At 39.8% G+C, this 144,179-nt stretch overlaps 6 protein-coding genes across 14 annotated transcripts; 4 read left to right on the forward strand and 2 right to left on the reverse strand.

Moving 5' to 3' along the window:
• Positions 1-2,017: 2,017 nt before the first annotated feature.
• On the reverse strand, positions 2,018-69,746 carry akap9 (A kinase (PRKA) anchor protein 9). 7 transcript variants are annotated; one of them, XM_061060024.1, is made up of 55 exons: positions 69,555-69,746; positions 59,499-59,771; positions 56,813-56,857; positions 56,105-56,170; positions 54,549-54,698; positions 53,387-53,542; positions 53,041-53,238; positions 50,090-52,954; positions 48,472-48,552; positions 46,415-46,562; positions 46,174-46,241; positions 45,939-46,053; positions 45,606-45,703; positions 44,816-44,918; positions 43,943-44,177; positions 41,167-41,221; positions 39,886-40,224; positions 39,132-39,395; positions 37,564-37,694; positions 37,123-37,307; positions 35,241-35,464; positions 29,641-29,803; positions 26,326-26,420; positions 25,767-25,884; positions 24,441-24,479; positions 23,306-23,538; positions 22,378-22,497; positions 18,903-19,079; positions 18,072-18,176; positions 17,650-17,802; positions 16,928-17,014; positions 15,476-16,465; positions 14,355-14,492; positions 14,211-14,255; positions 13,989-14,123; positions 13,471-13,515; positions 12,495-13,307; positions 11,417-11,474; positions 11,087-11,208; positions 10,749-10,937; positions 10,462-10,629; positions 9,473-9,578; positions 9,114-9,312; positions 8,523-8,673; positions 8,008-8,346; positions 6,759-7,031; positions 6,469-6,659; positions 5,839-5,944; positions 4,999-5,196; positions 4,711-4,914; positions 4,401-4,633; positions 4,213-4,307; positions 3,590-3,749; positions 3,287-3,417; positions 2,018-2,555 (listed from the first exon to the last, which is right to left on the reverse strand). In XM_061060024.1, exons 1-55 carry the CDS (start codon positions 69,600-69,602, stop codon positions 2,512-2,514), a joined length of 12,270 nt encoding a protein of 4,089 aa, XP_060916007.1. In that variant the 5' UTR covers positions 69,603-69,746; the 3' UTR covers positions 2,018-2,511. The 7 variants fall into 7 exon arrangements, with proteins under 7 accessions (XP_060916007.1, XP_060916006.1, XP_060916005.1 ...); XM_061060023.1 differs by having other exon boundaries at positions 4,999-5,193; positions 6,469-6,662; positions 69,555-69,745; XM_061060022.1 differs by having other exon boundaries at positions 6,469-6,662; positions 69,555-69,745.
• Positions 69,747-74,376: 4,630 nt separating this feature from the next.
• On the forward strand, positions 74,377-76,733 carry LOC132990670 (transcription termination factor 1, mitochondrial). Its single transcript, XM_061059027.1, has 2 exons — positions 74,377-74,481; positions 75,139-76,733. Exon 2 carries the CDS (start codon positions 75,181-75,183, stop codon positions 76,342-76,344), a length of 1,164 nt encoding a protein of 387 aa, XP_060915010.1. The 5' UTR covers positions 74,377-74,481; positions 75,139-75,180; the 3' UTR covers positions 76,345-76,733.
• Positions 76,734-76,814: 81 nt separating this feature from the next.
• dus3l (dihydrouridine synthase 3-like (S. cerevisiae)) lies at positions 76,815-84,999 on the forward strand. Of its 2 annotated transcripts, none has more exons than XM_061059026.1 (16): positions 76,815-76,895; positions 77,309-77,418; positions 78,491-78,752; positions 78,838-79,189; positions 80,422-80,498; positions 80,606-80,704; positions 81,116-81,157; positions 81,326-81,478; positions 81,598-81,714; positions 82,805-82,870; positions 82,957-83,067; positions 83,264-83,360; positions 83,525-83,600; positions 83,811-83,999; positions 84,515-84,643; positions 84,747-84,999. In XM_061059026.1, exons 2-16 carry the CDS (start codon positions 77,342-77,344, stop codon positions 84,817-84,819), a joined length of 1,920 nt encoding a protein of 639 aa, XP_060915009.1. In that variant the 5' UTR covers positions 76,815-76,895; positions 77,309-77,341; the 3' UTR covers positions 84,820-84,999. The 2 variants fall into 2 exon arrangements, with proteins under 2 accessions (XP_060915009.1, XP_060915008.1); XM_061059025.1 differs by having other exon boundaries at positions 76,819-76,899.
• Positions 85,000-91,401: 6,402 nt separating this feature from the next.
• cndp2 (carnosine dipeptidase 2) lies at positions 91,402-99,410 on the forward strand. Of its 2 annotated transcripts, XM_061059404.1 has the most exons (12): positions 91,402-91,556; positions 92,934-93,011; positions 93,461-93,604; positions 93,783-93,945; positions 95,463-95,551; positions 97,572-97,772; positions 97,889-97,973; positions 98,088-98,248; positions 98,345-98,509; positions 98,605-98,746; positions 98,849-98,996; positions 99,218-99,410. In XM_061059404.1, the coding sequence occupies exons 2-12, from the start codon at positions 92,952-92,954 to the stop codon at positions 99,282-99,284; spliced, it is 1,425 nt and encodes a 474-aa protein (XP_060915387.1). In that variant the 5' UTR covers positions 91,402-91,556; positions 92,934-92,951; the 3' UTR covers positions 99,285-99,410. The 2 variants fall into 2 exon arrangements, with proteins under 2 accessions (XP_060915387.1, XP_060915386.1); XM_061059403.1 differs by lacking the exon at positions 91,402-91,556 and having other exon boundaries at positions 92,852-93,011.
• An 848-nt stretch (positions 99,411-100,258) lies between these two features.
• recql4 (RecQ helicase-like 4) lies at positions 100,259-117,130 on the forward strand. The gene is made up of 28 exons (XM_061059854.1): positions 100,259-100,529; positions 100,674-100,707; positions 100,846-100,961; positions 101,036-101,182; positions 101,304-101,464; positions 101,871-102,960; positions 103,051-103,133; positions 103,232-103,331; positions 103,628-103,805; positions 104,175-104,285; positions 104,555-104,722; positions 104,848-104,940; positions 105,024-105,160; positions 105,834-105,917; positions 106,127-106,315; positions 106,702-106,884; positions 107,053-107,257; positions 107,442-107,635; positions 107,932-108,015; positions 108,812-108,949; positions 109,037-109,138; positions 109,763-110,009; positions 110,422-110,551; positions 111,247-111,413; positions 111,798-111,975; positions 112,570-112,723; positions 112,810-112,918; positions 116,773-117,130. Exons 1-28 carry the CDS (start codon positions 100,446-100,448, stop codon positions 116,892-116,894), a joined length of 4,788 nt encoding a protein of 1,595 aa, XP_060915837.1. The 5' UTR covers positions 100,259-100,445; the 3' UTR covers positions 116,895-117,130.
• Positions 117,131-122,131: 5,001 nt separating this feature from the next.
• Positions 122,132-135,662, reverse strand: slc39a4 (solute carrier family 39 member 4). Its single transcript, XM_061059131.1, has 12 exons — positions 135,244-135,662; positions 129,069-129,404; positions 128,023-128,224; positions 127,623-127,816; positions 127,319-127,502; positions 126,514-126,686; positions 126,094-126,282; positions 124,231-124,329; positions 123,740-123,794; positions 123,491-123,643; positions 123,204-123,391; positions 122,132-123,102 (listed from the first exon to the last, which is right to left on the reverse strand). The coding sequence occupies exons 1-12, from the start codon at positions 135,442-135,444 to the stop codon at positions 122,974-122,976; spliced, it is 2,103 nt and encodes a 700-aa protein (XP_060915114.1). The 5' UTR covers positions 135,445-135,662; the 3' UTR covers positions 122,132-122,973.
• Positions 135,663-144,179: the final 8,517 nt, after the last annotated feature.

Below are 144,179 nucleotides of genomic sequence, written 5' to 3' on the forward strand. Positions count from 1 at the left end.
TTCCTTGGATTTTGACCCTGCAGGTGTTGAATCTTTGTTCTTAGTTGGTGGCACCTTATGCTGGGATTTGTCTGTTACTTCTTTGACATTGTCAGTTGTTTCCTTACTCTGCTGTTGAATAGGTGCCTCTACCCATGATACTCTGAGTGTCTTTTTTTGTTTTTTCTGTGGTACTTGTCTCCCAACTGTATTTTCCAAAATGTTTCCTGTAGAAGACGTCAAATCTGGGGAGAGAGTCTTCTGTGCATCCTTTACCTCATCCGGAGATGGCATACAATGAGTTACTGCAGATATCTTTTTTGTAGTGGTGGTAGAAGACTTCTGACTTTTCTTCATTTCCTTCTTGAATTTTTTCTCTGGAAAAGAAAATTTGAAAAAGGACATGTATTAGTACACAATCCATATTTCTAAAACATGTTTTATAAGTAAATTTTTTAACTTATCTGTGTAATTATTTCATTATTATTGTTATCATTTTTATCATTCAACTAGCTGGGAGGCAGAAAAGATTTCCAAAATAATGAAATGGAATTTTCTTAATACGATTTACATCTCAGATTCTATACTGGCCCACACCTTCTACAAAACAATGAGTAATACTTAATACCTTGAATCATCTTGCCTTATTCAAAAGTTTGCATATTATGTTAGCCTTTTAAAATCAATCTAATTAACCTGAAATTGATTTGTATATTACTACTTAAATTACTCAAGTGACTAGCTCAGGACACCAAAAATAAGTAAACTTAAATAAAACATATGATATAATGGAACAGTAGCTTACCCCATAGCTTGTGGTGTCTCAAGATGGTGATCTTGGGCTCCGTTTCTGGGTGAGAATCTCGATAGCTGATCAATTCTGTCATATACTGAAATGTAAAGTCAACAATGTTGTTTTGTTGTGAGAGGCTGACTGCTCTTGTAACACATTCCAACTGGCTCTCAAGTCCGTTCTGATACCAACTCTTAAAATTCATTTTTAAATGTCTTTTAAAGTTGTCTTAAATCAAAGTAAGTATACTGACTGTGAACCCTTCCAACTACTGTAAACTACCCAACTGACTATAAACTCGCCTATTAACTGTGTTCTGTCTGTTGACTGTGTTCAGTCTGAGCTTTGCCTCTCTTGGAGATCTATGTCATAGAATGTTCAGATCAGAGGCATGATGTCATAGAATGCTCAGATCAGAGGCATGATGTCATAGAATGCTCAGATCAGAGGCATGATGTCATAGAATGCTCAGATCAAAGGAATGTGCAACAGTCCATTGGATGTTTTTTGTGATAATTGAAAAAACTTTATTCATAAACATTATCCCACACATTACAATTATGTCACCTTAATTGTGTAAAGCTGTGTAAAGCTGTGTATAGGTATACAGTCTATGGTACACACCAAACGCACAAAAGTCAACGGAATGACTATTCATAAGAGCAGTCGAACGTCACTTCCGGCTCGCCAGAGTAACCACGCCCCCGTTTGGGTGAAAACAAGTCCTGAGAATGTATCGGCGGTAGATTAGAAAACACTGGTAGCCGTGCGATTAAACGCGATTGCGTAGCTTTTTGTACTTCAAACTATTTTAAAAACACAATTTAGTATCGGGGTTTCATTTACAAAGGACAAAGGAGGGTAAAAGAAGAGCTCTGTTTACATTTTTATTTCTCAACAAGAAGTTTTTTTTTAGATTATAATAAATGGTGCAGATATATAGAAATATACATGTTTGTCAATTGTGTGTGTTTTGGTGACTATTGCATTGTGTGGGGGACTTATACATGATATAGAAAGAAAGATATTACTAGCTATTTTGATCTACTGCAACCTTTCTGTGATTGGTTGCAGGCTTGTAGCCACTTCCTGTGTAAGATGTCCCGCCCATTTAAAAAAAAAAAAACAGTTTGCCTGATGAAGGTCGAAATGTTGCCAATAAATGTTTGTTTGCAAGTCTGACCCATAGTCTGACCGTGTGCGGGAGTTGACCTTTAAGATAAATCATAAATAAAACAAAAAAAATCTTTCAAATAAGTAGTCCTCTTTATTTCAGTTTTTGACAAAATACCCAGAAAATTCAAAGCTCCTACACTTTACAAAAATACGTTCTCTACAAATGTCCTCTGTAGTCTGTCTGGCCTAAACAAAACACAGTGTAGTGTAGAACATCCAGTAGCAGCCTCCTTAACAAGAAACCCAAACATTCTCTACGTAACGCTCCACCCATACGACACAAACATATAAATTAATCACAAGGTTCTTAAATTAGCATTAAACAAATATACATGTGATTGAAGCTCATCCACAACAGAGAGGCAGATTCAAATACAAACATAGCTGTTTTTCAAGTGCTGGCGACAAATAGCCTGAATACAACATGTCGTACACGGATAAAAAAAATGGGTTTTGGTCCACATGGAGAGAAACAGTCCACAGCTGACTGATAGAAAACAGCAGAGCGCTCAGCACGAGAAAAGGCAACTGAGTTTCTTCAAGCCAAAATATCTCGACGGCATTTATCTTCTCAAGCCAAGGTGCAATTGAGCATATGAAGAAGCACCTGAGGAGAAAATAGAAGTTAATTTGATTTTGAAATGAGAGACCCACCACTGAAAACATGTTGATACAGAACATGAAGCAAATCACATCCTCTTTAAGTTCAGGGTTAGTACCTCGCTGATGGTATTAATTTATATTAAATACAGTACAGTTTCAAAATAAATAACTTTAAGCTGTTGGTATCCCCTGAGAGTGTTTTGCTTTTTGACTGCAGTACCCATTTTAAACGCTAGGTGTCAGAGTTACAGATTGCTCATTCAACATTAACTATTTGGAAAAAGAAAACGTCATCAATTTAATTGGCAGTTGTGTTGTTAAGTTACTGTTTGATGTCAGATGGAGAAAAAATACTTTTTGTTTAATATTAAATCAGTGACATATATTCATTTACAACAAAATATTTAAAGGGAACTATCTATCTCTTTTACTAACATGGTTTCATGAGAGAGAGATCATGAAACAGAGGAGGATATAACACAGTTTGATAAAAAATGTAAAGTAGAGCAAGTAAAATGCAGTCATTAAATATCATTAAAGCTGTCCTCTAAAACAATTTTTTTATCAGACATTTAAAAGAAGCTACAGATGTTACATATATGATCTCAATTGGGGGGTTGTTTTGTTTACTAACTGCCAAATAGTCTCTCATATAACACTATTACACAGTACTATATAGTAAATGTGACTGGGATGAAGAACAGAATCTCGTCAGAGCGCTCTGTTGTGTGTTACCTGTTGTCACACTCCCCAGCCTCCTCTGCAGCGCCTCCAGTCTGGAGATGTAGTCGGTGAGCGCTCGGTCGGGGTCGTAGCTCTGCAGGTGGGAACAGGTGAGAGCTCCGGGGTCTCCAGCCGTATGAAACCTGCACAACAACATCTCAGTATTAAACTAACACAACATTTCACCGTGAGAGGCATATTAGGGTTATTCAAGAACTTTGTAAAAACACGTTTAACACAAACTTTATATGTTCTTATATTTAATTAAAAGATGATGATGATGTGCATGATAGTAACAGTGACTGTAGGTTGCACCTGTGGGGTGTGGAAGAGACAGCTGAAGCCGATCTGGGTGATTCACGTCCACTCCGCCCCCTGCTGCTGGAGACTCCTCCTCCTCCTCCTGCGCTCCCTCTGTCTCTGTACATCTCCACGCTGCCCGGGTGAAGATAAGGAGAGTCTCTCACCTCTGGACCTGAGAGAAATGAAAAAAAAATGAATTCAATTCAATTTTTTTTTTCCCTGTTCTCTTCTTCTTTTCCTCCCTCTTTTTATGATGGCCACATTAACACCAAACATTTTATTTTATTATTTTTATATATATAAATATATGTAACATTTTCTTCTTTCCATTAATGTTGACAGATACATTTTTCTTTTCTTTTCCTCTCAATTATCTTCAATTTTTTTTCTGTTTATTTTTCTTGCTACTTCCCACTCAGCCACTCACTTTAATGCATTACACTGCCACACACACATTCACACTTTTCTTATACACTACCTCTACCTTGTTTATTTCTGTTTTGCTTTGTTTTTGTTTATTTGCCGTATGTCTATGTGCACATTTTTGTTTTGCACACAAAAAAAATGAATTCAGGATCACATCTAATTTACTTTCCCGAGCATGTGAGCAAAACAAAAAAAAATGCTGGGGTTACCTAATGTTTGACCTGCTCCGTTCTTAGTGATGCTGCAGGAGGTTGTGGAGCTCATCCCTGTTGCTTTGTGCCATCGCTTCACCAAGAAACGCATTCTGAAGAGAAAACATGTGGGTTCTAGTTACCAGTTTTCTGTTTTTAAATGGATGTCTTTATGTTTTGTTTTTATATGTGATCCAGCTGTCTACCTGGAGAGGGCAATAGAGACTCGAACTGCAGAGCGGAAGCGCATCAGCCCCCTGCGGCGCTGGTTGAGAGAGTCCAGGCTGCAGATCGATGGCCGGCTTCCCATCCTGGAGAGGAGCGACAGCGTGGCCTCCTCACACTCCTGGAAGCCGCCGAGCAGTAACAGCAGATACTTCTTCTGGTAGATCAGAGCTTTGCGGAAGCTTTCTGACCTCAAGTACTTCCCATACATCCTCTGGAGACAAAGAATATCATGAGTCAGAACAGAACTGTGGACAGACTCCTCAAGCTTAAAATGTTGTTTGAGCTGACCTTGAGTGCAGCGTTATCAGCCTCAGGACCAGTTATCTCTCTCAGGGTTTCAGTCCTGATCTCTCCCCTGAGTCGGGCCACCTGGGCCTGGGACTGATGTAAAGCTTTCTCCAAGCGGTTCCTCTCTCTGGTCCAAGCCTCCCGCTCCTGAGACAGCAGCAAACCCGCCGAATCCGCCTTCGACACTCCTCTCCTGCTGCTGAACTGCAGTTAAAAATTAAACAACGCAGTTAAGTCACAGTCTGTTGCCTTGAAAGACAAGACAAAAAAATTGAGCTCTCTACTCACACTATCCCCTGAGCCCAGTCCAGCCTGTCGGTATCTTCGTAGCTCCTCCTCCAGGCGGAGCGTGTGGTTCCTCAGGTCGTTCTTCTCCTCAGTCAGACGGCTGACAAATCCTGTCAGCTCGGCGTTTTGTCTCAGCAACCGCTCCGTCAGGGAATTTGAGGAGCTGGAGGAGCCTCCAGTCGGCAGGGAAACACTCTGCTGGGGTAAAAAAAAAAAAAAAAAAAACAAGCCATCATGACCATGTTTTGTTATGTAGGAGCTCCACAGTCTAGTAAGTAAACAGATGATTTCATCGGAATAGACACAAGTCCTCTCCTGACTTATTATGTTCATCTTAACTAGACGCAGCCACAAAATCCAGAAAACCACCGTAGGAGTAGACACATTAAAGGCTTAATATGTGATTTTTCACACTTAAATATAATATAAATCAAGTATATCCTCTGAAAATAACTCTGTGAGTCATGACTGTCTACAATGGGTGTAACACCCGAGTCCCACTGTCTGTGATGCTTTCAGAGTTTTCAGAGTCCTATCTTCAGTTTGTTTACATCGTCGGGACGGCCGGCTGACTCCTCCCCTCGTGTATAAAAGTTGTTTAATTGAGGGACTAGAGAAAAGAAGAATAACATACTGTACTCACTGCTTAACTGTGTTTCTAGATCACACTCATTTCAGGTTAATTTACATGCAGTGTGAAGATACGAGCATAATAAAGATCACTAGCATTAGCATGCTAACACAACAATGCAGCGCAAGTTGTTTTGGTTTCATGCTGGTGCTCAAGGGCGACATCTGCTGGATCAAAAAATCACATATAAAGACCAAACAGTTTCTAACCTCAGGCACGAAGGGGGGACCTGCAGACTGTTTCAGCATAGTGATGACCTCATCGACATTGGACTGAACCCAGGATAATTCTTCAGTGTCCACCTCTGCTGTCATCCTGTTCACACAGCATGTGTACAAACAAACCAGTTAGTCAACATAAAACACTTCTTACAAATGTATAGCATGTCACATTTATGGATTCTGATTTACAGCTCATTAAGTTCTTGAGCAATTTTAATGCAAATTACATTATTTGTGTTTAGAGCTGATCTGTTCAGGCAGTTGTGGCAACACCTTAACATGCTGAAAATATGATAATAACAACCTTTATAAAAAACTGAATATTCATTCATTTGGAGTTTTCTTTTGTCCACTTTGCAAATTTACATCTTTACCTTTTTTTAGATTTGTTATATTGTGTTTACCTGCTATACGCTAGATGCTAGCTGTGTCAGTTTGTTGTTTCATGATCAGGTAATGAATGAATAGTGGATCTTATAAAGAACTTGTTTTCCTTCAAAAGATAGACGCTCAAAGAGCACTGATGATAATGTTGAACTTTCATTTGAAAGATAAAGGCCAGGAAACCAAAACCATCAGCTCAAAGATTCTTATATAAGATCTAGTTGTGTTTCTTACCGGCCGGTATTCTTGCTCGCCATGCTGCGGATCTTCGAGGAGATCAGGTGGAGTTTTCCGAGGACCTTGTGGCCGGCTGGAGAAACCTCCAGGGGGGTAGATGTGCTGGAGCCTGCTGCCTGACCATTTCCACTCTTCTGCTGGAACACCCAGTCTTTGGTGCGGTCGGTGGACTCGCTGTGCACGACCGCCTGCTGTTCAGATAAAAACAACAACAAAGATTTAGAAATGAAACAAGACACAAAGAACGAACAGATTCAGTGATTGTGAATGACTTAATAAATACTCACACTGTGACCATCAGCTCCTCTCTGACCTCCAACCTGGTTCAGCCTCTCCTCCAGTCTCTCCTTCTCCTCTTCCAGACTCTTCCTCCTCTCCGTCTCTCTCTCCAGCTGCTCCTGGGTTTCACACATTTGTGCTTCTAGTCTCTTCAGTTTGGTCTGAGCCTCCTGAAGCCCCTCCTGGTCCCGTCTCGACCTCTGACTCCCTAAAGTCAGCTGCTCCTCCTTTCGAACCACCTCCAGCTTCTGGGTCTCCACCTGACTGAGGAGATGCACCACCTGTGGACAGTAAAAGAGGACAAATACAGACTGAATATATATACATATAAAAAAAAAAACTGTTGACAAAGAAAGATGTTTGCCAATAATTACATTAGTATATTGACCAAAGCTTTGAGGTGTTTCAGTAGTAAAAGAATAAAACTAAAAGAGTCAAAGTGCTGAATTCTATGAGGTAATCACTGACAATAAGTTTGAACTGATCCAGCTGTGATTGATTTTGTCTCTTAATAATTGTGGAATACATTTAGTGTGCTGGTATTGAGTTCATTAAGTAAAATGTTTATGGAAACTAGTGTTGTAGTACTCAACATCGGTCTCGGTCTCAGCTTGGAATCGAAAGCATTTTTACTCTGTCACGTCTGGGTCTCAGAGTGGGCGGACTCCGGATTTTAAATCAAGACAAGTCAAGACCACCACTGACAGGCTATTGGTCATTACTGTGATCAGAAGGAACACGCCTCTTCCTAAATGTCTTGGTCTTGTCTTGGTCTCGGAGTGTTCTGGTCTCGGCTTGGTCTAACCATGTCTTGGTTAGTGTGGTCTTGACTACAACACTGTGTTTTCACTACGGAAACACATACAATCAACTCTCCCAGTCCAAGTCTAAACTCTTAACTGATCATTTGTGAAGCAAAACAAAAATTTACATTACTGTCAAAAAAAAAAAACCACTGATCATACAGGGACCTCACATATTTATGACATCTTAAATTTCAAATTAGCCTAATTGTGGATGTTGAGAATTAAACAGAGGCTTTAAATGAAATACTAAAAAGGAAGTTTTTTGTCCATATGATGTTTAGAATTTACTTTAAATAACATCTTGTATTTTAGCTCCTTGCTTTAATATATTGATTTGCAGATGACCCTTAAAGCGTTTGAATTCAACATTCATCAGAGAACTCACAGGTAAAACAGTATTTCATAAATATTTGTCATTCCAGTTAAATTTAAAGCATTGACGACAACAAACCTGTGCATGTTTGTCATCCAGCTCCTTCTGCAGCCTCTCCAGCAGACCCCCCTCCTCCTCGAGCCCTTTCCTCTCCTCCCCAGCCTCATTGGAGGCTCCGCTGTCTGAGGAGACACCGGTCCGCAGCTCCCTCTCCCTCCCCAGTGCAGTGCTCATCTCCAGAGCCTTGGCTCGCTCCGTGTCCAGCTGCACCTGGAGCTCCTGGATGCTCCTGTGGAGGCTCAGACGCTCCTGCTCGGCCTGCTGGGAGATCTGAGAGGAGGCCTGACGCTCCTGATCCAGGGTCAGAGTCAGCTCCGACATGCGGCTCTTCTGCTCCTCCAGACTGAGATGCAGGTCCTTTATTGGAAAAAGGAAATATATTTTTTTTTAATAAGTCTTATAAATGCAGAATCACTTTGTAATTAATACGACAAGCCACCAACTTATTTATTATTACAGTTTTTAAATACGGACAAGATTGATCTTCTGCCTGATCCCTTGTATGTCTTGGTGAAGTGTATAAATTCTCTTACTTCCAGTTCTTCTCGTTTGCTGTCCTTGTTCCTCTCTGTTCGACACTTCTCTTTCTCCATGGCCCACAGAAGATCTCTGCTCCTCTTCCTCTCCTCCGTCAGCTGGTCGTTCAAAGCGTCCACCTCAGCAGCCTTCTGTGATACCTCTGCCCTGTTGAAAGACATAACAATGGATGTTTAAAGTTGTCAGATCGGTTGAAGTTTCATTCCTACGATTCAAATAGTTATCATTGGAGGCAGTTATTTCACAGATGCAAAGGAAAAAGCAAAGGGCTTATTATGAGTTTTGTAATCTGCATAATACTATTGTACCCAAAATAGATATTAAAATAAGGGGCCTCATTAGGACATGTGCATCATAAAACAGCAACTTATCTAACTCAATTCTCTCATGGGAACTTTGTTGTATGTTTCTATCGTCTCTGTCTTCTCATATCTGTCATTATTTAAAACTCTCTCTTATTGAAAATGCTCTTATTGCACCCTAAAACACAATTTTAAACCCAAGAATAGGTATACCATAGCACATCCATCCGGGTTAAGCATCTGGACTCATTAAGTTGTTAAATGTATCAAGGTGTGATGTCTGACCTGAGTGTGTCCAGCTCTCTGAGGTGTTTGTGCTGAGCCTTCAGCGTCGTCTCCAGTTCCAGTTTAGTCTGGGACAGTTCAGCCCTCAGCTCCTCCAGCAGCAGCCCGTCGGCCCCCGCTGCTCCATGAACAGCTCCTCCCTCCCTCTGCTCCTTCACACTGAACTCGACACCACCCGATGATGCGGCAGGCTGGGAACCTGAAAGAGAACAAACCAGAAAACATTGAAATCAGGACGTCTCATGTCAAAGCAGGTAAAAACCACACTCTACATTATTATGGAATCATTCAGGAAAATCCCAGACAGACTGAGAGAGCAAAGGTAGGTCTTTAAGGATTTTTGTAAAAAACAGGTTCACCTTGATGTAGCTGCTCTAGTTGAGCACGGAGGAGCTGAACCTCAGAGATGAGACTGGACCTGTCAGCAGTGTGGAGCGAGCCCATCGCCTCTCTGTGCTGGGCATCCTGGATAAAAATCACAAAGACAACATGTTACCACAACAGAACAAATGGTAATCAAAGGGAGGGGGGGGGGGGGGGGGGGCAGAGATGGTTGTTTCTCATCAAAAATTAGCAGTTTTTCCATATCTTTGGTAAAAATTAGACCCTGATAGAATGTCCCCTTCAGTCATTGGTTGGGGTTAGTAATATTAAGTCACACTGATCACAACTGCCCATGTTAAAAAATCCCTGTCTACAGTTAACTGCTTTGAGAAGCCTTTAATAAACCATTCATTAAAATGGAACCTCTGATTGTTAGTGAATCTAGTACAACTGAATCTGTATAAATTGTATTTTCAGGTTTTAGCTTTTGTGACTAAACTTCTTTATTATTTATTTATTTTTTGTATCTTTAATGGAGAGATAGGACAGTGAATAGAGTTGGAAATCAGAGAGAGAGAGAGTGTGGAATGACATGCGGGAAAGGAGCCACCGGCTGGATTTGAACCTGGGTCACCCGCTTGGATGACTGCAGCCTCGTGCGCACTAACCACTGCACCACAGGTGACTAAACTTCTTGTTTGATATTTAGGATTTTATTTGCAAGCTTTTGGCAGATTCAGTGAAATTGTCAGTATTTGTTTTTTCTAAATTGCTTAGCTACAGTACTTTAAGGGTTAATAGAGGAGATGACTGGATGATAATAATATCAGTCATGTACCTAATCGTGTATAATTGACTGAATATTTGAAGTTTAAACCTTATTATAGAAAGTCCTGCTCTCTTTATTCCACCAACAGAAGATCTGAAATGGCCATTATTTCAGAATTATGAGTCTGACAGTGAACTTTGAAAACTCTGACTTTGAATGAAATCCACATTAGAGATGCAGTTGTTTTTTTCTGACCTGTTCAGCCAGTCTGTGCTCCAGCTGGTTGAGGTGGATGATGGCATCGGTGGTGTCCAGCAGGTCCAGTTGGCTGTAGAGGGCGCTCTTGAGCACACTGCGCTCCCTCATGAACACCTGCTGCACTGCATCCAGCACCTGGCCTCTCCAGTCCACACCTCCTGACGTCTGCAGCAAGACAGAGACACAGTTCATTTAAACAATTCAAAAGAAGACTGTGGACTCTCAGTCTGGGTAAGCTCTGACAAGTAGTTTTTACACTGCTGTGTTAGGGGGTTTCCTCCTACCTGTGTTTCTCTGTGTGTCTGCATCTGTGTGATGAGACCTTTCAGAGACTCCACCGTTGCCAGTAAGGCGTCTCTTTCCTTCACCCACCCCTGGATGTTAAACTGGCTGCCTGGTTCACTTTCAGAGAGAGGGATCTCTGAAAGAGAGAGCACCTGCATGCCCTCCTGGTGCACCTCACGGAGCAGCGTCTGCACAGAGAAACAACACACACAAATGTTTGTTCTCTTCTAGTTTAAAAAGGTAAAGATAGTAAGGTCAAATAAGGAATAATGCAGACTCTCAGTATCTGATAAACAATAGTTCACACCAAAAATGAGCTCTTAGAGAACACATGTACCTTGATTCGGTCGGGCAGTGGATCATCAGTCTCTCTCCTCGCACCCTCTGGAGTTGTCCTAAACTCCTGATGTAAGCTCGGCACATCAAATCCAGTCCGCTGGCTGTAGTCTGAGCTGCTGTCTGCAAAGGGACAAAAAACTAAACTTTGGACATGTACTAGAAGAAACAGGGAGTCTTTAATAACAAAATAAGCCTGCAATGGTGAAGCATCGCACATGAAACAAGCGGTAATGTGAATGTGTGAAATGAACACTGACTGTGTTTAGCTGGTTTGTGTAAAGAGCTAAATAAAAAATAAAAACGGTGAAATAATAAATGTGAATCTTACCACTTGTGTAGCCATCTTTGAACTGGTGTGTGGGACGGTCCTGTCTCGATGAAGGGGCCTAGACAAGATTAAACACGTATTGTATTAATCAAAATAATCAGCAATCTTTGACACCCTTCAGTGAAGTTTTGGGGCTTTTGATTTAAAAAAGTAATGATTTGAACATTCGATCTTGACATAAAAAAATGCCAAGTCTAGGGAATTAGTCATAGTCCTGACAGTCAGTCCTATTACTCATAACTGAGGGGACTTAAACAATGCATAATCCATAATAATGGTCTGTTTGTGTTTAGCAGGAGAGGAACTGTGAGCGTGACAAGTTTCCAGACAAAAACACTGAATGAACATCACAAATAATAAGTTAATAATAAATCACAAGACTTTATCCCAATATAAAATAAATGAGTAGAATGAACCTGTAGAGTGTGTTTGTATTGTGTAGTATGTATGCATATATATGTACATGTATATGCATTTATATGGTGCATATGCGTGCATGGGTGTACACAACTCTACCTCTACATGTATGTTATTGTAGAGGTCCTTTTTCTCTACAGATTTTTTCTGATTGTGTAATATTGGCTGGTTGGTGGGTGGCTAGGCTTGGGGGAGCATTAAGTGTGAGTGATTGTGAGTGTGTGGGTGTCTCTGTGTTTAAATGTTTGGTATTATGTTTTGGATTTACCTTTCATTTTTTGATTTTGTATTACTGATGATTATATTTATGTTTTGTAAGGATCCCCTTGAAAATGAGATGATGCATCTCAAGGGGCTAACCTTGAAATAAATGACTAAACATTTAGTCTTGATTAAGACTCTCAAACCATTTTCTACGTTTCTTATCCTAAAAGTAGTGCAGGACAAACAATGACTGTCCCAGATCCACATTAAAACTGTTATTACCAAGTTTAACATAACTACTTTGTCAATGGAGAAAAAGATTTAAAAAACTAAGAGTTTTAAAAGTTAATCAAGTTATTTTTTTAGCAGTATTTTGTTTTAAACCACCTGATAAAACAGTAGACTATGACTTTAAAGAATTAGTTCGGAGTTTGGATTTTAGATTTCTTGTCCTCACCTCAGTAGAACGCAGTTTTTCGATGACAGCTTTGAGGGCCTTACACTCATCCTCGACGGCCTGAGCGTCCCTCCGGAGACTCTCGCTCTCTGAGATGTGCCGAGCCTCCATGTCCAGGATCTCCGCCGCGTGGAGCTCCTGCATCTGTACAATCTTCTCCTGGAACTCTCCGATCACCTCTTCCACCTCGTCTTTGGTTGCAGGTTTGTCGACGTCTTGTGGAGGTTGGGTCTGTGTGAACGAGTGTGTTACATCCACCTGCTGCTGCTGCTCTGAGCTGCTGTTCAGACGAGCGCTCTGAGATTTGTTGGAGGACTGGCTGGAGTTGGCGGAGGTCTTCCTGGTGAGGGCTTGTTTATCTTTAGTGCTGCTTCCCTTTCCTGGCGGCTGTTTGCCTCCTTTCCTTTTCGGCTGGGTGGTGGAGGAGGAGGAGGAGGACGTAGAGAGGAGGGGCTGAGGAGACAGAGGACTAGACTCCGCTGTTTTCATCAGGGCTGCTCGCACCTCCTGCAGCTCCTGTTTGAGCGTAGAAATTGAAACTTCACGGACCTGGAGTTCGTCCTTTAGCTTCTCGTTGTGCTGCCTGTAGCTGTTCACTTCTTCTTTGGTGGTTTCCACATTCTTACTCGCCTCCTGAAGCGCCTCTTTAAGGTTAGAAATGAAAAGTTCCCGGTCCTGGTGGTCCTCCTCGAGTTTCTCGCTGCGCTGCCTGAAGGCGTTCAGTTCTTCTTTGGTGGAAGCGGCATCCTTTCTGACGACCTCCAGCTCCTGGAGCAGCTCTGCCATGTCAGTTCTGTCTTCGTCAGCTTTTACCTGGAAAATGATCGGGCAAGTGGTCAAATACTAAATGGACAGGGATCATAACAGTGTTTTAAGTTTTGATAAACGAAAACTATCTTATCAGTATTGAAGGGATACACTGATGAAACTGTTCATCATCTTTCTATGTGAAAGAGTTGAAACATTTCTGACTTACTTGGAAGAGTTCTGCTTTCAGTTGGGCAATGGTCATTTCCCGCTCCTTCAAAATAAAAGTATGCAATTAAAATGTGAATAAATAAAAGATAACACAAATATATGCTATCACTGAACCCTCATTTCACTTCTGTAAACTGTAAATGAAAGAGTTGACTCATCTTCACTTAGCATAAACACAGTAACGTGGAAAACAACTCTCTGAAGTTATTCTTTCACTATTTCACAAATGTAAGACTTTATAACTTGTTTATTAATCGATACAAATAAAAATATGAAAGTGTCAAATTGTTGTTTGGTCTGGTCATCTTTATGGGTACTGAAGATTTTAACTTTAGAGAGCGGTAGGCTAGCTGTTTATGCTAAGCTCAACTGCTGCTGCCTTTAGCTTCATAATCACCAAACGGATAAGAGTATTGACTTTGAATACATTTTAAAGACACAACATTTTCATAGATAACAGGAAAAAGGCTTAAGATATTACTATTTCTACATTCCAGAGGTTTGAGGAGTCTGTACCTGCAGTAGCTCCTGTAGCTTCTCTATTTTCTCTCTGCAGCTGTTCAGCTCCTCTTTGGTGGCAGCCGCCTCATTCTGAGCCTCTGTTAATTCACGTTTGAACATCTGGGTCTCCTGCTTGTCTCCAGACGACACCTAGAGGGACAACGTTTAAATATAAGACCAGAGAGCGTGTTTTTTGTAAACAAAGTTACCTGTGTAATGTTTTGTTTTTGTACTCACCTTTTGAAGTTGTTCCTGCAGTCTCTCTACTGTGACCGTTTTTTCCTAGAAAAAAAAAAAAAAAAGAAGCATTTGTTGGTCAAACCAAAGCAATCATTAAATTAAATGAATTAACAAGAAAGGTGATTAGACAAAGCCACGCACTCTGAGCTCGTCCTGCAGTCTGCTGCAGCTCTCCTTGGAGATGTTGAGCTGCTCTTTGGTGGCCGAGGCCTCGTCTCGGACCTCCTGCAGCTCCTGAAGAACTGCTGACACAGACGGCTGCTCACCAGCAGAGGAGGCCTGAAAAAAACACGTCATCAAGGTTTTAACTTAGTTTGAACTGGATACCAGTTAATAAAAGTTTAGAGGAGATTAAGAAAGGATAAATTTAGTTAAAACAACTGTTTCCAGCTTAACTTTTAAGAGTCAACAAAATACTTATATTTTTTATTAGCAAAGTAGAAGGAAACTCTTGTGCTTCAGGTACTTCACAAAGGGAGGTCGGTGCTCTCAGAGAAGGACAAAAGATATAATCCAGTGCATACCTTCTTCAAGACGGGAACCAAAGAAAATACTGGAGCCCACAAATTACTGAAGGCAAATTTAATAAAGGTGTAAAGGACTAATGTTTCGACACACTGCTGAAGAAGTCAGAGTCAAACAGCACAGGTACAGATTTGAAAAAGTTAAAGAGTGTATTTAGCTTTTTCAAATCTGTACCTGAAGGTATCCACTGAATTATATTTTTTATATTTTTAACTGTTGGATGGATACAATTTTTGATGACTCTGTCATGAACACTTAAGAATTTGTGACAATTTTAAGTGACTTACTTAAAAATAACTGATCCAAATTAAATTCACATTTAGATGACAGTGTTTTTTTCATATTGATTAATTGAACATTTCACAATGACTAAATCTAACTTCTAATTTCTCGTAGTATTACACTTGAATCAACCTTTATGGCCGTCTCATTAAGATCCTACACTTCCGCTTATTTGTCTCTTTTTATATCAGCATGAATAAAACCAAATCGACCTATGAATAGGAAAGGTTTAGGATTTTAGGATAGACACTTATTTGCTTAAAACATGAGGCAGCAGCTGGTTAGCTTAGCATAGCGTGAGAACTGAAAACAGGGGGAAACAGCTAGCTTTGCTCTGTCTGATTTCAAATAAAAATCTTACTCTCAAAAGTACACTTTGTGGTTTTACAGGGATTCTTTGTGGGACTTGAAAAGTTGAAAATGCTGAACTAAGTCTTAAACAGTCAAACTCTTACCCCCACAGCGGCTGAAGTCCTCTGTGGTGTCTTGGCCTTCATCTGACTGAGCAGCTCCATGAGCACAGAAAGCCTCCTCTCGTACTCCAGCACCTCCTCCTCGGAGCTGGACAGCAGCTGCTTCTGGAGCTCCTGGTCCTTCTGCATCCCGCTCAGTCCCACCTCCAGCTCCCGCAGCCTCTGGGTCAGATGGACCACCTTCCCTGTGGGGACCTGTCTCGCTTGACCAATTCCACTGAAATCCATTTTAGGAATGCCGAAGTCGCCAAAGTCATAGACGTGAGACTCCGCCTGTTGTCTGATCTGCTCCTGCTTTTCTTTGGCGTCGTCTGACTGCTGTTGCTGGAAGGCCTCCAGTGTGGCCTGGCTGACGAGCGCTGCAGCCATCTTCTCCCTCAGGTTCTTCTCCAGGTTGGAGACCCTCTCCTGGAGAGAATCCGCATGGCTTTGCGTCTGCTCCACAAGGAGGCGACAGCGGCTCAACTCGCTGTCCTTTTCATCCACTACCATCTCCAGCTCCCGGATACGCAAGTCCAACTCTTCCACTCTTGTTGTTGCGCTCTGCTCTAAAGCTTGAATCTGAGCCTGAAACACTACAAGGCCTGCTGTTTTCTCCCTGAGAGCTTCTTCAAGCTCCAGCTCTGAGCTCTGCTGTGTTTCGCTCTCAGCTAAAGTCTCCAGCAGCTTACTGTGCTCTGCTTTGAGCGTGTGGAGCTCTTTGGTGGCCAGGTCCGTTTTCTGCTTCATTTCATCGTATTCCTCTTTGCTGGGCCCCCATGAGGTGTTTTCCGACTCAGCTTTTACGTCCTCCTCTTCCTCTGTGGTCTGCTTCTGCTCGATATTGGCCAGTTCCTGCTGAAGTTTGTCTATGACTGCGTTCAGTTGGTCGAGCTCCTCCTCGCTGTTCCTCTTCAAGCGTTCTTGTTCACTTCGCAGGCACTCTACCTGAGACTCCAGGTCTTTGATCAGCTCATCTCTCTGATCAATTTCCTAATGAGAAAAAAACAAGCTAATTAATAAACAATAAAAAATGTCAGATTTGAGGAGTCCATAGCTTTCCCGTTATAAACCTCTGAGTCCCTGCTCGTTTTGAAAGATTCTTTGGGAAAAATAAAATGTGTTTTTTTTTTTTTGCTTTTCCCTTTAATGATTTCTGCAGATGATCCAAATGTAAAAAAATATTGAGAGACTCAGAGCTTTAATTTCCACCTCGCATGAGCAAATAATCACCTCACAAAAAGACGATGGTGTTGTGGAACTACTTACCGAGACAAAACAACCAAAAACCACCCAACAAAAAAAAAACACAAAAAAATGGAGCAAAAAAATAAACAAAAGTGTACATGGAACCAGAAAAGAAAAGAAAAAAACACACACACTGATGCAATACCAGGGAGCTATGCCTATGCGAAATAGACTTGGACACTATTTCGTATATGCATATTGTGTTACCTTGTTATCAGAGGCTGTTTCCATGTGTTGGAGCTTAGAGATCTTTTCATTAAGAAGTGCTATATCCCTGTCCTTCTTCTCCATCACCTTCAAAAGTCAGAGATTATAATGCGATGGCTATTAATAAACACGTCACGCCAAAGTCCACTCCAGAGTCAGCCTTGTGGCCGACTGCTGAAAGTACATTTATGGAGTGAAATAAAAAAAAGGAATGTGCAGGCAGCCGCGGTGAGTCTCAAATGGGAGGTCAAATGTGAAACGACAAAAAACTGAAGAATGTGTAAAATAAAATTAGCAAAACAGAGCTTTTTTTTTTTTTTTTTAAAAGAGCAGATGAAACAAAGCAGTGTTTGCCTAATGTGAGCAGAAATGATAAATAACCAATTCAAAATTTGCAACAGATGAGGGCAGTTTTGGGTTGTGTTAGACGTCAGTCCTGTGTTGTTTTTTTATAGTTAAAGTTAAAGTTAATCCGTCAATATTCCACATATCAGACAACTAGCAGTTTGATGTTTTCTCTTCATAACGACAGTTTGTGCATATGAAATACAGATTTATCAAACATAAACTAAATTTTTTTTTCCAAATATCTTCAGTGTCTGTAGGGCAATGAGAAAAACCAAGAGGCAGCAACATACAACAAGCTACACTAAACCTATTCTGCACTCTATATCCTCTCAGAGATACTGTATGAACACTCTAGCAGCAGGACGGCTGTTTACCTGGAGCATGCTTTCCCTTGTTTCCAAGTATTCCTGCTGGCTGCTGATCTCCTTCCTCTGGATCTCCAGCTGCATGTGTAGCTGCTGCACCTCCTCGCTCTTGTTCTCCAGCTCCTCTCTGAACTGCTCCAGCTGTTCCTCCAGGTTGCAGATCTGAAGAACACAGGTAAACATGGCAGACACTTTCAATGAGACGCCACAAGACGTAAAGCACACTTCTCGATATTCTCTGCAGGATACTGAGGTCGCATTTGGATCCAATTTACAGTACTGAAACGTCTGTGGACTGACAGAAATTTACTGTGAGTCCGATATTTGTTAGATTGATATATAATCCGCTTAAATAAATGTTTCTTTTAGAGCGAGGGAGAAGGCATTCATCTTTCAATCAATCTTCACAGATTGATCTAGCGGCACACTACCTCCTTCTCTTTCCGCTCCAGAGCTTCTTTCTCCGTCTGTAGCTGAGCCTCCAGTGTGGACTGTCTTGCCTCTGTGATGGATGCATGCTGCTTCTTTTGTTCAACCTGCGACACACACACACACACACACACGAAAGAAACTATTATAGCACAGCAGTTATTTACAATCCGCAGACAGGCGTGAAGTAGCAACTCCTGTGAGCCAAAAGATTTACAAGGATGCACGTTGGTCATGTTGGATCCTTCTCTGTGCAAATGCAGTTTTTGCGAATTCCTTCATTGCTCGACTCAGCACAGCCCGACACACACACACACAGGAGGGCAATCTGACAGTTGCTAGCGTAGCTTGTTGGTGGCATCCCACAGCAAACAGCCAAAGTAGACCCACCCACACATTGTTCTCCCTCTCTGCGCCTCCTCCTCTATCTGTCACTACATCTCCACACACACACACACACACACACACACACACACACACACACACACACACACACACACACACACACACACACACACACACACACACACACACACACACACACACACACACACACACACACACACACACACACACACACACACACACACACACACACACACACACACACACACACACACACACACACACACACACACACACACACACACACACACACACACACACACACACACACACACACACACACACACACACACACTCTTTCTCTCTCTGCCATGCTCCACAGCTATTGTTCACACTGCCTTTTCTCTCTGACTCAGTCCCGATCTTACATCCTTCAATCCTTCATCATCTCCCTCCTCCCCCCCTCACTCCCCCCTCCCCATCCTAACCTTCTCTAGGGAGTCAGCGCTGGCCAGCAGGGCCTGCTCCAGCTCGCGGATGCGGCTCTCCAGCTTGTCAATCTCTTCGTCCCGCTCTCCCAACTCACGACGCAGCTGCTCGGAGCTGAGCAGCAGCTCACTGCACCAATCCGCCTTCTCCTTCAGCTGGGAGGTCAGCTGCTCCACCTGGTAGAGAGGAAAAGAGAGAGAGAGGGGAGCGGCAGAGAGAGAGAGAGAGGGGGGATCGTTTAATGAGATTCAATCCGAGAGACCACTCGCCACAGCATAGCTGGTACATGTGCAGCTAGCTGGGAGGTCAGCTGATCCACCTGAAAGAGGAGGGGGCTGAGAGTAAAAAAGAGGTGCAGGGACAGAGGGGAGAGAGAGAGACTTCATTCAGGGTGACACGAACCAACATTAACCAGGAGGACCGCTGGCAGATAACGGATCCATCTATGAGACGGGAAAACATGAGCAGATCAATGAAGGGGAGGAAGAGCGGCTAACAGGAGGAAGGTTTGTTTAGGATTCACTCAGAAATGAGAGAGACATTTTAATCAGACAGGAAATGGTCCCGCGGCGATTGATCAAATAAAAGTAAATATTTTTACTTTTTAAAGGATGATGTGACGTTTGTGTGATGTTTATGCTAGCAGCAAAATGACACTATAGTGAGGCAGATGAAATACACCCCCTCAGTTGAAGCCTTTCATTAAATATTTATGTGACTGGAGTGTAGGATGGACTCTACATGAGAGAACTAAAAGCACTGAATGGTCTATTTAATGACAGAAAATGCTGCTTTACTTCACCAGAAGATCCCTTTTGGTTTATTTGTGGATGGAATTGTAGTTGAGTCTGGTGCATTTTTGATTGAAATTCAGTTACATTTTGGCTAGAGGCATTTTTGTGAGTTGTTGACTTGTAGATTATTTTCTAATGATCCATCCATCGGGGTCGCGGGGGGGGGCTGGAGCCGATCCCAGCTATCATTGAGTGAGAGGCGGGGTTACACCCTGGACTGTTCGCCTGTCAATCACAGGGCTGACATTTAGAGACAGACAACCAGCCACACTCACATTCACACCTACGGGCAATTTTAGAGCCGCCAAATTATGCATGTCATTGGACTGAGGGAGGAAGCCGGAGTACCAGGAGGGGACCCATGCATGCACAGGGAGAACATGCAAACTCCACTCAATAAGGCCCTGCCTGGTGTAAAGCTCTCCTTCTTGTAAATACAGATTTCAAATAAGCTTTTTAATGACAAGAATTCACACTGATATAAGAAGGTATGTTTTAAGGCTTCACAGAGAAAATGAAGGTTTTTCAAAGTAAATTTAAAGTCAGTCTGTATTATAAGAAAATCCCATTTTAAGAGGATACTTTCAAGATGCTCTTCTGAAGTCATATTTTATATTCCCCTTAAGTTGTTTTAAATATTTCTTTGGAGTTTTTAAAGCGGGACATTGTAGGGAGAGAGACAGGGGGAAAGAGGACAACGCTTTGAAGACAAACTGCAGAGATGGATCAAACAGGAGAAAGGATGAGAGACAAGGACGGGGATCTGAATTGCTACAGGGGTTATTTGGGAATACTAATGCACTATATGCTAGCTGGGGGAGACTTGGTTTCTACATGTAGCTAGAAGCAATACCTTAAAGGTTACTCCATCCACCTGTAATAGCCACGGGAGAGAGAGACGGCGGAAAGGATCGAAGGGTGGAGAGTTTGAGGGCAAGAGGAGGAAGAGAAAAGCACTTAGTGATTGAAATGAGGCAGGAGGCTGTGGAAACTGAAAGTGATCTTTGGGCACTTAGTGAGAGTTTAAAGAAGAAGTTGGACTAATGTTAAAACTACAACATGTGATAAAAGTTAATAACAGTATAGAATCAAATAAAGCTGCAATCACAGTTTATCATTTCAATATTCTATTTAAGGAGGAAAGAAATGTTTAAAGAATCAGCTGAGGCACTGAGAGACCCTAATGAGCATTAACCTCTTCTTCCCCTGATGGAATAACTCATGAAATTGTGTCTAAATCATGTTTGATATTAGACGAGTGAAATGCAATGAGGGCCTTGTGTTCTCTTATAAACTATGAAAAGGTAGATTAGTCAAAATTAAGTTTGATGAGTGTATCACAATAAACAGTGTGTTATTCTTTACTGGTAAATTACATTGTGTGTTTTTTTTCTAGGATTCAATTGATTGGTTTGAGGAAATCATTGAATTTGCATGTGCTGCAGTATGAGGACAACAGTGTTGATCCAAATTAAATATCTCCTTGCCTGAAGTGAACTGGAGGCTGGATTGTGATTGGATGAAAAATGACAGATAATGACAGGGCAACCAAACGACTTTGATGGTCAAACAGAGAGCAGCGATGAGAACGATGCATGCTAATGATTCAGGAAATAGAAAAAATGTCAGAAGTTAAAGGTAACTGACCCGACAGCAGTGGAATGAAATATATTGTGCTGACTGTTTCTGTAGAGGCTTATAGTGCTTATAATCAATCAAGATCAAAGCTTGTGAGTCATTTACGGTATCTGCATCCACGGGTGAAGTACCTGCCCTGTAACAGGAGACTTTCTGTTTCAGATCATCCTGATGTAGTTTAATACGAAATGGTGAAAAAAGATATTGTAATCTACCACTAATTATTATTTTATGCCCCTTTGGGACAAGAGAAAAAATAAGGAAAAGGATGATCAGACAACTTTCTTGGCCAAAACGACTGCTCTATATTTAGCATCGGAAGAGCACCATTAGAATTCATTTGGAGGAGAAGTATTTGAATCTTTAGCAGCATAAATGCTCCACAGAGCTTGTCTGTCTGATGTTTGCGGTGATTTTATCGAAGATTTTTGTTTGAAAATATCTACTGGGAAAGTATAGGGGATATCTGTGTAGGTTATACTTCTTCCTAATGAGATGGTTACTATACAAACATTGTTTGGAGCAACTTCTCGCAGATTTTGTTTCACTTTTAAATTGAAAACAGTTAGTGTTTTCATCATGTTTCATATCTATCTAAAAAAATAATAATAATAAAAAAAAAAAATCTGAATTTCCTGAGGGAACCTTCCCAAGGGATTAATAAAATTCCTATCTATGTTAAAAAAATTAATTGTGCTAATGTCAAAATGTAGATCAGAAAAAACAACACTTTGTCTATGATTAAGATCTCAAAGTGAAGACCTCATCATGATTGTTTAATGTGAATTATCTTGCAAATAACACTCACTATTCCACACTATTTACAAAGACTAAATAGTACAAACATTAACTCTCTCTGTGTTAACACTCCACTATTTGGTATCCATTTCCAAAGGCAGCACATGTAACTCTAGCAGCTCCATTGTTCCTCTGTGTGACTCTCAGCTCAGTATTCATATCATCATCAGTGTTATGTTCAGAAAAGTAAGCAGCTAAATCAATTCAGCATCCTCTGGCAGAGAACAGAGCTCGCTCCCATTACCTCTGAGTGTCTTTGCTCGGAGCCGCTCTGAAGCTTATGTGGATTCTTCAGCTGTTGTTCCAGTTTGTGGATCTCCTGCTGGAAGAAATCTCTCTCATGTTCCCGGTCCACGGCTTGTTCCTGGACATGAAAATACAGACAGGAGGCAGAAAGAAACGTAAATGAATGAATGCTAATTTTAAATACAAAAATCAATAAAAATGAATTTGTTTTTGTTTTAATTTTCAAAGATAACTAAGAGAAGCATTATGGGTTCCCATATGGTTAAATTTTGAATTTAGAGCATAAATCACAGTGGTGTTTTCTTATAAATCTATCATGGGGACTTTGCATGATTAAAGATTTAACAGAAACTCAAGGACAAAAACCGACACAATTGGCTGTTAAAAAAATAAATAATTTGTCCTTCCAATTATAGAAAAAAAGCCTATTTGATTTAAATGTAATTGGAAAAATAAGTGATTTAGAAAAGACAGTAAGTTTACAAAACGACTATTTTCATGTTTGTGTGACAGACTACAGCAGGAATCTGCACTCAAACGAGCGTCAAGGCAACATCGTGCCAGCTCCTGTACAAGAGGCCCAATTACCATGATGGGAACACAACTCATTAGAGCGTGAGCACAATATGATGTGAATTCCTTCCCCCAGCATCATTATGAAAGCATCAGGTTAGCTCTTAAGTGGATTTTTAAAAAACTAATAAATGAACAAACTCTTGTTCATTTTGGGATCATCTACTCATAATTTCATCTCCAATGAGAACTGGCAGTAAAATGTAATTCATGATTTAATGCTGCCAAAAAAATAAGGATGAAATCAATTTGTCACTGCGGTTGAAATCTATATTCTTTTGAATTCTGGATCGACTTTCCTCGGACAAACTGTTCTGCATTTGTAACTACAAGTGATTTTCTCTGTCACTTACGTCGAGGAACCTCCTGTTCTTCTCCAGCTGTTTCTCCAGAGCCTGGATCTGCTGTTGGAGGTCCCCGCTCTCCGTCCTCTGAGCGTGCTCCAGCTCGATCACCTTGTTGACCTGCTCCTCCAGCTCCGCCTCCAGCAGCTTCACCTGCTTCAGGAGGTCGGCGTTCTCCTTCTCCGCCTGACGCTGGACCTCCACCTTCTCTTTCATCAGCTTCTCCGTCTCCTCCAGCAGGTCTGCAGAACACAGCGCGGGGGATGAAGTAAGAAATCGCCGCTTGTTCACCGATGAAGGCTAAATGCAAGATGATTTCCATTCAGGTTTTGATTTAGGTGAAGCTGAGATGGGGATCATGAAGAGTCTGAAGTCTGTTTAGCCATCAGATTGTTTCAGATACAAAAATTCTTGTAACAGCTTTCTTATTTGAAATGTTGCAATTTCATATGTCGGATTGCTTTCATAGTTTTTGTCTGACTAACTTCAGACTCTCAGTCCCAACATCTCAGTCAACCTCCCAACATAATGCCCCATCACCGAACATGATTCCCCACCATGACGCCTCTTTGCTCCGCGGCCACCAGTAACCAACCAATACCAGTCCACCCGGGATCAAACCCCCCGCAGGATTAGTGCAAAAGTAAAAAAGGTGAGAGAGTGCAGATGATAGAACAAACATGTGGACAGCCCAGACATTGAAATATCCATGCCCAATAAAAGCATTTACAGGCAGGGGGAGGGACTTCCTGAACAGCCAATCATCTCACTCGTTTACAGAAATGCTGTAAACATAGCGTCTGCTGATCTTAGAAATAAACAGACGCCTCAAACAGAGTGAAGATGATTGACGATTAGGAAAAATTATTCTGTATAAATGGCTAAAGAAAACTTGACTGGTATCATGCTAAAATGATGCTAACACTGACTCCAAGACATAAAAATGACAAACCAGGACATAAATCAGTCAAAATGAAAAGCTGAAGCAAAGGTTAGTGGCTGATCTGAGTGAGTTTGTGGGCCCATAGCAAGCAAGCTCTAAGCTCTGTTGGTGAGTTGTTGGATTAGGGTTAGAGAGATCAATCAGCTACAATCAAAAGAACATATAAGAGATATGACTGAGCCATGCTCAAAGTGGACACACCTGCTTCAGGTGCTGCAACCATTGCAGCTTCAACTAGGCCTACAGGAGAATAAGAAAAGCACAGGAATGTAACATGCTCTTTTTTGTGTGTCGTGAACAGGAAAACTGTCAGATAGAAAAGACTGAAGGAAGAACAGCGGTGCTTCTCTGACTGTTTCGTAGCAGGAGGTTAAAGCTGGTGAAAGGATGCTGTGGAAAAAATATAATGTTTCAGAGAAAGCCCTTCTGGTTCGTACCCTTACACACAAAATACTCACCATTACACTGGAAATGAACTCATGGAAAACCTTTTTGATAATACAGGAGGGATAATGCATGATCAACAGATACAGTTTACAATCCTCTGTAAAAGTATGACTCATGGCACAAGTAGTGGTACCAACTGTTAAGAAATATTGATAAGCCAAGAGACATGTCTCTGCATTTTTCCAGGGTAGCGGATATTAGACAAGATTTAATTTGGGATGCCAGTCAGAGGAAAGTCTGTCTACAACAGTAAAACAAAATAAAAAAAACATTGAATATTTGATCATTGCTTGTCATGCTTGTTGCTAAAAACTTAGCCGAATCACGGATAATAAATATTTGGTATTACAGTACATGGCTGTGTTAAACACTTGATTCTGATTGGTCAATTGCTAAGAAGAGGAAACCGTTACTAAGAAAGGCAGACTGTTGCTAAGGACGAAGCAGACTCTGGAGCAATAACTGTCATCATATCAGGCTGCCAAAAGTTGGATTCATTTGATGTCGTTTGGTTTAATGTGAGTAATATGAGCTAATTTGGCTTATTCTAAGAAGGCTACAGAGTTAGCAGTTGGATGTGTGACAATCTGTTCAGTGGAAGAAATAAATTATATTTACATCAATAAAACTATTTCCTTATCAATGTTTTTTTTTTTTTTCAAATGATTGATTTCCTAAATATGTTGCTGTGTTATAAGAGGGCATCGGCGTGTGTACTGTCCATACACATTAATATGAATGAAGAGCTACAAACAACAACTACTGTGTTGCCTGTAGTGTTTACTGAAGCTGGGTTAATGATTTAAACAGAATCTACCTGTTTGATGTAAATCAGTGAACACTTTTTGTTCAATTCATGCAAAAGTGCTCTTCTTTGATACACTAACAAGCACAAGTAACTCAAAACTTTGTTTTTAGAGTTGACATTTTGAATTTTAGTTTCCTCATTCTTTTAATCTTGTGTCTGATGATTTCCTTTTTCTTTTTTCTTTTTGCTTCCAGCTGAAAGCATGAGGATTTTCTATGCGCAGGTTATGACATAATCTGTTTTCTTTCCTTCAGGGATTCTGGGATACATACGGAGCTCGCGGGGCCCAGCTTGCTCCCTCATGGCATCTTGTTGCCGTGACAGCAGCTCTCGCTCCTCCTGCATCTCAAGCCTCTCCTGCTCCAACTCGTGCAGCCGGCTACTTGTCACCTGAAAGGAGAAACAAAAATCACTTCTAAATAATTGCATGGTGTCAACAAAACGATGTTGATGTTTAACACAGTCCTTTTTGTACAGCTTTCTTTGCATTTGGCTTAAAAAGTTGTAATTGTTTGATTTGGGCTTCTAATGAGATTTGTTGAAGTTAAACCATAGACTATCGCTAGCCTCACCCTTGAAGTGCTGCAGCCTGGATGTGTTCATGATGATACGTGAATAAGATCCATGACAAGCTAATTAACCTTTTTTATTATGTTTCTTCCTCTGCCAGAGATTGTAACTAGATTGAAACTCAACCTTAAGTAACCGCTCATGAGTCACAACTCAACTGTGCCCGAAGCAAAAAAAAATATAAAGAATCTATCCTTAAACCCTGTCAGATCATGTAGCTTCTCCCAGTAAGGTAATTATTTTGGAGCTGGAATGTCTCACCTGCAGCTCTTGCTCGAGGCTCAGCTGGAGCTCTTCCTTCTGACGCAACTGCTCGTCCAACGCAACCCGCTCGCCCGTGTAGCCATCAATCACACCTGCATGTGGACAAACACAAGAAGACAGTTGTGAAAGACGCTGAAATAGAAACCTTTTTACCATGTTTTGATAAGTTTGTACACTTTTTTTTACCTTCACATTCTTGTGATTACTCAACCGAATAATTGAGATAAATTACTTAGAGCCCAAGCTCAAGTCACAGCGCGCACACACACACACCACACACACACACCCCCCCCCCTCCCCCCCCGGCAGCCATCCAAATGAGCGAGCGCTTAACAGAGGCACTCAAAAAATCCAAGGTTACTGACAACACAACCGCGAAACAATAACATCAAAGCGTACATAGCAAGTCACACAAACATGCACCCTTTAGAAAATTTCCTTTTTTAAATACAACAAGTCTAGGTATTATAAAATAAAAAGGTTGAACACACTGAAGCTAGCTCGATAAGTGTCCTAAATAATCCTTTGATATAATTATAATGGTTTACAATTTACACAGACCCTTGGCTTGTTAGTCATGGTTGAATCACACATCATATGTATTAGCATATATATTGTATATATACCTGCTTTTTACTTTCTGTCTCTATAAAATTTGCTGATGGAACATGATTTTAACATACTGTACATTCAAAGTGACCTGAAAGACCATATTCCTTCTTTTTTTTTTGTCCGCATATTCCTGTTAAATTCATTTGATTCTAGATGTTTGAATATTCTTCATACAAATATGTTGATCACTTTTTATCCGTATCAGGGACAACCAGACAAGAAAGATCCAGGAAAATATCACCAATGTGGAGAAACATTTCAGAGAGATGTGGCAACTGTTCGCACACTGTAGCAGTGGAGGAGAACACAAGCCAACATGTCTGACCCATTTAGCTTGACATGAAGCACAAGACGCAGCAGTAAACACAATGAAATTCTCCATCATTACTGTACGGCTCTGTCACAGGTCATCGAGCATGAAGCAGCACCCGGACGCTTTTCAGTTTGTAGTAACAGGAGAGGACGAACGAACAGACATGATGGTGTGAAAATATCTGTTCTTTTAGTATATTTACTTTTTTAAGTATATATTTATTTCTCCTTGTTTATTATCTCATCCAGGCTCTTTAAGCTCTGTGTGTTTTATAAAATAGATAAAGCCAGATGGTAAATGTCACCTGTGCTGTCAGGTGATTACTATTATTGCAGCCATCTGAGCAGGAACTGAAGCTGTGTGTAACGTTTGCCTAAGGAGGGAACCCGCCTTGATACACAGCTGTCACATGTACATGATCAGTGGCTAAAAAAATAAAAAAAACATTATCTGCCAACTACACAGGGCTATCATGAGAGTTTGTAATCACATTTTCCTTTTTGCCCGTACTGAATTAGGAAAAAGGACGTTAAAGTATGCTGCTCCCTCTTCTTGGAATCGGTTGCAAAATACTTTAAATCTTCGGGAGCTGGTTTCCTTGAATGTTTTTAAAGGTCGTCTTAATGTTCTGGAGGCAGAAATATCTGACTGTAGATGTTTTAGCTAACTTGTACTGCCCTTTTTGATCGCTTTGTTGCTGATGACTTATGACAGATTCTGATGAATGGTCCTTTTTGTGATTCCTGTATTTATGTGTTTTATGTCTGAAACCCGGTAATTGTGCTGCTGCCTGTCTTGGCCAGGACGCTCTTGTAAAAGAGATTTTTAATCTCAATGAGACTTTTTCCTGGTTGAATAAAAAAAAATTAAATTTAACAACAATTCCAAGATGTTCATACTGTCCATTTTATTTTGTTAGATGCTACTCTGTAACAGAGGAAGACATTCAACCCTCTGACATGTAATGTGTCACATCAATTAGAGGAGAGGATGTTTTCTCCAGGTTGAGCCTGTCTCTTGGGTTCATTCAAACCAGTTTCAAAAAAAGGGCCGCACCCTGAGTGATACCTGCGTGGCCTCACCTGCACAATAGGAGGAGAATTATATCTCTCTCCCTTCAGAGGCATTTGCACAAATATGCACAAATATCCACGAGACACACGTGTCAAACATTTCACACACTCCCTGAAAGCTCATCGATAAGACGCACAAGCAGACAGACATATCTGTTATGTCACTGTACAAGATGAAACTTAAGGATGACTATTCAGCATGTTGCACTCGTTCTCTATTAGAGCTGCAATAAAAAAGTCTATCAACTGGTCAATTGTTCCTCACAAAATACATTTTCAAAAACATTTCAGCAAATTTTCCAAGATTTTTTGTAACCTAAATATCAATTTTAGCTTCTTAAATCAAATGTGATGATTTGCTGCTCTTTAATTTTAATACGGATGGTCAGGAAAAAAAACTCAAAATGGAAGAAATTGATTATTTAATCTAGAAACTAATCAGCAGATTAATCCTCAGTCAATCATCATATGGTGTAGCCTTTCACAAAATTGTTCTTTCGTTTATTTACCATAGCTCACCACATGGCTTACCCTTTAAACATTAAATGCTCTTCATGACAGCAAATATTTGCTAATCTTCAGCACCTCTGTAGGATTACAGAAAACAAACAGCAGAACAGGATACCACTCCAGCTGAAGACAGTTTGAGATTAGGAAAAACTGTAAACTCACCGTCGATCAGTGTGTACACAAAGGAGGAAAGAAACTCGTGTTGAAGATTTGCCAAATTGTGAGAGGGACCTGAAGCTAGCCTAGTCGAGCGGGTTTGTTGTGAGAGAGAGAGCGAGTGTGAAGTCACAGTTGACCCTCACAGACCAGCTGTCTCTGACATGGATGGGGCATCGAGCCGGTTGATCATCACAAAACACACCGAACAAGATGTGTGGCAGCTCTTTGAATCTGGTCTAAGATTGATAGATTTTGCGTTGCTATACTTTAAATACCTTTACCCCCCGACACAATCCCTCATAATTAAGATGTCACACCTGTTCAAACACAAATCATTGACAGGCTGACACACAGAAATCCCCATTTGTCTATTTCTCACCACAGATGGTCTCACACTCCTTTTACTCTCCCTTTCAAACAGCTGATCACATCACTCCCCAGCACACACACCCCCCCTCCTCCAAACACATGCACACATGCATTTCCACTTCAGCACCTTATGCTCCCAGTTTCCTGTCATCACTCTGACATGCACACACATACTGTCAAATCATCAGATTCAGAGTATGTTCTTCATTTCTTCTTACCATGAGGTGGCAATATGCTTGTTTGTTTATGAAAAAGCAAAAAAACTGAAGAACTCACCCTCAGCCCTGTGGAGCTCCAGAGCGAGCTGCTCTCGTGCCCGGGCCTCCTCGGACAGCCTCTCCTGCAGCTCCTCCTGCTTCTGCAGCAGCTCGCTCATCTCCTGGTTGTGGCGGAAGGACTCGCGCATCAGCTCTGTCTGGGTCATCCGGGCATGTTCGAGCTGAGAGAGCAAGAGGACAGAAAAATTGATGCACAGGAATGAGTGTTACAACAGAGGACTGGACTTAGCATTTAATAGGTTTCGAAGAAAAAAACAAAATGAGTCATGTTTTTCAATCAAAGGGTTTAAACTTGAAGGTCAGTTAAAGAAATGGCAGTATTTAGTCAATGGAGGATCCAATAACAGATTCTGTGAGGCCCTATATCAAGCTTTGTAAAAAGGCTTTTTATGTAAGCCCTTTTGACCAATCTGAAAAATTAATCGTAAAGTCATTATTGTGTTGAAAAAAGAGACAGTATCTAACAACATACAGTCTGACACTTAGTGTTGAGGTTTTTAGCTGCACTCTTTTACATTAAATAATTAAAAATAAATCTTTCTTGCTTTTTGTTTGTTATATAGTAAATTTTCTGGCTTATCATTTTTGAGCATAAATCAAAACTAAATGTAATTTGTATCAATTTGATTCTTTGACATGATGTTTCCATGTTACATTCATACATTGGTGTTTTTCTTCACACTAACAGGTAATGTTACAGGGCATGGGCAGTATGTCACTATGGTTTAAAGGTGTGTATATAAGTGTGTAAACTGTTATGTGTGCTTTAGAGATGTTTATGTTTCGGCTTTTCTCTGTAATAAGCACGATCCAATCGAATGTGAAACTGCAGGATGAAGTTCAGAACAAACTCCCTCACAGGGACATCATGTTTATCTTCTCTCATATTACATTTAATATCACAAAATACATACTCAACCCAAAACACACTCTCATTAGTTTGGAGATACTGATTTCAAGTAAAGACCATTTGGTCACAGACCTTTTTATATCTACTTATTATATAAAGTAGATTTCAGTATGCTATCAGTGTGAGTCGTTTATAGTATTTGAAACTGGAAAGCAAATTCATAACTCAAGTCAGGCAAGTTAGACCCATGGTTTTGTTGCTGCTGCTTTTATGGAAATACAACAATTATAAATGATTTGAATGAACTTCCAAACTCCATTCGATCTACAGAGTCCCTCTGCACCTTTAAGAAAAAGCTAAAGACCCAGCTCTTTCATGAATACCTACTAACTTAATGATGATGGTCTCCATATTATTGATGATGATGATGGTTGTGACGATGGTTTTTATTTGATAACAATGACTTATAAGATGGTTTCTATACTGATTAGAGCTCTCAAGAACTGCCCTCAATGTTGTACTTTGCCTCTGGTCACTTCCTGTCAGCACCTGTGTGTCCAATCAGACTCAAAGCTGATTGTTTGCTCTTACTGACATTGTTCCCTTTTTTTCTAGATCCTTGCTTGTGTTGTACTTACTCTCTGATGTACGTCGCTTTGGATACACAATTCCTTGGTTATGTGCATTATGTTAAAAAGACCGACTTTTACATCCATACATACTCATGCAAAAGTCATTAACAAACTGAGGCTTTGTTTGCTAGAGGTGGGGAAAAACTCGTTTCATGTAAAAATTGAGATTCTTATCTTTTAAATTGATTCATAACTTCCAAAAATCGACTAGCTCTTTAACTCAGTAGAATGACACATGGAGCAACAAGAAATTCACTCAGTCTCACAGATGACTGGAGTAGATCCTGAAGTATGCACTAATTCAAAAATAGACTTTGAATCATGAATCCAGAATAATTTTGAATCGAAAATAGATTCTGAATCGAATCGTGATCCCAAGAATCGAAATGGAACCGTGAGACACCCAAAGATTCCCAGCTCTACTTTGAGCAGATGTAACAGAAATGCAAAGTTATCATAAATGTAAAGTGATCTTCCTGTCAGTTCACTGATGACGTCAACTGTGAAATCATCATCATGCAGTAACCAGTCAACCGCCTCACATTTATGTCAGCTACTTTCCATAGATTACCGTATCTCCCTGAGCAAAGGTCTCATTGTAACATGATGGGAACCAGGAAGTGGTAAAGTGACCCATCGAACACTTCTAACCTTTCACTGACTGTTTCAAAGCAGCAGCACAGGCAGAGCTGCCATGCTGCTTTGTTGAATCACATTAAACTTGCATCACATCTGCATGTGCTGGCCGTGAGACAGGCTGATGAAATGTACCTTTAAAATATTAATCAACAGCCCAGTTCTCTTTATTTACAGCGCAGACTGTTTGAAATCACACAAACTATTCGCCGAGCAGCACAGTCATGAGTTAGCAGGTGTAAACTTACTGTATAAGGAGGGGTGGGCAGGGAGATTTTGGAGATAACCTTAAGAAGGTGACCACTAGTCCTGTGATTGACGTGAGAGATATGAGTCTGCACCACCACAGAGTTTTTCTCGGTTAAGGGGCTGCAAATCGGGAATGGTCGGGGGAGTGGGACGCGGGATTCCACCTCGTACACGTCCTGGTCCTCCCCTTCCACCCACGTGGTGGTCTGCAGGCTCGAGTTCCAGTACGAGCGGTAGGAATCCATGGTAAAGGATGGATGGATAAATAAAAGAACTTTGGTTTGTTATGTCCGAGCTGCTTTTCTGGATTCATCAAAAGGAGCTTTCAGTTTGTCATTATCTGCAGGCTGAGCTAGTGCAAATGAGCATGAAGTCCGGTGGGGAAAGAAGCAGTAGGCGATGTTGTTGACGGCTCCAAGCAACAGTTTCTGTGTTCTCCACACACACCGGGTGAGTAAACAACATCTGAAGAGGGTGACATTCACGTTATCTCAATCAGTTTGCTCATTGTGGAGGCAGAAGAACTTCCAGGTAGATATTGAAAACCAGAAAAGAGGTGAGAAAATTCTCTAGTCCTAGCAAAAAGTGTCATCCTCGGCAGCAGGTGGAAGTCCCATCGGGGTCTGACGGATTAAAAACACATTCCTGAACATGACCACGGCAGGTATGTAAACACAAGGCAGACATTTCTTCTTCTTCTCCTCTTCGAAGATCACCAACGCTCTGTCTCTCTCGCTGTTCTCACTGACCTTCTTTCTTCAGAGTGAAACCGTATCATCCCGCTCTGTGGAGCTCACACCCCCACGTCTGTTCTGGCTTGCTCTCTCCTCTCTCTCTCTCTCTACCTACTCTCCCTGCTCTCTCTCTCTTTCTCTCTGGAGATTCATTAACAACACTACGATGCCGTAGCAACCCCCGACCTGCAGAGAACCCCCCCAGGGGCCCCTTTCAACTGTTTGGTCCAAGCCGCAGCCGTGTGCAGTAAATGAAACTCAGCGCCGGGATCATTCACTTGTTCCTCTTTACTTCCTTCTTGTACGTCTGTCATTCCTTCCTCCACGCATGCTCCCAGGCTCGCTCCATAATATTACCCACTGAAGCCAGATCTCTCTTCAATGGGGAGGTGTTCTTACCCCAGGCTGGCAACTGTCACTCGGTTACACTTTACCCAAGTGCTTGAGAGGGGAAAAAAAACTAAAATCGTAAAAAAGGCAGTTTTTCCACCGCTGAAGACGGGAGGATATCTCTCTCACTTCCTACATCGATCGCTCAGAGCAGGATACTGTTCAGCAGAAGTGGGAGGGCAGCAGGTGTGGCTCTAATCATAAAAGCCAGTGAGCCAGGTAGGTTTGTGAATAGATCACACGCTCTGTCTATACACACAAATAACCCACAGACAACACACGCCCTGCCCACAGAAAGTTGTCAAACCAGATTACCTCTCTATGTAGCCGCAAAAGAAAAAAAAAAAGAAGCAATTAAGGTGTTGTGACTCGCTGCCTATTGGTCCCACCTACAGTCTCTGTCTGGCATGTCAGCTGTCACACTGACTGCACACCAACAATTTCAACCTCTCACTGGCAGATAAAGGGAGAGTGAGCAAGAAAACACCTTCAGCGGGCAAATTATTTACAGCAGCAGGTTGACAAAGACACTTAACATTCCTGAGCGGCTTGTTACATCAATCTCTGTTGACCACACCGCTTCACAGACAAGACTAATGGATAACAGATCAATAGCAGCAAGACGATCATTGAGGAAACCATTAGGGCCGTCGCTGATTGAGAGTTTATTGGGCTGTTAATTTTGCACGCATGGAGGGGATGTAAAATGTGTAACATGTAAATCTGCTTGTAAAACCAGAATGAGTCTGTAATCTGCAACAAAAACATTATTTTGATATTTGAGTAGCTTTTATTTTTTTCCCACTTATTCTGGCCCATAAAATGCCAGATAATAAGTGTCACAATTTCATGGAAAACATGTGTTCACGCATATTTTTGTCCCACCTGCAGCGCAAAACAGTTTTTTTTCAGAGCACATAAATTGTATATATATATATTTTTTTTAATTACCAGACCTGGACCTAGAAGATTTTAAAGTTATTTGGGCAATGAAAAAATAGTTTAACCAATTATAACATTGTAGATATATCATCCTCTCAGCTCCTAGTTTTTATGGTCTATGGTCAATGAATGTAAAGAAAATAACTTGTAGTGCAAAAGGCTTTGAACAAAAATATAAAACTGAAAACAAAAGATAAACCAAATAAATTGGATTATTCTCTTTTCTATGATATAAAAACAATTGGGTGAAGAGCAATTTCACAGATGAAAGAAAAAAAACATTTCAATGGATGAAAACATGATGTTAAAACAACATGCACTCTCTGATGGAGATATTTCTTTAAATCTATTTTTAGATCGCCAAGATAAAATCCATCGGAGCGTGAGTAACGCATGAATTTCAGCCCAGGGGAAGATGTGCTGTGCAGTGAGTTACTGTAACACACTCGCTGGCCTAGTTAAACTGGCCCCGTCTCTGCGGGCTGACACCGGACACAGCGGACGCTCTCTACATGCAAGGCCTCGGGGAGGGGGGGGCGGTCTCTGATAGGCTGATCGAGCAAACAAAAGCTCAGTGTAAATACCACTCGTATCTATAGGCAACCAGTGGGAATGAGGCAGCTCTTTTGTGTGTGAATTCTAGACAGGCCAACTTTGTTGCCGGCCACATTCTGCAGTCTCATCCCCATTGTGTCTCCATGAACAGGCGTAGAAACCCACAGAGGGGGTTTACAGTGTCAAGTGTGGCTATTTAAATGTTTTGACAAAGCCTAAATGTGTCACCACCAGAGTGTTCTGTTTAGTTGTTACTTTGAGGCACGCACATACAGAGAGAGGTGTGTTCATGAAGAACGCCACAGAAATCGGAATCTTTTACAAAAAAGAGCCGTCACATTCTATTTGTTGTCCACACACTATGACACCGACAAGTTTATTTTAAATATCTTACTGCTTTGAACCCTTTTTACCTAAAAGGATTTTAAACTCGATGTTAAAACATCAGATATCAAATGTTTGGTATCAAACTTCCAGGAACAATATTTTCAAACCTTGGTTCTTTGAGAAAAGTGTTCCTAATAAAAGTAAAACCAAAACATGATGCTGTGAGGACTGAAGACAAGAGGTGGACTGATTGCTGCTTATCAAAACATTTTTTAGTTTTTACCTGGTTGCTTGTGTCTGTGATCGCTATCAACATCTTCTTCAGAGCCGTCTGGAGTCGACTGCTGATACCCATCAGGTATTCCTCGTTCTCCAGCTGAGTTCCCGCCCCCAACAGCAGGCTGTCAATCATCTGCTGGGACAGCTCCAGACCCTCGTCAGTCTCCGTCTCCCCGGACCACAAACTCACATCCTCTGCACCGGTCAGAGAACTTCCTGGTGAGTGACCTGGTATGACCAAAGGAACAGATGAAAGATTACATTGTCATCATTTTTTGAATAACCAGTCTCCTATAACCTTCTTGACAGGTTTGCAGTTGAATGTGTAAAATATTTGCTCTAATTAGAAAATGCTGTGAGAAAACAATCATGCACGTTAAATGCTGCTAGAACAGTAAATATTTCATCCTCACATAAAGAACGAGTTTAGCAGCTTGGTGGAGGCCAGCCTTCAAAGAAATGTTTTTTGTGTGGTTACTTTGATGCATTTATATTCATGACAAAACAGAATGCGGTGCAGTGCTGAACATAAACCCATGATGACAGTGTAGGCACATGCATCGTCAGGATCAAATGAGTACACGCTCACACGACTGAGCCTCTAGGCTAGTTTATGTGACGTCATCTGTATATAATTTGTATCATCACGTTCTCATTGCTGGAGGAATATTATGATAGCAGGAAGCTGCAGAATAAGTCTGTTATGATGCAGTTTTTTTTTCCATTTCATTTTAATTTTGTTCTTTTAAAGCAGTACAATGTAGATGAATACTTTCTTTTCATTTTGGCATTTACAAAGAATGAAAAGGTGCAGGTTTTGAAAAAATATAAAAAATATAAGAAAACACTTTTTTAAAATAGAAACAACGCTGAAGTTATGCTGTCTGCAAAACTAGGTACAATATTTAATTATTTGCAGCAGAATTTAGGGGACTCCCACCACAATTTTGTTGTTCATAATGTAACAATAACAAATGACATATTTTAGAAGAATTTTATCAGGAAAACTCAGATAATTGGGCAATTCTTTTGAAACATGAGAATTTAGCAGCACTAAAATGAGCCCTGAAGTTAAGTCCCTTTAAACACCTACTGTCCATGATTCTCTTCATGTGCTTTACAGTTCTGGACAAACACTGAAAATCTGCTACAATCATATATCTATATTTAGTCTGCTTTAGTATAGCTGCTAAATGTCATCAAAAAAGTGTGTGCAGCAAGAAGATGTGCTGGTGTTTACTAAGTGTGAAGAGTCAGGGTGACTGAGATATCATTATGAACCCTAATTTAAGATTCTGTAAACACAGCACAGAAACCATCAAGCCAGAATGACACCAGCACAATACGGACTTCCCGTATCCATCGCACAACTTCAGATTTAGGTTTCACTTAAACAAAACGAGTTAAGAGCCTGATGACATATAAGTCCATTGATCCACAACCCTGCCAGTTAGCTGTACTTTAGTATACTTCAGTTTAGCTACTGATGTAGGTTGCTATGGTTTTACTACAATCAGCTTGTGAACATGAAACTTTGTTGTGTTCAGCTCTCATGGATTCCTCATCTTATTGAAGCATTCAGAGGAAGGACAAATCTGATGTTTTTCTGACATCTGAATGGAAGTACAGCCTGTGTCCATGCTACTGTTTGCATGTGATCATGTTTCATTTCTGCATGACAACTGTGCAAACTGATACTCTACTCCATAAAAATAAAGATTAGGATTCTGATCATGGCACCAAAGACTGTAAATCCCCCACTTAGATGTAATGGAGTACCTGTGCATGCTCTTACACTGTTTAGGTTGAAGGTCTCCCTCCCTCCCACTAACTTTCAACATCTGGGGCATTATATGTAAGCATGCTGTATCTTAGACCTCACTTGCCTGCAGAATGAGGTCTCATAGCTCTCTGTGGGGGGGAGAGCGGCGGTGAGCCCTGCTGCCCTCCACTGGAGGCGTCTCGCAGACTTTTCATGTGCAGGCCAATCGTTTCTTCAGCCGCTGCCGTAGTTTTCAGGACGTCAACAAGAACCTGACTGAGTGTCTCGTTTGCCTTATGCAGGACGTTTCTGAAAGCAGCAAGAAAAGTAAGTTAAATAGAAAGTTTCTTCATTCAAATCACAATATTTAAAATGGCAAAAAAAAAGCCTCAGGACAATTACAATATATCTGTCCAACTTACAAAGACCATGCACTAAATACTGAGTGTACTTTGACTCAAATAAATTCATTCAAGGTTATCATGACAGAAACACAAAATGTAAGAATGTCCCTCTTTTATAAAGCATGTCTCTAACTTAGTGAAAACAAAGTTTCTGTCGATACCTTTCAGTTTCTTTATCGGGATACTCTCCATCATTCCATGTGGACACTCTGCTTCCTGCTGCCTGCTTTCCTCTCGCCCCTCCTGGATCTTCCTCTTCAACTTCTTCTTCTTCTTCTCGGGTCCTCAAGGTCTGGACGGGCAGCAGAGAGAACACAGACAGAAGCCCCGTCATTGCAAAGTAGCAGTTGGGTAAAAGACTGCTGAAAACTCTAAACAGGAGACGACAGAGGGGCTGAATGAGTGACCATTAGAAAAAGTGAATTCAAATAAGGCGACGCGTTAAAAACACACACTGCTCGTTTGTGAGCGCAGGCAGACACACACAAACACAAAGACACACTTCTCACTCCCTCGGAGCCCAGAGGAAACACTACTATCTTTGTGCTGCTATGGCAACAGGTGCACCTGAGGCACAGAGACATGCACAGGCAACAGCTCCCCCTGCTGGAGCAACAGCAGAAACGCAGGTTTGTTTCTCAGGTCAAATCACTACCAGACACCACACAGAGCAGCAGACTGAGGATGTTCCTATTGCATGTTCCTTTATCATAGTAAGGCATGCAATTTACTGAAAATTAAAAACAGCAATAAAAAGAATGTAGGCACACACAGCAGAGCACTAGGGTTTAAAAATCATCACCTGATGTGTCATTCATTCAAAAGGTGTAAATCTTCTGCTTGAGGCGTCGTAGATTCACAACAAACTCAGGAACTTTGTACTGAATCACCTCCGAGTGTGTGTTGGAGAAATTCATCTTACAGAGACAAGAGAAGCCGACAGCCTCCCCTGCTATCACACGGTTAAAGTTTAATCATGCAGTAAACGCTTAGTGAAAGCCCAGCAGGCTCCGGGATTAGCTATTCAAGACACTACAAGTGATATAAAAATAAAGAAATGATCCTAAATCAATGTGAGGGAAACAGTTCATGCAGAGCGGAGAGATGAGATACTATGAAGGATGTTAATGTCCATTCAATGTTACTCTTTGACAATAAAAGATAAACGTGTTCCCTGTGAAGTCGGACTGACAAACTCGGATGTCGTCAGTGGTTGAGTTTGATAACTAAAAGTGTTGTTACATGGAAGTCCTTTACATACAGTAAGTAAGACATAGAGGAGAGGATATTTAGTTAAATACTGGTTACATGAGAGGTTAGAACCACTGTGCACATTTGAAGATCCAGTGGGTTAGTTGCTGAATACAAGTCTAACAAGAATACAAGTCTGTCTCCGCATCACAAGATCAAACTGCCTTCACCACAATAATAGTTGAAGTAAACTCAAACAAATACTCTCATTGTAACCTTGTGTTTTTTTATAAAGTCCATAAATGAATGGAAGAGGGTCAAAGCTGTAGAAAAACGTTCATATTGGCTTAAGCATACACAATCAATAATCCATGCAGCACCTGCATTGCGACAAAGTGAATCCTAAAATGAATGACACAGCAGAAATGAATTCTCTCAGAAGACATTGTTATTATATGAAGTGGTGAAAAAGAGGGAGATCAAATCAACACCTGACATGTTACAGTAGAGAGAGACAGAGAGGGAGTGAAACACCGACCTGCTGGGGTCCCGGTTTGTTTTTCTGCAGCTCCTCCTTTAACTTTGTGATCTCAGCGTTCTTCTCCATCAGCTCCCTCTCCAGCCGCTCCTTCTCCAACTCGTGCAGCCAGCCGGGAGAACATATGGGAGTCTGCTCGTCGTTGTCCTCGACCTCCTCTTCATCCAACTGGGTCTGCATGGAGGTGTTGGTCTGACAGGCACTCTTGTTGATTCGGGCCATCTCGGTCTGCTGTGCAAACTCCACAGACATCTGCACTATGACCTGTGAGAAGACGCCGATCGGAAGAAGATTTAACTTTTTCACCAGAGACAGATAGTGCTTAAACAAAGTTATCATCAATTATAGGATACAAAATGATTCTCTATGTTAGATAACTAAATGTAAGTATCTAGAGCTGCATCTCAGGAGTATTTTTAAATATATATTATTCTGCTGTTCATTTTCAAAGTCAGTTGTTTAGTTTATTTTTAAAGCAGCTGACAAAGATGATGACTAATATCCAGCCCTGGAAACATTTTAAAATATCTTTTTTTGTCCACCCTGCAGGCCACAACCCAAGAATATTCAGTTTATGATCACACAAGACTGAGATAAACAAACGTTCATGTTGATAAGCTACAAGCAGCCAATTGTGGACACTCCAATATTTTTTTGTTGGACTAGATTCTCTTGTAAATGCAGCAACTGCCAACTGTTTCCAGTTTTACTGATAAGGACTACACACATGAATATAAAATACATGACCACCTACCTTGGCGACTTCCTCCTCCACTCTCTCCCAGTCTTGTTTCTCTTCCAGCGCAGCGGCCCCGAGGCTCTCAGTGGAGCTTCCTGCTCCGTTCACACCATGAACGCCCTGCTCCCTCTCTCCTCTCTCTCCCGAACGCTCCTCTCTTTTCGGCTCCTCTTCCTTCTCTTCTCTCAGTCTCCTCAGCTCCCTGCTGTGCTGCTCTTTGAGAGCGGCTACTTCCTGGATGTACTTGTGGTAGAGAGCTTTCCTCAGCGCTTGTAGCTGTGCTGTCAGGCCTGCAGGCTGGCCGGGCCAGCGTAACTCTGCACCAACCTGGGATAACTCCTTCTCGGACCGGTCCTGCAAAGAGCGAGGAAAGGAAGGAAGAAAGGTGAGTTACAAGTTTTAAACTTATGAACCAGATAGCAGCAGCGTCAGTCTGTTAAAGTAAGACAGCTAAGATATGAAGTTATGTAAAAAGAAAAGAAAAAAAAAAAACACTCCTGATAACCGTTCCTGAAATAATCATGCTGAAGTTCCCTGTACCACCCTTCAGCCACAATCAAATACACAGCTTTTGTTCTCTTCAGCTCCCCCAGGGATGAGAAAGTGATAAGGGATCTCTTGCATTGCATTATGGCTACATTTTCCACGAGCACACTACCACTCTGTCTTGTGATGAATCCCTGTCTTGTCTGTCTCACGGATACTCAGCTGCTTCAGTACCACTCGCCTCAAGCTTCACATTTCCAAACCACACATGCTCAGTTTTTTTGTTTGTTTGTTTCTCTACCGTTTTTGCTCCTCTTGTCAATCTTCGTCCCTCTTATCTTCCTCTCGAATCTCTGCATGAGGGTGTGAGAGTCACAACCACACGAGCTGAGGGAACTTTGAGGTCGGAGGGAGAGATAGACTAAGACATGATGGAAGTTGGAGTGACGTGAGTGAGAGAAAAGCTTTAAATGGAGCGCAGCTCATTCATGCAAGATAGAGTCCTCCTTTTAATGCAGCAGCAAAAGACAAGAGTACACCCACTAGTTACAAGTTAAAAAGGCAGGTTATGTAACGTCCAGCCCTTTTTAATCGTTAAAGATATAAGACCGTTCATGATGCCGCTGGTGGAGCAAAGCTGAGGGGATTTAGGGCACGTTTTAGCCTGAAGGCTGTGGCTGTGGCTGCCCCCCCCCCCCCCCCCACCCACTATCACTGTCAGAGTCTTAATGCATTTACACGTTTCAGCTCGTAGTAAGATGCGATGCATGTGACACGGAAGATTTAGAGGGTAAAATGTAGCAGCCAAACCTTTGCTGGCTCCTCCCTGTGTCCCTCCATCCTCTGCGAGCTTGACTCAGGAGCGCTGGAGAGGCAGAGGGGAAAAAAAGAGATGTCAAAATGTATTATTTTACAAAATCAAGATAAAGAGCTTGATGCAGTTATTTTTTACTCTCACACTTAAAGAATGCTTAAATGGTAGGACACAACTTCTTCTAACTATTTTATAATAAGTACTTATATAATTAATCATTAATGTATACTATAATGCAAATGACTCAAAGGTACCCGATGCATTTTGGTTGCACACTTATGTGTCTTAATATTTCTGCACATGCACATTTTAACAGCTGTGATGCAGCTGAGAATATTGACGAGACAAAGTTCAAATGACCAAAAGTACTGAGGTTATCACTATAACAAAACAGTTGCTACAAATATGTATTATTGTCTGTGTTATCAATCGGTCTACTTATTATAACTACAACTCTACATATTGAAACTGATGGATTATATGCATATATACTGTATATATCACATGTGAGGACGTGGAGCAGTAAATCCTCAAATCCTTCCTGAGATGTTTGGTACTGTTTGGTACTATTCACCGATGATTGAGGCATTAGAATAGTTACAGAATATTTTTCTGTAAAGGAAGTTAACAAAGACACTGCTCTCTATATTTATAGTATACTGGATTTCTGTTTCCATCCATCCATCCATTCATCCATCCATTCATCCCATCTATCCATCTGCATCTCTTCATTCAACATTTAAGTGTTTATGTAAGAGCCAGACATAGAAATATAAAAGTAAAAGAGGAGTCTTCTGGCATTTGAAAACCACTTCAGAGAACATATTTACTGGCTCAAACAGTGGAGGGCAGCAGCATCACAGTTTCCATAGCGATGGAAGGACTCGAGGTTGAGCCCACTTATAGTAATACAGTTTGTTCTGAGAGCAAACTACAATTGATTTAAAGTTATGACATTTACATTAATTCACATTTTCCATAAACTAACACACTCACATAAGCGTCTGTCATTTTGATAAGTGTTCTTTTATTGAGTCTCCTTTGTTTCTCATGTATCTGCTGGTTTCACAGCCGCAGAGTAAAATACAGGAACACGATGATGAGCTTTGTTAAAAATCTCTCCTCAAGGTCACAGGGGTCAAACTAAGCAGAACGTCCAGAATGCTGTAAGTAGTTTCTTCTTCTGGGGAGATTTGTGCAGCTGAACTCTCAGTTGGAGTTTTGCAATAAGGAGGTTGTTTGGTTTGCGGTGGTTGTGTAACTAAAAACTCTAAATTCTCTGTAGCTTTCCTGCTTCTTGCAGACTGATCCCTTTAGGACTGATCCTTGATCCCTTAATCAAGACTGATCCTTTTATTGGGTTATCCATTGTGTTTATTTTTCAGTCTACCTATTCATCAGAATTAAAGTCTGATGATCTAAGTGCATACTTTGGCTAAGTGCTATTTATTTGCATATACTGTATGTGCAAGGCGCTTTAATCCAGTTGCCTCGACTGGTATTCATAAATATGTTGGAATGATCGTCGTATGTTGAGCGATCTCCAAATACATTATACTTTTATTTTTTTTACTTTTTAAAATATTTTTATACTGTTTTATTTTTTATATTCAGGTCTAATTACAGATTTTTTTTCCTCAACTGTTTATAGGTTCTTGTTTAAATGTCACATATATTTTTTATCCCTGCACAGGTTATGTACATTTCTTGTATAAGTCTATTTTTAATTGCACAGTTTAAGTTTGTTTCATCTAGGGGTATTCTTTAAATCTTTTTTTTGGGTTAATATATATGTATATATATGGCGTTGGTTTTGTGGTTGATTTGTAACATATGTTTCATGTCATGTACGTCTTTGTAACCTGCTACTGGATGCTTTGAATTTCCCTCGGGATCAATAAAGTATCTATTTATCTTATACAGTTCAACATTAACAACAGAGGTCTACATTCATTATTATTTTGGCACTCTGCTCGATCACAGTTTAAACTTTAGTGTGGGGTGATACGCAGGTTCACCCACGCTCTAATGAACGTCATCTCTCAGTGGAAACTACTTCAAAAATTTCCCATCAGTCCACATACTGGTTGACGCATGCTTAAAAAGGTCACATGCTTCTCTTTTCTACTCAGCACTTCAGAGATTAAATTATTGTTTCCCCTCAAAACGCCACTAGAAATGCTGAAAAAGTTTTTGTTTTTTTTAAAGGTTAGTGGGCTTAACTAAAGGCATTTATTATGCTTTAAATAACCTTGTGAATAATTTATCAGTCGAGGGTTTGTTGGCATGTTCACTGAACTGGGTCTAGTGACTTTCCAAGTGTTGCACAGGATGTACAGACCGGCTTTTATTAGAGGTTATGATATCATTTAACTCAGTGTGCTGCAGTTTTAATACGAAGACTTTATCGATCAATCGATGAAGCTTGTGAAGAGTGACTCTAAACACGAGTGCTGTGTAGGTGACAAGAGTTCCAGTGCTTTTTCTGCTTTAAAAGTTATTTGCCATCATAGCTGTGACACCCCTAAAATAAGACGGGGCCAAACGTAAATTACAAAATGTTCTGTCTGACAAAAAATTGGCTTCACTGGAGCTTATTTGAGTATATATTGTTTTTCTTTATAATGTCATCCCAAATTCAGATATTGTTAAATTTTCTGTTTAATTAAAAGGTTTTAATATCTTTTTACAAAGACATTTCAATTGCCAAGACCGGATATATTCAATATGAGTAAATATGTAGCCTGTCATGTGTTTCCACAGCGTCCTCACCTGAAGTGGATGTCGGTCCCCGTGACCTCCTGCAGTCGCTGTTGCAGCACCAAGATCTCAGTGAGGTACCGCTCCTCGGTCTCTGTGGCCTGCTGCTGGTAGTGAGCTCTGAGACGCTCCACTTCCTGTCTGTGACTCTCCTCCAGCTGGAGCTGCTTCTTCTGCTCCTCTGCCTTCAGCCTTTGCACTTCCTGGCTCAGGCTGGTAGATGGTGCAGCAGCACGCTCCTCCAGATCTGGATGGAGAGATACGGGAGGAGAAACGTGATTACATCTTGGCTTAACTGGAGACTGTTCAAAAGCACAATCAATTACATGAAACTGTTCATGCTTGAGGGGAAAACAGATAATTGACAAATGACAGGAGCAAGAAAGAGCTGAACAGAGAGCCAACAACAAAAAATGTCTGCCTCTTTGTTGACAGGTTAGCAGGTACATTTCATTCAGACTTCCATCTTACATCTAGATGAATACATGAATAACAAAAATCAAAGTAAGGGACTTATGTGCTTATACTCTGCCTAACACACACCAGTGAAAGCACAAACTGAAAGGCAGATACATGGAATAATTATTTAACATGGACATACAGTAACATTGGTGCTGTAACACTTAACCATGCACGAGTCCCAGATGCACTGCTCTTAGAGTTTATAGCAAGAAGCTAATTTGCAGCACCTGTCCACAGGAGCCGTTTATAATAAAATTAAAGGCTTCAGGTTTAATAGTAACCTCAAACTCTGAAGCAAATGACAGACACACAAAAAGCATCAGAATATTGCACTTTTGTCCTTTTCCTTTTTTCTCACCTCTCTGATTCAGAGTTCTTACACCAGTGTTTGACCCGTTAGCTTTTCATTAACGTCACATTTACCTTTGCTCGGGCTGCCAAAGCTGGACACTTGCACACGCAGGTCAGAGATCTCCCTCTCACTGCTGCTCTTCAGTTCTTCATAAGCTGTCTGCAGCTTCATCATCTAGAAGACCAACAAGGTTTCTGATCGTTTGCTCAGATACTCAAACAAATGTGTGCTGACTCTGTAGCATTTATACAACATTAAGTATAGTTTATACTGCACATAGTATTAATATACAGCTTCATACATTATATTAACATTGTATTCTATCAGGAAATAATACAGTACAATACATGCTCAGTGATTAACTTCATATTTGGTTTTCTTTCCTGATCAGAAGGTTGTTAGTAAAAAAAAAAAAAGTATTGTGGGAATCATCATGCATTGGTTGGTTGCATGGTTAAAATAAAAGAGCAGGTGAAGATAGAAACAGGATGGCAACATTTTTAAACAGGAAGTTGTTTACACTCCTGTCATTTATTTTTATTTAAATCTCAATGTCTGGGGATTTTTTAAAGACAGTTAATTGTGAGTTTTGATGCACAGCATGGCTCCCAAAGATAAACTTACTTATTTGCTATATGCATTAAAGAACACAATGTATCTATGTGGTTAGCCATGAGAGAGAGTGTGGCAAGAGACGAATGAAAAGAGTACAATCATTCATAAGCTGGATCTTGCCCACTCTTTGGTTTAAAGGAATTATAAAGTCTGTTTCAGGTTAGCAAATAACTAAAACTCTATGGGGGAAAATAAATCATAGGAATGTTCTTCATTTGTAAAAATTCTGAATCTGAAGGTTTTTACTTTGTTTCCATCGGCTCTTAGCAGAGTCTGGAGCTGCGACAGTCGAAGATGTTCCTGCTCAATCCTCTCCCGCACCTGCTGAAGATCTCTGTAGAGCTCTACAGGAGAGAGAAAGCAAGCATTAAAAAAAATGTAGATTATATTCAGGTGATGTCACTGAAGATCATGGGATCTTTTATTTGAATATGTGCTGCTAGGTTTGAATGAACCATTAGATAGTTAATTAGTAGCTAATATCATTTAGAAGCCCTTTGGAGTTGCTACTAGCAAATGAAATATGTGTTAAATTATCTGTAATGACTGTTTTATTTCTACAAGAGACATATGACTTACCCCTGGCCTCCAGTAAAATGGAGGTGGATTCACTAGTTTCTGGTTTTTCCACTGAGGAGGATGGCCGACCCTCAACACTCTCCAAAAACTCTTCACCAAAAATCCTTTGAAAACACTGAACGCAGAACAGACAGAGACGAGAGTTAAATGCTGAGGTCTCTTTGTAGCTCATGTAAACAGATTCATTCAGAAAACTTTGCATACGTATCTCGACTGTTCATGTTCAACAGATTACCTGAATGATGTCACTGCATTCCTCTGACACAGCCTGTAACATATTGTGGTATTTGACATTCGGCTCATCTGAAGAATAAAAGCAGACAACAGGGATGTATTGTAAGAGAGAAATTTGAGTCTTTGTGATGTTCCACACAGCCCGTGACAAACACACAAAAACAAGGATTTCTACAATTTAAAAAAAAACAACTAAATGCACAAAAAGGCAAAAAAAAAAAATGAAGCACACATTAACCCACCCTTGTCGCCATGCTCTTTTAGGTTCTGCAGTTTTAACTGCAGCGAGCTGGTGCGGGCGTCAGTCTCCTCCTGCAGCAGCTCGAGCTGGGCGGCGTGGATCTGAGAGAGGCTGATGCGCTGGGCCTCCATCTGCAGCCTGCACTCGCCCTTTAACACAAGAAGAAGAAGAAAGATCGTCACATTCACATGGTGGGAATTAACCACACGGAGCCAGAGCTTCTTTTTTTTCCCCCCAAATAATAAACTGTTTTGTTGTTTTATTTCTAAAAAATGTCAGGGAATATAACATCAAATGACACAAAGCTTTTTGAACATTTTGGAAAACTTGTAATCAGCCTGATACAGATATCACTTTACAACTCATCATAAATCAAATGATGCAGCGCGGTACATCCATCTGCTTATCCGAGGAGATGCATGATTAAATAACATAATTCCACCTCTCCTATTTTAATGGCAGAGCAGGAGCACTGGCCCTCTCCTCTGTGTTCAGGCTGAGAGCTCTGATATTATCACTTCTGTAACAGGGAACAAAAGGCCAACAGCGAGGCCTCGCGCTCTAATTATGCATTATGCATTAGCACACGTTCATTAGGGTTACGCACAACTCTGAAATTGCTGTTCTGCTACCTCTGATGTTTGTTAAGTGTACTCTCTACATTTTAATAAGGCTGTATTTAAAACGCTTTGTTATGACACAATCTCCCCGTCCGACAACATCTGAGCGCTGTGGTGAAGAGAGCCCTTTTCAAACGCGTCACCTCTCAGATGTAGCTGCTTTAAGCATGCACACGAGATCATTGTGGCCGAACAGCCACACAGCAGCAACACACATACTAACAAGAAACACTTAATTACCTCTATGATGAAAATGACGCAAGTGGATTGAGAATTGTAGCGCTTTATAAAGAGGAAACTACTCAATGAAATAAAAAATAAAAAAAACCTTTAAAAATTAACTTGGCTTTTTCAAGGAAAATTCATACAAGAATTATTCATTTTCTAACAAACAAAAGAAAGGAAGACTTTTCTAGGAAGGTCTTTAACCTGAGTAAGGTCTTTTACCTGCTTTTTTTAAAGTGTCTAGATGCATAACATTTATTATGAATTGCCGCTCTACAAATAAAGATTGATTCATTGATTTTCGGTTCAGCACTTTTTACCTAACTAGAATATTTTTTTAGGTGTGAATTAAGACGCTATTTGAGACTTATAAAGAAAGGGTAGCAAGCCTCGTCTACTTTAGAATAACCACAGACTTTTCAATGAACATATTTTGAATTACTTTAGATTATTAATGCTGTATGAATTGGGGAAAAACCAAAACAGAAGCAGAGTACATAAAAAGATGAACTTCATGCACAATTTAAATTCTGCTCAGAGTGCATATTAACTGAGATTTAGAAGAGTATTTTTTCATATTAAATTGTAACATTTTGCCACAGTAACTTCTGCAGTTCAGTAGTAAAAATGTTCTCTTGTATTGACGGCTGCCTCGGGGTGTTGCTGAGGATCTTTTTATGTTGCAACTGAGAGTGTGACATTATGAGGCTGCTTTGCTTTAAGTGAGAGCTTTCATAATGTTTGACTTGTTGTCAAACCGTCCTCTCTTCATTTCTGTTACACTGCAGCTGTGCTTTGATACCAGTTAGAGGCAGCTCTTACAGTTCACAGTGTTTTACTCCTTTTGTACGTCTGCTGAGAGAACAGTTTAATGCACTGTGTATGTTTTTGTAGATTATTTCTCACTGCTGGACATTAAGCAGCAATGTCCGGGTAATAAAATTGAAACATTTCACTGAACTCAGAGCAGCTTAAGAGGGCTATATTGGTCATTCCTCATTAACATGCACCAAAGCATGACTACATTATATCTATCAGGCTGAACGGTGCGATGTTTAGGATGAGAATACAAAGTTATTCTTGCACTCTACTTTTGAATTTCAGCCGTATGAGCACCTTTTTATTGACCTTTACATCACACAGCATGATGTATCAAAGCATCTACTGACACTGGAAAGCAAAAGGGCAGGATGTGCACTTAAATGACATTTACATGCTCGGTTGTCTCGCCCTCTTCCTCCGCACCCTGACGCCCGGGAGGCTGCACGCGGTGGCCTGCCCCATGTCTGCTCACCTAATAAGAGCGCAAAAAAAAAAGAGAAATGCAGTTTTTATCCCTGACACAAAATGCAGACACATACGATAGTGATTAGCAGAAACACAAAATGCACCATCACTTCCTGAGGGGAGTGGTTAAACATTGAGTAGAGATGTCTGATTTAGTCTTCAGTGGATTTTCTTTAATTAACAAAAATGGACATCATATAGTTTGCTTTTCTCTCTCTTTTTTTTTTACACATATTGGATATTGTTCATTAAGCTACTCTTTCTGCTTTTTTAAGATGTTGGTGATTACGTGCAAATCACAAAACCTGATGAAAAATAAAACCTCCTTTAAGTTTCCATTTAACATAACATGTTGTGACGGTTTTAGTGGCAAGACTTTTAATTTAATTTGTTTGTTTTCTGGAGTGCCAGCCAGGCTGTCCCTGGCAAAAGTTGTTTCGTTTGTACAAAAAACAACAACACCAAAGGATGTAAAAGTATTAAACTAAACCACCTTATAAATAAATGATAAGAATGAAACAGAAACTGCAACACTTCAATAAATCATTCTTGTATTAGGTAACAGAAAACAGAAAAACCCAACAACACAAAAATATATTACCAGCAACTCTGATCAAAACAAAATATTTTCAGTCTTGCACTTAAAATGTCATTCTGCTACCCAAATTTGACTTTAATTTTTTAAGACTTTAAAACACTTCAGAAATCTTGTTCGAGTGCATAACACTTTTGTTTAAAATGTGTGGCTTTCCTTCCAACCCAGGAGGTGACAAAGCATCCTGAGACATGTGAATGAAATGGCTAGACAAACAATGAACATCTCGAGAATCTTTGTCCCGGCGTACATGTAATCGAGACACAGCTTGAAGTGACACAGACGCAGAAGTGACGGTGGTAAAATGGCTCTCTCACCTCAAACCCTTCACTCACTGCAGTATGGACAGAAACTAGAATGTACACATGTCTACAGGTGAATATTTTCTGAGTTTTTTTTTAAATCCAAAAACAACATTAAATTCAATTTGAAGACAAGCAGCATCACATGAAAGCACATTATAAATATTGTACATCTCTCCTTCTATACAGGTAGAAATGAGCAGAATAGTGATGGGAGTCTCGACTCTGCAACAGGCTGTGTCTTTTTTCTCTGCACAAACTTAAAAAAAAACCACATACAGATATTTGCTACACGACAGCCTGCCGGTGCTGCTCAATGCTACCTTTGAGGGAAAGCCTTCAGACACTGAGGCAATTTGCAATCATGACTGTTCATCACTAGAGAGGAAAACAGAACAGTCAGTGCAGAAATGCCTCAGTTGTTTGTTTGTTTTTGCCGATTGCTACTGTGAATGCACTCCATGAATTTAAGATGAAGTTAATAACAACATCAAACATGAGTGCACTCATTTTAACATGACATTCATGCAATCTCAACTAAGCTGTGTTTTTTTAAAGGCACAGTTTTTTTAAAGCCCCTTCTATGACTCAATCAAACATGTCATTTAATCAGACTGTGTGGTGCAGGAGATGATGCGAGCGCCTACCTTTTTGTCGATGTAGTCTCCCTGGTACCCGTCTGTGGAGTCCTCCTTGCCGGCCCTCTCCGGTGAGCATGACATAACCTGGCTCTGCGTCTGAGGCTGCATCTCCGGCTCTGCAGCACTTGTAGCTCTCTCTTCCTCCTCCGCCACCTCCTCCTCCTCCTCCCTTTGTGTTCCTTCTTCTCTGCAGTCTGCCAGAGCGCTGCCCGCTTTGCGCTCCTGTTTCGACCTCTGCCTTCTCCTGCGCCTGCTTGACCCTGAGGCGGTGGACTTTTGCGGCGAGGATTGCCCTTCAACAGGTCCCTCCCCTGTGGATTGAGTTGTTGTTGTTGCCGCTGCTATGGACGGAGTCTGCGAAAGCCTCTGGAGCTCCAGGCTCTCCTGGATGCCGTCTCTCTCTGACTCCGCTGCCTGTAAGAGGGATTGAAGAGTCTTTATCTCCTCTTGGAAAGATTGAATCTGAAGTTGATGATCCCCAAAAGAGCAAACCGGCTCGACGGCTTGCTCATCTTGCTGGACCTTTCTCTGGGCATCCTGCCTCCTCGTCTTCCCTCTCATAATCTTCTGCTCCTTTTCGAGCTCATTCCTTAGGCTTTTATTTTTGGCGCTGACCTCTGCGCTTTCAGCTCTCAATTTCGTCCGCTCTTCTTCAAGCTGTTCCACTCTTCTTTCAGTAAACATCAGTTTTTCTGTAACTTCAGAAAGCCTCCCAGCCAAGCTCTCCTTCTCACCCAAAGTAACATTAAGCTTCTCCATCAGCTCCGTGGTATCTTTTTCTTCGATTGCGGATTGTTCAAAACCGTCTGAATTCCCGTCCCCTGTTCTGCCGTCTTTGCTGCTCTCCTCCAGCTCCTGAATCTGTGAATGAAAGCTGGCAATTCTAACCTCGAACTCCAGTGTCTGCCTCAGCATCCGCTCTTCAAGCTGCGTCTTTGCCTCGACGAGACAAGTGTACTCCTCCTTCAGCTCCTGATAGTTAACCTCAAAATTCTTCTCTGCAAAAGAGAAAGTGGTCCTCTGCTTTTCTATTTCATCACCGAGCTTGGCCACTTGTTGCTGCGTTTGATTGATGTCTGCCGTAAGCATCTCAATCTGCAACACTTTTGAGTCCAGCTCTTCTCTCAAAGTGTCATTAGACTCCTTCAACGCCTCCTTTTCCAATTCCCAACTTTGTTCTTTCTCTTTCGAGTCCTTTTCAAGCTCCTCTTTCTTTTTCAGTAACGTCTGAATTTCTCTTTCCATTCGACCTCGAGCTTCCTCTCCCTTTCTCAGCTCCTCGAGCTCCACCTGAAGCTCCTGAAGCTGCTGGACCAGCTCGTCAGCTTTGGAGCTGTGCAACGCGAGCTTCAGATCCTCTTTTAGTCCGTTTATTTGGTGCAAAAGCTCGTCTCGCTCCGTGGCAGAACTTGCACTCTCCCTTTGTAACAAATGCATTTGCTCATTGTAACTAACACGCAGCTTTTCCAGCGCCCTCTCCTGTTTGATAGCAGCTTTGTTGACGAGGTTTTCTGTGTTCTGGAAATGCTCCCTTTGCAGTTCCTCCCGCAGAGTGGTGAGCTCTTCCTCGTGGCTGAACAGAAGCTTCGTCCTGAGTCGTTCCAGCTCTGCTTCCTGCGACTCGGCCATGCGATCGAGCACGGCGTCCTTCTCCCTCTCCAGCATCTCCAGCTTGATCTTGTAGTTGGTTATTTCCGACTCGTGTTTTGCTTCCGCCTCCTGCGCCGCTTCCTGGGCGTCCCACAGCTCCCTTTTTAGATTGTCGATAGTCTCCTGAAGGCGCTGCAGTTCACCCTTTTGGCTTTCCTGAGAGATAAGACCGTGGGAGACCTGCTCCACTTTGTCTTTGGCAGAACGGAGATCCTGAAGAAGGTTCTCCACCTCGGCTTGAAGGCTGACCTTCTCTTGGGCGACTTGGCTGAGCTCGTGTCTGGTTTTATCATGCTTTGTTTTGGATTGCTTTAACGTGTCTTGAAGCTCTTTAATCCTTGCGTTGAGACGTCCCACCTCCTCGGCACTGACTTTGGAGCTTTGAGAAAGCTGCTGTGCTTTCAGAGCCTCCAGCTCGGTGCGGTGTCGCTCGGTCATTTGCTCCTTTTCCGCCGCGTGCCGCAAATTAAGCTCCTTCTTCATGTGGACGATTTGCTCTCCGTACATCTCGTCCAGCTCCGCCCTGAGAAGTTCCAGCTTCCTTTCGGTCTCTTCCTGCATCTTTTCGCCCTCGGACAGACTGCCCTGGTGACAACGCTTCTGCAGGTCTTCTACTGTGCCCATGAGCTGCATGATTTCAGTAGATGACATTCGCTCTTTCTGTCTGGAGGCTGCGAGCTCGTCCTTACAGCTTTCAAACTCTGTCCGCTCTCTCTCCAACTCCAATTTCAAACTTTCGATTTCACTTCTACAGCTTCGTAAGTCGGACCGTGTTCCCTCCAACTCATCCGTACATCTTTTATGTTCTGATTCTTTTGCAGACATTTGCTCTTGGAAGTCAAACAGGTGTTTTGCTGAGGAATCCAGCTCATCCTTGAGCTGAGCGAGAGAGCAGTCACGTTCTGAAATCACCCTCTCTTTCTCCGCTATGGTCAGATCTTTCTCATCCGACTGGTGTCTCACACTCTCATCCGCAGTCCGTCCAAAACGAGCGACCTCTTCTCTGAGCAGGGTGACTGACAGCTCGTGTTCTTCGATTACTGAGGTTTGCTTTAAAATGAGCTCGTTCCTCTCTTCCAGTGTGCGTGCAAAAGACTCCTCCGCTGTTCTGAAGTCTGCCAGCGTCTGCTCCAGACTCAAAATAACAGTTTTTTGTTCATCAATAAGCAGATCCTTTTCATCTATTCTCAGTGTGAGCGATTCTTCTGATCTTCTTCCTGACTACAAACAGAAAAACAACTATTAGAAAAACAGGGGTAACAATGAGAACACACTGAAGTGTGTAGCCATTCAAGGCTTCTTCTTACCATCTCCATCTCCCTGAGCTCGCGCTGGAGCTGGCTGATGTGCTCCAGCTGTTCACTGCTCCGGTCCTGCTGCTCCTTGACCTCCATGTTCATCTCCTCCAGCTGCTGTTGGTACTGAACGAGCTGCTGCCGGGACTGCAGGAGGTCCGCTGCAGTGCTGCTATGGCTCGTGTTCCTTAGCGTCTCCCCCGCCTGCAGCTGTGATTTATTTCCCACACACAATTTTAATTTCTAATTAATTTCATGAATAGCAAGAATTAAAGCTAATTAGTAAGATTTTAAAGGCATGTAGTGTAGGATTGAATAGCTAACATGAGATCAGAACACCTTGTTAAGACTTCCCCACCTGCTGAAACTGAATTTGAAGTTTCTGGCTTTGCTCAGTCAGCTCAAGGAACTCTTTCATGATCTCGTCTTTCTCTTCTCGAGCCTGCTGGAGGTTGGATGTGAGCTGGGTGATGATCCCGTCGCGCTGCTTCAGAGCAGCCTCGAAGTCCTGCAGCTGTGAGAGGGAAATGTCAAAAAGTTCAACTATTTGACAGACAGCTTTAAAACAGAGACAAGACACGGGGGGCAGAATGATTTTCTAAACCAGAGATTTAAAAACTGAATTATAACTGTGATGCTGGTTGTAGTGTTAAAAAGATGACATGTTGCTGGTCGTTAAGGATGGAGGAACAAATTACTAACCAACTACTTATACCACCTCATAATGTGAAAATTATGAGGTGAAAAAATTGAAAATTGTCATTGAATCCGCAAGTCTATTTTTTTGGGTTAAAAAAAAAATTGTTAGACAGTGGATAGAGAAACTGGGGAGACAGAACGGGGAATGACATGTGCGAAAAGGAGCCACAGGTCAGACTCAAAGTTGGAGGACTAAAGCCACCGTACATGGGGCCTAACCAAAGGCCATCTGTGCCCCCTCATTTATGATTTAAAATCCATGAAAGAGAACGAGTAAGTATCTTTGCAATCCATGAGGGAGAAATCAGAAAAAACGTTTTTTTGTACTTAAACAATAATGACAGGTGAAGTTAAATTTTTTTTTTTTTTTTTTTTAAAGTAGTATTTTCAGTGTATGGTTTCAACACAATAAAACACAACAAGAAATATTTTCTCATAATACTGGACCACTGTTCATGAGCAGACGGAAGCAGGGAGAAGAAAACTTATAATACCTGCCCCTTTCCTAATAACACAAGATACTGTTTAACAGAATAAGATGGCTAACCTGTTGTTTTCTCTTTCTATAGAAGAAGATGATGAAGAGGAAGAAGAGGCAGCTGAAAGTGTGCAGTACCAGAGTCCTAAACAAAAGTCCCTTTAAGGTGTATGGTATGATTAGGTATCATATAGAATCGTATATTTAAGCATCGATCGTATTGTTTAGTATCCTTTAGTATCGTTTAGTATCGATCGTATCATATGCTAAGGAAAAGGAAAAGAAGAAGACATGCTCAAACACCCGCTGCTGTCCGACTTCACCAAAGTAATGAAACGTTTACCTGTTGTACTCCGTCTTTGCCGAAAGCAGCCCGGATTTCTTCCAGCTCTCGACTCAGCTCCTCCACGGCCAGGCTCTTGGCAGCGAGTGCATCCTCCATATCCTGCTTCCTTACTCCCTTTGTCACCTGGTGCAGAGCCTCCACCTCCTCCTGAGCAGGAACATGAGAGCATTAACAGTGTTTCAGTGAAGCCATGGAGATAAGGGTTAAGGAAGACATTAGCTATATGTCATTAAGAGAACAAAGCAGTTAGTAACAAGAGCCAGGAGCCGCATGAAATGTGTAAAAAGATATCAAACAAGTTATTAATCATAAAGTAACAAGTTATAAAAGATAACAAAGCAGTTTGATTAAAGTATGTTAATTCAAGGGGGAATTCGACTGTTAAAGAAAACAAGGAAAGGTCAAGTTTACTCAAAGTTAAGTCAGTTCTTAGACAAAAAAAAGCTGAACAATTTCTCTGTTTACAGGTTTCCTGAACATTTTTTGATTGCTGACATGAGTTAGATCTGGTTTTGTTTGTTTCAAAGTATGTTAAGGCACACCAAATAAAAATAAGATAGGAAGATAATTAGAAAGAGAATTGTAATTTGTGAAACACACAATACAACTGTTCCTTTACCTCTCTATCATTATATCTTTGTTCTTTATTGAACATTATTCAAAGATTGCTCTACTTTTTCTCTCGCTTTCCAACAACTGCAATATTGTTGAAAGCTGAATGGAAAATAATTAGCTTGTTTTGGATTGCTTTGACGTATCTTGAAGCTCTTTAATCCTGAAGACTTTTGTAAATCAGTGTACTTCTTGTGATGAAAGATACAACAGAAAACTCAAAGTACTCTGATTTTTTGAAATTTTCAAAATCCAAAACAAAAAACGCCAACCAGAATTTACATTTTTAGACACTTCAAATCCATTATTACCCCTTTACCTTTTCTGAAGATTATTTCCTTTTTAATGTCACCTCGCATAAATGAGGAATTATAAATATTACAGCATGAATTTGTTATTTTAGACATTATGTCACTGTAAGTCAAGCAGCAGTCTTCATGTCGCTTCAACCCTGTCTGCCTGATCAGCACCTCCACTGTTTGAAACTATCACCTCAGTGAATCTAAAAGGGAGCAGCCTCTACACCGCCTGTCCTGACTCTCCCACAATCCTCTCTGCCCTCTCACGTCTTTTGTGTCCCTCCCCCTCTCTTCCTCAAGATCCCTGTCAGCTTTCAGAGATAATTGACACCTCAAAAATGTCAAAAAAGCTCAGGTCATACTAAGCTCCTCTGCAACCTGTGCTTTCAAAATGCTCATTTATAACCTCACAGGGTTTCCTTGTTGTTTTTTGCCACAGAAAACATTAACATCCTTACATGGTGAAAGTCGGTATATAGTAGAGTAAGCACAGAAATAAACAAGCTTGGTTAGTGGGTTACAGGAAATCTTGCACAAGACTTAAGTATTAGCAAGTAGAGAGTTACATCCAGCAGCCAGTAGTGCTTTACCAGCAGAGCCAAAAGCAGAGCCCAAAGAGCCGGCTTGATCGGATTACTGTACCCAGATAAAATCCTTAGGAGACATCATTAGGCTGTCTGTCATCATCTCATCATGGCACCCATTTACCTGGTAATTAACAAGGCCATCAGTGAAGCGGTATGATACGGGAATCATGGCGGAAAAGCTTACACGCTAAAGTCTGGCTACTTGCATGTTTAATACATAATCGACAAAAGTTCCTGAAGTTAGTTTTATTTTGGGATGAAATCAAATGTAATATTGCTGACTGGTCTAGAATAGAAACATAGAAGCTGAAAATGTGCAATAATGTTGGATTATAAGAAGCAAGATGGCCTTTAATTGGATGATGACTATAGAGAGTCCTTTATCACAAGGGCAGGACGCAGATTGAGAGCAAACAAAAAACATTAATGATGATCAACTTTTGAAAAAAAGGGCACCTGTGACTGTGCACATGAGCATCAAACAAAACTTTTCTGAATCCAGAAAAAAATCTACAAAATCCTCTTTTTGAAGTTTATCATTGAACAGTCCAATAAGATTCTCTAAAGCAGGCTGTAAGCCTCAGGCGGGTCCATAAACTCCTTATATTACTCTACCACACACCATCAGCCTCACTTAGAGAACCTGTAAGATGCATTTGGGTAAATTTGTGCATTATGAAACCAATTATTTTGGAGTTAGCATAAAATTAAAAAAAATAAAGATAAAATAATTTAATAATAATTTAATTTTAGGTCATCTCACCTCGGAGGAACAATCCTCAGCAGTTGTGGACATTTCACTCTCCGGCTGTAAGAGTGGAGATCAAAACAATTCATCAATGAAGAATGGACAGATGTGATTTAATGTTACACAAGCAGAGATTTAAGAAAACATCAATACACTTCATTATCCCTCAAAGAGATTTAGTTCTCACCTCTGCACCAAACAGCCGTTCACACGGCAACAACATTGACAACAAATAAACAGTTAAATACAATAAAACACAGTTATGTGTAGCTGCACTTACAGCACTTTGTGTCAACTTGTATTAACCTATAAAAAGGCTCCCAACAGTACATAGGCTACTATTGATCCCAGCTTCAGAACCTTTCTGGTCTTTAGTCACTCTTTAATGCTCATATGTCCTATCATCATTACTGTTGGGGAAAAAAATGCCTGCCTTATGTCCTATTTCAGTTCCCACTCAGAATTCAAAAATGGGTCTAACCTACTTCTGCCACAAAGCGTCTTTTTTCACTCCCACATAACTAATGACCGCCATTATCCCGATCTATTTTTGTGTTAAAAAATGCACAGGGGCCAGCGCAGGAGAGAAATGACACGTCTTGCTTTAATAGTTTGCATTACGTCACTTCAAAGTGTTCACAACTCCTCAAACAAAGAAGAATGTCTGCATGACTGTTGTTGTCTAAGATGCAACCGTGAGTCAACACTTTTTGTATTTGAGGATAATCTCTTTCAAAAGCCCGGGTTAGACTTCAGAATGGAAAACTTTGACGCTGTTGTGTTTCCACGGCAACATCTTCCTGCTAACGGAGAGAGAGGGGCGTCACAATGAGTCGTCGGGAGGAGAAATGAGCCCCAGGACGAGTCAGTCTTGATAAGACAGAAAATAATTGTGAGACTAAACATGCTGGTTTTATTTAATAATTAATCATAATAGTAATTATTTACATTAACTGTGATGTCTCTAAACAGTCACGACTTTCATTTGTCCGTGATGCGCAGCGGCTCTCATCCTTGCAGCAGGAGAATACAGCGAGTCTCTTTACCTTCTGTTACAGAGGATGTGCCTCGCAACCAAAGGAATAAAAAAACAAAAAATAAAAAAAACACCCTGCAGTGCAACATTCAAACAGCCAATCAACCCTAAAATCTGCTAAATAAGTGCTGCAAGGCTACAGGAGTTGTTCAAGCACAGCTACGCACTCCAACCTGTTTTAAGAGGCAATTGTCTGTTGCCAAGGCAACCTGTAGTTTTGTGGGCATGTGCTTCATCAAATGATCAGTGGGTTCATGGGGAAAAAGTGGCTGCGTAGTGTTAATAAAAAGAGAGGGAGAGGGCTTGAACAATGAAGAAGAAAAAAAAGAGTGCAAGGGTGCTCAGGTGTCTGCATGTCTTTAAACAGTTTGAGATGGTTTCCTAAAGAGGTGGCTAAATATTTATTCATAAGAACGATTATTGAGACAGTGCAGTGTTTTTGCTCCAACATTTCCATGTACCTTTAATGTAGGAGTGCATTGCATGTTTTTAAGGTCATGTGTCAGAAAGTAGACAACATATGAAAATATCTTAAAAAAAACATATTTCATTTTAAAACAGGACTGACCATTGTTTAATGGAAGTTAGTGACGTTAGCAGGGACAGTGGTTGAGTTTGCAAAAATATAAATAAATGAAAATATTGCACAAACATTGTTTCTTTTAAAAAGCATCACTGATAAAGACATGTATGTTCCAGTGAGTAATAATGCATTGCAAGAATACCATTTGAAGTTAAACCAATCACGCAGCAAAACCAAAAACCTTCAGAACTATGGATTGTTTTAAATTCAAATTCAACACAAGGACAGAGTGTTTCCTCTGAAAATTAAGAAGGACCCTAAAGGCAGCACTGCACCAGATTATAAAACCAAAGCCTTCCCTGCTGGTGTCTTGAAACACAGCACAGGATTTTATCAGATCATCAAAAATGAATGTTTTGTTAAATGGTTAGCTTCTTAGTTCTTCTCACCCATTTATTCACTTTTCCTGTGATTGTTTCTCATATAAAGAATAAACAAGCAAAATATCTAAAAGAAATTTTAAATCATGCCGACTACAGCAGATGACTCGTCAGTCAGTAAGTTCAAACTTTACTCTGGGAAAACAAAGTCAAAGATACATTTTCTTTCTACCAAAAATGAAAGAGTCCAGCTGACCAAACCTCCTTAAAACTAAAATCATCCCTTTGAATTAAAGTCATGTGCTTGTCAGTCTAAATTTGAGCATCTATTATTGACCATTTTCACATTTCTTGGTTTGGATATTTCAAAATGTATGCTCAGGCTATTTGGCGCTCTGAGTATCATCACAACAGTACAACTGCAGGAGAACCACTGCAATTGGTCAGAGCACTAAGAGGGGGGTGGGGGAGGAGGGGAGGTGGTGCGTCACCGCAGAGGGAGTTTGTTTTGGCCTGAGAGACTGGTGCTACATCTGTCGAAAAAATTAAATATTTAGTGATTAACCTCATTTGGAGATGAGATGATTTAAGTGCAACAGATGCCTTATTTGTACCATTTATACAAAGCAACACAAGGTTCAGGTTGAAGTCTTCCTTATACATAAGAACTAAAAAAAAAAAATACATATATTTAGTGTATAGAATAACAGCACAGTTACTAACAGCTACAATACTCTGTTATGAGTAAGTATAAGCACCTACCTCTATGGTGTAGGTCTGGTCATGCTTGACAGTCTCTCCGCTCCGCAGCGTCCGGGCGAAAGTAAATTCTGTAGTGGGCGGGTCTGTATTCCCTTCTTGTGCTCCATCTAGTCTTCCACCTGAGACCTCCTCCCCTGCCTCAGACTGATCCGGCTCGACCTCCACCCTCCCCTGTGAATCTCCCTCCGAGTCCTCTGCTGGCTTCTTTTTCTTCTTCTTCTTCTGTTTCTTTTGGGAGTCCGCATGAGCTTTCCTCTGGCGGTACTCAGCCAGCTGTGGAGGAGAGAAGAAGAAGGAAAACAAAGGCAGTGTTAAAGATCAAATCTGCACTCTCTGTTTCACTGATTTTAAAAAAAACAAACAACAGCAGCAGCAAACATTTCAGCAGACTTATCGTTGTTGTTCTGGTCAAGGTTTCCAGCTGTAGCGTCCACTCAGATCTTTGTTTGTGTAACCCTAATTCTTAGATTTAAGAGCAAGAACCACCTGCTATATTCTATCATGCAACTACAACACCTCAACTAGCACAAAAAAAAAAAAAAAAAGCATGAACCTACGTTGAGTTGACACAAATTGGCAAAACTCAAACGAAACATCCTGTGTTTCCAAACGGTCTCTCCCTGCTCGGAGTGCGTCCTCCCTACCGGTGACCCAGCAAACGCGTCTTGCTGTGTAAGGTGCTAATCCAGACTAAAGGGATTACATTGTCAAACTATGTCAATGATCTGTCAAATAGCCAATAACAGCTTTGTTTCCGTTTCTTTGCTTCATTCAGCACAAAAGCGTCATGTCGTCTTTTGTTGTTTTTTTGATGTTTCAAATTGTTAATATTTTAAGTCATGATAAAACTTCCTCTGGGTAAAACAACCAATCATCTGTTTACATCTGTTTAATGAAACATTTTCTCTTGCTTATTTAAAATGAATATTTGGGACTTTAGAAACTTTATACAAGTCTTATCTTCACAACAGCATCGTCACACACGTAGTAGAAGTACAAATAGATTTCCAAGTACTGATTCTCAATTACTCCCTAACCGTAATCCTTTTTTAACATTACGCAATAACACAAACTGCACCGTCTTGATAGTAAGTACAACTGATAATGCATTATGTATGAGCAACCACTGACAGCAACGTGACCGCAGAGTCAGCTGACCCCGGGCAGACAGGCGACAGAGGCTACAGGTGTCACACCGCAGCTGTTGCATGGATTGCTGTAGATGTAGACGGACTGTTGCCAAGGATACCATGCTAATGCCTGCTTCCCTGTGTCATGGAAAAGCACATGTAACCTCCATGACACAGATCATAACCCTATAGACGCACATTTACACATGATTGTTTGGAATAGGTACTGGTTAAGAGAGGCTGTTCTGTTCTGTGCGGTTTTTTTTAAATCATGTGATGAAGCTCACTAACAGGTAATCCTTTTTGCTTTTGTGTTATGCTGCCTTCATTCACATCGGAGACTTTCAAGGTGAATTTGTTTTGCTTTAATCGTGTTGTTATGACACCAATAACACCAATCATTACGCAGCGATATATTTAGTTAGGATACATTTTCATATTTATCATAACAAGGACATTTTCTCATTGAAACAATGTTGGTTCCTGTGAACTTGTACTTGGGAAAATTGGTTTGATACATGGAGGAACAAGGTAACTGGAAGGTCTTATTATCATCTATAACCCCCGATAAATTAGTCCTTCAATACATCCATCTATATTCTTTATGTAAATTGAGGTGCGGGCCATGGTGGCAGCAAGCTATGAAAATTTAGCCCAGACGTCACCTTTTCCCAGAAACAAAAGATGAATGCGTCAATCAACCGGAGCTTTTATGTTCCAGCGACGCCTCGCAAATCCAAACCTGCACCAAAGTTTGCACAGGATTGGGTTCTGAGAAAGGACAAGCTTAAAGATATTGTGGACCCTCTCAGAGCCATTCAAATGGTGGCTAACACGCTGTTCATTGTGTTGTAAATATTCAAGCTTTCAAATCTGGATTCATCTCTTTTTTTACCTGAAGAAAATATTGTTTTATGGATTGTTTTAGCTTCAGATTAGAACCCCAGTTGGGATTCTCTAAGCATGCTCTGGGTCTTCCCCAAGGTCTCTCCCAGTTGGACATGGACAGGGACTAGGAGGCTCTCTAATCAGACTCTGAAACCAAATCAACAGGATTTTTTTGACAGTAAGAAGCTGCAGCTCTACCCCAGAACTCCCCTCCAGATGTCTGAGCTCCTCATCCCATCTTTAAGACTGAGCCAAGCCGCCATGCCGAGGGAACTTATTTCGGCTGCTTGTATGTGCCATCTCATTCTTTCTATTGAAAACTCAAAACTCATGAACAAGACTGAGGGATGGAAGGCAGATTAACTGGTAACTCCAAAGCTCTGCATGCTTTCTGTTAACTCTTTCTTCACCACAACGGTCCAGTGCAGTGTTCACAGTTCTGCTGACACTGTAGCAACCCAAGCTTTTAATCTGCCATTTTTTTACTTTCAATCATCAACAAGATTCAAGAACGATCCATTTTCATGGAGCCAACAGAATTAAATCATCTGATTCCCAAACTAGACATGCTCAGCCTTTACCTCCATGACTTGTTGTCATGTATAGGTGGCTCTTTCCTTCTTTGAGTAGAACTCCAGTGCTGTAAAAATCAGTGCTTGCTACACACAGAACTATTTCCGGTTAGTTCACCCAATTGATGCAAAATGTATAAAACATTAAATAGAACATTCACAGTCATCGACTTCACAGCTCTTTCTGTCATATCAGTCTTAGCCTGGATTTTGTCATGCCTTGCTGTTACCTTCAACTCAACCAATCAAAGACTCAGCTCCCAGTAACACTGTGCAACTATGGATCAATATCCAGCTTGGACCGACCTCTTATACCCACAAATGCTGCAAGGAACCTATGTCATGTTTGATAACCCGAGGTTCATGTGGCCTTGATTGCTTGGTTTTGTTGATATGCCCTGTACAACATCAGGAAGATCAGATTCTACCTGTCAGAGCATGCTACACAGCTCCTGGTACAGGTTTTTGTCACACATTGACTACTACTACTACTCTGTACTGGCAGGTCCTCCTGCATGTACACTCAAACCTCTGCTGATAATAATCCAGAACTCAGCAGCAGGACTGGTCTTCAATCAACCCCCATAGCACATGCTACTCCCACGTTCATCCCTCTCCATTAGCTCCCAGTGCTGCTCGCATCAAATTCAAAATGGTGTTGCCCGCTACAAAACAGCAACAAAAACGACTCCTTCCTACCTGAACTCCCTCATTCAGGTCTACACTCCCTCCTGCCCCCTGGGCTCTGACAATGAAAGGCGTCTGGTCCTACATTCTCTGTTGTGGTGGAATGAGTTAACAAACTCCATCCAATCTGCACAGTCCATTTCCCCCTTAAGAAAGTTACAATATTTTCCATTTCTTTATCCTTTTTGCTCATACCCAAAGGTAGTTTTTTTTAATTTTTTTTTTTACCAACAATCACAACACTGTCTAGTTAACTATCACAGATATCAAAAAGAGACATCCTTTATAAAAAAAAAAATCCTGCATCCAGCAATCATTTGGTATCTTTGCTTCAAAAAGCTGACCCTGCTCTTTCAGCAGCAAAGTCAGCTTAAAAGCAAGTCCTGTTTGACAGGTCTGATTTGGTGTTGCTGTACAATAGGTTGGAGGCCGACACAACAGAGCTGTGCGTGGGCTTCATCAAGCTCAAAGGGCTACTGATCTGTGCCTATACACCTCTTCACATGCCCCAACCCCTCATACAAATATACCCATCTATCCGTGTCTCCATGAGAGCCTTATCCATGAAATACCAGAGCACACAGTCGATATGAGAGGAAGTCTGTCTTACAGGGTGGGGAATGTTGTTAGTATTTCGACAGAGAGGCTCTGAAAACACAACAACAATGCTAACCTATCATTCCTACTGAATCAGAAATGCACAGCAGCAGCAGTGGTGCTGTGCCCCATGCAGGGCACCTATTAGCAGAAATCTCCCCGCCTTTTGTAAAAACCTTGGGAACCCCAGCCTTTGGTTGAGCTGCTTATCATAGCAGGCTGCCCTATTTGGCAGAGCATATGAAGTCCCAGAGCCTGGTGTAGTAGCATCACCATCTGGGGAAGCAGAAACTACGTAGGTGTAACACCATCTGCTGTCTGAAAACATTTACACAGGCGCTTTAAAACACAGCCTCTTTTTTAAACATGTCTAATAGTAGCTGACTAACACCATCAACAACTACAACATCCAGAAAAATGTTGTGAGACCCGCTGAGCTATAACTGCATCCTAGTGGGGAGAAGCTACAAATGATTTAGATATGTATCTGTGTAGTTTTCTTAGATGTACTGATAGGGCTTGTGGACAGACGAGAACATTTTGTTTTTCATCAGGGTATGTTTCAGTTTTTAAATACCTTTGTCTGGAATTGTAGATTTTTTTCTTTAAATGTATCTCAATATGTCAGCCATTATTTTTGATGAGGGAGAAAGACACAACAATGATTTCTGGTTATTCCAGTCATACAGTTGATAAATTAATTTTTACAGCACAATGAGATATAAACTCACAACTTTGTGAACAGCTTTAATAGTAGTTGAGCAAAGGATACTTGATCTATTTAGTCATGTCTTCAGATACACCACCACCTAATGGCTTACTGCCATAATGATCTCCAGGCTTCAAATAGAAGTTAGCCCTGCAAACTGGCGTCAAAGCTAAGTGTGCGCCTAAAATTGTAAAAAAAAATGAAATAAAATAAAAATACAGGTAGAACATTTTCAAAATGTTTTTTTAAGAACAAGTGACAATTTCTGGTAATGCATGTTTAGCAAGGAAGAATGCTACCCAATCACAGTTGAACACCAGTTTGCAGGAAAAGTCAAAAATCTTCTTTTCATAATCAGAACTGTTTTGCCCGGGGGAAAGCTCGCTGAATGCAAAAATCTGTTTGGAGCTGAAAAATCATTATCTCTTAAAATGAGTTAAACAGTGATTTTGTGTAGTCAGAAGGATGCCTGTGAGACACACTGCTAAAAATACTGAAGTGTTACTGAAACGAAGCATTGCAGTGGAGATCGGAGAGGGAAGCTCACAGCCTCCAATGTCATGTGTCAATGAGGCTGCCAGCAACACTGTGTTAGTCAACACCACACGGCTACCTAATGGCAGAAGAGCCGTGTACTTTATGGACACATTCCAGTGTGCAAGCAACAATAAAGAACAGTCCTTGAAACAGAGCAACGAGAGCAACGCCTGCAGACCCATCTGCGTCATCATGGCCAGAGGAAAGAGAAGAACTTTTATTTATTTTATTTATTTATTTATTTGCCTTCAAGAGACTATTATATGTGTAAAGTGAATCTCACAGACGTGGGATGAAAGCTGAGCTGTAAGGCATAAAACTCATCAAGTCTGCTAACAACGCTCACTGCTGTTATGATCTGCAAGTATCGCCTTCTGAGTGGTTTGTTTCTGATGGTCAGAATGTGCATATTGTCAGTGAGGAAAACATTTGGTGTATTACCAAAAATAAACGGAGAGACAGAAAAACCTGCACATGCACTCTGCTTCAAACACATCCTAAGAGTTCAATCTTGATCTTAAACCAACACACTATTGACACGAGAGCCTGGATTAATGACCTATTCTGGGAATTTAATTACTAGTTCCTATCTGAAAACTTGTTCTCCCATGTTGACAGTCAAATCTAAACAACCTTACATCCTTTTGGTACATTTACACTCGTTGCAGTTTGCAACAGCAGCTTAAGAAAGAATACATCTTTAGCTCTATTTTCCAGAGCTTAATGCAAGACGCTGACTGTTATGCTGTTGCAAAAAGAGAAAAAACAGATACTGAAGAATATTTTAGTAGATGGGAAACGTTTTCTTTCATTCTAAACAAAAGTTCAAAGAACTGCACAGAGGGTGGATTCAGCCATAAGCCAGGTCATATACTCTATTTAAGACTGGGGAGGTGATAGGCTTTCACATTCAATTAATCGCCTGCCAATCCCATCTGAAGCAGAACACTAACGAGTATTCTTTCAATGATATATATTTAAACACAAAGGGAGGACAAAGACTGAAGCCAAAGAGTAAACCATTTGTCTCCGTGAATTAAACCAATTATTAGGATGAACGAGTCTGTGGTCACACAGAGATGTACAGGAGGACACGTTCATGATTAAGCTGCTGGAGGATTAAGCATTCAAGGCCTATAAGCTAATTAGATCAACTTGTATCTATCACTGTCCTTAAACTTCCAGTGCTGCCTGACACTGACCTTTCAGACAATAGAACGCCTCAGCTGTTAATAAGTCCCTCCAATTTGGAGAGCATGTTTACTATAAAGCACTTTGTGTCAGGTTAAAATCATTTGGTTTATAGATACTGAGAAAAACAGTTGTTAGCTGCATCACAATTAGCTATCAAAAGCTGCTAGAGCCGATATGGATTTTTGAGACCGATATCGAGATTGGGGAGAGAAAATAATCCAATACAGATATATCGACCGATATCTTTCTTATCTATGCTAAATCTGTAATGATATAGATATAAAATGTATTGCATGGATCCCTCAAATTCAGTTATCAAACATTTGGGAAAAAGAAATACAGCATAATGAAGACAAGATGGTCACTCAAAAGGAAAGGAAATGTGCATGTACATGCGTCACTGCTTTACACTCTGGGTAGTGATAATGCTTGTTGTGATATAGCAAACTCTACTGATGACAGCCAGAAAGAGAACTGCTAGTGTAATACAGTGATACTCAAATGAAATGCTTTTTGACTGTTGAATAAATCTTGTAATATCGGCTAATGTCTGCAATAAAATTAGCTGATACGATAATGACTAAATATGCTAATATCGGCCGGCCGATTAATCGGTCTAGCTAAGACCGAAGACAAGTAAAGAATTTAATACATTTGAAATTGTCCATCAGATGTTCACTCCACTGGTACCTCGTTTTGCAGATGATAGCAAGCTCTACATTTCACAAAGCCTACACATCTACCAGTCAATCAAAACCTTAGTCAGGGGAAAAAGTGGGCCAATTTACCAGCATAAAATAGATCAGTGAGCTGAAGGAAAAACCTTTTTCTTTTCTTAATGAGGATCCCCATTAGCACCAGCATTAAGCATTGGCTATTCTTCACACATACAGTCATACACATTTATACACAATACAACATCACCAATACATGAACGAATAAGAGAAGCACATAGTGTTGCCATCCTCCATAGAAGATGTGTGTATCCGTTGGGAGAAATTAAAAACCACTGCAGTTCACGCTCCACTAGCTGGAGCAGAAAATGGACAGGGCCACGCCGTTCCCTAATATTTAATTAAAAAATCAATACTGTTCAGCATTGTGTGTGATGTTGGAATAATGGACGGACAGAGCAGCACTGATCTACAGACAGAAAGATTAAATCGGAACAAAAAGGAAATGTCTGCAAGGTTGAGTGAATCTTGGGAAACGCTGTCGCCCAATTTACAGTGGAAAAAAAGACTGAAAAGAGCGCAAAAATGTCAGTCGTCTTTTCCCCCTCTCTTTCCTGTTTCTGGATGATAAAATGTAACTAACCTACCAGACATGTATTTACATTATATCCGTTTGTCGAGTGGCACTATAAGATGATTGTACAGAGGCAATATTGAATCAGCTGCTGAGCGTGGGATTAGATAACCTGACAAAGGTGAGAGACACTGTTACAATCACTGACTCCCCCCTGTGGATAAGAAAAGGTGTCATAATGGAGTCTGTCAGTTTCTCAGACAAAAAAGCTATCACTGCAGTGTTGGAGTCATGAAGCAGGCAATACCAACCCCTCTCCTCGAAGTTATTGAGGAACTGAGCCAAAGTGTGCACAAGTAACTTCATAACACTGGTAATGCACTTACACGTCAATATGGGTCCACTTTGCTTTAGAGAGAAAAGTGAAAGCAGTAATACATCAGCAGCTAATGGATCGGAACAGAAGCACAACAACACCAGCACACAATGATGCTACACTTATTGTCTTGAAGGACTCAAAAGTGCAGATTCATAGGATGACATCATTTCAAACTGGCTGAACAAAAGACATTAAATACATTTTTTTTCTTCCCTCCATCACCAACGTAAACTCTGCATGTACCTCTGCCAAGCACACATTGATGGGGACAGTGACAGATCTTTCTGTCAGATTTTCAAACTGGAAAATCACTTTGTATATCTTTTAAGGAAATTTAGAATTGCAGCGGGTTATGTCGTGACCTAAACAAGCCTATAGCTTGATTATTGGCTCTGACATAAATCAGCTTTGAATCAATTTAAGCTAACAAGATCCAGTCTGAGTCTGTGAGGCTTTAAGAACAAATGAAAAAAAAGTCCTGTTAACCATCATCAATGTTTCATTCAGTGAAATAACACGTCCAGGTTCTTCGCGCAGCATGTGAGGACATGGTGACATTGTACTGTGTTAAAAAAAACAAAAAACAGCAGTCATATCCTCCTGCAGTACAGAGGGGTCTTTTATAAGCCAGAATGCCAGAGCCATAACCACAGAGATGGTCTTTCTAATGGCCTTTCCCACCAGTATGAAACCTGGACCCATCTGTAGTGTTTAGATGGAGAATGTTTAGAGACTCCACGGCAACAACTCTCTGTCTGTTGTTTGCAGAAAGTCGCAACTAGAAATCACTTGGGAGTGACAAACAGTTATATAGTTAATGAGGTGACTTATTGGTTTGGTGCTTTCTTACTTATGTTCATACCTTCAAAGAACCAGAAGCCACTCTGCCTTGTGTTCCTGTGATGTCTTTAAACTGTCCGTGCCTCGTGTCCGCACGGAGCTCGGGAAAAGAGCGTTTAAGTTTTGCTGCTCCCACCCCATGGAACCTTCTCCAAAATGAATTGAAAATGGCGGATCTCATTTCGCTCAAAGCCTTCGGCTCAATCTTAACAGATAAAATACGCGAGACAACTGGACAGTGTTTCTGATTTGTAATCCGTGATCGAGATTCTGCACTTTATCTGTAAATCAATTTGCACATTGTAAATCGTTGTTCTCTCTTAACTTATTGTTTGTAAACTGTCTCTTTATCATGTAATGCTTTTTTATGACGTGTGCTGCTGCCCTCTCGGCCAGGTCGCCCTTGTGAAAGAGATCCTGATCTCAATGGGTTCTTTATCTGGTTAAATAAAGGTTTAAATAAATAAAATAAAATTGGTGGATAAACAGCTTTCTAGATATTCTTCACATTCTCGATTGTACTGATTGCCAACATTTTTAAATAGAATTCCTGGTTCTGTTGCAAACATGCTTGATTTATATATGTTTATGTTACGCACATAGTTTGAGGTTGGCACTGATGACCTGACAAACTCCAACTGATTTAATGTTGTGTTGTTAAGATCACCAGAAACAACACTCATGTCTCAAACATAATAATGATGATGCCATAGTTATAAGTGACAAACTGCAGTGTGATGTCACATTATTTAACAGGAGTAACTGGACAGATTGTCCTTACCGAAATGTTAATGCTGCTGATTGATAAAGCCAATATAGCACAAGTTTGGCATGTGTCTGCTGCTATTGTTAGGGACATGTCCTGTAAATCCTGTTACACCAGCCTGTCAGCCTCACTTAATGTGGCAACTATAAACCTTTAATAACGGTGTGACAGCTTGACTTATAGGTGATTAAACTAGCATGCTTGTTTATTCCCACAAAAAAACAGAAAAGACAAATCTAACGACGGAATAACGTGTTAGACATGCAGCACGACAAAAGGCGTCTGCAGCTAGCAGAGGCTATGCTAACAACCCGGCTGTCAGAAGGGGGGCGCATGTTTGGTGGGACTGACAGCTGAGAGGGGGATAAGAAGGGGAGGGGGGGGCAAAATAACAGCTGACGCTCCCAGATGTTTGTGAATAAGTTGTCGATAACATTAAGAAACTACTTTAAAGCAATAACAGCAGTGTAAATGAGTTACGCTAACACCCAAATGACAGAGAATCATACCTTTGCTTTGCCGGCCTCCAGCTTCTTTTGCCTCTCCTCGTCTTCCATCACCGCTGTCCCTGTGGCTACAACAAGACGGAAACTGCTTCATGCGAAATATCACAGAAATAACTCATAAAAAACTAACGGTGTCTCGTTAGCTGCCAGTCGCGTTTACTAGGTGCTGTCTCCTTGTTGGTAGTCCGCCGCCATGTTTCCACGTAAACATGAGACTCAACTATGATGACGTCGTGTAGGTGCCTTCACAGCCACGCCCACTGGCATTCCACGAGTGTTGCCTTCACGTGTTGGCGGAATGTCGTAATTATGAGTTGTCTAAATGTTCTCCACACTGCTACTGCTGTTTAGGTCTGTGTTAAAGGAGGTAACATAAACATACATTGGCTATTTTTTTATGAGGGACAAAAAATGACTAAAGTATAAATAAATTAATAAATAAATAAATGTTGGGAGAAATGCATACAATAATGTATAAATAAATATATAAATGCTGAAAACAATACATCAATGAATAAATAATAAATACACTTTGTTAATGAAAAAGGCTATTTATATATTTTTACATGTATTTATTCATTTATTAGTGTATTTCTACAGTTATATATGTATCAATGCATACATTTCCACATTAATTGAGTTATTCATTTATTTCCGTATTTTTACATTTACACATCTATTTATTTCTGTGTCCAGGTCGTAAGAGGAAAAGTATATATATAAATTTGACATTTTTCAAAATTGACCAATCCTACTTCAGTAATGTTAGGATGGCCCACTTAATTTCCATATTTACTTTTCTTTGTACAACATGGACACAGAAATTAAATTTATGAATATATTTATTTATGTATTCATTTTTACATGAATTGTTGCATTTATTTATATAAATATATTTATTTATATATTTATTGATGCATTTATTTAATTATTTATTTATTTATACATTATTGTATGCATTTCTCCCAACATTTATTTATTTATACTTTAGTCATTTTTTGTTCCTCATATTTTTTCAACCGAATGTATTTATAGTATCCAACATTATGCAGCATGGCCATAGTCAGAGTGGTGGGCTTATTACATGAAACTCATTATTATAGGCTCATTGATTCAACAGCATGCTAGCAGTAGCCTATTTTTTTATATAAACAAATATAGGCTACTGTTTTTAAGTAATGTAGCATGTTTCAAAATGTCTTCATATCTTTTGTGTTTATTTTTTATAAAGTTACTATTAGTGACAAATAAATACAATGTAGTGTAGTTAATACTTTATCTGTCAGGAGTAGATCAGAGAAGTTGTAAGAAATTGAAAATTATATTTGCATATAGTGCTTAAGTAAATGCACTTTGTTAGATGAAGATTTTTTTAACTCATTTAAAACTTCTTGAATAAACAAAATGGCTTCGATATTTTTGTATTTTTTTCTCTTCGTGTATTAAATAATGGAGATGTGGTAGAAAATCAGGATTGGTAGACGAAACGCAGACATAGCAGACTTCTTGAATTTCTTACTGCAGATCAGTTTTCAGAACAATCATTGATAATCCAATCAACATGTTGGATGTTTTCATAATGTCATAAATTTCACTGCTTTGTATGCAGCCTGAATCCTGCTTAAAACCTCGGCTCCGTTGCTATGGTAACGGGAGGAGAGGTTGCAAGAGCTGTCCCAGTTGAGAGGATTCTTTTTTAACACAAATATTTTCATTTCACTGCAGTGCCATTCCAAATAACCTCTGCAGCAATCACCTCGCATTTTTGCAGCATGACACTAGACTGGACTAATATAAACAGGTTTCAAACAACACTGGTATGAACTACTCTGAAAGGGAAACATCTGAGCTTTCTTTGGCTGAATGGGGCAACAGGTAACATGAGATACTGGCATCAGTTTCTAGGACAGATGGAGACTATAAAGGACAGAACAGCCATTATTTAACTTCCAAGTCTACAAATAGCTTTTTATATCTTATTAGAACAGGTCACTGTCACTCCTTGTATCTGTTCTGCAAACATTTTCAGGAGTCAACTTTGAGGTCATTTCATTCATTCAGTCTACAAGAATCCCTGAACAAATCGAAGCTGTAGGCAGTGATTCAGTGTTTTAATGAAGACTTCAGAGATGCTGAAATTCATTTTTTTTCTATTTTCTACTACCATTAGATTCCTTGTATTTTTCAAAGTATAAGGAAAAAAAAAATATATATAAATTAAGTTTATTATCAAGTGCAATCAAACCCGCCCTGCAAGGCAACACCTTTAAAGAAAGTTTTAAACCTCATTTAACTGTTCAATTACATTTTCAATAATTCATATTGTTAGGCATATAATTGGTGCTGAGAAATACAAGTATCTTTTATCAGTTACTATCTTTTAAAAGCAGATCAATTCTACATCTGGAGTCAAAAATATTTAGAGTGCATGTTTTGTATGTGTATAAGCAGGTTTGAAATTCAACCTGAGGTAGTGAAAACCTCCAAATGAACAAAAATGAGCAGAATGTCTTGTCTTCAATTTAAGCTTAACAACTAAAAATCTGTATATCAAAGTATGCTGAAGTCATTTTACCCTGTCTCCAAGATGTATACAGAAATGTGCCTTTCTCATTCTCTCTAGATCCACTTTAATAACCAAAATATTAAATTGCACCTGCTTGTCATTTTTTAAAACATACCGGCAGCAGCAGGAGAGGAGGCTCTGGGTCTTCGGCTGACGGGAGCTGAACAGCTGATTGTCTGGCAGATTTTGAATTCCACCCATCTTCTTTTGGACATTCTCACCAACTTGATCCCACCTGTAAACACTGGCCTGTTTGTGCACTAACATCGACAGGAAACACAGGAACCCATGAGCATTTGAAAGTTCAGCAGTTTTTGAATTATTGATTCACTGAAGGAGTAGTGTGTCAGCATTTGCCCAAGCAACTTTATACCGAACTGGCCACAACAAAAGGGAGACAGCAAAGTATCCATTCACTCTCGCAAACACAAAGTCACACTTAGTAAAGCATGAGGTAAAATACGGATCATTTCCAAATGGCTCAAGGTAAGACAGAAAGTAGGCACACTGAGTTTAAATGGAATCAGACAAATCAGAAAATTGTGGGTATCAGAGGGACAAAAACCTACTCAGCTGCCAGATTCGAAAACACATATATTTACACTAAAACAGCAGAAGCACAATATTTCAAATCTTACATAAGCTGAAGTAAAAGGGTGACACAACCAATTACTTTAAGGGTGTTTATGAGGCAAACATTTACTGAAATATGTATGGCTCAGACAAGCTAGTTTAGAAATCATGTTAAAAATGTTTTTTACTTGTTACCTGACGATGCATGACCTATCATGATATGTAACCTGTCATGATGCAGCAGTACAGTTTTAGCTGTTTATGGGTACATAATAAACAAATGAGAGAGAGAGTTAGATTTATCCATTGAAGATGCAATATGCCAGTATTAAGATATTGAAATGTCTCATTTTGAGTGGGTGCAAATTCAACCACAGACATCCCACTTATGTCTTCCACTTCTGCCTCTCATCATTTGTGTTTCACTTAAAATGATTTAGAGAGAAACATGGGCCAGAAGAGCTTCTCCCGTTCACATCATTATGCAAATACAGACACAAGTGCTTAGGACAAGTGTGAGGAAAGTGGAAATGTTGAAAAACAACTGAGACCAAAAAAATGAAATTGTGATTCTGTCATAGTATAGGAGCTGTTAGGACAAATACACATCCCCCATAATTTTGGAGCATAGGGTGAAAGCTCATTTGCATACTGAAGATATTACTGTGCTGTGATAAAACATTCATGATTAAATGGAACTCATCAGTAAAGAGTTGCAATGGATCAGTAGGTCTTTCAGAGCCAAGCTGTGAGCCACATGGCAAATGCTGCCTTGTACCTCATGGGAATACTGGACGTCAGCTGTGTGTCTGAAATGAATAACCTATTATCCAATACACTCACCTTACAGGAAGACATCGTGAAAACATCCAGCTTTCCAGGATTCAGAATAAAGCAGTTAAATTAACACCTGATATTTGACTCTGCAAGCTGAATAATTATTTACAGTGATTCTGTACAAAGCATTATTGATCGGGGTTCTCTTCCAACTGAGGTCATGTCTCTGAAAGTTTTTGAATTTTGGGGTTCTATGAACATAAGAGGAGTTCAATATTTTGTATGTAAACATTACGTTTAATCAAAAAGAAGAAAAAAAACAGAAAAAAGGATTTGACTAAAAAATATTTTTCTAAGTTACCATTACTATCATTGCTGTATGACGAAGAATATTAACCGTTTGTAGCCTACCATCAATTATGGTCATGCAGTGTGTAGAAAATAATTAAAATAATCTAATAATTAATACAAATAGAGGAACATAATCATGACAAAACAATGCTATACACAGAAACAAGGAAGGCCTACATGGATTGTAAAGTATTGCATATGATGGAGCAGGAGCTTATTAGAAGTCAGTCTTTCATGTGGAACCATTATTTATAATCAATTTGCTCTCTTTTTTAAATGGCATTTTGTGTAGTGTTTGTTTATGTTTGTCTTAAAGCACATTTAGTTTACATGTATTTATAGATGGTGACATAAATGGCTACTTTAATATCTTACCGTTTTATCCCACGATAGGTTGAAACGTTATTTACACTGAAAAACTAGTTTTAGGTAATTTGATTCCATCTAGTGGTTAGAACCACAGACTGAACACAGTAGCCATATTAACTCCAAAACGCTAGATGGCAATAAAGAGCATTAAGTCGTCATGTCAAGCGCTTGGCACAGATGTAAAATATCGCGAGAGTTTGCGAAGTCTCACAGTTTCGTTGATTCGCAGTCGCTGAAAACATGCTTTTCTCACCGGCTTCTCTCTGGTCATCGTAAAACTAAGTGTTGTAAATGGTATGTAATATATTGTATTAAGCTTACACTAGGAGACTGCCACTGTAAGCATACATTATTAGTTGACACTGTGATAGTTAGGACTGTTCCCGCGGACTTCTATTTCAGTTACCATGAATGGCGAATACAGTTCATTTTGGTGTCACCTTTGGCGAGTTATTTGTCTTTATCAATTCAGCTTTAAACTCAACTTTGTAGTTTTCTTGTACTCTCTTAGCTTAAGTTGTCGTCTTGCAGCATCATTATCCTTGTTGTTATATTGTTTTGTTAAACTATGTTGTCGTCATGACTTGTTGTTACACTATTTCTAGCCTATTATTATTATTATTATTATTTACATTTACATTGAGTTTATAAATCCTCTGGGCTCACAGATGTAAATTAGCTTCATAGCTGACCCTTGCCAAACAATTGTGTTGTGCTGACCGCTGTCAAAATAAGCCAAAAATCTAAACTAAATAATTAATAGATGTTACTATTTACTCCTCTAAACCTGGATTAAAGCTAGTTAGAGGATACCTTTCAGATTTCATCATGACCTATATGTTACATATTACAAATATTATATCTGTGTGCACTGTGTACAACTACCACTTGATAATGATCATTAGTATTTGTTTTGTTTATTAATTATGCAATGTTCATTTTCTCTTTTAGGTCCAGTGACACTCGGGTTCATTGTAGCCCTACTTTTAGAGAATGTCAGCACTATCTGGAATGACGGCTCTCCTCAGCCTCCATCGATCACTGACATTGCAAAGCCGCTTCATGCCTGTTGCAGCACAGTTGACATCCACCTACCTTGCCAGGAGGCTTTGCAGCTCTTCTAAAACAAATGATGACCCAAAGCCGCCAGGCACCGAAAATGAATCTTTGCTGGAGAACCTGAATCTCATGGGAGTTGATGTGAGGAAGGCGCAGGAGCGGCAGCCGGGGGTGTTCCGCAGAGCCTTTACTAATGAGCAAGGTGTTCATCAATTTCTTCAAGGCAAAGGTGCCAGCCGCAAAGTAATCGCTGGAATCATATCACGTTACCCCCGTGCAATCACCCGCTCGATCGCACACTTGGAGCAGCGTTGGGGTCTGTGGAGGAAAATTTTCAAGACTGATGAAGAAATAGTGAGCATCCTGGATCGTTCACCTGAGTCTTTCTTCCGCTCCAGTGATAATGTAAACTTGGAGAAGAACATAGCTTTTCTGACCTCACTGGGACTGAGCACCAAAGACCTCCATCGGATGCTGGCAACAGCACCCAGAACGTTCTCCAACAGTTTAGAGCTCAACAGGCAGATGGTGGAGTTTCTGGAGGACATCTGTTCTGAACTCGGTGGAAAGAATCCTCCGCTTTTTGCCAAAAACATCATATCCAGAAATCTTTACATTCTCATTAAAAGCACTAAGAGGGTCAGGACAAACATAGACATCCTGAGAGCTTCTCTCAAGTTAAGTGATGCAGAACTGCTTGTTCTCTTTCAAGGCCCTGGGGCAGAAATCCTGGACCTTTCCAATGAATACCTGAAAAGGAATTTGAACTGTTTAGAGCTGAAGATGGTTGCACTTGGCTACCAAAAAGCTGACATGAACAAACTGATAATCAGTTATCCATTGGTTCTGTACATTGGGCCAGACACACTGAGCTCTAAGCTGGACTGTCTCCTACAAGGAGGCATAACAATAAAGCAGATAATAGAAAAGCCAAAGGTTTTAGACTACAGCACACAGAACATTAAAGGGCGACTAGAGCAGCTGCATAAGGTGGGCTACGACTTCCAGAGGAATGGCATCAACATCCTGGACTCAAGCAAAAAACGCTTTGATGCAAAACTGGAAAAACTTAAAGCTTTTCCAGAAGAATATATGTGATAATGCTGAATGTTGCTTAAACTTTACTTCAGAGTAATCAGGTTTTTCTGAAAATGTCATTTGCTGTTGTAGTTCAAGATATTTTTCTTCTCTGATGACTTTTCACTTTCATTATGATTCACTCTGCTTGATATTATTCTTGACTACTTTTTACATAAATAAATAGTGGAACTCAACCGTTCCTTAAACCCAAATACGCATCTTCAAATTGCTTGCTCAAAGCAATGCTCAAGAAACCCAAAGCTATTTGATGATTCTGATAACAAACCTATAAAACCAACCATGTAAGTAAGACAATGGGGGCAAGGAATATATTTCAATTGAAGTTTGTGATTCTGTCTTGAAATAAAATTATATTTATATATATATAAAAAAAAGTGATGAGCAAATGAGTACATGTTTCATAGGTTATTCACATTTTATCTGTTATATGAAATAAATATGCTGCTGCTAACTGTGATATCCGGAACCAATGGCCGTCGGGTTACACAACACGGACCTCAGAAAACTGATGCACAACTGTTCCATCACGCTTTTGGGATTGTTTCTGTGTAGGTGTGACAGTGAGATATAGGCAACATTTAAGTCAGCTTTTCTTTGACTTCTGACAATATTTTATTTGACTTTAAATTGATTTTAAATGTATTGGCCAACAAGCGGATGTTTGCGTCAGCAGCTCTTACGCTAGCTGTTAGCCTGTTAGCATGGTATCAGTAAAGCATGCGGCTGTTTACTATGAACAACTGGTAACATTTAGTCAAATTAAAGTGGCCAGTTTTATGCTTTTATAATTGCTTACTTTCAGGCCTATTTCTATGAATTAATAGATAAGTTGAATTGTCTTGGTTTGTGTGTAATACAGTTTTTGGACTAGGAGAGAACAATATAAATATGAGGCATGTGAAGCAGCACATTCAGATGAAGTCAATTAGAGTAAATCATGTGATGTATCGACGTGTTTCAGATTAAAGGATTGGAGAAAGTCTATAAAGGTGTGATGGAAACCACGGCGGAAGAACATGTGGAAAAGAAGAAAGATGTTGCAGTAAAGGGAGAAGCTGCCATCAGACAAGAGTAAGTAAACGACACTGCAGGGAATTACAGCTAATATAAGATAAGATATACTTTATTCATCCCAGCAGCAGCCAGCATACAAACAACACAACACATATATACATACATATCCCACCATACAAAAAACATGAGCCCACAATAGCCAGGATAAAAAAAGTGGTATGGATGGTCCATGTGCATAAGTAGCTGTTACTCATAGATAACAGTACAAAATACTAGCTCTGCCAGTGCATAGTATGATAGATAAATAAAGAATTATTATAAAAAGCAGTCAAGTGTGCAAAATACAGTTTGATATATGCAGCTCAGGCTAAAGTTTAAAAGTCTTCTGTCCTTACTTAAAGGGGAGTCGTTATAAAGTGCAATTGCATTAGGTAAAAAAGTATTTTTAAATCTGTCCTTTTTGCAGCTTAGCTTGTCAAGTGTCCAAAGTATTTATTGAGCAGAATCTACTTTCATACAGCTCATGTGACAGTCACCACACTGTCTAGTCTGGAGAAGTTACAAATTCAGCAACACTTGCATTTTGACTCGTTTTTTAAATTGTCAGACAGACATCTTATTTTTACTCCATACATGTTAGATGACGCAAACGTTTTGCCGAAAAGCCCTAATCTGCATTAAGTGTTGTCTGTCATCTCCCTCTTCATCATGTGGGTCCATATTTGAATCACTGCTGACACTTAATCAGTCTGTGAAGCCGACCCTGCTTCATCTGGTTCTGTTATGCATATAGAGAATTACCCTTATTATTGCAAATTGCATCTACTGGCTTCCATCCAGAACAGCAAAATATGTCTTCTTCCAGCAGGGCAGAAGTTGTGTAACTAAATGCTACCCCCACACACATAGCAGCTTAACACTGAATGCTGCCTTTTCTGATGGAGCCAACAGGACTGCACAGTAAACAAAAAAACAGCTTGTAAAACTATACTGTAAACACCTGACTTCTTGCAAAGTGTATCAGCTTAGATTTCATGCGTCATAACAGTGGCCTTGCACAATTTCTACTCAGGTTATCTTGTATGGTAGGTTGTTACATCCCATTCTTTTTTTCTAATTGCATTTTCAGATTTCTAACAACCAAAGAAAACTTTCATGGGTTTGTGGATTCTGAGTGGCAGGAGAGAAACGGAGGCAAAGTTTGTGAAAATGACAAAGCGACGGCGACATCTGTTGAGGAACCTGAAGTTAAGAAGATCAAAGTGGAGCCTGAGGAGACAAATAAATGGGGAAAACAAGATGGTAAACGACATCGGGGACAGAATAAGTCGAGACCTCGCACCAAAATTACTGCTTACGATGAGAGGCGCTTGTGTCTCTCAGTCATTCAGGTACGTAACTCTAACCAACTATCTATAAAAAAAACCCAATTATTATTACTATTATTTACTTATTGACATTATCCCCTCCGTGCAGGACAATAGGGAATGCCCCTTTGGAGCCAAGTGTAACTTCCACCATGACGTTGCAGAGTACTTGGCCACTAAACCAGCTGACATTGGGGAAAGCTGCTACCTCTATGATACATTTGGAAAGTGTTGTTATGGCCTCGCCTGCCGCTTCGCCAAGGCCCACACTACAACTGACTTTAAAAGTATGGAGAACGCAGACCTCGTCAAGGCCCATGAGGGCAGGACCGCTGTGAAGAACAGCCTGAGTAAAGACCTCCAGATTAGTCTGAGGAAGCGCTCGGTGGCCTTCAAGAAGTCAGAGGAGTACCTGAGTACACTTCCAAACAACAAAGACAAAAGAGAACAGCACGGGGAAGGTAAGATGACTGAGGAGGTTTTTAGATAGATTCTCTTTAGTGAAACTCACTAAAACATGATTTAAAGGGGGCTGCAATGGACTAGCAGTTAGGTCGCCTCCCATGTCCGGAGGTCCAGGTTCGAGTCCGACCTGTGGCTCCTTTTCTGCATATTAATTCCCACTCTCCATCCCTGTTTTCTTACTCTATCCACTGTCCTATCTAAGGCAACAACTCCAAAATAAGAAAACAAAAAATGAATATATACACGGTCTTATGGCAGTGAAAATGTCCATTTGGAATATTGTTAGTATTCTTTGTAAGCATGAATGTTTATTTTTACTGAATCTGTCCAGTGGATTCAAATTATAGCCACGTCGACCAAAGTGCAGTTAATAATTATAATAATAATAATAGCTTTATTTATATAGCACCTTTAAAAACAAATGTTTACAAAGTGCTGTGACAGACAAAGCAAATACAGCAACACGACAACAGAACAGAGATCAACAGAGGGGCCAAACGGAGAGGGCAAAATTGTAAAAATGCAAATAACAGGAATAAGAGAGATTCAACAGGCAGGTATGGAGAGGCAGTTCAGTACAGTGAAGGAAAATTAGTTTAAAATCAACCAGGAGAGAACAAAATAAAAATTGAGGGAGAGTGGGAAGACATCACATCACAGGCTGTAAACACAGAATGAAGATAAAAAGAAGGGATAAACAGGAGATTGGTTAAATGAATAAAGCAACAGAGAGCTGAAGAGTTAAACAATAAAAGGAGTAGGAATTTAAAAAGACTAAGAGCAGTAAAATTAATACAGGAAGGGTTACATTTAAAGGCTAAAACATTTAAAGAAGAGAAAGATAAAAAGGTTAAAAGCAATAAAAGGAAGGGATAGATCTTTAAAGGAGAAATCACATAAAAGCAAGTCTATAAAAGTGAGTTTTAAGAAGTGATTTAAAATGAAGTGCTCTTAAGTGAGACTAATTTGATTGTTGGGCAATAATAAGTTGGGCAACATGCATGTCGTTCTTTATTATTCGACTTGAATAGCTGTTAAATCACAACCTTCATGAATGTTGATCCTTGATTTTTAAGAGCTGCTTATTCACTTGGTGTCACTGCACTATTAAAGGCTGGGTTCAGTCAGTGTTGACTTTCCATATTTGATGAAGAAATTACTTATTTTAGCATGTTGAATTTGAACAGAGTCATATTAGTATCACATCTCAGTCTTTTGACACACCCAGGTAACGCTCCTGTCCTTGAAGTATCTGCAGATCAAACAGAAGGGGATCAGCATCAGTCGACTGAAACAGAAACACAGGTATACATTTATACTTAGACCACTGCCTTCTTATATATTTACCATATATATTTATAGCCCGTAGATAGTTTTTTGTAAGTCTATTTACATGCTTGCTTTGTGAAAAGCTACAGGCCAGCCCAGATAAACAGCCTCCACCAGTGAGGACTGTCGGCCCACTGACTGATCAGGATGTCGTGAAGTTGCGCATATGTGAAAAGAAACAGGTACGTTTCCCAGCCGAACATCTTTTTCTCCAAAAGTCTTTTTTTTAGTAGTTTTAAATAATACAAGTAAAGTCATGTAATCCCCTTCCTTGCTTAATACATGTACCAAATTATAAAATGAAAGACTTACTAATAAACAAACATCTCTGGGGCAGCACTGCAGGTAAATAAATGTTGTATTTAAGTTTTCTTTTTTTTTTTTTAAACCAGTAAGAATGTTAAGTTAAATCCTTGATGTATAAATCTCTAACTATTCTTATTTTTTATATTCTAAGTGCTTATTTATGTATCTATTCTTATATTGTTTTATTTGCTCTGATAACCTGCTGCTGTAACACCACAATTTCCCAGTTTGGGATCAATAAAGTAATTCTATTCTATCTAATATCTCTCGTTGTCTCTGTGTTCAAGGTGGACTTTCAAGACAAGCTCTACCTCGCTCCTCTAACAACTGTAAGTCGTTCCAGACTGAACTGTAAACTGGGGTTTGATTTGTTTTGTTGCAGATTCATGTTTGAAGTGGTTTAGTTTTTAATTTCATTCTAAAAAAACAAGCAATATAAAACTCTTGGCTCATCAATAAGGTTATGAACTGAAGTTAAGATTCCCTCCTGTCTTTAGTGTGGAAATCTGCCTTTCCGTCGTGTGTGTAAGCGCTTCGGAGCAGACATCACCTGTGGGGAGATGGCCATGTGCACAAACCTGCTGCAGGGACAGCAGTCGGAGTGGGCCCTCTTGAAACGTCATGAAAGTGAAGATATTTTTGGTGTCCAGGTGAAGACATTAGAGATGATCTATTCTGGACCCTTCAGAACTCCTCAGTGTGGTTAAATGATCATTTCTCTGGGGGGGGGGGTTTGGCCTCTGTTCTAATGTCTTTATTGTTTCTGCAGGTGGAGGGCTGCTTCCCTGACACCATGACGAGGTGTGCAGAGCTCATCAACAACAACACTGATGTTGACTTCGTGGACATAAACTCTGGATGCCCCATTGACCTCGTCTACAAGAAGGTGAAATCATTCAGATTAAAGGACGTTTCACTAATATTTGCTCCTCTTTATGTTAAAAATAACTTTATTTATATAGCACCTTTTAAAAACACAGGTTTACAAAGTGCTTTGACAAACAGCAAAAACAAGAACAAACTAAACCAAACACAGAAGAACAGAAACAACAGCAAGAACATAACAAATGCAAAATACTAAAAATAATTAAATACAATTCAACAGAAAAGAACCCAAAGTGCACGATACCCAACAGACATATATAACCCGACCATCACAAGAACCATCATAAGAACCCAGGAAACACAAGAACCCAACAACACGAGCTGAGACCAAGAGGACCAAAGATTTAAAAAGATGTAAGAAACTAAAAGAGTTCAAAGCAAATCAAAAGAGAACAGCAATAAGAAGGTAAGAAATAGAAATAACAATATAATAACAATAATATTAATAATTATAAAATTATGTTCAACCTCTTAGCAGTATACTTTGTAGCAGCTTTGTTTATTTGACAAGCATTGTGATTTTTAAAAACAAATCAGCATTAACAGTCCTATCTGTGCCCTCTGTGGTTAATAAAGACCAAGTTACAAAGTATTGCTGAAGAACACCTGGCTTATGTGACAGCTAATAAATCTGTGTTTCTCTACTGTGGTTAGGACAGAATCAATAAACAGTATGAAATAAAGAAAAGGTAACAGAGAGAGGCCAGTTTAGATGAACTTTACATGGTGCTATCAGGAGCAGTGTTTCCCCTAGGTTTACAGCGTTGGGGGGGTGGGGACATGCCGACACGACGACACAAACACTTGAAGGAATCTTGGTGTTCATTTGTTACTTTTAATGACAGCTGTCCTTTTCTATCGGAAAGGTATCCTTAAATGACTTCTTTCCCTGATTCCCGACTCTATCCACTATCCTATCCCTACAATAAAGGTACAAAAAGCCCAAATATATATAATGGTAGGGGGAAAACTGAGGAGTGAATATGGACTGTCTTTTTGTTCTTTGATGGAGTGCATAAAACACAGTCAATGGTATTAACCATGAATATGAAACTCTTAACCGATGGTGTTTTTCTGTTTTTCTTCATCAGGGTGGAGGATGCGGCTTGATGACACGCACCAGAAAGTTTGAACAGATCATCAACGGAATGAACTATGTAAGTGTCGATCTTTCTACCTGATGCATATACAGGGAGTCTGGGAAAAAGTCAAAAGGTTGAATTAAAAATATTTCTCACCATAGGTCCTTGACGTGCCTTTGACAGTCAAGATCCGCACTGGTGTTCAGGAGAAGTGCAACGTAGCACACAAGCTCATCCCTGAGATGAAGAAATGGGGCGTCTCAATGATCACAGTAAGTCTTTGAGACACCAAAAGGGATGAATTATAGCAAATCTTAATTTAATGATATCATATTTACCACAGTCATCTTAACACAAGTCTTGTTTTATGTGTCGTGCGGGATCTGTCTCTCTTTCTCTGTCAGGAAAGTTTTGATGCATTAGATATGATTCAGGATTTTAGTGTCGATGCTCTTGTTTTCCTTCTAGTTGCACGGCAGGTCCAGAGAGCAGCGTTACACCAAATTGGCCGACTGGGATTACATCACCACTTGCTCCAATCTGGCCAGTCCTGTCCCACTTTTTGGTATGTGGATACTTATAAGATTACAGCTGCATCAACTGCTAAACAACATCATTTGTGGACAAACAAAAAAGCATTATCATCCATTTTAGGGATTTAATGGTTGTTAAATAATGTACAGGTTATACAAGGATTGATTGCAGGTGATAATGTGTTTATTTTTCTAGGGAATGGAGACATTCTGTCCTATGAAGATGCCATGAAAGCCAGAGAGACTGGAGTTTCTGGTATTATGATTGCCAGGTTGGTGTCACATTCTGCATACTCAAAATATTTGAAACTCATATATATGGCCTCTTTTATATGCTGCTTCACTTGAAGCATGCAAAACAGTAGGAACCATGTTTAGAAGCTACACAACTAATTTAAGAAGCACATATTTGACATTAAGATAAAATGTTGAATCTGTAAGTTACTGTATGTCTAACTTTTGTTGTGGTTTGCTGTCTTTAGAGGCGCTCTCATTAAGCCATGGATCTTCACTGAAATAAAGGAGAGCAGGCACTGGGACATCTCATCCGGTGAGCGTCTGGACATCCTCAGGGACTTCAGCAACTTTGGTCTGGAGCACTGGGGCTCGGACACTCGTGGAGTGGAGAAGACCCGCAACTTCATGCTGGAGTGGCTCTCCTTCATGTGCAGGTTTGCAACAACACACGCGTTGTCAATATACTGTAGTTCATATAATAAAAGCAGGCATTGCTGTTTGTTCCTTGATCCAGAAATAGTATGAGGTTGTTATAAAATGATTTTATCATAATTTATTGAATAAACAGATCAACTGTTTGTCCTGACTGTCCTTTAAAATCTTTTTGATCTTACAAAAAAAAACAATTGTAAAAAATATTGGTAAGGTATTTATGTATAAAATGGGCTCCAAATTTCCACAAGATGTAACTGACTTTCTAAAAGTGCAATACTGTATCTTGGCTTTACAGATTAAATATCTGGCTGCTGGATTGAAATGTGGTGTCTTAGTTTGTCAGCTCTGGTGGTTTTAAATTTATAAAACTTACACCTTAACTTCATTTGCACTTATATCTGTGAAATCCCTGTTAGGAAAGATTGAAATGCCCTTCTTTCACAGTCCCATTTAGTGAATTAGGATTAAAGATTATACTTTTCTCTCTTTCTGTGCCCCTGTCTCTCTTTCTAAGGTATATTCCTGTGGGTCTGTTGGAGCGAGTGCCTCAGAAGATCAATGAGCGACCTCCGTACTACATGGGCAGAAACTACCTGGAGTCACTAATGGCCAGTCAACATGTTGGGGATTGGGTCAGGATTAGGTGAGCAGACTGTCTAAACTGTTAAGAACAGTCATTCAAAGTGGAGCATTAAATGAATCATAAATATAAATGTATACTGACTACTCTCTCTGCCTCTCTCCAGTGAAATGCTACTTGGACCTGTGCCGAAGAACTTCAACTTTTTACCCAAACATAAAGCCAACGCCTACAAGTGAATGTGTCTTTCGATGATTGCTAAAAAAGAAATCATTGTTTTTTTGTTGTTTTTAAAAATTCTAATCTAATAAATTAAATTTTAGATTTATTTTTTTTGCTTGACCTGTGGTGCAGAAGTACAACACTTGCGCATTGGTGTACTTGAAATATGCAATACATTCTTTTACTATACTAAGAAATGTCTGTGTCTTCATTATTTCTGATTAGTTATAACAAAACAAGAGACCAAACATTCTTGATGCTCTGTAAAATATTCACATATTGGTAACATGAATGCTTAGTTTAATGATTTTGTCCTATGTCAATCACAAGCCATACATATGACCAGTTTATAATGTACAGCTGTGATATTTCTTCAAACAAATCATGGGTGTGATAAACCCTATCCGTAACAAGCTGGGATGTTTTTTTTTTTGCGGACTTGACAATTTTTATTATTATTTCTGGTAACATTTTTCAGTATACACAAAGATGTCAAAATATTAGAAACACCTAAACTTTCTGTATTTATACAATATGTAGAAAAGCTAAATCTTTCACGGGCTCAGCAGCTGTTGGAGGGCTGCACCTGGATCCATGGCACTGCATGGGTTTGAACTTCTGGTGTTCCTGGTTGGGACTCTGCTGCTGGTTACAGTCCAGGGATGGGAGCGGATTAATGAAAAGGAGCTTCTTAATAAATTCCAGACAGGAGAGTGGAGTCAGCCACAGAGCAGTACAACACCAGGTATGACTCATTAACTACTCTTCTAGATATGGATGGCAATGTTCTGGCTTGACTCTAACGCTTCAAGGCTTTTTTTAGCCTATGGGGACATGTCCTCTTCAAAATTAAAGTATCAACCTTTTTCACTTGGACCTCGGAAAGGTTCTTTGTCTGGGCTGTGCAGACTCTTGAATAGGATAATGTCTCAGACTGCTGTCTTACACTTCTAACAATTATTGCGTTCTCCTGTTCTCTTTGTGTTGTGTGCAATATGTTCCCTCCCCAGGATCAAAGGACCTGCTGTCTGTCATGGACGCTCCTGAATCGTGTGGTTATGAAGTGAATCTTTTCATGAACACCCTGAGTGTACCCTTCACTGGATGCAATGTGAAATGTGTAGGTTACTCTATACACAATTAAATGCCTAAACTTTAATCTGCACAATACTAAAAATGTAATTGACTGAAAATGTAGACATCTTGGCCTAAAGCTATATTTTGAAATTGCAGAGTGATGGCTATAGCGTGCAGTTGTTGATGAGTTCGGTCAGACACAAGTGACTACTGCATCTTGTAAGGGGAATCCAGAGTCTGCTCCAGACTGCGGTCAAGCCAGCCGCTCCTCGAGTTTACATGGTGAAGTGAGCCGCCCCTAAATCTGAAGTGCCCACGTATTCTGATCTTTATGGTAAATGCGCCGGACTGCAGAGCGAGCAGGAGTAACAGACAGAGAGAGCGATGACGTCAAGTGCTAAATGCCTAGGTCTTACCATAAAACTGACTATGAGATAACAGGAATAGCTTCGGAGGTCGGGGAAGTTAGTGTGAGAATAATTCTGCCAGTCTGCGGTAACTTCCGTTTTTCAAAATTAGGTGTTCACAATTAAAAAAAAAAAAAACTTTTTTCTTGGAGAAAACAATAATTATATATATTTTCTTACATAAGTACACCGTGATTCTGATATGGTTGGACTAAGTACTTGCACAGTTACTATGAAGTACTTCCACTGTGTACTTTTTGAGAAATCCATTGTCAAAGTCCATAATAAAGCACTATAATGACTCTTTTTCTGACTTTGATGTCTTGTAAAAAACAATTCTTCCATAAGTAGAAAATGATTCTGATATGGTTGGACTTAGTACTTCTTAGACTACATGCACAGGTACTATGACACAGCTCTCTCGTGTTTTGAATGTGACAGTACCAATTTGATTCGCTCTGTCACAGCTACATTTTGCACTTTTAATACTTTGCAATAAACACACATACAAGCATTTTTCAAATATTAATAATCAGTCACGAATACAAAATTACTATTGACATTGTTTTTACATTTCTTATAAACATTAACATTTTCAAAGATCATACATATGAAATTACAAAGACTCTGAACACCAACAACTATCCACAATCCCAATCGTTCACCCTTGCATGTTGGAGTTTTTGCTCATGGTACCCTCTTTCGCATGTGTCACACTGTATCTGTAAAATAAAATGTGCAAACCTTTATCAACTTGTCAGGAATAGAGAATCTTGTGCAATAGAGAAACATTTCTAGTTATAGGCACTCATTGTAGACAGTCATGACTCAGGATATACTGGATTTCTGCTATATTTACAGTGTAAAATGTTGCACATTCAGCCTTTAAGACCAAATTTTGATTGAGGAACATCTCTGTATAGAAGTGCTGCCGGTTTGTGTCAAAAGTACAGTTGAGCTCAGTACATGACAGTAATGTGAAGGCTGAAACTGATTTGATGCATTACATTAACACTCACTGGACTTATATATTTTCTGTTTACATTGCACTCTGTTTTAGACTGCAAATCATGCACATATCTGCACATTTTGTGTTTCATATTCTATCATATATCTTTTTTTGCTTTTTATATTTTTATCTTATTCTTTTTAAGCTGTCAGCAGGAGATCTTGTGCTTTTATTCTGATTCTGAAGAGTCAATAACCCTGTTTCAAGGTGGAAAACCATAACCAGTTTGGAAATCCTTTGTCCTCTTACTGACTAAACTTAAATCTAGAATCCTCTCATAACCCTCTTATTGTCACTGTATAAACTTTTATTAAACGCTATAAAAATTAACTCTTAAAAGAAGTCAACATACATTTGAGTATTCATTTCAGGCCCTGATCCTGGGGGGCTTTGAGGTCGAGCACATAGCACAGTGGTTGTCCATGTTTACTGGCAGAAAATAAAATGATATTCAGTCACATAATGTGTACATTTTTAAGTTTATTGGCAGCTTTGTTTCTGTAAAATTATATGTAGCTTGTTAACTGGATCAGGGTTAAGATCATTTGCTACTTGGACAATAATACTAATGCTAATGCTGGTGAAGCTGGTTTATACACCAGATTGAAACTTTTTTTAACATGTAAACACATACAAGAACTTTAAATGGCTCCTTAAAATTTGTCTGGCTGCCATTACATTTTTAACCCTTTTTAAAACTGAAATTTTCACGATAGTGGCTCAAATAAAAGTCAATATGACGCAAACAATGAGCTCAACTGCAGATTGAGTGTACTTAAGCTAAATCAGGCAAAGTTTTTATTGAAACAATCAACACTAAATCCATGGATTCAAAGGAGAGAGGACATTGAAACAGCATTAAGGCTTCGGTCTTGAGAGCATGTTTGTTATTTTACACGATTTATTTACATTTAGAGATAAATGAAGGAACATCTTGAATGTTGGTTTTCTTTTTATTTATGAATTGCAGAGATATTCAGTTGTCAATATCCATTGGACTGACTAAATCAACTCCAAAGTACTCAATGTGCATTGTGCAGCGGTATCTAGGATCTATCTGAAGACTTAGTATTGGCATATACTCATCACAAATAACTACAAGAAACAGTCTACAACAAGCCTGATTTCTATTCTCCCAATTAGTGCAAATCTTTTTTTCTACAATAGCAGAAATGCATATTCTTTTCATATTTCTGATATTATTTATTTGTATTGTCATCTAACAAACACAATTGAAAACATTTTATTTGTAAATACATACATTGTGATGAAAAACAATTCTGATGATGCCACAATTGAACTCTGATCATCATATCCACTCAGCAGATAGCCTCAGACTCCCCCTGCTCCATCAGCTTCCATGCATACAGAAATCAATGATTCATTAAGATTAAGATTAAGAAATCAATGATTCTGGGGACTATGAAAAGCTGCGTTTTGTGAACTAATTTTCAGAGGCTGTAGTTTGTTTAGATGTGTTAGATTGAATATGATTAAAATAAGTTTATCAGTTATACAACAAAACTTTTCATTAATATGTTATGTTGCCTGTATAGGATACAAAAAGACAAGAAATATGTCAGCATTGGTTTTTGAAAAGTGAAAAAAGCGTTAACATACAACTGTCATCTGCTACCCTGTTGAACATTAACATCAACTATTTAGAATAAACCTACCCTTGACGATTTGTCATCATTGGTTCCACACAAATAGTCTTCTCCGTCCGTCAAGTCCTCGGCGCAAATCACCTCCTCAAGAAGGAGAGGAAGAGGCGGGTTTATGAGTTTAACGCTTTCTGATTTTAAGGTAAAAATAAGGGTCAAGGTAAAATAAGTGTAAAAACAAACCCACACACTCAAAAGCTAAACAGAACATATAGGGAAAAACTAATGTCTATTTATAAATTTAATTATTTTTAAAACATAAAATCGTTATAATTAATACACATTGTAATGTTGTGGATTATGATGGCAAATAATAGGTTAAAGGACATGTATTTATGAAGTTAAAGGTAGGCCTATATAAATGTGTAGAACAATTTTTGATGAATTAACAGTTTTTTGAAAAGGGTCCCAGGGTTTGAGAAAATAACAGGCTCATTATTGTGCTGTATTATCTCAGAAAGTACACAGTAAAAGTACCTAAATGTACTTATGGAAGAATTATTTTTTACAAGACATCAAAGTCATAAAAAAGACTCATTATAGTGATTTATAAGGGACTTTGTCAATGGATTTCTCAAAAAGTACACAGTAAAATTACTTCATATTACTTGTGCATGTAGTCTAGGAAGTACTAAGTCCAACCATATCAGAATCATTTTCTACTTATGGAAGAATTTATTTTTACAAGACATCAAAATCATAGAAAAGGCTCATTATAGTGATTTATAAGGGCCAATCACAGTAGTGTAGATTCAAGGGTATGATTTAATGTGATCACTTTAGCGTTACATCTGCGCAGACAGTGATTAGCCTAGCTATCAGACAATCTGATTAGGTCATCTTTATTCTGACCAGCACAAACAGTCTCTGTGATTGTCGTACTATATGGAAAGTTGTTTATCGTGTTGGCTATATTGACTGCGTGTTGAGTAAACTGGTGATATTCTGGCCGATGTGTTGGGGCCGAGGCTTTTCAAGGACCCATTGTTTACTATGTTGTTGTTTGTGCTGGTCAGAATAAAGATGACCTAGTCAGATTGTCTGGTAGCTAGGCTAATCACTGGCAACCACGGCAGGGGAGTCTCAAAAATCCCACACACAAATGCAATGAGGTTCACAAATAACAAACAGTTTGTATATAAATGTAACATTTGTGGATTTCTATTACATATATACAAAACTATAAATATTTCTGTGTGAATCAGAAATACATTTGTGAATCTTATTTTTTTATTTGTGGATTTGTTTTACATTTATATAGAATTAAATATATTTGTGTGTGCATTGAAATACATTTGTGAATCCTTCTGTGTGCATTTGTGAATATCGAGACTGATCTAACTCCATAAGTATTGCCCTTGGAAATTTACTCAAACAATATTATAACATCTAACCAAATTATTTTTTTTGTTACTAGGCACCATAAGGATTTGCTGCAAAAGAACTTGAGGATGATTTATGATATGAAGAATAAAATTATTTCAAAATACAGCTCCTGGTATTGGTGGTTTCTCTTAAACTTGAACGGTACTGTGGTAATAAACTTGTGACTCTGTTTGCTGGAGATGCAATAAAATTGTTGATTCATTCATTCTTTTTCAGAAATTCAGAGTTCTCCTCTGAAGAACCTAAAACTCCAGACATAAAGTAAAGGCACTTACAACAAATGTTGTGCAAATGTCACAAGTTCAAAGCCCAGAAAGGTTACTTGAATAAAAGTAGTCTAGTAGTTTTAAATAAATAATTTCTGTAGAGCTATCAACGATATAAACATTGTGGTGCTGGAAATGTCAAAAGATAACAAAACATGAAATTTAACCTCTGGGAAGTATGAAAACAGTTATAGTTGCATTCACCTTGGTGTATCATTTGAAACCCTTTCTACCTCATTTAAAAACTCAAGTTCCCACTTTGAATCCCCTTTTGTAAATCTAAAATGAATAATACACCTTGGAGTTAACACATGGTGGGGGTAAGGACCCCCTGGGGCACCAAGAGGGGTTGTGAGAAGCACATTCTATAATGCATGAAGGAGCACTCAGTGCGGTGCCACGGATGTACAGTATATGGTAGAAAATGGGTTTGCAAAATGCTGCCCCTCTAGGCTACAACTTACCACTAGGCAAGTTTATTTATAGATTTATTTTGCATCTCTGTTTTCATTCCTTAATGGTTTCCACTTTCTTTGATCATTTTCTTGTGCTTGACTTAAATTGTTAACTGTTTAAATTGTGTGCTGTCTTAATAATTCATAACTTATCTATCTGTAAAGCACTTTGCATTTAATAATTATTTATATGTGGTAGGCTATCAATACAATTGAGGCTTCTGCAGGCTATGTTAATAAAGCGTTGGTAACCTGTGTGTATTTTGCACAGAGGGTTGCTCTCCTCTGTGTACTGTTTCTGAACCATATGAATCAACATGACCAAGCATTTGTCGCTTACCCACAATCCTTTGCAACAAAACACACTCAACACTGCTACCTCTGTGCATACTGGGCTTACTGGGCTGGTGGTGAAGTGTCTGTTCTCTCAGAAAAACAACATAAACCTTGTCAGCTACGTTTCAGAAGAATCTGAGGAAGCGCCCATCAGGTGAGGAGAGTGACATCAGCTGGACGGAGATAAACACGAAGTGAGTTCTTACAAAGTGAACAGTTAGCTTGTTTTAATGCTTATTCATGTATACAACAAAATATGTATCAAGAAAACACTCCCCTTAATTCAGTGTAACGTTAGGGTTATCCAGCTAACTCTACTTTAGTGGTATTTAGATAAGTTTGGCAGCGAGCTAATGCCACCTAGCTTGATATGTAACCTGTCAGCTGTTTCTGTTAAGCTAGCTCGAGATTTAATAAACTTCAGGCGTGAGAAAGATCGATGATAATCCTTTATGTCATGTAACGCTACGGGATAACTATAAAGTAAATATTTGTTTCACTTACGGTAGATTGTATAATATAAAGTTTTGTTCTAAAATCAAGTGAAGACCAGGCCATAAGTTAAAATGTAACTTGAAGTCAACATTAGCTATTTTTCTTTGATGTTGATTCATATTTGTATGAGGGACAATTAATTTACATATTTACTTTTCCTTGTACAACATGGACACAGAAATACATAAATAAATATATTTATTTATATATTTATTGATGCATTTATTTAATTATTTATTTATACATTATTGTATGCATTTCTCCCAACATTTATTTATTTATTCATTTATTTATTTATACTTTAGTCATTTTTGTCCCTCATATATTTGATGCTGATTGCAAGGGAACAAAGGGAAAATTCCTGTATCTAATTCATGACTTGGCATAAATTCAGGACCTAAAGTTAATCTCAAAGAAGTATTTGTCTTAAGAAATGATAAGTAGGCTACTGCTCAAATTGTCCCAGTTAATAAACTAAATCTAAATGTACACTTTTGAATGAGACCTTTCTTGTAACTATTATTAATTTACGTTGCCAGGATCTTTTTTTTACAAACTGTTAGGCCATGAATAATTAAACTTTGCTCAATGCTCTAAAGTTTCATGTATTTTATTCTAATTTATCACAAAAATGTTGTGGCTTCATTTTTAATTATTATTATTATTATTTTTTTTTTTACAAATGTTTACATATGAGCTTTAAGGAAGAGAAATGTCCTTTCTCCTGTAGTTGGACTTTTAAAAGGTTGTACTTTCTACTTTGTGCTTTTTTTTCCTTCATGGTAAAAAAACCACAGGATATATAAAGAAACACATCAGTCAGCTGTGACTTTAAATGTTCCAAAATGATCACCAGCTTCCTGATATAAAACATGCTGTTATGGGACTATGAACACTTTAGTGTGTGTGCATGTGAGAGAAGCTGTAAATGCTGCTGCAGTCAGCAGGTTTACAGAGGGCGGGGTTTTGTGCTTCAATAAGACTGCAAGGGGCGTAAGAAAGGATCTCACTCCACTCTGCCTGTCTTAACCCTCAGCTTCTGTCGCTGGCAAAGATGGCTCATCTCCCAACACTGTTCAAGTATGTGGACGAACACCAGGATCTGTACGTAAAGGTAAGCTGAGGGAGTTATTATGTTGCACTTAAATGTACACTAAGTTCACATTTTATGACCTCTTGGTTTGTGGTCAGGTATTTACTTGTTGTGATTAGATTGCAGCCAAAGGCTTTGTCTACACCTGATTTAAATTGTGTTTTCATCTTGATTGCTATGCAGTTCTATACCTCATTCACTCTTAGTGTGTGTGTGTAATGGCTTATACCAGAGCCACTGAAGCAATCGAAATAAAATCAGTTTATGTTTTCATGAAATCTTCTATACAGTTAAAATCAAACTGATTTGAGTTTAATTTGAGGGCTGGTGTACTGTAGCTGTCATAATAGAGATCTGTATGCTTAGTCACATTCACTTTAAGGCTGAACATTCGTTCTATCCTGTAACACCCTCAGTGTTCTCTTCAGGGGTATATTCACATTTTCATGAACGTTTCCTTCATTTCCTAGCGCCTCGCAGACTGGGTGGAGGTCCAGAGTGTGTCTGCTTGGCCAGAGAAGCGTGGGGAGATCAAGAAGATGATGGAGATGGCAGCCAAAGACATCGAGAGGCTGGGGGGGACGGTGGAGATGGTGGATATCGGCAAACAGGAGGTTTGTTTGCAATTTGTCAGTCGTCAGTTTGTTCTTTGTTTCAGTTTTTAACGGCTTACTCTAAAACCATTGTTATTCTTAATTTGGCTCTTTAAACTGTTGTAATTGTATAGAACGAGTCCACACTGTATATGTCACCCTTTCTTTATAATACTGTTGTATTTGTCCCTGCATTCAGCACCCCTCTGGAGAGGAGATTCCCCTCCCTCCTATCGTCCTGGGTCATTTGGGGTCCGACCCGGGCAAGAAGACGGTGTGTATCTACGGCCACCTCGATGTCCAGCCAGCCAGCATTGATGACGGCTGGGATACAGAGCCTTTCACCCTGGTTGAGAAAGACGGTGAGAGCAGAACTTGGTTTGACTTTCTCTTTTAGTTAGGTTTCAGTTGGATCCTGGAAGTTTGCCAGTTGAAAACAAGACAAAGCTATCGGATTCTGAAGTAGACTGGAATGTGGTTTTGGCTTGAAAGAGGAGACATGTTGTGATTAACTTTGAGGTTTCTGTTTCCAGTCCAACATGTAATGATATTATGCCTTCTTTTGGCAACCTTCATATCAAATCTCACTGAAACAACAGAGCTGGAGACGAGGCAGGAAAGTTAAAGGGACATGTAGTTAAACTGAGCAATAAACCAATAAGTTAGTATTGTAATGATTTTTCTAAAGGCCTAAGTATCATATAACAGTAACTGTGAACTCCTTTTTCTGAGCACAGAAGTAGTTTTTATCATCATGACTAAAAAGGTAATGTGTGGTTTAGATACTCTTTGAGCTTTTATCAGCATTGTACTTGTGATCATATCACAGTTTGCTACAAAGTCCATCTCAGTCACCTCATGGTTCAGGGCTGGGAGGTGTCCTTAATCACGTCTTATCTGCAAACCCCCGCAGGCCAAGATGAACTAATACTGATGTATTTTAGTAAAGCAGTGAACAATCGGTTTCATAAAAACCTGAAGGTCTCGAGGAAAGATTTTATTTTCAGATCACAGATGTTGCTCTGAAATTTTGGATTTACTGCTGAGCCGTCTTTTATTTCCACTGCGTGAAGACCCTGATATGATGATATGATGTGTAATTTATCAGCACTTATTAACCTCGTCAGCTTCGTTCTATGCTGTTTAACCTGACAGATGAAACATTGAAGATAAGGTTTCTTATCTGTATGCCATTAATACAGAACCTCTAGTGGTCTTATGCAACTTCTGGTGACTGTCAGCTGACAGAAAGTAACACATCCTCTTCCTCTCGTCTGATTCCTTCTTGCTCGGCTCTGATTTCGCTGATGTCGTCTTTCTAAATCAGCTGTTTGATTGTTGAAGAAATGAGTGCAAAGATGCCTTTTTTCCCCTCACACTAATGTGTGAACAGACTTCATGGGTTTCTAACACAATAAATTAATAGCTGGGTTTACAATCCCACACAACAGAGATAGTCTGAATAAAGAGGGCAACTTTCACTTATCCAATATAAAGATAAACATTTTCTATAACAAAATTAAACATCACACAGAAAGACCTAAAGTATACAGAACTTTAGATGTGAAAATCCAGACATAAGACACCGTTCTTTTTTGCTCTTGAGACAAAGTTAACAGAGCATTCCAAGATTGCCCCTTTTCAAAAGACACTTCATCCAATTCTCAGAGCTCACTCAAATCCTCTTGAATATTTTTTAAATAAACCAAAAGCAAAGGCCAGTGGTATAACAAGCTCTCAACAGGGAAATAGAGGAATCTCAGAACTCTTTTTAAAAAATGTAATAAATAAAGGCTTTAGAAAACAAAACAGGTGGAAGATGCTATAATCAAATTGAGTTCCAGGCGTTAAAACTAAAACCACAGTTTTGTCTCTGCAGGTAAACTCTATGGAAGAGGCTCCACTGATGACAAGGGTCCGGTGTTGGCCTGGTTCAACTGCATTGAGGCTTATCAGAAGCTCCAGCTGGTGAGTTTGGTCCCTTAACTCAGGATGAGTTCACACTGCAGGAAAAAGTGACCGGAGTCTGACTTTTATTGCTCCTATGTGTCTCAGATCTGATTTTATTATGACTGTGTGAACAGCACACGTCACATAGAATTGGATCATTCAAATCAGATTTTCATATATGGATTTCCACTGTAGTCTGATACAGGCCACATTTCAAAAACAATGTAAACAGCCAGACAAAAGGAATCAGATCTGAAGCAGAAAATCCGACCCTTGCAGCGTGAACACAGCCTTATAGTATCTTCCTTTACCATTCACTAGGCACTGCAATTAGGGACACAATTTAAGTTTCAAAGATCCCATTTGCAGGTCCATTTTACAGTTTTACTTTAAATACTACTTCATAATGATCCCTTTTGTGACCAGCCACACTTTCACAAACCAAACTTTCTCTGTTTTCATTTTCTGAGGCAAATAATCTCAAACTAGTTATCTTTACCCTAAAGCTAAAAAGAGCAAACCTCTTTTGGTTTCTGTTTGATTGTGTTCTTCTTTCCAAAAATAACCTCGTTAAGAAAAGGGTGTTGTCGGACAGTGATGGGAACATCAACACAGATCACAATCAGGAATGTTGACCGGATTGTCTAAGCAGAAATATAGAGAGGTGTGATGATTTAAGTCACCACTAGAATGTGAATGGAATGATTACTATAAGTTACATCCATCTCTGTGTTCATTGAAAGAGAGAGTTACTTTACTGATCTTATCTTGACACAGTTTTAAATTATGTCTTCTGAGGGAAACTAAAGGTTGACTGTTTTGTTAGAGCTGCATTGTTTGATAAATCAATTCAGGCTTTTGGGTCTTGATTAAGAGAAGATGAAACACTTAGGCCAGACTTTGTTATCAAAGGCAACTACTCCTCCGGTAGTACTATCTCTCCCCACCTTCAAATTAAATTAGAGCTACAGTTTGGCTGTATTATTACAGTTCAGCTTGTTAGATCTTTGGCCAAACAGCAGGGACCTGCATCCTCATTCAGCGGTGACTCTAGAATACCCACAGACATGAGTGTGAGTGATTGTTTGTCTCTTTGAGCTCTAGGTTAATGAAACTCTCCAAAGCAAAATAAAGCAAAGGAGCCAGGCTGTCTGACAGTCAGGGGGGAAAAAATAAAACTTCCTTCCAACACACTTCAATAGATCCCATCACAGACTGATTTACCTTTGCTTGTTTTATTTGATCCTTTGCAAGAAACCTAACAGAACACTATGAATTTGTATTTGAGTGTAATTCCGACACTGAACACTAGGTGGAGTCTTGACTTATGCTGTGCATAAAGCCAAGGCTCCAGGTAATTGGATTCAGGTGTGTGTTTGGAAGCATATAGTTTTTTGACCGTGTCAGGTTGACTTGGATGTAACAGTTTATGCTTTATGATGTATTGGACAGAATGAGACATTTGATGTGCATTAGTGAACCCCGATCATGAACTATAATAAACAGATTGAAGACTCTATTGGAAAAGAGTACCAGAGGCATCCGGAAATAGTTCCACAACTCACATCTCAGTGATGACTGCTTTGGACAATATAGGGTTTGTTTTTAAAATGGTCACCACATGATGTGTGTATTTAAATCCCAAAACAAAAGGTGTCCCGTTCATCAATTAAACACAATGTTCAAAATGACACAAATATTGTTTTTGAATGCCTTTGCTGTGGATTATGGAGTGAGTTTCCAATATGATCCTGTATCATTCTCAGTGATGGATGATATCCATGTAAAGGTACAGAACTCTTTCATGTTGATGACTTCAGATCGTCAGCAGGATAAGGGATCAAAGGTCTCTGGATGAAACGGGTCAATGTGTCACATGTTTTATCAAGCCATCTCTCAATGATTAAAGAGAGTCACGTCACCTGCTTCTTGTTTTTAACTTCTGTTATTTTTCCTTGAAACAGGAATAGACTCTTAACTAATATTGTTTTTTTTCATGGTCTTGGGTTGGAACTTTATATTTCTCTTCATTCTGCAGGAGCTTCCCATCAACATCAAATTCTGCTTTGAGGGGATGGAGGAGTCTGGCTCTGAGGGTCTGGATGAACTGGTGTTTGCCCGGAAAGACACCTTCCTGAAAGACGTGGACTACGTCTGCATCTCTGACAATTACTGGCTGGGCAAGACCAAACCCTGCATCACCTATGGCCTGAGAGGAATCTGCTACTTCTTCATTGAGGTGGAGCTCGATTGTAGAGCCGTTTGATTTCATAGCGTAGCCAAATCAAGAGTGCTCTCCAGAATCTTGTCTATCTGTGTTTTTAATGCGACAACTTTTTGTTTATTTATTCAAAGGTGGCGTGTGGTGACAAAGACCTTCACTCAGGGGTGTTTGGCGGCTCTGTTCATGAAGCCATGACTGACCTCATAGCGCTCATGGGCAAGTGAAGCTGACCATTTAACTATGACCTGATCAAACACATTTGAACACCGGCGTGTTGTAGAGATGTGGATTAGGAGAGTTTAAACTTGGTTTTTGTCTTTTTATAAACAGGCTCTCTGGTCGACAAAAAGGGGAAAATTCTGGTTCCTGGCATGAATGACGACGTGGCCCCCCTCACAGAGGAGGAAAGAAAGCTGTATGAGAAAATTGAGTTTGACTTGGATGAATACTGTAAAGATGTTGGAGTTGGAAAGCTGCTGCATGACACCAAGGCAAGGCATCAAAGATAGAAATGTGCTGCTCTGCTCTGAATGATCGCACTGTAATTTATTATAATTTCATGCGTCTGGTTCTTTTCTTTCCTGCAGGAGAAAATACTGATGCATCGCTGGAGATACCCGTCTCTTTCTCTTCATGGTATTGAGGGAGCTTTCTCTGAAACAGGGTCCAAGACGGTCATTCCTCGCAAGGTCATCGGCAAGTTCTCCATCCGCCTCGTCCCTGACATGGACCCCAAAGTTGTGGAGAAGCAGGTAGACCCCCTGCAACATTTCACACTTTTCTTGGTGACCAAAAAAAAACTGTTTGGATGTCAAAATATCTCACAGTTGTCTCTTTCATTATCAAGGTTATTGGCCACCTGGAGAAGAACTTTTCTGAACTTGGAAGCCCCAACAAACTGAATGTCTCCATGGGCCACGGAGCCAAGGCCTGGGTCTCTGACTTCAACCACCCACACTACATGGCTGGCCGAAAGGCCATGAAGACAGGTACAAAGGCTGAGTAGAATAAGACTTATACAGTGTGTATGATAAAAGGATAGAGTCTCTCAAAACACATACTTCCTCTTCCTCTTCCTTTGCTTGTCACAGTCTTTGGTGTGGAGCCCGACCTGACTCGTGAAGGTGGAAGCATCCCCGTCACCCTGACCTTCCAGGAGGCCACAGGACGTAACGTCATGCTGCTCCCTGTGGGATCCTCTGATGATGGAGCTCACTCCCAGAATGAAAAGATCAACAGGTAGAGAAAATGGGAATAAGCACAAGTGTTGATAAATTAAGATGTGATATTGGGGAAAAGAAAAGCGATTACACATGACAAATGATACATTCTTTTAAGGCTGTAAGTTTGTTGTCAGCTCCTTATTCTTTATATATCATCTTAATAATTAGTATAACTATTGGCTGAACTTTTCACTGTCGGAATAAGCTCATCCTTATATTTATCTCTTCCATTTTCAGAACCAACTACATTCAGGGAATCAAGATGCTGGGTGCATACTTCCATGAGGTGTCCCAGCTTGAATGAAGAGCTGCATCATCAGATATGTTCATTCTCACTCTAAGAGCCATAAGCTTTGTGGTATGATTTACCATCCATGGTTAAAAGTTTTATACTCACTGCCTCCTGATAATAAAATATTTTTCTTTGTTACCATGTGTTTTGCTTTCATTAATCCCTGTTTTTTTTTCTGTTACTGCAATGCACTACATGTTTACTTAAAATAAACCACAATAACACTGAATAAAAAAAATGCTGGTATCAGTTGAAGAAATAAATTATATAAAAGGTGTTTATAGTTTTGTTACAAATAGCTGAATAGAACATGTTTTAGAGTCTTAATGGCTTGTAATAGTAAATATGGGTATCATTGTCACATAAATCCAACAGTAAAACCTCTCATGTACAACACAAAACCCCAAAATATTAAGTTTAGCAACCTGCTTAACAGATTATTAAACTGTTAAATGTGCTTTAAATTATAACATATGTACTTGAAGGCCTTCATTTGATGCTTACTTGTGTTTGAATATTTTTAAAAATCTAAGGAGTGGTAATATAAAGTGTGAAATAGAAATGCTCAAGGAAAGTACACGTTATGAATATAAATGCTACTATAAAGCTCATAATTTTGTACTTACTGTAAATTTTAAAGCGAAAATAAGTGTCACTGTCCCTTTAAGAAGGAGGCGGAGTCTATCAAGAGTGTATAGCCAGTGAGAAGTGTTGCCTGGTAGGCGAAAACCAGTAATAAACAGAAACATAAAAAAACAGAAGCGATTACAAAGATTTACCCAGAGACGAGTTTTTTTAAATCACTTTTGTGTTCTCACTATGATTACGTTATCCACCTCGTGGATTAAATAGACGTGACAATGAAAACCTAGGTTTTGTGAGGATGGGGGATATAGAGAAGTGCCTGGCAACCCGTGTCATTTTTTTCTTCAGCGCGGGAAAATCGTAAACAACACACACGGCAGCAGGAAGCCTATTAGCTGCACTTGTCTGTAAAGATAGTTATGTCTGTATAGCCTTAAAGTCCTTCCAAGTTGTTATAACATTCACCGAAGAAGAAACTCAGCCCTTGAAAAGCTATTTAAGTTGTGTTTGTAACGCTAGCTTGTTAAAGTGTCGCTGCTATCAATAGAAACATAATGTCAGTAAAATCTGTGTTATAAGGAGTGTGGGATGGATCGATACAACGAGCTCAAGCTTCTGCTGAAAAACTGGGAGCAGGGATTCGTCTCACAACATCAGAGGAAACCGAACAAGGTGATTTAAACGTCAAAGTTAGTCTAGTAGTAGCAGACTTGTCCGGTGTGTAAACGGAGTTAGATCAAATACATGGATGCATGTCTGCTTAGGGCTTCCGTAACTTTCACATGATGGTAAAATGTAATTATCTTACACTTTCAGGAGGATATTGATCAAGCTTCAGACGACACAAGGAGTGAGTAAAATCCCTAACATTCATTCAAAAGATAAACAGATAGTTCCTACATATTAGGATCAACGATCTTGGTCCCTAACATTAAGGCCACCAATTGCATTAATTAGTATTAAAAGCACATTTTGACTCTAATTGCAGAACTATACAAAGAGTACCGTGGTTTGAAACAAGCCAAAGAAAACCACAGCAGTGATGCATCTGGTCGACATGCTGAACAGTCCACATCTACAGCGAAGGTCAACACAGCCGAGAAGGTCAAAAGGTGTTTGGTGTGTAAATAAATATGAAGAAAAAGAACTAACTATCTGCTTATCATTGATCTATGTAGGAAACAGACTGTTGGGGCTCCCATTTGAACCGAAGTACACTTCCTGCATCTTCTCCCAAACTGACGACCCAGGACAGAGACAGCCTGAAGGCCTCCGCCCAATACTATGGTCTAAAGCTTAAAAGCAACCTGGCTACACTCGGCAAGGTGACACATGCTTATCAAACCATACACTGTGAGATTTAGCTTAAAGAGACAGAATGCTCAATATATGAAAAAGTCATTTTTCTCTGGGGTTTAGCACTATTATCATGTTTTCTGATACCAGGAGAGACCGATCTCACTGAAGAAATCATCTGTTCCTGGTCGGGTACCTTTCAACTCCTTGAAAGATGGAAGACCTGGAAGCACAAATAGCCCTGTTGCTGCTGTCACTGCAAAAACAAAAACAGCTCCTGCAGTCCCTGAATTTAACCCTTTCTCACCAAGGTAACAAAATGAAATAATTTTCAGACAATCTGCGTACAAAAATTGAGCTCTGGACTGATATGTATATTCTAGAAATGCTGCCAGATATTTTTTGTTTCACTACATTGCTGAGACACATGGTTCTGTAGTTTTAAGACTTTTTTTCAATGGAACTTTTCAACACTTTTCATCTCTCTGATGTGCTTTTATTTGTGTGAAGAAGTTGCTGTTGCTGTGTCTTTTCCTTTTTCTATTCACATGCGCTGTACATCTTCATACCCAGTATATCTGTTTGTAAAAAACAATTCTGCCTCCATCATATTATTTCAAAGCTTGGTAGTCATTGAAAACCATTTTTAAACAGAATGACTATTTATCAATTATATAGTTCTATGGGCTTTCCTTGTAACTGTGTCTCTGTTTACAGAGGGGGACAGTTTTGCCGACAGCCCCCGGATTCACCGACCCAACGTCCAGTGGAGCCTGAAGATCGGTTTAAACCATTTGAACCTTTTAAGGAGCCTTGTGAAGAGCTTTCAAGTGCTGCCAGTAGTTGCAGTAGCAATATTGATAGCAAGAGTGGAACATCTAAAGTTGTTAGTCCACAAAATGGAATCGTCTCCAGCGTCTCATCTCCAGCCAGATCTTCTGCTCTGTCGTTGTCGTTTTCTCCTCGTTGTAGTGTAAAAACTTCAACAGGAGATGTTGTAACTACTGGACATGTAAATGAAGGTCTGGGAGCCGTAGAAGACAAAACAGAGAGTTTTGAAGCAGTACAAACTCCACATAAGGGTTTTGGTCCTTTAAATGGCTTGAGGGGAAGCCCACAGATTCCCAGGGGTTTCAGAGGAGGGATGGGAGGAAGGCCCTCTCCTGCCAGCAGATTTGGTTCTGTCGATAGAAATTGGTTGGAGAGGTGTCAGGTGTTTGGAGAGATGGGGGCCGACGAGAGGCCTGGGGCTGGCAACCAGGAGATAAACCTGGAGACAAAAGGAGAGAAAGAAAGGGGAGGTGAAATGGAAGGAAAGAAGCAAGGAGACGAAACAGTTGGCAAAGTGGAAATAGATGCAGCGGGAGAGAGACGAGAGGCAACAGACTCAGAAAGAGATGGAGGGGTTAAAAGCGTTCCCGGTGACAACGGGGTTAGTGAAGGTGCACTGAAGAAGGCTCCGCATCACGGTGAAAAAATCAAAGGAGAAGGAAAACCGAAAAGGACAGGAAGTGAACAGATTGAAGGAGGAGTGACGGCACCTTTGACACCAGAGGACGACCGTGCGAGTGGTCACGAGTCTAAAGTCACAAAGAAGAGAGGGAGAAAAAGGCAGCGAGAGGGTGAGGACATTGAGGGAGAGACTACAGAGGAGGGAGGAGTGAAGAAGAGGCGCAAGAATGGCAAAAAGAAAGAGGAAGGCTCTGATGTACCAGCACCAGAAGGAGGGAAGAAAAAGAGAGGTAAGAAGAAGAAAGATGAGGAGGAAGAGACGGAGAAAGAGAAAACAACCAGTGTACCAAAAAAGGTGAGACACATAGTTAATATTAATCTGATGCAACCTTATTGTTTTAAAATTGTCTGCTCACTTATTAAATACATTATTGTCCATGTCAAGGCTCCTCAGGAGAACTTGGTAGGAGAAATGCTGGATGAATATGAGGCCAAGAAGATGTATCACAATCGGCCTGTCAAAGCAAAGTACGACCAGATGTTTCCCTGTACATTACACTCTCACAATGTGTTTGAAACATCTGTTTGTTCTGGTCTTATTACAAGAACAATCTGTGTTTGTACAGAAGCACCAAAGTGCCAGAGGGAAACTTTGTGAAGATTAACCTGAAGAAGAAATCTCATGTCAAAGGATACGCTCTCAGAGGTCTGGGTCTACGTAAACAGGTACATTTTCTTTTTCTTTTATTAATGCATGTAGATTCACAAGTATTTAAAAAAAAAAATAATAGTAAAAAAGTTATAATTGAAACTTCATTTAAGGGAAGTAAAAAAAAAAAAAAAGTGCAAAAGCTATTTATCTAATTTCTTGACAAATGTCTCAAAATGTAGCCAATAACCTCGTAAAGAGCAGAATATTAGTGTGCTCTTGTTTAGGTCTCGAACCAAAAACAAATAAAATCCAAAGACACTTATACGTGTGAATATTCACTGCTGTCGTAAACGTACCGTGTGGCTTGTAGCTGTACATACAGAAGTTCCAGCTGAAAGGCGAGCGTTTTGGTGGAGGTGGTGGATTCTTTGGGAGAGGAGGGCGAGGTGGATTCAGAGGCGGCTTCAGAGGCGGCTTCAATCGTCAAGGTGACACCTGTTACAAGTGTGGAGGGACCGGACACTGGGCCATGGACTGCAAGGGACCAGGTAACACAAAGAGATGCACAATCACAACTTCATAAACTAAAGGCTGACTTTATTGGCTTGCTTGAAAAAACTAACTGTTATTTTTTTTTTTTATGTTTTTTTTTATTTTTTATGTTTTGTTTCCACAACACAGTTTTTCTTCAATACTGACGCTCCAGCTCACATGTGGAAGTTTAATGATCTCAAGATGAATTCTTTCTTTTTGTGGTGTCTTGTGACGACTCTTACTTGAATATGTGTCTTAATAGATGAGTGCCACAAAGACAGTAAAGAAAGTTATTATACAAAACTCTAAAGATAACTTCTTATTCTTGTTTTTTTCTGTTGACAAACTAAATGAATGAATACCTCTCGACTCTGGTTTTGCAGCCCCTCCCCCTCCTGTTTCCGAGGACACGCCGGCTGAAGAGGAGCCGTTCGAGCTGCCTACGCTGGAGGAGGTTGCTAGGGCAACAGGGACGCTGCAACCTCAGCCACTGGGTAAAAAAAACCAACTTTCAACATTTGCATTTAAAAAAAGTTTTAATTACATTTGGCTTTGCAATAAAATTTGAGATGCTATCATATTTCTAATATAAATAAAATGTGGGCAAAATTAGATTTTTATGCAGCAAATAGGCTACTGGTTCTTCTTTACAGATGAGATTACAATATTTGAAACCAGCGTATACTTTACTAGTTGCAGTCTCACAGGTATTGTTGCTCTATGGTGTGTGTGTTAAAATCCAGGTGCTTTGTGTTTTTTCCAGCTGCATCTTCAAATGTCAAAGAGGAGCAGCAGTGCCCAGAAAAAGAAGGTGACGGTGACCCAAAGGACGAGGTCCTGCTGAATGTGATTCGCCCCGACTACGAGCGCCCGGCTGCTCCACCACCAGTGGAACCTCTCTATCAGCTCGGAGAGGACGGAAAAGTCCAGGGTAAACACTGACCAGTGTTTAACTTACAATACACTCTTGTCTCATCAGGTACAATAAAACAAAGATACACTGTAAATTAGCTCAGAAGTTAAAAGTTTTGTTTGTGGAAATGTTTGCATTTTTAGAAACACCTGCTGAGGTGCACGCAGCTCTGAAGGAACTTGGGTATGGGTCCTTTAGGGCAGGACAAGAGGAAGCCATCATGAGAATCCTGTCTGGTATGTTCATGGCAAACGTCAAAGAAACCAAAACCACACCCATCCGTACAGGTCTAACCTGTCTGTTTGTCTGCTCTCTCTAGGTCTCTCTACCCTCGTTGTCTTGTCTACAGGGATGGGTAAATCCTTGTGTTATCAGCTCCCGGCCTACATGTACGCTCAGCGATCACAGAGCATCACTTTGGTCATCTCACCGCTGGTCTCACTCATGGATGACCAGGTAGTTTCCCTCTCTTTCCCTCACACACAACAAACAAAACAAAAAAATAATAACTTTATTTATATAGCACCTTTTAAAAACACAGGTTTACAAAGTGCTTTGACAAACAGCAAAAACAAGAACAAACTAAACCAAACACAGAAGAACAGAAACAACAGCAAGAACATAACAAATGCAAAATACTAAAAATAATTAAATACAATTCAACAGAAAAGAACCCAAAGTGCACGATACCCAACAGACATATATAACCCGACCATCACAAGAACCATTATAAGAACCCAGGCAACACAAGAACCCAACAACACAAGCTGAGACCAAGAGGACCAAAGATTTAAAAAGATGTAAGAAACTAAAAGAGATAAAAGCAAATAAAGAGAACAGCAATAAGAAGGTAAGAGCAGGAAAAGAAATAGAAACAAGTGGTTAAATGATTAAAAAAAATAATAATAATATTAATAAAAAGTAAATATAAATATAAAACATAACTTGACAAAGTAAGTAAGATAAAAAATTATAAGTTATAAAACAACATAAACAAACCAGGCAGCACTTTGGTTATCCGTAGTGATTCCTGAAGGGTACAGAACAATATAAAACCTAATCCTTTGAACAGTTGTTGGTGAAGTTAGCAGATTTAGTTGTGAATCTTTTTCTCTTTGTGTGTTTGTAGCTGTCTGGCCTGCCAGGCAATCTGAAGGCAGCCTGTATCCACTCCAACATGACCATGAAGCAGAGAGAAGCTGCGATTGAAAAGGTAACAGACACAGCCGGAGCCTTCATGGTAAAAAGAATCATACAACCTACCTACTGTAGATCTCACACTCGTGTTACTATCCACAACTCCTTTATCTATAGAGGTTATATGAAGACTCAACGTTTTACACAAATAAAAAGTTCCCCTACTCCTAGTCATAAAAAAGTTGTATTTTCAACAATGTGTGACTCTTCCTTTTATGTCTGTAGGTGAAGTCAGGCCAGGTGTGTGTGTTGCTCCTCTCTCCGGAGGCTCTGGTTGGTGGAGGCGGTTCGGGTTCAGGATGTCTGCCCTCAGCTCAGGAGCTCCCCCCTGTGGCCTTCGCCTGCATAGACGAGGCTCATTGTGTCTCAGAGTGGTCTCACAACTTCAGACCCTGCTACCTACGACTCTGTAAGGTGGGTTCATGGTGGCTGTCGGTTGGGCATGTAGGTACCTGGACTGCAGTTTTCTTCTTTGACTTCAGTTCATTTGAGGTCATTTGAGCGAAAAACAATGTTGTTGGTAAACAAACTTTGGCAGATGTTTTGAGAGGAAATATTTATACATTTTGAATGGTTTTCCAGGATATACACTAGTTCTTACCAAGTTAAAACCAATATTATACAAGAAGAAAAAAGCCTTTTTCATATGGCAGCATAATCTGAAGTGTCTCTAATGAATCAAAAATAAATCTGGAGCCCAAAAGCAGGGTTGTCAGCAGCCAATCAAACTCCAGCATCCCTGTACTTATTTGCAACACAGTCACGTCATGAAAAACATATTCATGTATTTGTGTGTTTAGGTGCTGAGGGAGCGTCTGGGAGTGAAGTGCTTGCTGGGACTCACTGCCACAGCCACCATGTCCACTGCTCTGGACATTGCACGTCATCTCGACATCACAGATCGCGAGGGCATCGCAGTCCGATCTGCAGCTGTGCCTCCTAACCTCTGTCTGTCCGTGTCCATGGACAGAGAAAAAGATCAGGTGTGGAAATGAAAAAAAATCTAAAGAAAAGCTGAAATAATGTCGGGTCTTAATGTTCCTTTCATAACTCTATAATAATATATATTATTATAATAATAAATAATTTTTTGTCCCCAGAGTGTATATGTTTCAAAGATCATTTGAACTCTTCTGCTTTTCTTACTTCAGGCTTTAGTTTCCTTGTTGAAAGGGGATCGCTTTGGTTGTCTGGACTCCATCATTGTCTACTGCACCAGACGAGAGGAGACCACCCGTGTGTCTGCGCTGCTCAGGACCTGCCTGCAGGGGGTGCTGTTAAAAGAAAACAAATTCAGAAACAGCAACAGCAGTCAGGCACAAGATAACCCTGTAGCACAGAAAAAGAAAGATCTGGGTATGCATGCTATATTTTATAATCATGATTTATAAAAAAAAAAAACATTTAAAAGAAAAGGAGGGTTAAAATGCAAAGTGGGGACATCAGACTTGCTGGATTCCTTTTGATGTTTTTAACTTCTCCTGGTTAGACGACATGTTATTTTCTACGCTCTCATTACTTTCTGTGTTTCTACATTCAGCAAGAAAGAAGATCCGGAAACCCTTGAAATGGCAGGCGGAGTCGTACCACGCGGGCTTGTCGGCATCTGAGCGCCGTCGCGTGCAGAACAATTTCATGTGCGGCGAGCTCAGGCTCGTGGTGGCCACGGTGGCGTTCGGAATGGGCCTCGATAAATCGGACGTCCGTGGTATCGTCCACTACAACATGCCAAAGGTTGGTGGTAGTCGGATTTGATCTAAAGCGGAATGTCTTTGATACCGATATGTTCTGTGTGAACCGGAGCAAAAACATATAAAACATAGAAAAAGATATCGAGAAAAAACTGTTATTGATGACATCATGACATCTAAAAAAAAAAAAAAAGGTACTGAATAATAAGTCTGGATTTCTACCTGTTAAAACCTGAAGATATTCCTGAGATGGATAATATACCAAATCAAAACTAATGAAACAAGAACGCAGGTCTTCCCTTTCTTATAATCTTTTAATGCTGAATGTTTTTTTTTCAGAGCTTTGAAAGCTATGTTCAGGAGATTGGAAGGGCAGGAAGAGATGGAGAACCAGCACACTGTCACCTCTTTCTGAATCCGGAGGTAAGACTGAAACTCTCCATTTACTTTCAGAAACAAGAAGCTGGGTCATGTTTCTGTTTTATTTTACTTTTAACATTGAACAGCATTAATATCTTGACAGATATTAAACATATGACCTGAAAAACAAACAAATACAAGTGTCACAGATACTTTCAGCCTGTTGGTTGGATGAGGATTACATTTTTCTACACATAATTTGTTGTGTATGATGCTTATGTCCCTGTTTTGTTTTATATGTTAACCATTTTCCCCAGCCTTTGTAAAACTGATCTTCCTTCATTTTCAACTTGTAGGTTATTTTTTCCATCAAAAGGATATCATCTATGATTGACAGCCACTGTCTGTGGTTTGGTGTGTCAGTCTTTAGCCAGTTCTTAGTAATGGTTTTCTTTGCTGCTGCGAGTAGAATCTTGACCAAGTATTGGTCTGCTGCATGCACAGATCCTTCCAAGTGTCCCAGGTATAAAACAAGACATGATCGAGGGATTTCATAACCGAGCACTTTACACAGAGCTGAATGTATATCATCCCAGAAAGGTTTGATCTTGATGCAATACCAGAAAATATGTGTATGGTTTGGATCCATGTTGTTGCATAGTCTCCAGCATGGCTGTTGAATATTCATTTGTTTACTTTTAATCTTGGGTGTAATGAAGTACCGAATTAGATTTTTCCAAATGAATTCTGTCATGTTTCTGTTTTATGGAGAGATGTTATGCACAAAGTCATAATCGAAGCTGAACAGTATGCTTGAAGTATGACATGAATTTGTTTGTGTGTGTGTGTGTGTGTGTAGGGGGGAGACCTCCACGAGCTGCGTCGTCATATCTATGCAGACACAGTGGACTACTATACAGTCAAGAAACTGGTCCAGAAAGTCTTCCCTCCATGCAAATGTAAACAGATACACCAGAGACAGCAGGCGCTCGTCAGGGTAACTAAGCATTCAAATAGTCTAAACATCAGTGCTTTAAAGGAAAGAAACGACTACTTTCTACAAATCTAAACTCTCTGTGTGCAGGACATCGAGGACTCGGAGCTGCTGGAACTGATGGATGTGTGTGATCAGGAGGGCAGCATCAACCCTCCCACTCAGCAGACGTCAGCACTGCCTGCTGCACAGGTTTGTTTTTACTGCCTTCTTTACATAATCACACAAATACAGACAGTGAAGACTGAAGCATAAGAAAGAAAAATAACCGGATGTTCACAAACAACATCTGGTTGATCAGTTGTGGTTTATTAACCCTCAGGCATCAGTTTAATTTACTACCCTCTAAAGAACAGAACAGATTGATATTTTTTTCTACTTTTTTTGCATAAATCTCTTAAACAACTCCAGCTCTGGATTCCTAAAAATGATTGAATGTTTGATAGTTTTGAGCAGGGCTGAAGTTGTTTAAGTAATAAAGTATGTATGCAGAAAAAAATATCACTCTGTTTTATTTTTATAGCAGTTTTTTGGAAGTGGCCATTTTTTGTCCTTAATGACTTAAGAGGGTTGTAAAAATGTTTCACAGTGTTCTATTGATCTATTAAAAAAAATGTAATGTGCATTCCAAAATGTGTCAAGAGAGAGTCTTTCTTACGAATATGTGTGCCATATGCACTAACACAGACAAAATGATGGACAGATGAAGAGGTAAAAATTGACCATAGTGATGCAAGAGGGTTAAGCGAGGATACAGTAAAACAAAGTCATTGGTATGAGAAACCTGAATCATGGAAGAAATGTGTTCTCTGTTAGGAGATGCCACATCCTGAAACAACAGAGAATGGAGCTGAAGGACAGAATGAGGAGAAAGAAGAAGAGGCTGTTAAACACCAAGAAGCTGATGGTTCCATTAAGGATGTTGAGGTGAAAGGGGGCGAGGATTTGCTGAAGGAGCAGGAAGAAGAAGGCAGCGATTGGCCATCAGAGCGAGTATGCCACACGCATGAGAGAGCGATACCCATCGATGAAACAGTCGAAGCTCTGGACATCACAGAGGAAGGTACGTGCAAACAGCTGCCAATGTATGAACATAATTATAAGAAACATATTGATAGAAAAACAGCTGAACATGTCCGGTCTTATAAAGTATCATATAAAACTGCATCTGTTAATAAAAACAGTTGAAGGAAATAGAATGGTAAAACAAAAGTGCTGAAATAATAACAATCTTTATTAATAGAGCACTTTTCTAAACTCACGCTACAAAAGGCTTTACGAGAGTAAAACAAAGCACAAAAAACAAAGCGAGACAACAAAGGCAAAAAAATGAAAATCAGGTCAAATCAATAGAATGTGTAAAATTATAGACACCAACAAAAGGGCAGTCAGTAAGCTCAGGTGAAATCAGGAGAAGATCTCAGATTAAAGTCTGTTTTTAAGAGAATATATCCATCTGTCTCTCTCTCTTTCAGGTGTAGAAACTCTGCTCTGCTACCTGGAGCTTCATCCCCAGCGCTTCGTTGAACTCCTCCACCCCACACTGTCTGTGTGTAAAATCAGCTGTTACGGGGGACCAAAGCAGCTCCAGAGAATCACCAAATTGTACGAAATGCCCGTCACCTTTTAGGATACTCTTAACACAAGGCCATGAAAACCTATATTAAAGGTTTAATATGTGATTTTTCACACTTAAATGTAATAGAAATCAAGTATATCCTCTGAAAATAACTCTGTGAGTCATGACTGTCTACAATGGGTGTAACACCCGAGTCCCACTGTCTGTGATGTTTTCAGAGTCCTATCTTCAGTTTGTTTACATCGCCAGGACGGCCGGCTGACTCCTCCCCTCACGTATAAAAGTTGTTGAATTGAGGGACTAGAGAAAAGAAGAATAACATACTGTACTCACTGCTTAACTGTGTTTCTAGATCACGCTCATTTCAGGTAAATTTACATGCAGTGTGAAGATACGAGCATAATAAAGATCACTAGCATTAGCATGCTAACACAACAAGGCAGCGCAAGTTGTTTTGGTTTCATGCTGGCGACATCTGCTGGATCAAAAAATCACATATAAAGCCTTTAAAGAGTCAAAAGATATTTTTCTTTTTCTTTGGATTAAGTTTATGTAACGGTAAACAGACGTCACAATTCTGTTTGTAACTTGTTTTTTTTCTCATTTAGACCCTCTCTGGTTTCACATCCAGTGATTGTTGTGTTGACAAAATGTACTGCTCATATTTGATTTGATTATATATATATATATGTTTATTTCATTTCCTTTTGTTTTCCTTCAGTTGCCCTCCGGTTGCTGTGGTGTTGGCCAGAATGCGGATGGCAGGCGAGCGAGTGGAGTCCTGTGATCAGCTGGAGTTTGATGTGGTGGAGGTTTCTGACACGATGGGCTGGCAGCTCTCTCTGGTGAAAAGAGGACTCAGGCAGCTGCAGTGGAGCACTGGCAAAGGTGCGTATTATTGCACCATTGATATTTTAAAAACACATCTGATAGGATCCCGCTGTACCTCTTATTACAGAAATCTTTCACCAATCAATCAATGTGTTTTTTTAGGTAGTCAGTATGAACACATTAATCATGATGCAATTAAAGATAGTCAGTAGCTTTTTCCTAAAAAAAATCAAATAAAGACTTGCGCAAAAGTAGTGTAGATCACTCATCACTGGTGTTGTAATCCCTCTGTCTGCCTCTCACCTCCTCTCGTGTTGGTGAATATATGACTGTATGAACCGATACTGACATAAACATGCTAATAACAGATAAGTACATCTAACAATTTACAGTAAATATGAATCAACGCTGAAGTCGCTGTGTGTGTACGTTGTGTTTCAGCCGGTGGACGTAGCGGTGTCCAAGTGGAGTTCTCCTCCATCTCTTTCTACTTCCGTTCCTATGGCGACCTCGGGGATGATGAGATGGACAAAGTCTGTCAGTTTCTACACGATCGAGTTCAGAACCAAGAGAGGACTCAGCTCTACCAGCTGTCTACCAGCTTCAACGCCTTTAAGAGGTATACACACACACAGTCACATACTCACAAAATAAAGTTATCATAAAACCCTACATATTAAAGATATAAATAAATGAAGGGAGTTTGTTGGGAGAATGTGACCCAGTAATTTATTACACCCTCTCAGAAGTGTCACTGTAATAATAAGCTTCCTGTTTGCTGGAGAAACTGACTAGACTCTTCTCCTCTGTCGCCCCCTGGTGGTGGAATGAACTTCCAAACTCCATTGGATCTGCAGAGTCCCTCTGCACCTTTAATAAAAAGCTAAAGACCCAACTCTTTCATGAATACCTACTAACTTAATGATGATGGTCTCCATATTATTGATGATGATGATGGTAATGACGATGGTTTTTGTTTGATAACGACGACTCTATACTGATTAGAGCTCTCAAGAACTGCCGTCAATGTTGTGCTTTGCCTCTGGTCACTTCCTGTCAGCACCTGTGTGTCCAATCAGACAGGAGAGACAGGCTTTGAATGCATGGATTGAAATTCTACAATTCACAGATGCTTTTATCCAATTTTTTTTAATCTCTTTGTGTGTGTGTGTGTCTGTGTCTATCTGTCTGTCTGTCCCCTCTTCTTTCACAGTGTTGCATACCACAGCGTATCGTCCTGCATTGATGATCTAGAAGAGAGCCGCAGCGTGGACCTGAAGAAACTTCTCTCTGAATACTTTGAAAAGAGGCGAGAGCGAGGCCAGGCGCTCGCACCGGTGGACACCGGGGAGCTGGACAAATACAAAGTAAAACACAGGAGGGTTATCAGGATGATGCATTTTGAGTGCTGTTTGGTTCTGATACTGTTTGAACTGTCTGTTTGTACTCGTAGTTGTTGGACTGGGAGAATCAGATCAGAGCCGACATCAGAAGTTTTCTTTCCCACCGAAGTGATGAGAAGTTCTCGGGAAGAGCTGTCGCCCGAATCCTGCACGGGATAAGTAAGAGCACGCGAACACATAAATCTGTTCCCTCACAATAAACACGTATGTAGAGAGAGCTTTGAGTAAAACTACTGACACACCACGCTGCCAAACCACACATGAAGAATACTACAATACGAGTAAAGTCAAAGGTTGAAAGTTGTATTTTGCGTGTGCAGAAACCTTTTTTAGTAACACCATGATGTGATGAGAAAAAGACTCCATTGAAGTACAATTACCTGAAAACATCACCTCCAGAGGGTGCTAGAGGACCATTGAATTAAGTGTTTTTTTTCATCTCACTAAGCCTGTGCGCAGAGACAATCCTCACCTGTTTAAAAAATGAATTCATATTTTTCTTCCTGTTTCAGTCAAACATATCAGGTTCTTGATATCCTGTTGATAAAGAAGTTTAAATTTCTTCATCTAGTACATAGAGGTCATCAGATCACTGTGAGCTTTATTTAAGGAGTTACACCGAGGCTAAATCCCCTTCTCTCTCTCTCTCTCTCTCTCTCTCTGTCTCTCTCTCTCTCTCTGTGTCTCTCTCTCTGTCTCTGTCTCTCTCACTCACTCACTCTCTCTCTTTCTCTCTCTCTGTCTCTCGCTCTCTCTCCCTCTCTGTCTCTCTCTCACTCTCCCTCGCTCTCCCTCTCTCTGTCTCTCGCTCTCTATCTCTGTCTCTCTCTCTCACTCTCTTGTAGCGTAATTAAATTATTAAGATGTTATATCTTTATTTAACCTCGTATTTAAGAAGGGGGCACCACTTCCTGTTAAAGGAAGAAAATAACTTTAATGGTATAAGTTAATTAATTAATCAGTCAGTTTCATATCTTGAAAGAAGTAAGTTCTGGAAATGTTAAACAAGAAAACACACAGACAAAGTCCTGAATTTTATGTGTAAAATTTAATATAAAAAAGGGTAAACACTAATGTATAGATGAAACAGATAAAGAATATGATTATTATGATCAGGATAATGCAATTCTAATGTATGGTGACATTATATATTTAGTAATGAGATAAGACGCGGTATTGTTTGAATGACTTAATCAGAAAATGGTCAAAAAGAAAAAGTTGATAAAGGAATTTTGGGATTCTATTTGGATTTAAAGGAGGGCTCTGAATAGACACGACTCAAGACTTAATCTTCCAACACCCCTTGCCACCAGCAGTCTTACTGTGAGATGTGTTCAATTGAACTCCGCCGGCTGGTCCCGCGTTTCAGTCTCTGGCAAGCGGTTCTTTTCAGGCCCAGAGAGGTCCACGGGCCAGATTAGATGCCTTAACAACTTGGTCGGAGTGTGCAGCTGGGATGGAGAGTGTACGTCGGTTCAGCCTACGTCTCAGAAGCTCCAAGAGGATCCAACAGGAAAAGTATTAAAGAGTCTTTTGATACGTCGATTTCCAATTCAGATTAACCTGATGGCCATCTTGATGAATCCAAACTAAGTAATTGGCGTTCAAAATTGAAGAGACTTTGGAGAAGAAAGTTCAAAAACCTTGCTTGAGCCAGAAAGAATTGATGTTTCCAAAAATTGTGCGTGAAAAAGAAAGTTCGGCAGAGACTCGTCTCTACGGCACAAACTTAAAAGAAGTGATTCGGACCGAAGTCCGAAGACAAGCGAGCAAGAGCTGAAGCTCTAAACTTTAAGAAACCAAAACTAAAAAGAACCAAAGATCAGAGCTCAGTGTGAACTCTTATCAGCTGGATGGGAGGAGGGGGGTCTGCAGGAGAAGAGGGGGGCCACCCACGGGTGACTCCCATTCTGACCGGAGGACAATTGTTTAAACTAAACCGAGTTTACTCAGTAAGATTAAGAATAAGAATCTAAACATATATACGTCACCATACATTCATTTCGATATTATTTCTATCAGATCCACCTTGATGTAGGTTCACATCATATATTTAGACAAACATTTCTATCAGATTCATGTTGAGATGAAAATCACACCATCTGGGAACATCCTCAGTTAATCCCAGTCTGTAGGTGAACAAAAACATGTTATACAGTCAACATTCTTAATAAGACATATTAATAAAGTAGGAAAAGAAGTTGGTGTCTTTAAATAACACCTTCTATAGCTAATATCAAAGAGTATGCTTTATAACACGTCTAAATGTATAATTATGAAGGTTACGTATTCATGGATATTCTAACACTAGATGGCAATAGCGCTCCACGTCAAATTCATATTAAACATAATATAACTCTTATTCCTGTTCTGAAGATCAGATTTTGAATTTAAAAAGATGATTACAATACATTCAATGTGACAATTACAAATATCTAGATGAAGAAAGACATAAATGTTCATTTGATGCAGAATTGAAAGCTGTGGTTTAATTCAGCTCTTCAGCAGTCCTTCAACAGATGATCAATTTTACGATTTTGCAGAGACTGGTTTCGGTCACAGTTCATGTCTTTGGGGTCAATTCGTAGATAACAGAGTGTTCTGTTTCCAATCGATTGTTTATTCAAGGTGTTGTAAAAGTTCATAACGTCCTGTCTGAGAGGGAGACTTAAATCATTGATCAGTTCTTTTGTTCCTTGGTAAAAGTAAAAACATGTTAATCCACAGTCCTGAGTCCTGCAGGAAGAGAGGTTGCAAACGTGACTGCTGATAACGGCTACACTCTCTCACTCTCTCTCTCTCTGTGTCTCTCTGTCTCTCTCTTTTTCTCTCTCTCTGTATCTCTCTGTCTCTCTCTTTTTCTCTCTCTCTGTGTCTCTCTCGCTCTCTCTCTCTGTCTCTCTCGCTCTCTCTCTCTGTCTCTCTCTGTCTCTCTTTTTTTCTCTCTCTCTGTCTCTCTCTCTCTGTCTCTATCTCTGTCTCTCTCTCTATATCTCTGTCGCTCTCTCTTTCTCCCTCTCTCTCTCTGTGTCTCTCTCGCTCTCCCTCTCTCTGTCTCTCTCTCTCTCTCTCGCTCTCCCTCTCTCTCTCTGTGTCTCTCGCACTCCCTCTCTCTGTCTCGCTCTCCCTCTCTCTATCTCTCTCTCTCTCACTCTCTCTCCCTCCCTCCCTCTCTCTCTCTCTCTCTCTCTCTGTGTCTGTGTCTCTCCTCTCTCTGTCTCTCTCTTTCTCTCTGTCTCTCTCGCTCTCGCTCTCTCTCTCTGTCTCTCTGTCTCTCTCACTCTCTCTCTCTCTCATTCTCTCTGCCTCTCAATTCAATTCAATTCAAATGAGCTTTATTAACATGACAGATCAACAATCCATGTTGCCAAAGCAGTACAGAAAACATTTTGAACAACAAATGATTACAATATATACAGTAAACAAATACAACAAATATGAATAAAAGACATTAACAATAACATGAATTATTTTTACAGTGTATTTCTATGAAACATTAAGTGTATTTCGTCTCAGTTTGTGACAATCATGAACATATTTAACAGCTCGTACTGCACACAGACTTTTCTCTCCACAGAGATAGAGCAGCTTCTGAGGATCAGGGAGATGGAGAAAGTCAGGATATTTATTATCAATGTAATCAAAGAGAGTCTCTCTTAAATCTTTATACATGTCACAGTGTAGGAGGAAGTGAGATTCTCATGGCAGAGTGAACACAGCCTGGCCTCTCTGGGTAACCAGTTCTGTCTGTGACAGCCTGTTTCTATGGTCAGACTGTTTCCGCTCAGTCTGTACATCGTCATGGTTTTCCTTAGTTTCACATCCCTCACTGTGCTCAGGTCCTCTGCCAGCTTGTACTCTCTGTTTAGGCTCAAATAGAATTCTAATTTACTTTGTGATTTGGTACTTTCCTTCCAATATTTGATATAATTTGATAACAATTTGGTTGTCCTCTCCAATTTGGTTGTAATTTGGTTGTTCTCTCTCTCTCTCTCTCTCTCTCTGTGTTGCAGGCAGTCCCTGTTTTCCTGCTCAAGTTTACGGCAGAGATAGACGCTACTGGAGGAAGTACATCCAGTTTGACTTCAACCAGATAATCAGACTCGCCACCCAGGAGATCATCCGCTTTAAGTGACCCTCCCAACATGCACATGAGCACACAGCAGCATGCACATACACAGGTCGGCACACAAACACACATGTGACTTACTCACATTCCTGAGGTGTGCCTTTTAGCCAAAAACACCTGGTTTGTTTTTTAATCACTTTTCTCAAGTCAGCTGATTTATTCTGAGGTGATTTCTACATAGCTGTGTTATATTTAAAATATTTTTTGTACACTAATTAAATAAATGATCTCTATTTTTCTAACTTGGTCTCGCAGTGACTGTAATTTGAAGTACCTCAGGAATATGTCACACAAGAGATGTCTGGTTTGTGTCTTGTTCTTGGAGACTTAAATTGTGGCTGAAGTGAAAAAACCTCAAGTTCAGAGAAAATCAAAAGTCCTGACCCAGAAATGAACCGACACAAGGAAGTAAAATTAGAAGAGCAGCAACAAGGAGGACTTTTGTTTGACTGCTCTAATCCATTGTTGCAATGTTGCTGTTGATTCAAGAAGCTTTTGGAATTAGATAAGAATGCAAACATTAACTTGTGTTGACGGGAATATCCGGGTAATGATTAGTCATGACATCATTCATCTTTTAAGTCATGTGACGGATTTCACCCACCGTTTGTTAAATATTAACAAACCTCCGCCGACAACTTAAAAGCTTTTGAACTACGTTGAAACACTCAGAAAACATGTGTTGCTGTTTCCTTTATTTTCAAGCCAAGTAGACGTGTAAGTAAAGAAATCCTAATACTTCGTAAGAAGAGTAAGAGGTTTACATTCAGAACAGCTTTCACTTAGACGTGTTCAAACAGGAGCAGTCCCAGGTTTATGTCCCATTTAAAGGATGACCAGTTCAATACCACTCTCGTGCCTTTATGTAAAAAGTGAAGCTACAGAAAGTAGTTAGTTAGCTTTGCTTAGCATAAAGACATACATATGACTCACTTGACATTATTTGTCTCATGCTAATTATTGGATCTAAAAGCTACATCGTATTTTTTCACAACAAAGAAAATGAAACCGATTTATTCTCATCCAGGATGAGTGCTAGCCGTGCTTCCTGATGCCAAAGGGTCTTTCTATCTTAACTGTGTTTTCATTTTGCACTCGTGCTTTCACATGTTTGCTTAATTTCTGATAACATATAGAAAATAAATGGCCAATAGAGCATCTTTAAATGTATACATTCTGATGAGCTCCTTACTTTAGCAGCACAGCTGTCGAGATGAAATCAAACCTATGATTACATGATCACTTTTCAACGTGCTGTTTTTAATTTTACAGTCGACTTAACCCCGTGCTAACTGATATTCAAATACATTTAAACTCTGCTGAAGTTATTCCTTGTAACTTTAAAGGTCCCATATTCTGCTTTTTCTGGTTTTATATGCTCTTTAGTGTGTTTGCCAAGTGTCCTGTGCATGTTTAGTCACATCTATTTGCAAAAATTCAAAGTCCGCGGAAACGCGGCTTCTCCTACGTCCTCCTGTTAGCTGTAGCATTAGCTGCATGTAACGCTCGGTTCTAGCCCCCCTCGAAAAAATGTTGCCATTGTGACGTCATTGTCAGTGTGAGATCACTGATCTAAGTCCATTGGCTCGTTGTGGCAAGTCCTGCAGCTCATGTTGAAATTTCCGAGACGCGTGCTGAGCAACTGACCAATAACGACAGAGCGGATCGGCAGACCAATCAGAGCAGACTTGACCCACGTGGGGTCTAACAGTGTGGGCTCAACAGAGTGTAGCTGACGGACTCAGAGCGTAGAGGGAGCAAGGAGGAGCAGTACATGAAAACAGACACTTTTTTTAACTTTATCTATTGTGAACGTACAAAAGTAGGTACATAGATTAAATATACGAACCCCAAAAAGGGCAGAATATGGGCTCATTAAACTGCTTCACTCAGCCTCTAGGTGGTGATACGCAAAACTATGTGGACATATTTATTCATATTTTAGGACAAAGAAAAACTAGGTCATGATGTCAGCCCCTTAAGAGCAGGTGAAGTAAACATTAGCAGTGATTGATTGATGCACAAACAGCCACTCCTAGGGAATGGTTATTATTGCATGGCAGGTTCAGAGTTGATTTAGCAGAAGGAGAATGTCAAACGGGTTTGGTCAAGTAAAACATCTTTCCATAAACTCAAAACAATGGACCTGTTCATCGTAATGTCATTGTTCACAACACACAATCTGACTCGTCATACAGCCAGGAACGCTGGTGTTGCCGATGGCTTTAACAAAGGCTGTATTATCAGATAGCGTTACGTGGTTTTGGTGTAGTTGACGCTAAACTGAAATCTGACACCCACAGCATAATGACATGAAACCCAATATTCTGCGTTTGTTAATAAAGTCAAAAGTCAGACAGGGTTCAATCTTTGCGGGGCCATAAATGTTTTTAAGCAGTTCTTGGCAAATCATTTTTTAAATGTTGAAACATTTCAAAAGATAAGTGAAACTGTGTTCATCTCAGGACGGGATCGAGGACAGTCAAAGGATCACCAAAGTCAGCAGAGTTATCCTGTGGGGGGACAATACATATCTGACAGAGTGAGGGTCAAAGTTTGGTTCAAAGATATTTCATTTTTCTTTGACGAAGACTGATGGACGAACTGACAACCTGTCCTCAGAGCGATGGCACTTTTCAAGACAGAACACAGCAGCCCTTGGACATTTCTCAAAAAAAGAAATCCAAATCAGCTGTGCTTGATATAATTCAGTTTGCAGTGAATAAACTAGATGTGTTCCAAAGTTAAGTTTTGTCCAAACTCCGTACACACTTTAACCCTGCTGACCGTTCAAACATTCACCGGCTTCTACTCATCGTCCATTCTTTTTTTCTTTTTTTCTTATTATTTTTATTGACATTTTTATGACATCACAATACAAACAAGAGTGAAAACCCACAACCCAATCCATGGACATAAACCCCCACCCCACCCCAGAACACACACACACACACACACACACACTCACAACCAGAGAGCCAAGGACACAAAAAGCATACATATCATTATACATCATCATCCCTTCTTAATAATACACAGTCACTGAAATGCTCTGCCTGATGAGGCAGCTGCTCTCCTAACTACACCCCTCAGCTGTTGTTATAAGGTCATAAACACGCTCTTTATCACCTTATAATGATCATTTATAATTCTCACATTGCAGTTTTAGTGGAATCCTTTCCATAGGAGTGAGGGCTCCTTCTTTCAGTCCTGTGCGGCTGCCTTCTTGTATCCGTCCCTGCATTATGCAACCGCCTGTTAAACTTATCTGCAAGGTTGTAAAGCAGCACATCCAGCTATCCAGAGTTCAACATCTCTGTCTTTCCTTTGTCTATCGTACCATTGTTCTCTTTCAGCTGACTTCTTCTTCAGCGTCTGTTAAAAGGTAGAATACACTGTAATGTATGAAAAGCTCAAAGGTCCACTTTAAGGCTCACTGTAACATGTTTTATGGAGAGAGTGAGGAGTTATAAGGGCTCATAAACACACACTGTAGAACATTCAACATCACAAGTTGCTTTTGTTTTAAAAGCTGACTCCAGGAATAATCGACTTGTCTCTGTCAGCAGAGCTCCACAGAGCTGGTGTGCAATCTGTTTTTACAGCACGGGGCTTTAAGGATTAGCATGCGCCCTGGATGTTGTCATTAAACGGGTCCTTTTGGAAGTTAGACGCTGGTCACACTTGTGGTGACACGTACTGTAAACTGTATGTACATATTACGTCTCTCCTCTGGGTGATGAGTTGTCAGCGGACTCTGTCACTAATGAAAACGTTCAGATAACCTGCGAGATGAGGAGATTAGACGAGGCAGATAAAGAGAGAGAGAGTGAAGTGTCTAGACTGCACATCTGGCTTCCTTCTCAAAATATATTCATTCAACAGGTGGGATCTGTCTAAATGTTAACACTACATTTTCATTGAGGTTATTGAGACATGTACAAACAGGACCTGTGAGCGTGCATCTATGGAGAGATGTCAGAGTGGGGCTGCTACACACTGCTACACAGGGAGCGCGTCAGACCTGTTTGGGGTTTGATGCCTTGCTCAAGGGCACCTCGGCCGTACTCGTAAAGTCATCTGGCACCTCTCCAGCTACCAGACCAACTTCCATACACCTGGACTTGACCCCAGTAATGGCATCACCAGCTGGTTTGGTGTTCTAACAGTAAAATATAAAGCTCAGCTCCTCAGCCTGATTAAAGGCTTTATATGCGGTGCATTGTTGTGTTAGCATGCTAATGCTAGCGTTCTTTATTATGCTCGTACCTTCACACTGCATGTAAATTTACCTGAAATGATCGTGATCTAGAAACACAGTTAAGCAGTGAGTACAGTATGTTATTCTTCTTTTCTCTAGTCCCTCAATTAAACAACTTTTATACACGAGGGGAGGAGTCAGCCGGCCGTCCCGGCGATGTAAACAAACTGAAGATAGGACTCTGAAAACTCTGAAAACATCACAGACAGTGGGATTCGGGTGTCACACCCATTGTAGACAGTCATGACTCATAGAGTAAGCGTTTGGAGTGGCATGTGTACATGTGCACAGTGTGCATGTGATTGTAGGAGTGTGTGTGCGTGTATGTGTACGGATACTTAAGCAGACGCTTGGATAAACTGTAGCAGGGATAAGCTAATGTTTTTGCACAATTGTAATTACTGTTTTTATATTGTTTTGATGTATTGTCCATGCAGCAATTTCCCAGTATCCGAGACAAATTTCTCCCTAGGGAGACGAATAAAGAAACCTTGACCTTGACCCCGCGGCCCTCCGGTTCCCAACCAAGGTCCCTACAGACTGAGCTACTGCCCCCCTAAACACAATCTGTGCAAACAATACAGTGAAAGCTATACAGAGAAGGTGGAAGAACCTGAAATATCTATTAACAAAAACCAGACTTTGACTTAAAGCTGTGTGTGCTCAAGAATCCAGAAATGTTTTGAAAACTCTTCTCAAAAAGGTCGAGGGCTTTGAAACAAATCACAAATGTCAAGGCCCTTTTAGAAATGTTAGGAATTAACCCTCACTCTTAAATATGCTGATGAATAATAACCAAAGCACCATATTAAAACAGCTGAAATTCCTCTACTTCAAATAAAGTTTGTGTTGTAAATTTTACATTCATGGTAAAATGCAGTTACGTTGAGATTAGCATGACCCCCTAATCAGCTCTGAGAGTCTGAAGTCGTGATCCTCCTGCTATTCAGGTGAAATATTTCAAACAGAAACATGTACATCATAGTTTTTAAATGAGTTTTAATTTTTCAAATCAGGAAGAATACAAAACATACTGTATATAAACATTTTATACATTTACCTTTTTCATAATGGGAGTGGTGGGATTTGTAGTTCAATAAAAACTACAAGACTGTATATTTCTCGTTGACACTTGCAACAAAAAGCACAAAAAAAATCAAGCTGTAAATTTTTTTTACTGAACACTTAAAGTCTTGAGTGTTGAAAGATGGAGCATTATGCAAATGGGTATTAGTATACCCAAGTTTACTTTTATATTCCCAAGGGGTATAATCTATGGCATTAGACCAAAATCCCCCTGGATGCAAGGACCAATCAGAAATGTGAGATTTAGCAGTAGGAGGCCAGGCTAGGAAGTTTTTTTCCAATAAATGATAAAACAATGATACATTTTAGAGGCAAACATTTGCACTCAAAAAAATGAGCTTTGGTACAAAAGGCTTACAACTACTGAGATTTTGGATTTGGAACATTCCACATCAGAAGCAGCCATCTTGTTTTTTTTTCAAGAAAATTGCTCAAAAAAATACAAATAATTGATAGAATAAATATTTTTGAAGGATCACAAGGAAGGCACTTTTCATTTTTTTTCCTGCACCAAGTATTAGTGAACAACATTTGAAACACAGACACATAAAACATCTAATGCGGTCAAGGCTTTTGGGTGGCTGAGCAGATTTCAAACACATTTCAAGACTTCTGAATAAGTTGCACATCAGACAGGTCGTTCACCCTTCAGAGGGAACAAGTGTCGTCTTGCCCTCTGTTCCAGGGTTTTTCCTTTTGCTTGTAGAAACCCAGTCAACTGTCCGGACTGTCGATGCTTTAAAAGCTGATTTTCTCCTCGTAGAGTGACAGCAGCAGCAGAATACCCCACCCAATCAGGAGGCCCAGATTCTGCAGCAGAAACATCAGCCAGGGTCTCTTGTTACTGATGTGGACCATGGTGGGGAGCTAGAAGCAAAAAGGAATAATGCATGTTAAAGAATTAAGTTTACATTTGGATCATATTTTTCTTTGCTGGCTTCAGTTTGTTTATCCTTCTGATTACTCACCATATCGGCGAGCCCCACATACAGAAAGAGCCCTGCAGTGATGGCAGCTATCCACTGTTGGGTAGCGAGGTCAGTGGCTACAGACAGAGCGATGTACAGGCCAACAAAAGAGGTCAAAGAGCTGCCTACATTCAAGAGTAACGCATTACGGACCGACACACCACTGTGGAGCAAAATTGCAAAATCCCCTGGAGAAAAAACAAAAAGCAAACGATTGATGGTTAGAAATATTTGACGCAAATGTATCACAGAGACTCTGCCAGTCTTTGTGTGTTTTTTTTTTTTACCCAGCTCGTGTGGCAGCTCATGGCAGAGTACAGCCAGTGATGTGGCCAAACCAGACCTCCATGACAGGGAGAAAGCTGCACCCATTGCTAAGCCGTCTGCAAAGTTGTGGATCCCGTCACCAATGGTAATCATAAAAGGCAGCAGACGCTGCTCTGCAGAGGCAGACGGAGGTGTAGTTAGTGGTGGAGTGCTGACATGACATGATGGTGATGGCATTATGTTTTTGTAATGGAAATGACTTCACTCACCTCTGGTGCGCTCTTTGTGCTCCGAGTGTGATTTTTCATTTTCTTCATTGCCTACCTGAAATGTACACGAGTAGTTATAAAACCAAATCCTGCTACAAACTTCAAGATTTAAGCAGAATCAGAGTCAGAATCAGAATCAAGGTTTATTGCCAAGTACATTTACACATACAAGGAATTTGACTTGGTGTATTGGTGCTAAACAATTAACAGGGAAATAAAGCAGAACTAACAACAACTTAAATAATACAGTATAAGAAGATATTACAACATATAAAATAGAATAAAAAAATGTAAACTATTAAATATTAATTTTTTTTTTTATTATAAAAATCAACTAATAATACGCCCATGTAACCAGAGTTTCTTACACAAGGGAGATGCACCATTGATTCGTTTTTCAAAACTTAAAGCCAGAATTCATTTTCCTGCTTTGTGTTTTATTTAATATTTCTCCTTAAACATCCGAGTGTTCTTGTGTGTTAGTTTCTCACCAGGTCTGTTTTCGATGCTGTGTGTTCTTTCTTATTTATTTCCTGTTGGTACATCTCTAAAACCCTCCCGTGGTCACAGTGGTGAGGCTCGGATTCTTCCTACAGAAAGAAAGAAAATGTTTTAAGAATTTGCTAAAGAAATGGGAGGTTAAATACCTGTACGGATTCTAAGGAATGATTAACAGGACATTATATTAGTCCAATAAAAGATAACTAAATATACGTAGCTGTGTTGCATAGTGTGTAATGGAAAAAGATCTGTTTACTGTCGAGGACACATTTTACTTGAAATGCAACAATAATTGAATACGTATAATATTCATGTTTTGTCTTTACCCGAGGATGAAGGTTTCTCACAAATAACTAAATATCAAAGATACTCAGACTTGAAGTTTCCTTGACGTTACGGTTGTGCGACGTGTTAAAATGTATGACAAAATGTACTTGATATTGCCTGTATCGGCAATCCTTATAAGAGATAAGACACTTTATTGTCATTGTATGCGATACAACGAAATTTGGTTGGTGACGCTACAGCTCAGGGGAAGAAGCTGTTCCTCAGTCTATTAGTCCTGGTTCTAATGGTGCGATACCTCTTTCCAGAAGGTAGGGGGACAAACAGTCTGTTTCCTGGGTGTGTTGTGTCTTGGCTGATGTTAGTTGCTCTCCTTTGTAGGCGGCCAGCATACACAGCATCAAGGTCCGGAAGCACAGCTCCTGTGATCCTCTGCGCTGTTCTTACGATCCGAGTCAAGTCCTTGTGGTTTTCTGCTGTGCAGCTGGCGTACCACACGGTGACACATTGACAGAGGATGCTTTCTATTGTGCTTCTGTAGAAGTTGACCAGCAGTTGGGAGGATAGTCCGGCTTTCCGAAGTTTTCTTAGAAAGAAAAGCCTCTGTTGAGCCTTCTTTACCAGGTGGGATGTGTTGAGAGACCATGTTAGTTCCTTGGTTATGTGGACACCTAGGAATTTGATGTTTTCCACAATATCCACCTTCTCACCGTTTATGTGCAGTGGGGGGGTTGTGGTCTTCTTTGTTCTTCTAAAGTCCGCAATTATCTCTTTTGTTTTCATGGTGTTGAGAACCAGATTATTTTCTGAACACCACTCAACTAGATGTTTGACCTCCTCTCTGTAGTGTGCTTCCTGGTTGTCTGTAATAAGTCCAACTACAGTGGTGTCATCAGCGAACTTTACAATAGTGTTGGAGGAGTGAATGGGTGAGCAGTCATGGGTGAACAGGGTGAACAGGGCTGGACTATATATATATAGGCATGAAGGTTTTTCTGTGAAGCATGTGTATATAAACCCAAGCATATTGTGATTACTTGGAGCTTTCCTTCAGACTGTATTGACACTCTGAAGCTTTGTTCCTTGTACTTGCAAGAAGAACAAAACTGAACAAAGACACTGACTGACTCATGATCCTTTCTTTTTGCATTGTTAACAGACATTTCCAGCACAAGTGAAAAAATGTACTCATTTTTTTGCAAAAATATAAATATATCATTAGAGCTGCTGCAGCATTTGGAAAAGAGCACCAAGATACCCAAAGCAAAGCACGTTTATTAAAAAAACATTTTTTTGTCAAATTTCTAATCATTTATGGACAGGTTACCTCGCTTCAAAAGAAATACTTTAAAAGACTTTGTAATACAACAATGTCAATTTTTTGTCTTGAGATAACATTTGTTAAGAATAAGCGCTGTACAAATAAAGATCGATTGATTTAAAAGACTAAACAAACAGAGCTGTAAACTTGACTTAAAAGTGTAAGAAATAAACACGATAACAAGTAAGCATTTAGTGTTTCTTTATTCCTATTCTTTTTAACCTGTTTGATATGAATGTTCTCTTACCCCATGGTGATGTTGATGGTGGTGATGATTTTTGTTTTTATATGCGACCAGAGAGAAGATGGTTTCCATCAGGTAGAAGTAGTAGATTCCAGACAAGAGCACCAGCATCTTATAAATGTAGTCTGGAGTTTCTTCCTGGTGGCCGTCGTGTGAATCACCCTCATCTGAGTGACTATGCAAACCTAGAAACTGAATACACAGAGTGGGAGAATAAGTCGATGTACAGTAAGTAGATGCTGCACAGAAATCAACATGTTTGTCACTTCAATGATGGAATTTTCCACAGTCCAGAGCTTTAATTAAAGTGATATCTGACTTTCAGTATTCACACAGCTGCATAATGATGTCTATAACATGAATGTAAGATTTTTGATAACACTCATTATTCTTAACTTGGCTTTGAAATTAAAACGTACTTACCACGGGTAGAAGGTGCAGAAAAGCATCTCCAGTGAGTGAACCTACAGCCAGGCTGATGCAGAACTGGATACTCAACTGGAACATAGAGGTGCAGGAAGTACAGAGCAGCAAGAAGATGCCAAACATGGACGTCAGTGTTATCAACAGATTGGCAATGGTTGCATAGATGTATCCTACAAGAGGGAGAGAGAGAGAGAGAGAGCAGATAAGGGGGGTCAACCTCAGTTATCAACATGTGGAATCTGAAGACTAAAAACTCTCGTCTCTTTTGGAGACAAAATATGCACGTTTGTGTGAAATGTCATTGTCTTGTTCATTCATCTTTTGCAGGTCTTCAGTTTCTATGCTCCGTATATCTGGAACAAACTCCCAGAACAAACTGCAGGTCTGCTGAAACTCTCAGCTCTTTTAAATCCAGGTTGAAGACTCACCTGTTTACAGCTGACTTTCATTAAACAGCTTTAATAAGATTTTAAACTTTAACCCTGCACTGTAACTTTTAACTCTTTTTACTTCAATTCATTTCATTTGAATTATTTTTATTTGAACATATTTTCAGATTTAATAATTTCAGTGATTTTTTAATTTTCTATTTTAATGTTTCATTTCTTTCCTCTGTCATGACGCTTTTGATGTCTTGTGTGAAGCACTTTGCCTTGTTGAAATGTGCGACATAAATAAACTTGCCTTGCCTGAAAACACAGTTTGAAGATCTGTATATTACAATCTTGGGGCACTTGAAAGGGAACAGGAAAAGGAAAGACTGCCGTCCTTTTGTCTTTCAGGACCTCAAACCCTTACTCACTCTCTGTCTTGGTGAGTCCGTCTGGTGTCAGCGGTTCATGGGTGTGCGCGCAGGCTCCGCTCAGGATCTGCTGGACGAGGGCAGGGCTGAGCCGAGCCAAGCCGGACCGACCCAGGCCAGAGGAGGCGGAGCTGTTGTCCGCCAGGCCGTAGATCAGGACAAGCTCTTTGGCAGTGAGACACAGCTGAAAGTGAAAATCTAAATTTAGAGACTTAAATGCAGAAGTCCACTAGTAGAATCAGCTGGATTGCACAGCACAGGTCGGAAATGGCGACTGTGGACTTTTTTGTGTGTGTTTGTGTACCTGATCCGAGGTGACGTTTGTTTCATGCCCCTCGTGATGCTCATGGCTGCTCCTTTTCCTCCGTCGCAAACCACCATGATCATGAGCGTGTTCCTGCTCGTGTTCTTGATCGTGTTCTTGATCATGGTCCTCGTGTCCATGTTCATGTGTTTCCTTAGATCCGATTTTCAGGCTCTTCATGAGAGCTTCCAGATCTACAGAACAGAAACATGAGTTACTACTAATCAAATTAACTGGAAGTAAAAAAAAAATAAACCTGAATTGTGCTTATCAAAAAAAATTATATAGAAAACACACATATTTAAAATAAATGTGCTCTTTTATGTCATTTCATTTGAATTGTTTTAGTCCATTTCTGCATGTGTCTGTGTGCTCTTTGTGTTTCTTAAGGTCATTTTACCCCATACTGTGAAATTCTGTGACCCCACATGGTCCAGGATGTAGTCGAGGAAGAAGCTCTCTTCAGGCAGGGAGCGGCTGATGAAGCATCGACCCAGCAAGGCGTGGTACAGGACGCGGCCCAAAACTGCACCGACTTCCTGTTCCGGATCTGGTGAAGATGCGTTGACCTCCATCATGATTTGATCGACTGTCACACAGCTCTGGTTACCAAGGAGATGAGGGAGAGGAGTGAACAAAAGAAAAAAAGTTATGACTTTTATTTACTCTTTTTTAAATTAGAGCTAGAAATATTTATTTCAGCCATTTCATATTAGAAGCTATTTCTTTGGGGGATTTCAGACTTTTTAAATCAGGCAATTGGTTTAGAGGTTTTATCAAACAATGTGCGGAGGCTGTGGTCCTCCAAGCGGGCGGCCCAGGTTCAAATCTAACCCTGTGGCTTTATTTCCTGCATGTCATTCCCTACTCTCTCTCTGTCCCAAATTTCCAACTCTATCCACTTTCCTGTCTCTCCAATAAAAGGCACAAAAAGCCCAAACATAAATCTTAAAAAAAGTAAGTAATAAATGTTCCAGAAACTGGATACAACATTGTTATATTCTGCAGATAACATATCAGCTGTTAATAAAAAGTATATCGTTATACAACAATGGCATGCTTGAGTTAATTTTTAACTCTTTGGATGATTTCTGGCTTTACATCCTGGGTCTGATATAACCACAGTTTCAGACTTTTAAAGGGGGCACTCTTCATCACAGTGGCAGATGGTGATGTGTTTAAGTACAGGGCAAAGCCTAGTATTTCTTCTGCTGGCATCATCAGTATGTGATAAGATAAGTTGAGTGATAAAACCTTGCCATATACACAGGGAAACACACCCTGGCAGGATAATTCTACTCATAGCAAAAAAAACTCCTGAGAGAATTGTGTCTTTCTTTTTTTTAAAATTTGCAAGTTGTATAAACATAATGGGTAAATGATCAACGTCGGAGAGTGAGGGAGATCATCCCTAATAATTAAAGAGATGATAATGGCTGTGCTTACCTCACTGTCTGAGGGCTCATAGTGGTCGTGAAGCTCTTCAATCAGAAGTTTTAATCCATGAGTGTCTATGTGCTCGTGTTTGTTTTCATCTTCATGGTGTGTCTCGTCTTCTTCATGCTCCTGTCCGTGGTGGGGATCATCATGTGTGATCTTATGCAGGAAATGCTGGGTCTCCTCTCCCCATGTCCCCTGGTTTGCCGCGGCACACACCTGGCTGGGAGACGACAGGTACAGGAGGCTTCCTGCGGCGACAGCAGGGAACTCAGATACACCGACGGTAACGTTTAGTCCCGAGTGATTGCTGAGCAGCTGGTGAACAGCATCCGCTAAATCACACTACAAACACAGACGAAGCATTCACACAGGGAGAAAAACAAACAGACAGATTTCTATAAGTACAAAATAAAGTTATTTATTCTGTGATGACATTAAGAGTGAATCACTTCTTTCAAAAAAACAACAACTCCCAACACAAGTTGAAAAATGTCTAAATAAAACCATGTCTGTGTTGTTCAACTAGAGAGAAAGTCTGTATGTGCCACATGACTCATCCATCTTCATATGGTTTAACTAAAAGTTGTATACATGTATTTATAGAAAAAAAACAGCAACCTAAAATATATTCATTCATATTTACATGGTAAATATATCTCTGACCGATTAATCAGCCGGCCGATATAAGCACATCGTGTGACTATCAGTATCGGCTAATTTATCTCCCATATGTGCCGATATAATTAAGTTGATTATATATATATATATATATATATATATATATATATATGTATATTTATATATTATATACATGTATAAAATTAATATTGGTATCGGCCTCAACAATATATGGACTATTGTGCAAACATGCATATATATGTAGCCACTATCTTCATGTATATCCATTTCATGTTTTCCAACAATGATTTTGTATACACACATTTTATAATGTTTTTTTATTTTAAATTTTTAAAATTTTATTTAACCAGGAAAAAGTCTCATTGAGATGAAAAATCTCTTTTACAAGAGCGTCCTGGCCAAGACACGCAGCAGCACAGTTACAGGGTTTCAGACATAAAACATTTAAAGGGATACTTGACCCGTTGAAACATGAATCTGTATTGACATTGGGTCATATATGTAGTAGAAATGTGAAATAAAATTTGAAGTTGGTGTCTTCTTGGTCGAGAAAAGACAGAAAGTATCTTTTTGGCTCATGTTGATAAAGGACACCAAATCCCAGAATATAATATGTAATAGAAAATATACAGTATAGCAGTAGAAATATAGTAATAAAAACATTTACAGACATATTTACTTCAACACATAAGACCATTTCCTCAACTGATTCAGAGATTTCTTCCAGAAGGAATTGGTATCTTGGAAATTCCTGTCAGAAAACAGACTCCATGTCTGTGTCCATAGGCAAACAGTGAGCGCACCGACACTACCAGTCCGCCCCAGCTCGAGCCGGCCCGGGCGGCCAGCAATATAGCAGCGAGACGGTTGCTGCTGACAGGCTGGTCTTGTGTCCCGGTGGGCGGCCGGCAGCGTCAACGGCGGCCCTGGCGGGCAGCGGCCTCAGCATCCAAAAGACAAGACCGGCCTGTCGTCAGCAGCCGTCTCGCAGCTATATTTATATTTTTTCTCCATTATCATCTTTCTCCATAGAGCCTGTTAGCATAGCTTCCAAAAAATATGGCGGACGTTAGGTTTCGATTCTGGGAGTGAGTGCCCACCCACTGATCTGTGATTGGTCTGTAGCTTCAGTGGTCGAAAATATGAGGAACTAGCGTTGTAGTTTCACCCCGCTAACCGCAACAGCTTCCAGTGATGCTAAAATCGTTATTTTGCGTCACTGGAAGTTCCTTTACAGACTCAGAAATACAAAGATTTCCCACCTCAGGGGAAAATGAGGGCGGGATTGTTGTAGTTTGAAAGGTTGAATCATAACAGAAGTACACAATCTGGTAAGCGACAGGCACAAATGTTGTAATTGCTCAGTGTGTTGATTGTCCATGACGGGATGATTGGGACGTTATAAAGGAACTGCTCCAAGAGAAATAAACAGATCCTCAATTCACAAGCCATAGTCTCTGTCTGATTGTTCAAGAACATTTACTCTTCTACATAATGGCACTGCGAGCACACTAGGAAGAATGACCAGACACCTGCGGCATCCAGGGCTGGAGTGACACTGCACAGTGGCCACAACAAAAGCTAGGAGCTTTATCTTACCAACATGTATATGTGCAGTCTGATTCCATGCCTGGGATGAAGTAATAGGTGTCTAACAATTCTCCAAAAAGAACCTACATGTTTCTGTAAAAATGTTAACAGAGCAATTGGCTGTGAATCTGAGGTCCACTCACACACCAAATCTCTCTCCTTGCTGGGGCAGCTTGACCCCAGAGTCAGGAGGGAGGAGAGGACGCTGTGTGTTTCAGTAAATTAACCTAGGAATAAAAGAATCAGAAATAAGCTTATTATAAGTGTAAACTTATTAAGAGATAGGCCTGAGTATGCCGAGAGTGGCAGAATGTCAAGGATGACAAACCTTTGAGTGTTTATGCCAAGAGGACATGTTATTATGTGAAATGCCCAGTGTGGCACAGTAGAAATAATTCTCTGACCCGGAGAAAAAGTTACGCTGAGAATAAAGCCAGACTGTAAGCTTCACACTCAACTTAAACACAGAAAAAGACTAGTTCTTAGTGTAAAGTATGAGTGAAAAAGTGTTGCAGTCTCTATGAAGATGGGTATTATTAACATATCTATTTATATCCAGTCAGTTTAAACTGGAGCTACGTTAAGTAGCTGTGATGTGTAGTGAGGGAGTCAGAAGACAGAATAAACAGATTAACTCTGTTTCAGATTAAGGATGAATAAGAAAAGAATAAACAATGTTTGTCGTTGTTATGTATAGGCCTATGTCGTTGTGTGTACGTTTCTATATGTGTGAAAGAGAAAATGTGAATTTCTGGCCATTCAAAAATACTACCAGGTTTCTAATGATACAAAGCTTTAATGCAAATGGGTGAAGTATCCCTTTAACAACAATGAACATAAATACAGGAACCACAAAAAGAACCATTCATCAGAATCTGTCATAAGTCATCATAGAGCAGGCATGGGCAAACTACGGCCCGCGGGCCATATACGGCCCGTTGGGCTTTTTAATCCAGCCCGCCGAACTTGTCCAAATTATATTATTATTAAATTAAATTTTATTATAATTAAACCTTGTTGGTTTTCCCCTGTAATACCCGCGTTTCCCCAATAGATGGCGCACTTCAGAGTGTGGTGTATTATTCCCTTCTTCACTTTGCCCTATGAACCCGTATGAGCCCTTCTGTAAAAATGAGCGGATCAAAGAAAAGAAAAGTGGACAGTGAATGCCGAGTGTTTAATACGGAGTGGACAACTAAATATTTTTTCACTGAAGTCCGATCAAAGGCTGTATGCCTGATATGCCAAGAAACTGTCGCAGTTTTCAAAGAGTACAGTATCAGCCGTCACTTTGCAACGAAGCATGCTAACTACGCTAGCAAGCAGTCCACGCAAGAACGGGCGACTACAACTCAGAGGTTGAAGGATAATTTACAGACTCAGCAACATTTTTTTCACCAACAAACTGCGATTCAAGAGTCAACTACCAAGGCAAGTTTTTTGCTGGCATTCAAATTAGCAAAGGCTAGCAAGCCTTTCTCCGAAGGCGAGTTTTTAAAAGAATGCATGGTAGAGACAGCAGGTCTCTTGTGTCCGGAGAGTCAAGGCCAGTTTGAAAAAATCAGTTTATCACACAGGACTGTGACTCGCCGTGTGGAACTGATTGACGAAGATATAGCCAGAGAATTAAACAAAAAGGCTGAGTCCTTTAAGTTATATTCACTAGCGCTGGATGAAAGTAATGACGTGAAAGACACTGCTCAGCTCCTCATTTTTATCCGAGGGATTAATGACAGTTTTGAGATAACGGAGGAGTTTTTGACCATGGAGTCCCTGAAAGGAAAAACACGAGGAGAGGACTTGTATAACCAGGTGTCTGCTGTCATCGAGAGAATCAAGCTACCTTGGAGTAAACTTGTCAATGTCACAACGGATGGATCGCCAAATTTAACTGGAAAACATGTTGGTCTGCTGAAAAGAATCCAGGATAAAGTGAAAGAGGAAAACCCTGACCTGGATGTTATTTTCCTTCACTGCATCATCCATCAGGAATCTCTGTGTAAGTCTGTATTGCAGCTTAATCATGTCGTGAATCCAGTTGTAAAACTTGTTAACTTTATAGGAGCAAGGGGACTTCAGCATCGTCAGTTTATTATGTTCCAGGAAGAAACTGATGCGGATCATCAGGACTTATTGTACCACTCTCATGTCCGCTGGTTAAGTTTGGGCAAAGTGTTTCAACGAGTGTGGGAACTGAAAGAGGAGATCAGCGCATTTTTGGAGTTAATGGTTAATTATGAGTTAATTAACAAATTTCTTGAGCTAAGCCACAAGAACTGGCTTTGTGACTTTGCATTTGCTGTGGACATATTTTCACACATGAATGAGTGGAATTAAATGAATGCATTTGGAAATCAATTTGTACAATGAGCCTTGCATATTCATGCTTTGCTACCTGTTAAAGGCCAAATCCTTTCATGTAATGGCTTTTACATGTCATTTATATTAGTTCACACAAACACTCCATCCATCTGTTCCTGGCCCGGCCCCTCTGTCAAATTTTAGAACCCATTGTGGCCCGCGAGTCAAAAACTTTGCCCACCCCTGTCATAGAGCGATCAAAAAGGGCAATACGAGTTAGCTAAAAACCTCCACCAGAAACAAAACATAAACCAGGGTCACTTTATAGTACACGTGTGCACAAACACGGACAATAAAGCAGACCATGTTTCAGATCAGCTGCCTTTATTGTTTTTTTATGAACTATAATATGAACAAGGTTGGAGGGAAGTAGGGCACAGTATATTTTGTATAGAAACGCCATGAACTGATGACAATGATCCATCTAGACCCAGAAAAAATCTGAAAATGTATCTTTAACAACAGGGCTACATATGAAATAAAACTGTTTATTCGAGCAGGTGTAGGATGGCAGGGTTTTCCTAAAGGGAACTCTAGCGGACATTATCTCACCTGGGTGTTATAATGGTTTATTACTCACACACTGTGGTGTCATCCAATCTGTTACCCTCAACAAAGCATTTCTTTTTCTTCTCTCTTCATTTAAAGACATTCTCTGGCAGAACTCAGAGTTACACAGTGTAGATGTATCCTACTAGAAAGAGTAGTACACAGCGGATACTTATCAATTAAACTCTGTAATGTCATGCAGATTACAGCCGACCTGCCAATGTGTCAAGTTCAGGGACTTCACCCTCATTCACACTCATAAAAGAGTTTTATGTGTAAACGCTGCAGATAATAAAATAACTAAAATAATATGATCAGCAGATTGTTGAACAAGACTGGTAATATTAAGAGGAGTTATTTTGTTATTTCATACACTTGACACTTTTGTGAACTACATTTCTCGTGTTAACTGTATTAAAAAGTAAGCACGTTGTTCACTGTCTCATTAAGCTTTGTAAATGACTTATATTTTACGTGATAAAGGGACTGAAAGCGACATGGTTGTATTTGGAACATATGTATATCTATACATTGACTGTAGAACACAAAATAATCAAACAAATTAATTTGAAGGGGGAGAATCTAATGTTTAATGTGCAAAACTCAGGAGATCACTTCTTAGCTTGTGTTTAAGGCATTGCGAAAATAGTTTTAATGACTGTGCTTAAGGTCATGACTTAACTACACCCTGCTCAGGTCATATATGCTATACTGTCATATCTATGTTAATTCAAGTGGTAATTCAGGTGCAAATTGCACACAGGAAAAAAAGTACTTTATTAGTATGGCTTTATATAAGTTTCTTTAACTTAAAAATGCATACTGAAAATAAATCCAAAAATTGAAATTAAGATAATTCCTTTGTTCTTATTTTATTTCCTAAATATGAATGATGTAGGCAACATGGTAACACATTCTAAATGTACATATCCAGTTCATCAGTATGAGTCCGGATCATAACTTTGGACATCGACCTCTCTGTGCAGAGCTTCAGCCGCCCGGCTCTCTTAGCTGGCTGCGGAGTTAATGTAATAAAACTTACCTTTTCACACGACACTCCACCGCACTGCACACGTTTCTCCAGTGTATTAAAGAGGCTGCGGAGCGAGTCCCCCGTCAGAGACTGCTGCCCCGGAGACACCACGCTCACAACGGCACCGTACACTTCCTCCACGGCGGGAGAACCAGAAACGGAACCGAACGAACCCAGACCGGCAAGAATCAGCAGCGCGGAGAAAAACATATTGAAACTTTTCAAAAAACTACGTTTGATGGATTAATTTCAAAAGGAAATAAATCAAATATGTGGTAAGATGAGCAGATTGAGTCTCGGTGTATTTCTACAACCACATTGAGCTGTTTGGAGCTCCACTCACGGCTGCTCTCTTTAAAATCACTGCACATTCACTGGACCTGGACTCTGCATCGTGATTGGCTTGTCGCCTGTACCTTTGTGTCACCTGTACAGGGTAGAGGAGGTTTGCTCTACGCTCCTTCCTGTGGGCAGAGGAGAACAACATCTTTTGTGTGTGCAGATTTTTGCACTAGCCCACAAGGAGACTACAACTAGTTTTCTATCCATGCACTTTGACTTTTTATTTAATTGTAACATATTTGATCTTTTTAATGTTGCACATGTCCAGTAGGTTTCACATAAGAGAAATGTCCTTGATATGACTCAGGATGAGAACTATAAAATGCTGTTATAGTCAAAGTGCTGAAGGTTCTTAAGTTGAACAGGAATTTGATGAAATCACATTTAATTCAGTTTAGTGATAGGACCATATTTCTTGGTTTAAAACATAGGCCAATTTGATAAACTGTCAGCTTATTAAGGACAAAAGCTGATGTTAGCATCCACTTCAGAGAGGTGTGCTTCAGCACGGTACACTTCATGCACGAGCACAAGCACGCGGGTAAACAACGCTGACAGCCTTCATTATGGAGAAATCCAGAGTTTCATGTCTGTATCTGACTAACATGACTCAATATAAGACACAAAGTAGCTGTCATGTTCTCTGTGTTGTTCTCCGATGTGCGGGTGTCCGCGCGGACTCTATTTTATTTTTTTATTTTTTTATGGCTGTGTCTGATTAAAATCATGCTTAGGTACAGCACGGTACGGATGGCCAGTGTGACCGCGCCCTAAGACCCTGCCTTTCATAGAAAAAATACATGCTCAAGAACCAGATGTTTTTATGATACATAGGACAGGTGTTAATTATAGATTATGGTCATTTCAACCAAATAACTAAAACTAGCTGTCTGATGAAGGTGGATGGCATATCAAATTTAGTTTTTACAAAGTTAAATGTAAAATATGAGACATTTGAAGCATTAGCATAATTCAACAGACATAAAATATACCCTAACTAAATATTGTCTATCGGTGAGTAATGCATTTCTAAAAAGACAGTGAAGTCAAACTCCCTCAGGTATTCTTGAGCTCTGTGTTCATAATGGACGGTGCTTCCTTCAGCTTGTTTATGTTTTGGTCAGAGGCTCCAACATGTTTCATTCACTTGAACTACTCCCTCTTCAACCATTAGCCCTGCCAGCACATTAGTGAAGATGATATATTGGAGTTATAGAAATGAGTCTGAGAGGCCGGTGCTTAAGTGTAGCATCTACTGGAAATCCACTCTTTAAATATGTTTACACCTTTCCTATAATGACTCCAAAAGGTCATGTTAGCACTTAACCATAGACCACATGTAGGTAGTAAGTACTTGGTTATCAAATTTGTTGTTTTAATGGGACACATTTGTGTCCCTCTGGTTAGTCTCAGTACATTATCTTTCCAGTTGTTGATCATGTGTTTCAATAAAAGTGATTTGTCATATTTTCTACCATTTAAAAAAAACAAACTATAACCTGGGTTCAGTATTTGAGCTTCCAATAGACATACAATGAGAAAACACAACTTAAGATGCAACAAAAAGACATGCAAGTAACCAAATAATAAAAAGAAGTAGGCCTAGATACAGACTAAACATTTCAACCTCAAAATAAAGTGTTCAAGACACTATGCAGATTTTTTTTTTTCTGATTTAAACGCATAATTTGTCATTTTTGCTTATTTTCATTTATTTTAACCAGCCTTGTCTCTGTTTTTTTTTTTTATACCTTTTTAATAATTGTTAAGACTGTTGGAAATTATGTCTTTGGACCATTTAGTAGTTGCTGAGTAGAAAGATAAACAGAAAGTAGCACAAACATTTTTAAAGTCTGAGTTTAGAGCTAGCTGAAATTAGCATCATAGTTCACAGTTAGCCTAAAGATGGAAGCATTTATACTATTTATACATTTAGGCATTAGAGTTGAGTTGCTGAAACAATCCAACATGCATCAAACAATAATACACTGACTGAGACTTTGAGATGTAAAACCCCCGTGTGTATGTGTATTTGTGTTTCTGTGCAGACAATGTATGTATGTAACAGTGAAGGTGCACAATTTATACAAAGGAAGTGCATGTAAGTTGTGTAAAATAACAGCAGATGGCGCTGCTGCTCTTAGAATCAACACAATGACTGCACCAGAGCAGCAGTCCTCCAGAGAGTGCATCCACTAAATCATTAAAAATACACATTAACGGATTGAAACGTTTATTTATTTGAATGTATTTTTGTTTTATTGATGTTGATAACAGAGGGTAACTCTATGCTCTGAAGTAAATAAGTTTAGTATTGCTGAAGTGCATTGAATAACAATGACAATGTGGCCAACTTCATTATTCCTCCATTCTATTAATATAATATTTGTTTGATTTGAGAGTTTGATGGAAATAATTTAAATTAAATTTCACTTCAATTTGAGAAAATGAGGAGGTGTATTAGTCATGTGTCTCGTTTCTTTCCACTCAATATTATTCCCCTAAATTCTCAGTGTTCTAATTTTCAGTGTGATAAAATATAATATATGCCTCGAATGTCATTGGAAATAGTGAAGGCGGTGTGCTAGAAATGAAACTGAGAATGTTTCTTTTAAGGGTTATCTTTGGGCTTTTTACACCTTTAATGTAGAGAGGGCAGTGGATAGAGTCGGAAATCAAGGAGAGAGAGATTTAGGAATGACATGCGGGAAAGGAGCCACAGGTCAGATTTGACCCGGGCTGCCCATGCTGACGACTACAGCCTCTAACCACTAGGCCACTGGCGCCCTGAAACTCTTTCTATTAATTAATGTCATTCAGCCTGTAAAAAAAATGACACAGTTTGTTCTTGATTTTTTTTTCTTCTAAAAATTCTGTCAGACCACCTGCAGCAGTGTTGATGTTACTCATCTAATTGTGATTCCCAAAGCTTTGGGATTGTCAAAGTCTTCATATGGCAACAACTAAATCACCTACAATGCCATTCCTCGTGCATACATCTATGACAGTGTTTATTGTTTGTGTTTGTGTTTGTGTTTGGTTATCTGGTGTTGTGGGATTCACAGATCGTCACTTGTTCCTGTGTTGCTTTAAGTTCGAGACTTAAACTGAAATTGTGTCAACAGTCAGTTGCTGTCGGCCTCAGAAATCACTGATGGGAAAGATATTGAGTTGATTGGCTGCACATCACTTCACACACATGAACAGACAGCAACACACACACACACACACACACACACACACACACACACACACAGAAGCACGCTTATTGCATGGGACTGTGGACATCTGCCCCTGCATACAATCACACACAAAGACATGATGACCCCCGCACTATAATCTTTGAGACAAAACACACACTGTCCTGACCTGTTTTTACACCCCCCAGAGTCATGTCACTCTCTGTTACGTTTTCTGTCATGCAAACCTGTAGATGTTCTCAACACACACATTCATCAAGTCCCACTCAGTATTACCCTATTACTCATACACACACACACACACACACACACACACACACACACACACACACACACACACACACACACACATGCACACACACACACACACACACACACACACACACACACACACACACACACACACACACACACACATACGCACACTCTCATCATCATCTTATTTCCCTTTGCAGAAACATCAGGTAACTGTTTTTTGACATTTTTTTTTGATGTTTTGATAAACACCACCTGCTCCTTAATCCTCTTGTATTCACATTTTTATGAATGGAATATGCCAATAATAACTAATAAAAAGCATGAATCATAATCAAAAGCTATAAATCACAGTGATCCTTCGAACTATCGACAAAACCTTTTTCATCCATATTGTAAGAAACGTACACCAACAAGCACATTAACATAAATAGAAGTGAAAACAACACAACATGAGAAATACGAAATACTGATCCAGTTATGAAGAAAAAACTCATAAGCATATGTGTCATCACTCTGGTTTTTCCCAGCTCATAGGTTGAGATAAGAGTAGCATTATTCATCCTTTGGTGAAGTTTACGAGCTATCTTTCTGCTAGCTGCATCCATAAAGTCATATATGCATCAATCATTTTCATCCAGTAATTAAATGGACCATTCTGCAAAATCAGTGTTCTTTTTTTTTTTTTTTAACCTTAATTATATATTTAAACTTGTTTCATTTTGCTGTTTGAATCCAGGACTTACTTCAACACTGTAATGTTTCTAATATTTTACTAAAATGTCATTTGAGGACTTCTTTTATTACTGCTCTGTAGTAATGAAGATGAAGTGACTCTGAAGGGCTTCCTGGAGAAACACTTTCCTCTCAGAGGACACTACACTCTCTTAGTCTTTCTTTTCTTCCCCCCTCCTCTACAGATTTGTCACTCTATTTCTCCCTCTCTCCCCTTCTTTGTCTTTGTCTCTCTCTCTCTGTCCTCCCATCTTCCCCCCATGGTCTCGTGCACACTCGCCGCCTGGCCTCAGCCCTACTTTCTTTCTAAGGCTGATGTTTCCATTACAGAAATAAAAGCATGACGGCTAATCCAGTTATATGTTCCCTGGACGACACACACACCAAGACATACACACACCCACATGCAAAGACGCTAAAATGAACATTATGCATAAATACACAAGCACATAGAAACACACTTTAATAAACGTTAAAACCTGCTGAAACACAAGACAACAAAAGACACACATGTTGCAAGTGGACAAGCACAGACTACACACACACACACACACACACACACACACACACACACACACACACACACACACACACACACACACACACACACACACACGTAGAGGGCATGTGATTGAAGCAGGGCCCCCTGATGTGAAAAAGTCAAACAGAGCATTCGTGAGCTCTGGAAATAAACACCAAACATTGGTAATCCACAAACACACACATATGCAGACCCATAGCAGCACACAAACACACACACATACACACACACACACACACATACACACACACACACATACACACACACACACACACACACACACACACACACACACACACACACACACACACACACACACACACACACACACACACACACACACTGATAAGCCTTCATGGCGATATCCAACAGAGCTGCACATCCCTTCTCTGGAGAGAAAAAAAAGGTTGAAAAAAGGGGAAAAGAAAGACGAGTGTCAGACTTCCTCATCCACCTCAGTCTTTTCTTTTCAGAAGTCATAAATCAGTGAGGGCATTCTTGTCATTAAGATTTATTTAGTAATACAAGCAGGCCTGGTTCTAGGGTGAAAAAGGTGGCATTGCACCCTCATTTTAAATTTCTGCACCCCTCAAGTCAATAGATGCAAAACAAAAAGGACTTATAAGTAATCAAAGCTTTCAAATGACAACATTGACTTACAGTAGATTGTGTTTGTTACATCCATGATCTGATGGTCATGACGTATATGTGACCTGTCTGTTCACTGTGGACCACATGAGGGACCCTTTACACTGACACTGTTTTTATTTTATTTTGCTGGTCACTGAAGCTGCACCCTGAGTCGTTTTGTTCTAGAAACGTTCCCGAGTACAAGGTGGAATAGAATCACAGCGTGGACACAAACCTATCATGAAAGCGTAATATCTGTACACACACAAGCAGGGTGGCATCTCTCTCTCTCTTTATTTTATTTAAGAACTGGTGTTTGTAAAACTAGTCCAAATGAGGACTAAAAAAGATGGACTCAAAAACAGACTGTAAAATAAACTCCAAAAACACTAGATCCTACAATTCCTGTAATGCAGCCATGTGTGGCTCAGCCTGCCCGTTAATGGCATCGTCCTTAAAACGTTCCATATCAGTTTGAAGGGCACGATGTTTCAGCCTCTAAATCTAAACTAAGATTACTTGTTTGTTTGTTTTTCAAATCAACAAATTGCAACGAGCCAGATTAAAATAGTAAAGTAAAATAACGTTATCTGGACAGTGTTCCACAGGAATATTCAAACGTAGATATTTTAATAAATAAATGAGAGAAGTACATTTCCTCAAAAAGATGTCATTCTATTTTATAACTTACTGTAATGTGAGTCTTAGTGTGAATGTTTTTATGTTTCCATGTTACTGAGCCTCAACAAAAGGTCATTTTCTGTCACTATGTGATGGACAATAAAGTTTTTTGAATCTTGAATCTTCACTTTTTACCTTTGTGGTTGAGTGTTGTTTGCCCACGCTCCAGATGAAAATGATAATAAATACGACTTTCCTCAAGTTAAAGTATATTTACCTGAAAGAGCTGTTCCTTAAATGATCAAAGATGCACTATTCAAGAGATCGTCTACAGTATTTAAGGTCAAAGCTTAGATTGTGTTTCTCTAACCTGAAGTGTAAACATCTAACTGAACTGGAAAAACAAAAACTCTGAGCTATTTTGGCTGACCTGCATGTCCTCACATTTCATCTTCGAGCAGACCAAGGTGACTTTAAGTAGTTTAGAGTAATTCTGAAATGTCAGATTTCAGTCTGGTTTTAATTTTCACATTACAATTTCCGTGTTGAAGACCAGAGATGGAGGTCTGATTGAGGAAGACGACGACGTGAACTTGCCTCAAATAGTAGAAGAAGAAGTAGAGAAGTAGAGAAGAGGGACAGTGAAAGGATTAGAGAGCTATTGAAGTGTTTCTGTATGAAGATGGAGGGAGGAGAGAGAGAGTTAAAAGAGTGAGATTCAGAGAGAGAGAATAAGAGTTAGAGAGCTGGTATGCCCTACATGCATGGACACTCAGGTCATTGCAGGTAATTATACCTATGGCGATTCCTCCATACGCATATGCATTTATAGAGCTACCCCTCCCCCCTTCATACACAAACACACATGGTCCCTTAGCACTCATTGATTACATACACCATTTAATTTCCAGTGTCCTGAAAATGGCCAGCCGAGTGGAAAAACTGCAGCCCTGTGGGATCTGACCATATGAGTGTTTGTCCTTACTTTTTAGAGTGAGACACACTAAGGTAATGTATGTTCATCTGATTTCCTTTGGCAATGAAATCCTTAGTGTGTACTTTTGAGTGTGTGTGTGTGTGTGTGTGTGTGTGTGTGTTTTCTCAGAATTGTAAGCTTTTTCTGAGACTGCTTTGGTAGACACATACACACATACATAAACACCCACACATGCATATTTGTCAAATGTTAATGGTTTATTAATTCAAGCCTTAAATCTTGCAGATGGAAAGAATACTGATTGACGGACAGAGAATAAAAAAGAGGTGGAGGAAGGAAAAAGGAGGATAAATGGTAATAATGGGGAGAGAGAGAGAGAGAGAGAGAGAGAGAGAGAGAGAGAGAGAGAAAGAGAGAATTAAAATCAGTACTTAGAAATAATAACCATGTCATGGCCTGATTGGTTTGGTTTTTCCATATTTAACTCAGTGGACTGGGAAATGAGAGAAAGACATAGAGGAATGGTGGCAGATTGATGGAAAAAATTAAACAAAAGACTTTCAATGAAAGGAGTTAAAAAAAAGAGCAGCAGAAAAAGAAGCAAAGCAAAGGCGGATGGGAAAAAATAAAGAAAAAATGAACAATGAATATTGAAGGAAAAGGGAAAAAGATAGTCATAAATAATGTAATTAGTTCAAGTAGGAAGTAAAATATAGTTTTTACACTCCTGTTATTCTGGATGAAATATTCCCCCCCTTTTATGATAGAGCCCGGCTTGCTGTTTTAAAGCCCCTGTTTCTTGTCAGCCCTATGCTAAGCTAGGCCAACAAAAGGTGGACTCTGTATGAACAATCCATTTTGGTTGCCAGATTTATATCCTCAGTAGAAACTTTAGTCATGAGGGTTTGGTCTCTCTAAAGCCTGGTACAGCATGGTGTTCATTAAAAAAAAAGAGCTTCCAAAATGACACCACAGATAGCTAACGTTAGTATTAGCTGTCAACTTATCGTTTTGTTACTCCTCGTCCTTTTCCTGTTTCACCCTTTCATCTAAATGATGTCACTTCTTGCACCTAAAAGACACAACATGGTGACGACCTTTACGCCAGTGGTCGAGGTCATGGTGTTTGTGTCCACTTTATTATACTGACAGTCAAATTAATCTATGTAAAACTGTAAAGAACTGTTCAGGATGGCTTGGAGATGTCACATTATGATGTTGGTATCACTGCTACCTCTGAAGAACGGAAAGCTGAAACCACGTCTCGCCAAAGAGATGAAAGGGGGCCAACATTTTCCTTTTAAGTAAATATGTAGATCACTGGGGATGGGCTGAGGTGTAAGCACTAATATAGGAGAGGGCACAAAGGAAATCCCAGTTAAATTCAGAGCCAGCACCAGAAAAAAGTGAAACCTCTCTGTGCCTCATTACACCAGCCTTTAGCCCGGCTTCAGACGAGAAGTAATGAGCGGCTGGACGGACGGTCATTAGACTAATAGCTACAATGGCAAAGCAAAGTCATGTTGTTCTCACATGATGACGTTTAAACCTCTGCTTTAAAAGTCTTATCCTGGGAGAAATAATTCATGAGGATCCTTCAAACTCGTTTAACTTAAACAGGCTGCATTCTTGAAATCCTTCTCGGAGACACCACTCGTTTAGTGTTCACAGGAGAAACCTTGCC

Source organism: Labrus mixtus, chromosome 16 (assembly GCF_963584025.1).
Source record: "Labrus mixtus chromosome 16, fLabMix1.1, whole genome shotgun sequence".
NCBI lineage: Eukaryota > Metazoa > Chordata > Actinopteri > Labriformes > Labridae > Labrus > Labrus mixtus.

Excerpts from the sequence above, each read along its gene's own strand:
- akap9 (XM_061060022.1), bottom strand. The coding sequence starts at position 69,602 with ATGGAAGACGAGGAGAGGCAAAAGAAGCTGGAGGCCGGCAAAGCAAAG. Across the intron at positions 46,563-48,471 it reads AGGGCGAGACAACCGAGCAT|GGCGAGTGCAGGCTGCAGAT; the intron begins GTAAATGTCATT and ends CTTGTGTTAAAG. Across the intron at positions 24,480-25,766 it reads AGCTGGGCCCCGCGAGCTCC|GCCTAGTTGAAGCTGCAATG; the intron begins GTATGTATCCCA and ends ATTCTCCTGTAG.
- LOC132990670 (XM_061059027.1), top strand. The coding sequence starts at position 75,181 with ATGTCAGCACTATCTGGAATGACGGCTCTCCTCAGCCTCCATCGATCA.
- dus3l (XM_061059026.1), top strand. The coding sequence starts at position 77,342 with ATGGAAACCACGGCGGAAGAACATGTGGAAAAGAAGAAAGATGTTGCA. Across the intron at positions 78,753-78,837 it reads TGTGTCTCTCAGTCATTCAG|GACAATAGGGAATGCCCCTT; the intron begins GTACGTAACTCT and ends CCCTCCGTGCAG. Across the intron at positions 80,499-80,605 it reads CGACTGAAACAGAAACACAG|CTACAGGCCAGCCCAGATAA; the intron begins GTATACATTTAT and ends CTTTGTGAAAAG.
- cndp2 (XM_061059404.1), top strand. The coding sequence starts at position 92,952 with ATGGCTCATCTCCCAACACTGTTCAAGTATGTGGACGAACACCAGGAT. Across the intron at positions 98,249-98,344 it reads AGCTGCTGCATGACACCAAG|GAGAAAATACTGATGCATCG; the intron begins GCAAGGCATCAA and ends TCTTTCCTGCAG. Across the intron at positions 98,510-98,604 it reads CCAAAGTTGTGGAGAAGCAG|GTTATTGGCCACCTGGAGAA; the intron begins GTAGACCCCCTG and ends TTCATTATCAAG.
- recql4 (XM_061059854.1), top strand. The coding sequence starts at position 100,446 with ATGGATCGATACAACGAGCTCAAGCTTCTGCTGAAAAACTGGGAGCAG. Across the intron at positions 100,708-100,845 it reads AGCTTCAGACGACACAAGGA|AACTATACAAAGAGTACCGT; the intron begins GTGAGTAAAATC and ends CTCTAATTGCAG. Across the intron at positions 103,806-104,174 it reads CATGGACTGCAAGGGACCAG|CCCCTCCCCCTCCTGTTTCC; the intron begins GTAACACAAAGA and ends CTGGTTTTGCAG.
- slc39a4 (XM_061059131.1), bottom strand. The coding sequence starts at position 135,444 with ATGTTTTTCTCCGCGCTGCTGATTCTTGCCGGTCTGGGTTCGTTCGGT. Across the intron at positions 126,687-127,318 it reads CGGACTCACCAAGACAGAGA|GATACATCTATGCAACCATT; the intron begins GTGAGTAAGGGT and ends TCCCTCTTGTAG. Across the intron at positions 123,392-123,490 it reads TGAGCTGCCACACGAGCTGG|GGGATTTTGCAATTTTGCTC; the intron begins GTAAAAAAAAAA and ends TTTTTTCTCCAG.